The sequence below is a fragment of the Chiloscyllium punctatum genome, chromosome 26 (genome assembly GCF_047496795.1).
Source record: "Chiloscyllium punctatum isolate Juve2018m chromosome 26, sChiPun1.3, whole genome shotgun sequence".
In the NCBI taxonomy this organism is placed as follows: Eukaryota; Metazoa; Chordata; class Chondrichthyes; order Orectolobiformes; family Hemiscylliidae; genus Chiloscyllium; species Chiloscyllium punctatum.
Window position 1 is genome coordinate 2,698,116 of NC_092764.1, and position 138,838 is coordinate 2,836,953.

General features: G+C 44.0%; 1 protein-coding gene across 6 annotated transcripts; it reads right to left on the reverse strand.

The window, feature by feature from the left end:
* Positions 1 to 33,874: 33,874 nt before the first annotated feature.
* On the reverse strand, positions 33,875 to 109,992 carry acsf3 (acyl-CoA synthetase family member 3). Of its 6 annotated transcripts, XM_072595761.1 has the most exons (11): positions 109,891 to 109,992; positions 106,996 to 107,771; positions 100,894 to 101,049; positions 96,261 to 96,424; positions 92,832 to 92,977; positions 76,048 to 76,160; positions 67,990 to 68,116; positions 43,704 to 43,838; positions 36,484 to 36,595; positions 35,130 to 35,267; positions 33,875 to 34,320 (listed from the first exon to the last, which is right to left on the reverse strand). In XM_072595761.1, exons 2-10 carry the CDS (start codon positions 107,713 to 107,715, stop codon positions 35,141 to 35,143), a joined length of 1,800 nt encoding a protein of 599 aa, XP_072451862.1. In that variant the 5' UTR covers positions 107,716 to 107,771; positions 109,891 to 109,992; the 3' UTR covers positions 33,875 to 34,320; positions 35,130 to 35,140. The 6 variants fall into 6 exon arrangements, 5 of the variants coding, with proteins under 5 accessions (XP_072451862.1, XP_072451860.1, XP_072451861.1 ...); XM_072595759.1 differs by having other exon boundaries at positions 33,875 to 35,267; XM_072595760.1 differs by lacking the exon at positions 109,891 to 109,992 and adding an exon at positions 108,719 to 109,880 and having other exon boundaries at positions 33,875 to 35,267.
* Between the last annotated feature and the right edge of the window lie 28,846 nt (positions 109,993 to 138,838).

Consider the following 138,838-nt stretch of genomic DNA (forward strand, 5'->3'; position numbering starts at 1 on the left):
AATAATCTCATACACTTTGTCCCACAAAAATAAGCCAATAGTCAGGAGTGAGGAAGACTTTGCCAGAGTGAGACTAAGACAGAGTGAGTAACCTGAAATTTAGGACAAAGTGCAGAATATAACTGGTAAACCTTTTGCTAGTTTAATTATGGAATAAAAATCAGAATTAGACCTGAAACCAATAGCCTTTTAGGAAATTTTAAAAATCAAGTTAAACAAGTAACTGTCTGATGGTGGCAGTTAACTATCAAACACATGAAATTCCTTGCCTGAATTAGGAACTTTGAAAGAACAAGTGACTCAGAGTTCTCCATGTGAGCTGGATTTGCTCAAATGACAGGAGGAGACTTTACTGTAGTGAGACTGGGACACAGTGAGAAACTTAATAGTTGGAGCAAAGTGCGAATTCTGGATGGAGGGGAAAGAGGTATTTTGGTTAAGGTTTACTGCCAGACGTAAAATCTCCAGGATGAGAGTGTGTGGGATGGAAAATAAGGTATAAATCAAGAGGCTTATCGGAAATTAAACCAACACTGGCATTATATCATGAGGTCAGGAGAAGGAACTAATTGGTGTGAAACCTTCCCCTGGGAGTCAGAGAGGCAGCAGAACCTGTGGACCTGCCAGTGAGCAGCTCAGGTGGAGAGGGTATAAATCTGGCCCGATGCCTGAGGCCTAAACCATTTATCAAAGAAGGTGGAGAGGCAGTAGAAGGTGGAGCAACAGCAGAAGGCCCTGCAAGCAAACAGTTCATAAGAGTAAAAAAAATTAGGGGTAACACCATCGAGAAATTAAATTCATTAGTTGGCAAGAAACTGTTGTTAGGGATTGCCTACAGATTTGCCTTAGAACATGTATTTTTAATTAAGTAGCTGTACTTGGATTTTACTGAGAAAGTTAGGGCCAACATAATAGGGTAATAAAAGTAACATAAGGAATGTAAAGTTAAAACTTAAAGTAAGGTTCCCAGAGACTGTAGCAAGGACTTTGTATTGCAACATGAGAACGTCTGGAGTGGAAGAAGGCCCCTGGCATAATTGTGCCAATAGATCTCACACTCTGATATGCTCCTGCTGTGCTATGGGGGACGTTATGAACACTTCCAATGTCCACGGTGACCGTTATGGACCAGACCAGACCAAATACCCTCAAAATATAAGAACAAGATAGCCTCAACCCTAACATTTTCTTATTTTAAAGATAAGAGTCAGGCGTTGCATTCTGGATGCAATGCAATTGGTCAAACTACCAGATTTGAAGTAAAACACACTTTATTTATACTTAAAAAACAACATAAGAAAGAAGAAATTGGAATAACTTAACTCTATTGGAAATCTTAACAGAATAATAATTTATTTAACTCCTAAATAGCAACTGATCCAATATAGTAACATACCATAAACAAACCCTTGGTAAAGACAAATTCAATAAAATAGATTGTCTCACATGTAATTCTCCAGACCAGGAGGAGAAACATCATGAAAAAACTCTGAGATAGAGAGTATCAGGGACACATGTGCTCTCCCAAACCCAGCACTTGACCGATATCTCTCCAAACCCTTCCTATTCATATACCCATCCAAATGCCTTTTAAATGTTGTAATTGTACCAGCCTCCACCACTTCCTCTGGCAGCTCATTCCATACATGTACCACCCTCTGCATGAAAACGTTGCCCCTTAGGTCTCTTTTATGTCTTTCCCCTCTCACCCTAAACCTATGCCCTCTAGTTCTGGACTCCCCCACCCCAGGGAAAAGACCTTGACTGTTTACCCTCTCCATGCCCGCATGATTTTATAAACCTCTATAAATGATACACTGTTTTGGATACTTTGGTGGGGCAGCTTCTCTGGGAATAGCAGTGGGAGTCAGATCAATGGCAACATGGGTGGCTTTGTTGTACACGAGGGGAGGAAGAAGAATAGTGGGGCTACAAAGATAGGAGATTCAGTTAGTAAGGAGAACAGACAGGCATTTCTGCAGCAGCGAAAGAGAATCCAGGATGGTATGTTGCTCCCTGATGTCTGGCTCAGGAATGTCTGAGTGGCTGCAGGGCATTCTGAAAGGATGGAACAGTCCTGATAAAAATTAGTATCAGAATTACTGCCAGTACCACATGGTAGCAAGAGTCAAAATAACAAGATAAACTAAAAGAGTATGTGGCTGGAGAAATGGTGTAATGGGGAGAGATTCAGATTCCTGGGACAATGGGGAAGATGGAACCTGTACAAATAGGATTGGTTGGACTTTGGCAGAGCTGTTTGTGAGTAATGTTGGGGAGAGTTTAAAGTAGAATGGCAGAGGGATAGAAACTTGGTCTGGAAGAAATGAAAGACAGAAGGGTAAGAAACAAAAGAAGAGTACAGGAAAAATCATGGGAGAAAATAAATTGAGCTCTTGTGTAACATAAAGCTAAGATGACTACATTTTAAAAAAAATCTAAATGATTTGTCTCAATGTGCAGAGCATTTTCAATGAGGTAGATTAATTAGCAGCATAAATAGATACAAATAGTTATGACATAGTGATTACAACATCATGGCTATAGGGTGACCAAGGATGAGAAATGAACATCTGGGGTATTCATTATTTCGGAAGGACTGACAAGAAATGAAATGAACTGGAGTAACATGGTTAGTAAAGGAGTAAATCAATGCAAGAGTCAGGAAGGATATTAAAAATCAGGTTTAAAAATCCTGATGCAGGATCTGTATGAGTGGAGAAAAGAAATACCATGTTGTCTGTAGGCTCCCAAACAGTAGTGGAGATATAAGGGATTGCATTAAACAAAAAAAAAGAGATGCTTCCAGAATGAGTACAACTGTACCATGAGTGTATTAATTTCTGTGTAGATTAGACAAATCAAACAAATATTAGATGAGAACAAGAAGGGATACCCTTAAAGCTGGAACAATTCTGGTTCAAGGGTGATGCTGGCAAGTAATTCCTCAAACACAGGGGCAACGGGAGAAATCAGCAACTCTGTCCTCAACATCTCCACCTCTCTGGAGCAGAGTCTGCAACTCCAGGATTGGACTATTCAGCTATTGCAGAATTCTGCACATCCTGCTCCAACCTTCTGAAGCTGAAGATTTATTTATCAATCAGAAGAAACTCAGTTTGATATAGTGCAACATGCATTTAGAAAAATTAATTCATCAACACACCACCAGAACCTGACATACTCATCACCATCATAAAGACCATCTCACATACCTGTCCTTGTTGGTACAACACTTTACTAGCCTTGAAGGATTGGCTTGACTGCTTCTCTTTCCAACTACTCTTGAAGTTAGAATTAGTTGCTTTTTTTTTACTGTATTGTCTGTTGTGTAGTTCAAAACATACTTCCATTTCCTGGCTTTTTCACATATTCCAAAGCAACTGTTCAAATGCATTTGTTTTCATGGAATCCCTTCAGCAAGGAAGCAAGCTATTCAGCCTATCGAGGCCACACCGACCCTCCAAAGAGCATCCCACCCAGACCCTATCCCTATATTCTGGATTAGTGGTGCTGGAAGAGCACAGCAGTTCAGGCAGCATCCAAGTAGCTTCGAAATCGACGTTTCAGACAAAAGCCCTTCATCAGGAATAAAGGATGAAGGGATTTTGCCCGAAACGTCAATTTCGAAGCTCCTTGGATGCTGCCTGAACTGCTGTGCTCTTCCAGCACCACTAATCCAGAATCTGGTTTCCAGCATCTGCAGTCATTGTTTTTACCTCCTATCCCTATATTCCCTATGGTTAATCCAGCTAGCCTGCACATCCCTGGACACTATGGCCAATTTAGCAGGTCCAATCCGCCTAACCTGCACATCTTTGGATCGTGGGAAGAAACCGGACCATCTGGAAGACACCCACGCAGACACAGAGAGAAGGTGCAAAGTCCACACAGACAGTTGCCTGAGGCTGGAATCAAACCTGGGTCCCTGGCGCCGTGAGGCAGGAGTGTTGCTCTTTTACAAAAGGATGGTACAGGGGAACTACGGTGTTGTACAAACATAATGTTTGAAAATGTGTTCTTGGCATTTGGCGTAATTGGCAAAGGCATACTTACTATTTAACCATCGGGCCATTGGAGTCAATAGTGTGGGACTTCAGTCACATGAAGGGCCAGACTGGGCAAGGACAGTGGCTCCATCCCCTTAAAAACTTCAGTGAGCTCTCTGTACGACAGTCTTTTGTTTGAAAGCTGCAAATAATCAGTTTTGTTGAATTCTATTGTGTTTGTCCTGTCTGACAACCATAGTCTCTTGAATTCACATCCAACAATCCTGATGCTTAATGAAATGTTACTCCCAAACTCTTGTTTTCTTTTGAAGAAAATAACATGATGTTTAGCTCCCAACCTACTGGATTGTTGGAAATGAATCTTTCTGACAAACTTTATCAGAAACTTTCATAGTATGAGAGCCTTCTCCACTGTAATGAATGGAGGCCTAATTCCTGCAATGTTGTCTTGTGACAAAAGTATCTTATCAACGGGATCATCTTCTGTGAATCACTTTTGCGCCTTACAAATAGCCTTGACGTTTTTCTCAAAATAACTACTCAAAATGGGACACATTCTAACTGGTTTAATATTCTAAATAGGTGATTCTCAAAGGGAGCATTTGTAATGTGCTCTCAAACTAACTTCCTGAACTCATAATCTAATTCTCTCCAAGTAATCTACATTAGAATTCTTTGCATTATTTTAAGCAGCTGGAATTGCTATCTGATATTATTCCAGGGAGACTTGTTGTAACATCTCATTTCATAGTTCCCCATCAGAGACTTTCAATCAAATGTTTTGTTTCTTCAGGAGCTCCCATTGTGAACAGTCAGATTCTGAACTCTGGATTAGTGGTGCTGGAAGAGCACAGCAGTTCAAGCAGCATCCAAGTAGCTTTGAAATCGACGTTTCGGGCAAAAGCCCTTCATCAGGAATAAAGGCAATGAGCCTGAAGCGTGGAGAGATAAGCTAGAGGAGGGTGGGGGTGGGGAGAAAGTAGCATAGAGTACAATAGGTGAGTGGGGGAGGGGATGAAGGTGATAGGTCAAGGAGGAGAGGGTGGAGTGGATAGGTGGAAAAGAAGATAGGCAGGTAGGACAAGTCCGGACAGGTTATGGGGACAGTTACTGAGCTGGAAGTTTAGAACTAGGGTGAGGTGGGGGAAGGGGAAATGAGGAAACTGTTGAAGTCCACATTGATGCCCTGGGGTTGAAGTGTTCCAAGGCGGAAGATGAGGCGTTCTTCCTCCAGGCGTCTGGTGGTGAGGGAGCGGCGGTGAAGGAGGCCCAGAACCTCCATGTCCTCGCCAGAGTGGGAGGGGGAGTTGAAATGTTGGGCCACAGGGCGGTGTGGTTGATTGGTGCGGGTGTCCCGGAGATGTTCCCTAAAGCACTCTGCTAGGAGGCGCCCAGTCTCCCCAATGTAGAGGAGACCGCATCGGGAGCAACGGATACAATAAATGATATTAGTGGATGTGCAAGTAAAACTGATGGATGTGGAAGGCTCCTTTAGGGCCTTGGATAGAGGTGAGGGAGGAGGTGTGGACGCAGGTTTTACAGTTCCTGCGGTGGCAGGGGAAAGTGCCAGGATTGGAGGGTGGGTTGTAGGGGGGCGTGGACCTGACCAGGTAGTCGCGGAGGGAACGGTCTTTGCGGAAGGCGGAAAGGGGTGGGGAGGGAAATATATCCCTGGTAGTGGGGTCTGTTTGGAGGTGGCGGAAATGTCGGCGGATGATTTGGTTTATGCGAAGGTTTGTAGGGTGGAAGGTGAGCACCAGGGGCGTTCTGTCCTTGTTACGGTTGGAGGGGTGGGGTCTGAGGGCGGAGGTGCGGGATGTAGACGAGATGCGTTGGAGATTCTGAACTCACTGAGTGATCCACACACAACAGAATGTCAGTGAGTCTTCCAAAGTTTAATTTCTGTACCTCTGTAAATGTCACTATGTGCTGTGCACTAATCATTAAAACATTAACATACTCAAGAATTCCACCACCTGATCCTTGAAATTGAAACTGAATGATTTATTGTCATTGGCATTTTATAATGAATAAAACAGCGAAAATCTTCAACTGTAGCCACAATCAAGCTCCATTTTGAATAGAGCAAAAGAATAAAAGAGAAGTACAGCACAGGAAGAGGCCCTTCGGTCCTCCAAGCCTGTGCCAATCATCATGCCTTAACTAAACTAAAAAAAACCTTCTGCCCTTATTCAGTCTGTATCCCTCTATTCCCTCTGCCTAGTCATGTAACCCCTCCACGTGCCTCTTATATGTCACTAAAGTGCCTGCGTCCTCCACCTCTCCTAGCAGTCCATTCCAGGTTCCTACCATGCTCCACTTGAAAAACTTCCCTCGCCCATCTCCCTTCAACTTTCCCCTCTCACCTTGAATCTGCGTCCCCTTGCATTTGAAACTTCAGCTCTGGGAAAAAGCCTCTGACTATCCACCCAATCTATTTCTCTCACAATTTTGTAGACCTCTTTTAAGCGTCCTCTCAGCTGCCATCTTTCCAGTTAAAACAATCTTAGTCTTTTTAACCTTTCCTCATAGCCAATGCCCTCGAGACCAGGCAACATCCTGGTGAGCCTTCTTTGTACTCTCCCCAAAGGTTATGTCCTTCTGGTTGTGTGGTGACCGAAACTGCACACAGTACTCCAAATGCAGCCTGACAAGGGTTTTATACAGCTGCAACATAGCTTGCTAACTCTTGTACTCCATGTCCTGAATGATGAAGGCAAGCATGCCATATGCCCTCTTTATCACCTTGACCACCTGTATTGCCACATTTAGGGAACTGTGGTCCTGCATACCCAGATCTGTCTGTATGTTAATGTTCCTAAGGGTTCTGCCATTTACAGTCTCATTCACACCTAAATTTGATCATCCAAAATGCATCACCTCACATTTGACTGGATTAACTCCATCTGCCATTTCTGTGCCCAACTCGCCAATCCATCTATATCCTGTTGTATCCTTTCACAATTGTTGGTACTGTCAGCAACTCCATCAATCTTCAAGTCATCTCCAAACTTACTAATCAGACCACCCACATTTTCCTCCAGATCATTTATATATACACTACAAACAACAGAGGATTTGAGTCTGATCCCTGTGGAACACCACTATTTTCCAGTCTCCTTTCTGAAAATAAAACATCCTTTCACTGTTACCCTCTGTCTTCCATGACCAAGCCAGTTTTGTATCCATCTCGCCAGCTCACCCCGAATCCCACGTGGTTTTAGTCTTTGTACCAATCTGCCATGTGGGACTTCATCAAATGCTTCACTATAGCCCACATAAACTACATTCACAGCCCTTTCCTCATCAATTATCTTTGTCACCTCATGAAAAAATTCAATCAGGATGGTAAGACATGACCTTCCCTCTACAAAACCACGCTGCCTGACACTAACTAGTTCATTTTCTTCCAAATGTGCTCATATCAAGTCCCTCAGTTTCTTCTCCAAGAGCTTCCTCACCACAGATTTCATGGTCACCAGCCTATAATTTCCTCGATTAGCCCTGCTTCCATTCTTAAACAAGGAAACAGCATTGGCTAATCTCCAGTCCTCTAGAATCTAACCTGTGGTCAAAGAGGATGTGAAGATACCTGCTAATTCCCCAGCTATTTCTTCCCTTGCCTTTCGCATAACCTGGGATGGATCCCACCTGGCCTGGGAACTTGTCCTTAATACAATTTAGGATATCCAAAACACCCTCCTTCAACATACTGACAATCTATCGAGTATTCACTTTACACAGAGGGTGGTAGGTGCCTGGAATATGTTGCCAGCAGAGGTGGTAGAGGCAGGCAGGGTAGATTCATTTAAGATGCATCTGGACAGATGCATGAGTAGGCAGAGAGCAGAGGGATACAGATGCTCAGGAATTGGGCGTCAGGTTTAGACAGTGTATTTGGATTGGCTCAGGCCTGGAGGGTTGAAGGGCCTGTTCCTGGGCTGTAAATTTCCTTTGTCCTTTGTTTTTGTTCAGACACTCACCCCTACCTTTTAGGAAGGAAGATGTGTTGGACATTTTGATTAGGAAGGAAGATGTGTTGGACATTTTGAACAACTTGAGGATAGACAAGTCCCCCGGGCCTGACGGGATATATCCTAGGATTATGTGGGAAGCAAGAGAGGAAATTGCAGTACCGTTGGCAATGATCTTCTCGTCTTCACTGGCAACGGGGGTGGTGCCAGGGGACTAGAGAGTAGCGAATGTTGTGCCCCTGTTCAAAAAAGGGAATAGGGATAACCCCGGGAATTACAGGCCAGTTAGTCTTACTTCGGTGGTAGGCAAAGTAATGGAAAGGATTTACGAGTATCTGGAAAGACACTGCTTGATTAGGGACAGCCAGCACGGATTTGTGAAGGGTAGGTCTTGCCTTACAAGTCTTATTGAATTCTTCAAGGAGGTGACCAAGCATGTGGATGAGGGTAGAGCAGTGGTTGTAGTGTACATGAATTTTAGTAAGGCATTTGATAAGGTTCCCCATGGTAGGCTTATGCGGAAAGTCAGGACGCATGGGATAGAGGGAAATTTGGCCAATTGGATAGAAAACTGGCTAACCGGTCGAAGGCAGAGAGTAGTGGTAGATGGTAAATATTCAGCCTGGAGCCCAGTTACAAGTGGAGTTCCGCAGGGATCAGTTCTGGGTCCTCTGCTGTTTGTAATTTTTATTAATGACTTAGATGAGGGAGTCGAAGGGTGGGTCAGTAAATTTGCAGATGATACGAAGATAGGTGGAGTTGTGGACAGTGAGGAGGGCTATTGTCGGCTGCAGAGGGACTTAGATATGATGCAGAGCTGGGCTGAGGAGTGGCAGATGGAGTTCAACCCTGCCAAGTGTGAGGTTGTCCATTTTGGAAGAACAAATAAGAATGCGGAATACAGGGTTAATGGTAGGGTTCTTAGTCAGGTGGAGGAACAGAGGGATCTTGGGGTCTATGTACATAGATCTTTGAAGGTTGCCACTCAGGTGGATAGAGTTTGTAAGAAGGCCTATGGAGTATTATCGTTCATTAGCAGAGGGATTGAATTCAAGAGTCGTGAAGTGATGTTGCAGCTGTACAGGACTTTGGTTAGGCCACAGTTGGAGTACTGTGTGCAGTTCTGGTCGCCTCACTTTAGGAAAGATGTGGAAGCTTTGGAGAGGGTGCAGAGAAGATTTACCAGGATGTTGCCTGGTATGGAGAGTAGGTCGTACGAGGATAGGTTGAGAGTTCTCGGCCTTTTCTCGTTGGAACGGCGAAGGATGAGGGGTGACTTGATAGAGGTTTATAAGATGATCAGAGGAATAGATAGAGTAGACAGTCAGAAACTTTTTCCCCGGGTACAACAGAGTGTTACAAGGGGACATAAATTTAAGGTGAAGGGTGGAAGGTATAGGGGAGATGTCAGGGGTGGGTTCTTTACCCAGACAGTGGTGGGGGCATGGAATGCGCTGCCCGTGGGAGTGGTAGAGTCAGAATCATTGGCGACCTTTAAGCGGCATTTGGATAGGTACATGGATGGGTGCTTAATCTAGGTTAGAAGTTCGGCACAACATCGTGGGCCGAAGGGCCTGTTCTGTGCTGTATTGTTCTATGTTCTATGTTCTATGTTCTATCTGTGACGTCCTTCTCCTTGCTAAATACTGAAATAAAGAACTCATTAAAGATCTCTTCCACTTCCTGTGACTCCACGCGTAACTTCCCTCCTTTGTCCCTGAGTGGAGCCTACTCCTTCCCTTCCCTCGTATAACTGTGGAAAGGGTGTACACATTCAGCTTCTGACAGAGCATATTACAGCACTGAAGAAAGAACTAGATGACCTCAGGCTCATCCGAGAGAACGTGATCTTTCTGGACAGGACCTTCAGCGAGGTTATTACACCGAGCATACCAGAAGAGAGTAGAAGGGAGAAGACGATGAGAAAGGCAGAGATGAGACAAGTGCAAGAGACCCCGAGAGAAGTACCTGTCAGGAACAGATTGAATCTCTTGGAAACCGTAGAGACAGATGACACTGCCAGTCTGAGAGGTGGTCAGGTCTGCCAATCAAAAGTTTGTGTGGAGGCAGAGCCGAGGAGTCAGACATCACATAGAGCCGTGGTAATAGGGGACTCCATAGTGGGAGGGACTGAAAGGGGTTTCTGCGGCAACAGGCGGAATTTGAGGATGGTGTGTTGCCTTCCTGGTGCCAGGATTAAGGACATCGCAGACAGAGTGCAGGAAATCCTCAAGGGTGAAGGTGAAGAGCCAGACGTGGTGGTGCATGTTGGCACAAATGCTGTCGGGAAGAAGAGGAGGGATATTCTACAGCGGGACTTCGGAGAACTCTGAAGAAGGCTGAAAAGCAGAACATTCAAGGTGGTTATCTCCGGTTTGCTTCCTGTTCCTTGGGCTGGAGAGGCCAGAAACAGGGAGATAATGGACTTGAATGTATGGCTGGGGAACTGGTGCAGGAAGCAAGGATTTAAATTCTTGGATCACTGGGGTATGATTAGTGGTAAGGATAAATTATACAAGAGGGATGGGTTGCACCTTAATAGATGGGGCACCAGCATTCTGGCAGGTAGGTTTGCCACTGCAACACAGCTGTGTTTAAACTAAACAGTGGGGCGGAGGGGACAAACTGGAAGTTTAAGAAGGAAGTTAAAGGGAAAGTTAGAACAAGAGAAGTCAAGAAAGACAACGGTATCAATGGAGCAGAAAATTCAAAAAGGGATCATGCTGTAAGGTCAGGTGAAATAGGGATTGATAGGAAGGGTGAGGGGAGTAACAAATTAAAAATATTATATATGAATGCACAAAGCATTAGAAATAAGGTAGATGAGCTTGAGGCTCATTTGGAAATTGGCAGTAATGATGTTTAGATTAGATTAGATTACTTACAGTGTGGAAACAGGCCCTTCGGCCCAACAAGTCCACACCGCCCCGCCGAAGCGTAACCCACCCTTACCCCTACATCTACATTTACCCCTTACCTAACACTACGGGCAATTTAGCATGGCCAATTCACCTGACCTGCACATCTTTGGAGTGTGGGAGGAAACCGGAGCACCCGGAGGAAACCCACGCAGACACGGGGAGAACGTGCAAACTCCACACAGTCAGTCGCCTGAGGCGGGAATTGAACCCGGGTCTCTGGCGCTGTGAGGCAGCAGTGCTAACCACTGTGCCACCGTGCCGCCCACATGTTATGGGGATAGCGGAGACGTGGCTTCAAGTGGACAGGGCCTGGGAAATGAATATTCAAGGCTATACGTGCTATCGTAAGGACTGACTGACGGGCAGAGGGGGTGGGGTGGCCCTGTTGGTAAGGGATAATATTCAGTCCCTTGCGCGGGAGGACCTAGAATCGGGGGATGTAGAGTCAGTTTGGATAGAGCTGAGAAATTCTAAGGGTAGAGAGACCCTAATGGGAGTTATCCACAGGCCCCCAAACAGTAGCCTAGATGTAGGATGTAAGTTGAATAAGGAGCTGAAATTGGCCTGTCGCAAAGATGTTACTACAGTTGTTATGGGGGATTTCAACATGCAGGTAGACTGGGAGAATCAGGATGGTACTGGACCCCAAGAAAGGGAGTGCCTCCGAGATGAATTCTTAGAACAGCTTGTAATGGAGCCTACCAGGGAGAAAGCAATTCTGGATCTGGTGTTGTGCAATGAACCAGATTTGATCAGGGACCTCAAAGTGAAGGAGCCATTAGGAGGTAGTGACCATAATACAATAAGCTTTAATCTGCAATTTGAAAGGGAGAGGGTACAATCAGAAGTGACAATGTTTCAGTTGAATAAAGGGGACTATGGAGCTATGAGGGAAGAGCTGGCCAAAGTTCAGTGGTGCAATACCTTAGCAGGGATGACAGTGGAGGAACAATGGCAGATATTTCAGGGTATAATGAAGAAGATGTAGGATCAGTTCATTCCAAAAAGGAAGAAAGATTCTAGGAGGAGGCATGGGTGGCCGTGGCTGATGAGGGAAGTTAAGAAACATATAAAGTCAAAAGAGAAAAAGTATAACATAGCAAAGATGAGTGGGAAAACGGAGGACTGGGAAGCTTTTAAAGAACAACAGAGGATTACTAAGAAGGAAATACACAGAGAAAAAATGAGGTACGAAGGTAAACTGGCCAAAAATATAAAGGAGGATAGTGAAGGCTTTTTTAGGTATGTGAAAGGAAAAAAAATTGTTAAGACTAAAATTGGGCCCTCGAAGACAGAAACGGGTGAATATATTATGGGAACAAAGAAAAAGCAGAGGAGTTGAATTGGTACTTCAGATCTGTGTTCACTGGGGAAGACACAAGCAATCTCCCTGAAGTAACAGGGGCTGAAGGACCTGAATTTAAGGGAATTTATATTTGCCAAGAATTGGTGTTGGAGAGACTGTTAGGTCTGAAGTTTGATAAGTCCCCGGGGCCTGATGGTCTACATCCCAGGGTACTGAAGGAGGTGTCTCTAGAAATCGTGGATGCATTGGTGATCATTTTCCAGAGTTGGATAGATTCGGGAGCAGTTCTGCAGATTGGAGGGTGGCTAATGACGTCCCTGCTGATTACACTTGCAGGAAGTGCACCCATCTCCAGCTCCTCCAAGACCGTGTTAGGGAACTGGAGCTGGAGTTGGATGAACTTCGGATCATTCGGGAGGCAGAGGGGGTCATAGATCGGAGCTATAGGGAAGTAGTAACTCCAAAGATGGCAGATAGATGGGCGACAGTGAGGGGGACTGGGAGGAAGCAGCCAGTGCAGGGACCCCCTGTGGTCGTTCCCCTCAAGAACAAGTATACCGTTTTGGATAATTGTGGGGGGGACGACTTACCAGGGGTAAGTAACGGGGCTCAGGCCTCTGGCACGGAGCCTGTCCCCGCTACTCAGAAGGGAAGGGTGGAGAAGAGCAGAGCAATAATAATTGGGGACTCGATAGTTCGGGGCACAGATAGGCGGTTTTGTGGGAACGAGAGAGACTCACGTTTGGTATGTTGCCTCCCAGGTGCAAGGGTACGTGATGTCTCTGATCGTGTTTTCCGGGTCCTTAAGGGGGAGGGGGAGCAGCCTGAAGTCGTGGTCCATATTGGCACCAATGACATAGGTAGGAGGAGTGCTGAGGATGTTAGACAGGCTTTTAGGGAGCTAGGTTGGAAGCTCAGAGTTAGAACGAACAGAGTTGTTGTCTCTGGTTTGTTACCCGTGCCACGTGATAGAGAGTCGAGGAATAGGGAGAGAGAACAGTTAAATGCGTGGCTACAGGGATGGTGCAGGAGGGAGGGATTTCGGTACTTGGATAACTGGGGTTCTTTCTGGGGAAGGTGGGACCTCTATAAACAGGATGGTCTGCACCTGAACCTGAGGGGCACCAGTATCCTTGGGGGGAGGTTTGCTAGTGCTCTTGGGGGGGGTTTAAACTAACTCTGCAGGGGCATGGGAACCCAGACTATAGCTTTAGGGTGCAGGACCTGGAGTGTAGGGAGGTTAGGAATATGGCATCAATCTTAAAGGAGGGTGCCTGTAAACAGAAGAGTGGCTTGAAGTGTGTATACTTTAATGCCAGAAGTATACGAAATAAGGTAGGTGAACTCGCAGCGTGGGTTGGTACCTAGGACTTCGATGTTGTGGCTATTACGGAGACATGGCTAGATCAGGGACAGGATTGGCTGTTGCAGGTTCCAGGGTTTAAATGTTTTAGTAGGGTCAGAGGTGGGGGTAAAAGAGGGGGGGGTGTGGCTTTGCTTGTCAAAGATAGTATTACAGCGGTGGAAAGGAAGATGGACGAAGATTTGCCATCTGAGGTAGTTTGGGTTGAGGTTAGGAATAGGAGAGGTGAGGTCACCCTGTTAGGAGTCTTTTACAGGCCTCCTAATAGTCCTAGAATCGTTGAAGAAAGGATTGCAAAGATGATTCAGGAGAAGAGTGACAGTAATAGGGTGATTGTTATGGGAGACTTTAACTTTCCTGATATTGATTGGGAAAGCTATAGCTCAAGTTCGTTAGATGGGTCAGTGTTTGTGCAATGTGTGCAGGAAAGTTTCCTGACACAATATGTAGATAAGCCAACAAGAGGTGAGGCCATACTGGATTTGGTTCTGGGTAACGAACCAGGCCAGGTATTAGAACTAGAGGTAGGTGAGCACTTTGGGGACAGTGACCACAATTCGGTGATTTTTACTCTAGTGATGGAGAGGGATAAGTGTGTACTACAGGGCAAGAGTTATAGCTGGGGGCAGGGAAATTATGATGCGTTGAGGCATGACTTAGGATGTGTGGATTGGAAAAGTAGATTCCAAGGCAAGAGCGTAATTGATATGTGGAACTTGTTCAAGGAGCAACTATTGAGTGTCCTTGATAAGTACGTACCTATCAGGCAGGGAGGAAAGGGTCGTGTGAGGGAGCCGTGGTTTAATAAGGAGTTGGAATCCCTTGTTAAATGGAAGAGGGCGGCCTTTGTAAAGATGAGGCGTGAAGGTTCAATAGGGGCGATTGAGAGTTATAAGGTAGCCCGGAAGGACCTGAAGAGAGAGCTAAGAGCAGCAAGGAGGGGACATGAAAGGTCCTTAGTTGGTAGGATTAGGGAAAACCCTAAGGCTTTCTATAGGTATGTTAGGAATAAAAGAATGACTAGGGAAGGAATAGGTCCAATCAAGGATAGTAATGGGAAGTTGCGTGTGGAGGCTGAAGAGATTGGGGAGGCGCTGAATGAATACTTTTCGTCAGTATTCACTCAGGAACAGGACATTGTTGTCGATATGAATACTGAGGCACGAATAAGTAGAATGGATGGCTTTGAGATATGTAGAGAAGAGGTGTTGGAAATTCTGGCAAGGGTGAAAATAGATAAGTCCCCTGGGCCTGATGGCATTTATCCTAGGATTCTCTGGGAAGCAAGGGAGGAGATTGCAGAGCCATTGGCCTTGATTTTTGTGTCCTCTTTGTTGACAGGAGTAGTGCCAGAGGACTGCAAGCTAGCAAACGTGGTTCCCTTGTTCAAGAAGGGGAGTAGGGATAATCCTAGTAACTATAGGCCAGTGAGTCTCACTTCTGTTGTGGGCAAAGTCTTAGAGAGAATTGTAAGGGATAGGATTTATGCACATCTGGATAAGAATGATGTGATCAAGGATAGTCAGCATGGTTTTGTGAAGGGCAGGTCGTGCCTCACAAACCTTATTGAATTCTTTGAGAAGGTGACTAAGGAGGTAGATGAGGGGAAAGCGGTAGATGTGGTATATATGGATTTTAGTAAGGCGTTTGATAAGGTCCCCCATGGTAGGCTACTGCAGAAAATACAGAGATATGGCATTGAGGGTGAGTTGGAGGTTTGGATTAGGAATTGGCTCTCTGGAAGAAGACAGAGGGTAGTAGTTGATGGCAAAGGTTCATCTTGGAGTGCCGTCACTAGCGGTGTTCCGCAAGGATCTGTTTTGGGACCATTGCTGTTTGTCATTTTTATAAATGACCTGGAGGAAGGGTTAGAAGGTTGGGTGAGCAAGTTTGCGGATGATACGAAAGTCGGAGGAGTTGTAGACAGTGAGGAAGGATATGGCAGGTTACAGCGGGATATAGAGAAGCTGCAGAGCTGGGCAGAAAGGTGGCAAATGGAGTTCAATGTAGCTAAGTGTGAAGTGATTCACTTTGGTAAGAGTAATAAAAAGATGGATTACTGAGCTAATGGTAGACTACTTGGTAGTGTGGAAGAGCAGAGGGATCTTGGTGTCCATGTACACAGATCTCTGAAAGTTGCCACCCAGGTAAATAGTGCAGTGAAGAAGGCATATGGCGTACTGGCTTTTATTGGTAGAGGAATTGAGTTCCGGAGTCCTGAGGTCATGCTGCAGTTGTATAAGACTCTGGTGCGGCCACATCTGGAATATTGTGTGCAGTTTTGGTCGCCATACTATAGGAAGGATGTGGAGGCACTGGAATGGGTGCAGAGGAAGTTTACCAGGATGTTGCCTGGTATGGTAGGAAGATCCTATGAGGAAAGGCTGAGGCACTTGGGGTTGTTTTCTTTGGAGAAAAGAAGGTTTAGGGGTGATTTGATAGAGGTGTACAAGATGATTAGGGGGTTAGATAGGGTTGACAGTGAGAACCTTTTTCCACGTATGGAGTCAGCTATTACAAGGGGGCATAGCTTTAAATTAAGGGGTGGTAGATATAGGACTGATGTTAGGGGTAGGTTCTTCATTCAGCGAGTCGTGAGTTCATGGAATGCCCTGCCAGTAGCAGTAGTGGACTCTCCCTCTTTATGGGTATTTAAGCGGGCATTGGATAGGTATATGGAGGATAGTGGGTTAGTGTAGGTTAGGTGGGCTTTGATCGGCGCAACATCGAGGGCCGAAGGGCCTGTATTGCGCTGTATTCTTCTATGTAATGTTGTATCACTTTTTAAGAAAGGAGGGAGAGAGAAAACAGAGAATTATAGACCAGTTAGTCTGACCTCAGTGATGGGAAAGATGCTGGAGTCAATTATAAAAGATGAAATTACGACACATCTGGATAGTAGTAACAGGATAGATCAGAGTCAGCATGGATTTATGAAGGGGAAATCATGTTTGACTAATCTGCTGGAATTGTTTGAGGATGTAACTCTGAAGATGGCTGAGGGAGATCCAGTAGATGTAGTATACCTGTACTTTCAAAAAGCCTTTGATAAGGTCCCACGTAGGAGGTTAGTGAGCAAAATTAGGGTGCATGGTATTGGGGGCAAAGTACTGACTTGGATTGAAAGTTGGTTGGCTGACAGGAAACAAAGAGTAGTGATAAACGGCTCCATTTCGGAATGGCAGGTGGTGACCAGTGGGGTACCGCAGGGATCAGTGCTGGGACCGCAGCTTTTTACAATGTACATTAATGATATAGATGAAGGTATTAAAAGTAATATTAGCAAATTTGCTGATGATACAAAGCTGGGTGGCAGGGTGAAATGTGAGGAGGATATTAGGAGAATACAGGGTGACCTGGACAGGCTAGGTGAGTGGACGGATGCATGGCAGATGCAGTTTAATGTGGATAAATGTGTGGTTATCCACTTTGATGGCAAGAACAGGAAGGCAGATTACTACCTAAATGGAGTCAAGTTAGGTAAAGGGGCAGTACAATGAGATTTAGGTGTTCTTGTACATCAGCCAATGAAAGCAAGCATGCAGGTACAGCAGGCAGTGAAGAAAGCTAATAGCATGCTGGCCTTCATAACAAGAGGAATCGAGTGTAGAAGCAAAGAGGTCCTTCTGCAGCTGTACAGGGCCCTGGTGAGACCGCACCTGGAATATTGTGTGCAGTTTCGGTCTCCAAATTCTGGCTGTTGAGGGAGTGCAGCGTAAGTTCACGAGGTCAATTCCCGGAATGGCGAGACTATCTTACGCTGAAAGATTGGAGCGACTGGGCTTGTATACGCTTGAGTTTAGAAGACTGAGAGGGGATCTGATTGAGACGTATAAGATTACTAAAGGATTGGACACTCTGGAGGCAGGAAGCATGTTTTTGCTGATGGGTGAGTCCCAAACCAGAGGACACAGTTTAAAAATAAAGGGTAGGCCATTTAGGACAGAGATGAGGAGAAACTTCTTCACCCAGAGAGTGGTGGGTGTGTGGAATGCTCTGCCCCAGAAGGCTGTGGAGGCCAAGTCTCTGGATACTTTCAAGAAATAGTTGGATAGAGCTCTTAAGGATAATGGAATTAAGGGTTATGGAGATAAGGCAGGAACAGGATACTGATTGTGGATGATCAGCCATGATCATAATGAATGGTGGTGCTGGCTCGAAGGGCAGAATGGCCTACTCCTGCACCTACTGTCTATTGTCTATTGCTACCCTCTTTCTTCTAATATATGCATAAAACATCTTGGGATTCTCCTTGAACCTGTTTGCTAAAGACATTTGATGGCATCTTTAAGCCTTCCTTATTCCACATTTAAGTTCCTTCCCAATTTCTCTTTCCTCCTCAAGGGCCTTGTCAGACCTTTCAAATGCTTCCTTGTCCGTTTTTAGTTCCTGAAGTTGGCCATTCCTATCCTTCAGTTTTGCAGGGACATCCATGGCCTGCACTTTAACCAACTGGTCATTAAAAGCCTCCCTCATGCCCTCCAGTAACTGCTTCCAATCCATGTTCCCCAGTTCCTGTCTAATTTGGATGTAATTGGCCCTTGCCCAATTAAGCACCCTAACCGGAGAGTTACTCTTGTCCTTGTACATGACTACTTTAAATTTGATGGAGTTATGGTCACTAAGCCCAAACGCTCTCCTACTGAAACATCAATCACCTGTCCTGGCTCAGTCCCTAATACCAAGTCTAGTTTGGCCTCCTCCTTGGTTGGATTGTCAACATACTGTCTCAAAAAGACCTCCTGGATACATCCAACAACTTGCTCTCCATCCAGGCCCCTGGCTCTAAGACAGTCCCAGTCAATATGAGGAAAGTTGAAGTCACCCACCACAACTACCCTGCCTTTTTCACACCTTTCCAGTATCTGACTGCATATCTATTCCTCTGTATCCTGTGGGCTGTTAAGAGGACTAAAGAAATCTTTCAACATTGTGACTTCACCCTTCCTATTCCTGAGGTCCACCCATAATACCTCACTGCAAGATCCCTCCAATGTGTCCTCCCTCAACACAGCTGTTATGTGACCCCTAACCAGCAATGCAACTCCAAACCTTTTTTGTTTCCCTTTCTGTCCTGTCTAAAACAGTTATATCCTGAAATGTTAAGCTGCCATTCCTGTCCCTCCTTGAACCATGTCTTCATAATGGCAATAACATCATTATTCCATGCAGTAATCCATGCTCTTAGTTCTGTTATACTTCTTTCATTGAAGTAGATGACCTCCAGTCCCTCTGAGCACTGTGACTTCCCTCTGCCTGCTCTTACTCTGCGCTATGCATTTCTCAGCCTCACTTTTGTCCCCAGTGTCTGCACTTACTGGCCTGTTGTTCCGGTTCCCACTCTCCCACCAAAGAGCTCGAGCAAACCTCCCACCCAGGATATTGGTGAGCCTCCAGTTCAGGTGCAACCTGCTCTTCTTGTACAGGTCCTACATTCCCCAGAACACATCCCAATGATCCATATATCTAAAGTCCTGCCTCCTACACCAGCTCAGTAGCCACGTCTTCAACTACGCTCTCTCTCTCTCTCTCTGTTCCTAGCCCCACTAGCTTGTGGCGCAGGTAGTAATCCTAAGGCTTCTATCCTGATAGTCCAGTGTTTTAGCTCCTGACTAACTCCTTGAAGGGTCTTCGCATGACCTCTTTTTTTCTTCCTACCTGTGTCATTTGTGCCAATATGAACAATGACTTCTGTCTGTTTTCCCTCCTGCTTCAGAGAGATCCAGGACCTTGCCACCAGGGAGGCAACGCACCATCTTAGAGGCTCATTTGTGGTGACAGAAATGCCTGTCTGTGCCCCTGTCTATCGAGTCACCTAAAACTATTGCTCACCTGGACGGTGCCACACCCTGCTCTACAGCAGAACCAGTTGTGATGCCACAGGCCTGGCTGCTGCTTGTACTATCTCCTGAGAGGCTATCTTCCAACAGTATCCAAAACAGTATACCTGTTAGAGAGGGGAATAGCCACAGAAGACTCCTGCACTACCAGCCTGCCTCTCCTGACAGTCTGTACCTGTGGTGTAACCACCTCCCTAAAGTTAGTGACTAAAGTTAGCCAGCCTTCCTCCACTGCCTCACCACCCGCCTTCCCTAATGTAGGAGTTACCATCGATTCTCCACTGGGCCCGACATCGCTGCCAATCCCACATCCCATACTGAACCCACACTCACTTGAGGTCCCTGGTTCCACAGCTGCTAACACCTCGTTGATAACCAGGAATCCCCACTCCAGGCCTACAACAACCAGGGGTTACCGCTACCTCCTCAATAACCAGGATAACTGGCGCAGGCTTGGAGGGCCGAAGGGCCTGTTCTTGTCATCTAATTTTCTTTATTCTTTGTGTTTGTTGAATCCTTGCTCCAGGCCTACAACAACCAAGAGTTGCCGCTACCTCATCTATAACCAGGTATCCCCACTCCAGGCCTTGTGCCACTGTAACCAGGAGTTCCTGGCTCCACTGCTGCCTCAATGATGCAACGAGTCCCTACTCTGAGCACACCATGCTGCCACTTGTCAATGTGAGGAGTCCCCACTCTGGGCCTGGGCCCAGGCCAGGCAGATGCCAACTACCAACGCTGAGACACACCTCTTCTGTAATTCAGGTGTAGTGATTAGAAGCAGGTGGATCTTGTTGAGTATGAGATCATTTAATGGGGATGTTATCGTGGACAAATCAGGAAGCCCTGGCTGACAGTATAACAGGGGATTAACATAACAATAAGCACTACTGTTGTTTGGCTGTAGTGTTGAGGGGATTGGGATAGGGATAATATACACATGATATATAATGTATATATATATATATGGATGGCCACAGCCAGTGTACAAAAATAACAGGGGATTCTCTACCCCTAGACTGAGTCACCCAGGTTCAAATCCCACCTGTTCCAGATGTGTGCAGTAACATCTCTGAACAGATTGATTAGAGAAACTGCTGATGAAAGGCTTTTGCCTGAAATGTCGATTCTCCTGCTCCTCGGATGCTGCCTGACCTGCTGTGCTTTTCCAGCACCACACTGTCAACACTGATTAGAGAAACAGGCTGAATGGAAAAACAGCCTATAACAGTGTTAGCATTGCTGACTCTGGGCTTTGCTTGTCACTGGTTCCTTGGTCACATGGTGATTTTCCTGGTTGTGTAATAATAAAGTTATTTACACTTGGTGTTTTCACTGTGTCTTGCACCTACACAAGATGGAAATACAAACATTACTGCTGTAAATAAAAACCAGGGGATTAAAAACAGGGGGATTTTGAATCTCCTTAGTTCAGGTGAAGGACACGGAGCTGGCTGGCTGTGGGTCATTGTGCTTTTTTTATGTGGAACTGGCTCCTGAGCTGGATGGCCTCAGCCAGTGGTATGGTGGGGTCGTTTTTCTGTAAATGAACCTGTTTTCTTTCTTTCTCGAGGAACAGACTTTAAGCTGGCTGGCTACGACCAGCAGCTTTGCTGATTTTATTTCTTTTCCTTCAGAAACTGGCTTTCCACCTGGCTAGTTGCAACCAATGATACTGTTATTTTGGAGAGGATGTGAGAGCGGAAGAGGCAATTTGGCGATGGGACATATTCTGACGTATCCATGGTCAGCTGTTTGGACTGAACTTCTCACTGGACCTGAATTGATTCCTGTGCATGAACCGAACCTCGGTGATGGCCTTGACCTCACTGAGTAGGCCGATTCGTTGAATGGGGGCTAGGCCTCTGGGAGCAGATTGTGGGGGTTGTGTGTGTACCCTGCCAATCAAAGGCAGGTTCTAGTTTGGGAAGTGAATTCTGGGTCGGATGGCAGACTTTGGGAGTGGCCATGCTGACTATCTCTAATCAAACTATGCTTTTCCAAATAATCATAAATCCTGTCTCTCAGAATCCTCTCCAATAATTTGCCCACCACTGATATCTGACTGGTCTTGAGTGGAGTCTGTTTTGGAAAAGACTGTCTTGTGAGTGGACTCTGTCTCCTCACAGTTTGTACTGTACCCTTATGTGTATATCATGTTTCCAGTATACCTTATCGTAGAGCTTATGATTGAATTGTGTCTTCATTGACTTTTGTGTATCTCTGAGGACAGTTACTTTCACATGGGATGCTGGTGTGGGGGTCTCTTTATATGCATTGCTTTTCAGCTGTTTGCTGGATGTTTTTATTTGGAGGACTGTGATATGTTTATTTTGTTGCTCCTGTGTACTGCTTTTCCTGTTGCTTATAGGAGGACTTGAGGCATTTGTTTTTGAGACCCCATTTCTCTGGAAATTTTTGATTGTTAACTGTTAGCGTTTTATGTGTATTACACAAAACAGTACAGCACAGTCCAGGCCCTTCGGCCCTCAATGTCATGTTGACATTTTATCCTACTCTAAGATCAGACTAACCGACATACCCTTTATTTCACAATTATCCATGTGCCTATCCAAGAGTCACTTAAGTCTCCCTAATGTCTCTGACTCTGTAACTGCTGGCAGTGCATTCCATGCACCCACCACTCTCTGAGTAAGGAACCTACCTCTGACATCTCCTTAAATCTTCCCCAGGTCCGAGCTCCCAGCCCTGCCGTGTGTTCACCATTCTCCCAGATTCCGCCCCCCCCCCACCCCCCACCCCTGAGGATGCATGCTTAGTCCTCAGCAAAAGCCTTACCACCTTCAGCCCTCTATGCTCCCGGATTAATGAGTTCTACACGCATTGCAACATTGAACATTTCTTCTCCCAGCCCTGCCTCAGTGGCCACTTTTTCAATCAAGACTCCCATCCACCCACTGAGGACCCTTTCTCTTCAATACACCCCATCCACCTAGACACCCCATGCTGATCTGTTACCCACTCGTAACTTCTACATTTCGAACTGCCGCTGTGACATAGACCACCTCAGTCTGTCCACCCTCCTCACCCACTCCAACCTCCCGACCTCGCAATGTGCAGCTCTCTATTCCCTCTGCTCCAACCCCAACATCACCATCAAACCAGCAGATAAGGTGGGGGGGAGGGGTGCGCAGTGGCACACCGACCTCTACACCGCTGAAGCCAGGCGCCAACTCACAGACACTTCCTCTTACTCCCTCCTTGAATATGACCTCACCTCCCATCACCAAACCATTATCTCCCAGACCATCCACAACCGCATCACCTCTGGGGATCTCCCACTCACAGTCTCTAATATCAGCTCAGAAACCACCACCCCCCCCTCCCCCACTGCCCGATTCTACCTCCTACCGAAGATCCACAAACCTGACTGCCCCGGTCAACCCACTGTCTCAGCCTGCACCTGCCCCACTGAACTCGTCTCTTCCTACCTAAACACCACCCAGTTCCCCTAAGTCCAGGAACTCCCCACCTATGTTCGTGACACCACCCACGTCCTTCACCTTCTCCAAGATTTTCATTTCCCTGGCCCCCAACGCCTCATCTTCACCATGGACATCCAGTCCCTGTACACATCGATCCTCCACGACGAAGGTCTCCAAGTCCTCAGTTTCTTCCTCTCATGCCATCCCACCTATAACGGATCCACCGGCATCCTCAACCGCCTGGATGAACTGGTCCTCACCCTGAACAACTTCTCCTTCCAATCCTCTCACTTCCTCCACACCAAAGGGGTAGCCATGGGCACCCATGGGACCCAGCTATGCCTGCCTGTTTGTCAGTCACATGGAACAGTTCATCTTCTGCAGCTACACCTGCACCATTCCCCACCTCTTCCTCCACGACATCGACACTGTATCAGTGCCCCACGTGCTCCCATGAGGAGGTTGAGCAGTTCATCATCTTCACCAACACCTTCCACCCCGACCTCAAGTTCATCTGGACCATCTTGAACACCTCCCTCCCCTTCCTGGACCTCTCCATTGCCATCCCTGGCGATCGACTAACCATGGACATCTACAACAAGCCCCTGGACTCCCACTCTATGACTCTATGACTACACTTCCTCCCACCCTACCCCCTGTAAAAATGCCATTCCTTATTCCCAATTCCTCCACCTATGCCACATTAGTTCCCAGAAAGACCAATTCCACCACAGAAAATCCCAGATGGCCTCCTTCTTCAAAGACCACTATTTTCCCTCCCACATGATTAACGATGCCCTTGAGCACATCTCCTCCACTTCCTGAACCTCTGCCCTTGAACCCCACCCCTCCCAATACAACAAGGACAGAACCCCCCTGGCCCTTACCTTCCACCCTACCAACCTCCATACACATCACATCATCCTCCACCACTTCTGCCACCTACAAACAGACCCCAGCACTAGGGGTATATTTCCCTCCTGACCACTATCAGTATTTTGGAGAAACTATTCCCTCCGCGATTCACTTGTCAGATCCATGCTCCCCCCCACCTCACCCCACTCCCACTTCATCTACCTATTGAATTCTCAGGTACCTTCTTCCCAACCAAATCCACCTCCCACTTATCTCTCAACTCCCCCCACAAGCCTCATTCCTGATGAAGGGTTTATGACAAAAACATTGATTCTGCTGCTTCTCGGATGCTGCCTGATTGGCTATGCCTTTCCAGCACCCCATTCTCGACTCTGATCTCCAGCATCTGCAGTGTTCAAGTTCTCCTCCTTTATACACCTGCAGCATAACCTTGCGGCTCTTAAACTCAATCCCTCTGGGAGTGAAAACCAACACCCCATACGCCTTCTTAACAACCCTATCGACTTGGGTGGCAACGTTTAGCGAGCTACGGATGTCAACCCCAAGATCCCTCTGTTCCTCCACACTTCCAAGAATCCTGCCTTTAACCTGTATTCTGCAAATTCGACCTTCCAAAATGAATTACTTCACATTTTTCCAGGTTGAACTCCATCTGCCACTTTTCAGCCCAGCCTCTGCATCCTGTCAATGTCCCGTTGAAACCCATAACAGCCCTCCACACTATCCACAACTCCACCAACCTTTGTGTCATTGGCAAACTTACTATCCTACCCTTCCACTTCCTCATCCAAGTCATTTATAAAAATCACAAAGAGCAGAGGTCCTAGAACTGATCCCTGTGGAACATCACTGGTCACTGAGCTCCAGGCTGAATACTTTCCATCTACCACCACCCTCTGTCTTTTACGGGGCAGCCAATTCTGCATCCAGACATACAGGTTTCCCTGTATCCAATGTCTCCTTATTTTCTGAATGAACCTACCATAGGGCACCTGATCAAATGCCTTGCTAAAATCCATATACATCATATTCACTGCTCTACCTTCACCTTGTCACATCCTCAAAAAATTCAATTTGGCTAGTGAGGCATGACCTGCCCCTCACAAAGCCATGCTGACTGTCTCTAATGATACTATTCTTTTCCAAATAATCATAAATCCTATCTCTCAGAATCCTCTCTAATACTTTGCCCACCACTGATGCAAGACTGACTGGTCTATAATTCCCAGGGTTATCCTTATTCCCTTTTCCTGAACAAGAGAATAACATTTCCCATCCTCCAATCGTCTGGTATTACTCCAGTTGACTGTGAGGATGCAAAGATCATCGCCTAAGTCACATCAATCTCTTCCCTCGCTTAGGTATATCCCGTCTGGCCCTGAGGACTTAGCTATCCTCATGTTTTTCAATGTTTTCAGCACATCCTCCCTCTTAACATCAACCTGTTCCAGCAGATCAGCCTATTTTATGCTGTCCTCACAAACAACAAGGTCCCTCTCACTAGTGAATACTGAAGCAAAGTATTCATTAAGGACTACCCCATCCTCCTCCAACTCCACACACAAGTTCCCTCCACTATTCCTGATCAGCTCTGGCCATCCTCTTGTTCCTTGCATAAGTGTAGAATGCCTTGGGGTTTTCCTTAATCCTACCTGTTAAGACTTTCTCACGCCCCCTTCTAGTTCACCTAAGTCCTTTCTTCAGTTCCTTCCTGATTACTTTGTAACCCTGCAGAGTCCTGTCTGATCCTTGCACCCTCAACCTTAAGTAAGCTTCCTTCTTCCTCTTGGCTAGATGTTCCACATCTCTTCTCATTTAAGGTTCCTTCACCCTGCCGTTCCTCCTTGCCTCAGTGGGACAAACCTATCCAGCACTTGCAGCAAGTGCTCCCTAAACAACCTCTACACTTCCTGTCCTGAGAATTTCTATTCCCAATTTATGCTCCAATAGTATTATAATTCCCCCTCCTCCAATGAAATACTTTTGCATACCGTCTGCTCCTATCGCTCTCCATGACTTTAGCAAAGGTCAGGGAGTTGTGATCACTATCACTGAAATGCTCTCCCACCGAGCGATCTGATACCTGATCTGGTACATTGCCAAGCACCAAATCCAATATGGCCTCCCCTCTAGTCAGCCCATCAATCATGTAACGTATTGTCAAATACAAATATAACCAGAAAAAATAAAAACGGGGATTTAGAATCTCCTCAGTTCAGGGACTGACTCCGAGCTGGCTGGCCCCAGCCAGTATCCTGTGCACAAGTAAATAAAGAGGGACTTGGTGACGGGATACTGCCCTTTGTGAAGTTATTTCATTAGTAAACTGAAGTTTTGTTTTTCATTTTCACTGGCCACATGCTCAGTTACAGAAATCCATCCAGCAGCACCACTCAATGTTGGTGCTCCCTGACAGTTAAGAAAGGCCTGGTAATCCTTTGTTAGGTTTTGTTACTGGCTTTGTCATTCCAAGAATGAAATATAAATAAACTCTGGGGTTAAAGCCAATATTCCAAAGAGAAACAAGAAAAAAACAGGTCTCTTATACATCCAATCAGCTATCCAGAAACCTCATGTCCATCAATTACTTGCTCCTAAATCTCCTGCCCACCAATCCTCATCCCTCCCTGAATCCCATCAATATGGTGTAACTGCTACAAACACTCACTGCTGTGGGAGGTGAAAACAGACTCTTGCCAAATTTACAAGTCAGAGACAAACTTCAGGCGAGTTTCCGTGATACATGACTGGATAGAATTAATGTACATTCTGAATACATTCGAATACTTAAGAACACCTCAAAGGAAAACAAGCTGACATAAAGCTGACTGACCAATATATCTAGAGAACTGGATAAAGAAGTTATGAAAAACCTTTTTAGGCTCCACTTGAAGCACTGTGAGCACATCTTAGTACCACACCTAAGAAAGGATTTATTGGCTTTGGAGGGAGTACAATATAGGTTTACAAGAATGATACCTGGACTTAATAGGTAAAGTTATGAGGACAGATTACATAAATTAGGCCTGCTTTCTGTGGAACTCAGAAGGTTAAGCAGTGATATTTTCAAGGCTATTCTAGTATCCCTGCTATCAGAAAGATGTGAAATTTGAAAGGGCTCAGAAAAGATTTACAAGGATGTTGCACAGGTTGGAGGATTTGACCTATAGGGAGAGGCTGAACAGGCTGGGCTGTTTTCCCTGGAGCGTCGGAAGCTGAGGGGTGACCTTATAGAGGTTTATAAAATCATGAGGGGCATGGATAGGGTAAATAATCAAGGTCTTTTCCCTGGGGTGGGAGAGTCCAAAACTAGAGGCCATAGGTTTAAGGTGAGAGGAGAAAGATTTAAAAGAAACCTAAGGGCAACTGTTTCATGCAGAGGGTGGTACATGTATGGAATTAGCTGCCAGAGAAAATGGTGGAGGCTGGTACAATTACAGCATTTAAAAGGCATTTGGATAAGTATATGAATGGGAAGGGTTTGGAGGGATATGGGCCAACTGCTGGCAAATAGGAGTAAATTTATTTAGGATATTTGGTTGGCATGGGTGAGTTGGACTGAAGGATCGTAGGTAGGAAGAAAGGTGGGGATCTAAGGCAGAAATTTAGGGAGCTAGGATGGAAGCTTAGAGCCAGAATAAGGAGAGTTGCTATCTCTGGTTTGTTGCCCAAGTCATGTGTTAGTGAAGTGAGGAACAGGGAGAGAGTGAAGCTGAACAAATGGCTGGAGGGATGGTGCAGGAGGGAGGGTTTTGGATTCTTGGATAATTGGAGCTCATTCTGGGGAAGGTGGGACTTCTATAAAAAGGTTAGTCTTCACCTGAACCGGAAGGAGACCAATATCCTGGGGTTGGGGGTGGGGGTGGGGGTGGGGGGGGGGTTAAACTAATGCAGCAGGGGGTTGGGAACCTGAATTGTTGTTCCAGTGTAATGGAGGTTGAGGGTAGTGAGGTATAGGTTAGGTTTACAAGGTAATGAGAGAGCACCGGCAACCAGATGTTGCTTTGAAATGTATGTATTTCAATGCCAGCAGCACCCAGAATAAGGTGGGTGAACTTGCAGTATGGGTTGGTACCTGGGATTTTGACGTTGTAGCCATTTCAAAGACATGGCTAGAGGGGGTACAGGAATGGTTGTTGCAGATTCTGGTATTTAGGTCTTTCAGCAAGAACAGAGAAGATGGTAAAAGAGGCAGGGCTGTGGCATTGTTAATCAAGGATAGTATTACAGCAGCTGAGAGAACGTCTGAGGGCTCATCCATTGAGTTAGTATGGGCTGAGGTTAAAAAGGAGAGGACACCCTGTTGGGAGTTTTCTGTAGGCCTCTGAATTTTTCCAGGGATGTAGAGGAATGGGTTGTAAAGATGATTCTTGATAGGTGTGAGAGTAACAGGTGGTTGTTATGTGGGACTTTAACTTACCCAATATTGACTGGGAATACTATAGTTCAAGTAGTTTGGAAGGGTCAGTTTTTGTTCAATGTGTGCAGGATAGTTTTCTGACACAGTATGTAGACAGGCCAACAAGGGGTGATGCCATATTGAATTTGGTACTGGGTAATGAACCCGGCCAGCTGTTAGATTTGGAGGTAGGTGAGCACTTTGGCGATAGGGACCACAATTTGGTTATGTTTACAATAGCAATGGACAGGGATAGGTATATACCACGGGGAAAGAGGCATAACTGCGAGAAATCAACTAGGAGAAAGTGAGGTCTGCAGATGCTGGAGATCAGAGTCAAGAGTGTGTTGCTGGAAAAGCACAGCAGGTCAGGTAGCATCTAAGGAGCAGGAGAATCGACATTTCGGGCTGGAACCCTTCATCAGGAAGGGTTGCTGTGCTTTTCCAGCAACACACTCATTACTGGGGGAAAGGCAACCATGATGCGATTAGGCAAGACTTAGGATGCAGAGGATGGGGAAAGAAACTGCAGGGGAGGACAAACTTGAATGTGGAGCTCATTCAAGGAACATCTACTGCGGGTCCTTGATAAGCAGGGAGGAAGGTTTTGAGAGAGGGAGCCATGGTTTACTGAAGAAGTTGAAGCGCTTGTCAAGAGGAAGAGGAAGGCTTATGTGAGGATGAGGTGTGAAGGTTCAGTTAGGGGGCTTGAGTGTTATAAGTTAGGAAGAAAAAAATCTAAACAGAGGGCTAAGAAGAACCAGAAGGGGGCATGAGAAGTTGTTGGCATATAGGATCAAGGAAAACCCTAAGGCCTTCTATAGGTATATCAGAAATAAAACAATGACTAGAGTAAGATAAGAGCCAATCAAAGACAGTAGTGGAAAGTTGTGTGTAGAATCTGAGGACATGGTGAAGTGCTAAATGAATACTTGTCATCAGTATTCACATTGGAAAAGGGCAATGCTAGTGAGAATACGGAGATACAGACTATAGGATTAGATGGGATTGAGAAAGAGGAGGTTTTTAGCAATTTTGGAAGATCTGAAAATCGATAGGACCCCTGGGCCGGATGGGATTTATCCTCGGATTCTCTGGGAAGCTAAGGAGGAAATTGGCTTTGATCTTTATGTCATCATTGTCGACAGGAGTAGTGCCAGAAGACTGGAAGATAATAAATGTTGTTCCCTTGTTTAAGAAGGGGAGTAGAGACAATCCTGGAAATTATAGGCCAGTGAGCCTTACTTCGGTTGTTGGTAAGGTGTTGGAAAAGGTTATAAGAGATAGGATTTATAATCATCTAGAAAGGAATAATTAGATTAGGGATAGTCAACACAGTTTTGTGAAGGGTAGGTCATGCCTCACTAACCTTATTGAGTTCTTTGAGAAGGTGACAAAACAGATAGATGAAGGTAAAGCAGTTGATGTGGTGTATGTGGACATCAGTAAGGCATTTGATAAGGTTCCACAGGTTGGCTATTGCACAAAATATGGAGTTTCGGGATTGAGGGCGATTTAATAATTTGGATCAGAAATAAGCTAGCTGAAGCAAGACAGAGGGTGGTGGTTAATGGGAAATGTTCATCCTGGAGCTCAGTTACCAGTGGCGTGCTGCGAGGATCTGTTTTGGGGCCACTGCTGTCATTTTTATAAATGATCTGGATGTGGGCATAGAAGGATGGGTTAGTAAATTTGCAGATGACACTAAGGTAGGCAGAGTTGTGGCTAGTGCTGAAAGATGTGGATTACAGAGGGACATAGATAAGATACAGATCTAGGCTGAGAAGTGGCAAAGGGAGTTTAATGCAGAAAAATGTGAGGTAGTTCACTTTGGAAGAAGTAACAGGAATGCAGATTACTGGGCTAATGGTAAGATTCTTGGCAGTGTAGGTGAACAGAGATCTCAGTGTCCAGGTGCATAAATCCCTGAAAGTTGCCACCCAGGTTGATAGGGTTGTTAAGAAAGCATATGGTGTGTTGGTGTTTATTGGTAGGGGAATTGCATTTCGGAGCCACGAGATCATGCTTCAGCTGTACAAGACACTGATGTGGCCGCACTTGGGAGTATTGTGTACAGTTCTGGTCACTGCATTATAGGAAGGATGTGGAAGCTTTGGAAAGGGTGCAGAGGAGATTTACTAGGATGTTGCCTGGTATGGAAGGAATGTCTTACGAGGAAAGGCTGAGGGAACTCAGCGTGTTTTCATAGGAGAGAAGAAGGTTGAGAACTGAGTTAATCGAGACTTATAAGATAATCAGAGGGTTAGATAGGGTGGACAGGAAGAGCCTTTTTCTTTGGATGGTGAAGGCTAACACGAGGGGACACAGCTTTAAATTGAGGGGGTGAGAGATTTAGGACAGATATTAGGGGTAGTTTCTTCACTCAGAGAGTAGTAGAGGTGTGAAACAGCCTGCCTGCAATGGTAGTAGACTTGCCAATGTTACGGACACTTAAATGAGCCTTGGACATACATCTGGATAATAATGGAATGATGTAGGTTAGATGGGCATCAGATTATTTTCACAGGTCGATGCAACATCGAGGGCTGAAGTACCTGTACTGTGCTGTAACATTCTATGTCTTGTTTCCACACTGTACAACTCTTTGACTGTGAGTCGTGTGTCTCTGAGCCAGGGTTGGCCATACCAAGGGGTAAAACAACAGCAGTGTCACAGGGTAACACCAGCCAGGCGGGGACTACCTGCAGAACAATAGGAGCTTCTGGAAGCCCAGGAGACTACACTCGAAAAGGTTCCAGAGACGAGGAGAACATAGAACATTACAGCACAGTACAGGCCCTTCGGCCCTCGATGTTGCACCGCCCTGTCATACTAATCTGAAGCGCATCCCACCCACACTATTCCACGTACGTCCAAATGCCTGTCCAATGACGACTTAAATGCACTTAAAGTTGGCGAATCTACTACCGTTGCAGGCAGAGCATTCCATACCCTTACCACTCTCTGAGTAAAGAAACTACCTCTGACATCTGTATTATACCTATCTCCACTGAAAATGTGTTGCTGGAAAAGCACAGCAGGTCAGGCAGCATCCAAGGAACAGGAGAATCGACGTTTCGGGCATGAGCCCTTCTTCAGGAATGAGGAAAGTGTGTCCAGCAGGCTAAGATAAAAGGTAGGGAGGAGGGACTTGGGGGGGCGTTGAAAATGCGATAGGTGGAAGGAGGTTAAGGTGAGGGTGATAGGCCGGAGTGGGGGTGGGGGCGGAGAGGTCAGGAAGAAGGTTAGGAAGGTGGTGCTGAGTTCAAGGGTTGGGACTGAGACAAGGTGGGGGGAGGGGAAATGAGGAAACTGGAGAAATCTGAGTTCATCCCTTGTGGTTGGAGGGTTCCTAAGCGGAAAATAAGGCACTCCTCCTCCAACCGTTGTGTTGCTATGGTTTAACCCTCTGATTATATTATGTCTCTATTAAGTCACCTCTCAACCTTCTTCTCTCTAACGAAAACAGCCTCAAGTCCCTCAGCCTTTCCTCGTAAGACATTCCTTCCATACCAGGCAACATCCTAGTAAATCTCCTCTGCATCCTTTCCAAAGCTTCCACATCCTCCTTATAATGCAGTGACCAGAACTGTACACAATACTCCAAGTGTGGCCGTACCAAAGCTTTGTACAGCTGCAGCATAACCTCCTGGTTCTGGAACTCAATCCCTCTATTAATAAAGGCCAAAACACTGCATGCCTTCTTAACAACCCTGTCAATCAGGGTGGCAACCTTCAGGGATCTGTGTACATGGACACAGAGATCTCTCTGCTCATCTGCACTCCCAAGAATCCTACCATTAGCCCAGTACTTTGCATTCCGATTACTCTGGCCAAAGTGTATCACCTCACACTTGTCCACATTAAACTCCATTTGCCACCTCTCAGCCCAACTCTGCATCCTATCTATATCTCTCTGCAACCTACTACATCCTTCGTCACTATCCACAACTCCCCGACCTTAGTGTCGTCTGCAAATTTACTAACCCACCCTTCTAAGCCCTCATCCAGGTCCTTTATAAAAATGACGAACAGCAGTGGACCCAACACCGACCCTTGCGGTATGCCGCTAGTAACTGGATACCAAGATGAACATGTTCCATCAACTACAACCCTCTGTTTTCTTGCAGCAAGCCAATTACTGATCCAAACTGCTACATCTCTCACAATCCCAATCCTCCGCATTTTATATAATAATCTTTGAGAAATCACCATTTCGGAAAGACAGATCATGAAAATATAGACAATGGAAGGGTTGTTTTCTTTATCCATTTTCTTTTGTAAATATTCCTGACACTGTATATACGCTAGATCCAATGGTTGCTTAATAGCCATAACTGTTGGATGTATATGTAATGATAAGGGGATTGTAGAAATAAAGATGGGGGGATGAATAAGATGTCTAAGACTAACTGTGGAGGTGAAAGGATGCACGATAAAGCATTCCCTGTTCTAGTTGAACCTCCATCTACCTCTTTTGTATTTAACGATTCCAGCAAATCACAACTACAACACAGATGATAGTCATAGTTTCCTGACTTCATCTGTTAGATTTTATTGGTGATTCCAGTCTAACACAATCGAGTCCATGAATTTGCAGCTCTGTCTGACTTCTACGAACTTTATGTTGCTTTAAATAGTTTGAAGAAGCGGAGGTTCTTTAAACTAGCAATCATATTTGAAGCTCTCCATGGACCTTTCCCAGGACCACTTTGTTTCCCAACATGTATAGTATCTGAAATGGGACAGAAATGATCACACCATCAGCATGTCCAATATTAAAAACGGACAACCTTCCATACAACCCAACGTTAGTTTATCTTTTATTTTCATGCCTTTCTTTGAATCACTGGAGACAGAAGACTGGGCCACAGCTAATCTGACTGTGACCTTCAATCCACTTGCCTGCCTGTTCCCTGAAACCCTTAACTCACCTCTGGAAGAATACTAGAGAAGAAAGGCTTCACCCTTCCCAAAGGCCAATATTTCATTGGCCTGCCTAATGTTTTGTTGCATCTCCATGCTCACTTTTTATGATTCATATACAGAGACACTCAGATCCCTCTGTGCCACAGCATTCTGCAGTTTCCCAATTTAAATAATATTCTGTTTCCCTACAAAGTATCATTCCCCACCAATGATAAAACACGTACATTGTATTGACCCTTTTAGCATTCCATTTATCGAAATATATCATGCAAAGTTAGAAGAAATTACATTTTTTGTTCCATACACAGCCTCTTGATTTCCTAAGTGATTACAGGACACCATACTCTGCAGCTGCCCAACCTTTCCCTAAGGATGCAACAGCAAGGAGAAGCAGCACCTGTCACCGATGACCAGACCAGTACATCACCTCTGTCAAAGCCACCTTATTGCTGCTGATACTCCAACTGCCATCATAACCAGGAGAATATCCCAACTCTTGTGGACTGGGGCCTGCGAATCAACTGACTGCCCAAATTAACTCCTACGGGCTGAGAGATCATTCACAATGCACTGTTGCAGAGGAAGAGAACAGACCCCAATTCAAGGCTGGAACTGTTGCTCAAGCCATGACCGCCATGACCATGAGGAATGGACTGCAGCCACAGCTCAACAACTCCCCCACAACTCCTCTTATTGGCAAATCTCCATTCTGAGGGTGGAAGGTGCCATTTAAAATCGAGCAGTCTATTCCTGGGCAAGTTTTAAAATGAAATTTGGAAGGAAAATAGGCTACATCTTACATTGCTGGAATTGATTGAATTCTTTTATTATCTTAACTCTTGGATATATTTGCATTGTTTGCAATTTTACACGCATACTCCAAACAGCAGTCTCCAGATCATGAATCAGTGCTGTGTACAGTAGGTGACCATGGTCCATGGACCAAGCCCTGTGGAACATCACAAATCTCCATGCCAAACTACATCTATGGACTAGAATTTACTGACTGCAGGATTCCTACACCAGCATTACGCATTACGACCATGGTACTCCATCTCTGAACAGCATGCCTTAACATGGGCATTTCACAAGTTTCCAGAACATCCAAGAAGATTTTGTTCGTAAATTATTCTCATCCAGGGCCCTAATCATATCCTCAAATAAAACCCTACAAGTTTGCTGGTTTCAAACTATTTCCCCGGAAGTGATGTCATGAATTTGCTTTCAATCAAAATGTGGCATAGGAAACTTGGCTCCTGCACAGAAGGAAATACAGAATTAATATGCAGCACTCTAGAAAGATGAACGGTAACAGTACATACATAACAGTAAAAGGATGAGGGGGGGATCTGATTGAAACTTTCAGAATACGGAACAGCCTGGACAGAGTGGATGATGGGAAGATGTTTCCATTGGCAGGAGAGACAAAGACCCCAGAGCACAGCCTTCGAGTAAAGGGAAGACTTTTTAGAAAGGAGATAAGGAGGTATGTCGTCAGCCGGAGAGTGTGGAATCTGCCGAATTCATTGCCTCAGAAAGCTGTGGAGGCCAGGTTATTGAGTACATTTAAAACAGAGATAGATAAGTTCTTGACTGCCAAGGGAAAAAGTAGGAAAATGGGGTTGAGAAACCAATCAATCACGCTTGATAGAATGGCAGAGTAGACACTTCGAGCCAAATGGCCTCATTTGTGCTCCTGTGTCTTATGGTCTTACATATAAATAATTAACACTCCAAAACATTGCATAACACTGAAAAGACCGGAATAATCACAAGAGATTCAAATTTCTATTTTCATGGCAAAAGTCTTTGTCCTGGCAGTTAGGCTACAGTCCAATTTAAACTGGTCAGCAAACAGGTGACCAGTAGAAAGAATTCCACTTGATACTGTTAATAAAGGGCACCATGTCTCGTTCAATCATTCTGCCCCCAATGATGCCAATCTGTTATTTGTTCCCTATCAATGATGACGGGAGAGGATTAGACTAAGATGGGATCTGAGAAGGTTTTAGATCTTCACTATGTCGTGATGGTGAGATAGCAAGGTGTAGAAACTGTGACTTGCAGGAATCCAGCCTATTTGCTGGTTGGGGGATAAAAATGTTTGAGTAGATCTTTCTTGTTCACTTTTCCCATATTGTTGCGAGGTATCTCCTCCACAAGGATCAATTCCGTGGGGAGACTGTAGGTGGGTAAATGCTGCCTGTAATCAAAATAAAATCAGTGATCATAGTTAACCAGTACAGCAGTTTTAACCCTCACGATGACTTGTCACACCAACCCCCAAAACCCAGTCATCACTCAGGTCATAACAGCCAAGCGCAACCTTAGTGCTGTTCACTAACATCACACTGACCCCCTCCCCCCGCCCTGGCCCCCACTCCACCACCCCTTGACCCTGCCTCTCCCCATGCCCAGAACTCCGTGCCCTGACCCCCCTACGCCCTGAACCCGCCTCTCCCCACGCCCAGACCCCCCTCTCCCCGTGCCCTGAACACCCCTCTCCACGCGCCCTGACCCCCCCCACCCGTGCCCTGACGCCCCTCTCCCCGCGCCCTGAACCCCCCTCTCCCAGCGCCCTGAACCCCCCTCTCCCCGCGCCCTGAACCCCCCTCTCCCCATGCCCTGAACCCCGTGCCCTGACCCCCCTGCGCCCTGACCCCGCCTCTCCCCACGCCCAGACCCCCCTCTCCCCACACCATGACCCCACCTCTCCCCATGCCATGAAGCCCCTCTCCCCGCGCCCAGACCCCCCTCTCCCCGACCCCCCCTCTCCTCGCGCCCTGACCCCCCATCTCCCCGCGCCCTGACCCCCCTCCCCGCGCCCTGACCCCGCCTCTCCCCGCGCCCTGACCCCCCTCCCCGCGCCCTGACCCCGCCTCTCCCCGCGCCCTGACCCCCCTCTCCCCGCGCCCTGACCCCGCCTCTCCTCGCGCGCAGACCACCCTCTCCCCGTGCCCTGAGCCCGCCTCTCCCCGCGCCCTGAGCCCGCCTCTCCCCGCACCCTGACCCCGCCCCTTCCCGCGCCCTGACCCCGCCTCCCCCTCCCCCTGACCACCCCTAGCCGCGCGCCCTGACCTCGCCTCTCCCCGCGCCCTGACCCCGCCTCTCCCCGCGCCGAATCCCTCTCCCCCTGACCACCCCTAGCCACGCGCCCTGACCCCCCTCTCCCTGACCCCGCCTCTCCCCGCGCCCTGACCCCCCCTCGCCCCGCGCCCTGACCCCCCCTCGCCCCGTGCCCTGATCCCCCCTCGCCCCGTGCCCTGATCCCCCCTCGCCCCGCACCCTGACCCCACCTCTCCCCGCACCCTGACCCCACCTCTCCCCACACCCTGACCCCACCTCTCCCCGCACCCTGATCCCCCTCACCCCGACCCCCCCCCCCTCCCCGCACCTTATTTCCAACCCCCTCCCCTTACCTGGCCCATTCCTTCAGCTCCTTCTGGGATAGTGAACGTCCTTCTTTTAACTGTACAACTGCGACCACCTTCTGTCCCCAGGTCAGATCAGGAGCACCAATAACTGCAACATCTACAATGACAAAGAATGTGCAAGAATAAGGTAGGCAGCTCCTGGGCAGTGGAGGGATATGCAGGGGGAATAGTGGGGAGGAAGGGGGAGTGGGGTCCAGGGTTCTGGGGCAGGGATAGCGGGGTTGGGGACATGTCTCAGTGTGTATGTGTCTGTATTCAGAAAGAAAGAAAATATGTGAAAGTATAGAAGTGTAACCGTGTAAATGACATTTTAGGAAAAGAAATAGACTATTCAGTCGGTCAAACCTGTTCTACCATTCCAGACCATGGCTGATCATCTCCTCAATTTCACTTGCCACTCCTTATCCCTAAAGCCATTATTGTTGTTATGAAGTTGAAGGTGTGTACTGTACCTTTAAGAGAGAGTGACTGCTGTTTTACACTGAACGCTTACAAGCACCTATCATATGACTAACTAGCAGTCTCAGTTTACTGGAAAATTGTAAATATGTAACAATTGGCTGTGAAATAGATACCTGAGTTGGTTTCACAACAATTCAAATCTAACCAATCAGTTTAAATTATGCCTTAGGAAACTAAAACCCAATCGAGTTTGAATTTAGTGTTTTGCCAATATCACACCAACAAGACAATCCGATGCTTGCGGTATAAAAAAAGCAGGCATTTTGAAAGCCAGCCAGAGAGTAACCGCCATCGACAGGGAGTAACCGCCATCGACAGGGAGTAACCGCCATCGACAGGGAGTAGCCGCCATCGACAGAGAGTAGCCGCCATCGACAGGGAGTAACCGCCATCGACAGGGAGTAACCGCCATCGACAGGGAGTAACTGCCATTGACAGGGAGTAACTGCCATCGACAGAGAGTAACTGCCATTGACAGGGAGTAACCGCCATTGACAGAGAGTAACTGCCATTGACAGGGAGTAATTGCCATTGACAGAGAGTAACCGCCATCGACAGGGAGTAACCGCCATTGACAGGGAGTAACCGCCATCGACAGGGAGTAACCGCCATTGACAGAGAGTAACCGCCATTGACAGAGAGTAACTGCCATTGACAGGGAGTAACTGCCATTCAAAACCCTCTCAATCACATGAGACATCTTTGCAGTAAGAGACAGAAGACAACCCAGGGAGATTTTCAGCTGAAAGGAGATCCACACCAGAGATGACAACTACCATCCGGTTTTGAAATTAAGTTGCTGTAATTTTTATACAGGTTTTTATTGGAACACTATATTGTTACAGTGTTGGAGGCAAATAACAAGCAGCTAAGAGAAAGGGGGGCTTAGAGTTGTGAATAGTTGTTGTTTAATGTTCACTTTTAGAGTTACAGAATAAATTTGATGTTATTCTTCATTAAGTAGTGGAATTTAGGAGTTCTCAGTCACTGATAATTTAACAGACTACAAGGTGAGGTGATCTTTCCTGGATATTTGGTTTAATTAGCAGAAGAATCTAGTCAATAATTGAGCTTGCACAGTGCTCTGAAGCAGAGAATTTTACAGATTTATCACCATCTTAGAGCAGTACAGCACAGGAATCTGCCCTTTGGCCCACCATGTCGCCATGCTAAACTGTTATCGTCTGTCTGCACATGGTGCATATCCCTCTATTCCTTACTTATTCATGTGTCTGTCAAAGAAATTCCTCATCTCAGTCTTGAATGTCCTGCTCTTTATATTGAGATTATATCCTCTGGCCCAAGATTCATTCATCCAGGGAAACATTCTACCAACAAACATTCCGTTGTGCCCTGTGAGAATCTTGTAAATTCTAATGAGATCACGCCTCATTCTTCAAAACTCTTAGGAATAAAGATCCAGCCTCTGCAATCTCTCCTTTTAAAATAAATCTCACTATCCCAGAGATTAATCTGGTGAAGCTCTATTATACTTCCTCTATGGCAAGTATATCCCTCCTTAGATAAGAAGATCAAGCTATATAATTGAATTTTGTTCTGCTACCCTGAAGCACTTGTATAGTACAACCTGCCTGCAAAACAACACTTTTCACTGTACCATGTGACAGTAATAAATCAAATCAAAGGTGTGGTCTCACTCAGGCTATCTACGATGGCAGAAAGACAACTTTTCTCCTGGACTCAAATTCCCTTGCAATGAAAGCTCACTGTTTTTATCCATTTGTGGGATGTGGGCATTGCTGACGATCACTGCCTGTCCCTAGTTGCCCTTGCGAAGATGGTGGTGAGCTGCTTTCTTGAACCCCTTGTTGCGAAGTTGGGTACAGTAATTGTAGATTGAGAGACAGGAAGTTAGAATTGTAAAATTGGGAAAGCATTGTGTGGTCCCTTTAATAGATCTTGTGCTTTTTCTGTGCTTAGATTTAAACTGGATGTCTGTGATCAGCAGCTTGAAAGTTTACAATTGCACAGACAGCACCCAGGTTGAAATGTTTGTATCGAAAGGCTGTACTGTTAGCAGACCAAGCAGTAGTTTCTACCAAGAGAACAGGCTGTCAAATTTAGCCAAACAATTGAACCAGTTACTTAGATACCAAAAACTTATTAAATTTAAATCTGAAAGTTTTGACAACATAAGACCAACCCTATTGTAAGAAATATTGATATGGCACCACAAGAATAAAAGAAGGGGACAATTGGACAAAGACCCCAAAGCAAGCTGCCATCTGCCAGACCCAACAGCCCATAGCTCTCTCTCTCTCTCTCTCTCTCTCGAGAGAGAGAGAGAGAGAGAGAGAAACACTAGCTGTCACAGCCTCATCTATGTCTTAGAGAAAACACCATCGCAATAACAATGGTACCAACAACAGAGAAGGCATTCCTGACAGGAATCGACGGAGAAGGCACAGAACATTCCAGAAGACACGGAACCTGGCTGTAATTTCGAGAGATTCAATTCTTTTTCATATATGAGTGGGATTTATATTTAATGGAATAGCATACCATCAGATTCTTGCTTTGTATGGGAATAGTTAGTAAGTAGAAGGGTTTTATTCGTTTTTGCTAATAGTTCGGTTACTTTGTTCACTAATAGAGTTAGATAAATAAAGTGTTACTTGTTGATTTTAAAGTGAATGTTAGGGATTTATTTTATTTCACCACTAGAAGTTGCTGAAAAGCAAGTTACCTCATTGTTCACACTCCGTTTACAGATTATAGGGTGAGGTGCTGCTCCATGGGTGTTTTGGTTTTAGTTCTCAGATGGGGGTCAACCCCCATTTTATAACATCCTGCAGTCCACCTGCAGTGGGTTGACACATTATGTTGTTAGGGAGGCAATTCCAAAATAGCCTACATCTCTCGATGGTTACTCATCTACCTGACTGAACTTGCGGTGTGACCATCTCCCTGAAGCTATCCATCACACTCTCTCTGCCTCCTGTATGCTCCTCGGTGCTTCCAACTGCCACTCCAATTCATCCATGTGGTCTGAGAGGAGTTGCAGCCAGACAGACTTCCTGTAGACAGTCACCAAGGACACTCAACTGCTCCCTGATCACCCACATCTGACAGGGCCATACCACTCCACTGACTGCCATCTCTGCCCATTTAATAACTAGCAGACTCAGGGGGAAATAAATCTTAATTTGCCCATACCTTGTTGCTGCTCATCTTCCTCAATTAAACCCGGTATTCGTATAGGCCCATACTTAAACCTACAAGCAGTGAGAGAAGTATGAGAAAATGTGAGTGGAGGGATGTGAGACCGAGTGTGGAGGAATAGAGAATTTGGAAGGTGAGAGAAAAAGAAATCACACTACACCATGTTATAGTCCAACAATTTTTTTAAGGTGATTTTAAATAAACCTTTTGGACTATAACATGGAGTCGTATGACTTCTGACTTTGTCTATCCAAGTCCAACGCAGGCATCTGATTTGATTTATTGTCACGTGTACCTAAGTACAGTGAAAAACGTAGTTTATGAACAGTACAGACAGATTGTAGTAAGGAAGGACATACAGATCGTGGGGTGAAGAAAACTTGGACAGAGTGAGGCATACATGTTCCACCGCACAGGACGTGTGCAAAGCAAGATCAACATTAACAAGAACAACATTATTTGAAGTTAGAGAGTCTATTCATCAGTCTAGTATGATTATGGATTGGGCCAGACCACTCAAAACATTCTTAAGCAGGCAGTCGAGATTATAACTTTGCAATTTGTTTTAGTAAGTGTGCAGTGAAAATTACCCAGAGTGAGGCAGCTAGGTTGACTTCCACGTTTTATAACAAAAATTTATTCACAAGATTACACAAAGAAACACAAACAACAGAACAAAGAACCCCTACAGAACTCAGCCTGTCCAAACTAGACTTAAGTATGCTGTTCCGAATATTCACAACAGTCCCAATAAGTAAACCCCCCTAAAACACAGTAACCAAAAAGGAACAGATGCTTACAGGTTGAAGTTAGAAGGGCAGAAAGAGAGAGAGTGAGTTTCCACACAGCTCACTGTTGAACTCTGAACTAGTTCTGGACTGAACTGCTCAGCTAGAGAGCTCGCCACCCCTCTTTCATTATACAGGTCACAGCTCACTGTTACCCTGAGGTAACAGTGGCTGAAGGACCTGAACTTAAGGGAATTTCTATTTGCCAGGATTTGGTGTTGGAGAGACTGTTAGGTCTGAAGGTTGATAAGTCTCCGGGACCTGATGGCCTGCATCCCAGGGTACTGAAGGAGGTGGCTCGGGAAATCGTGGATGCGCTGGTGATTATTTTCCAGAGTTCAATAGAATCGGGGTTGGTTCCTGAGGATTGGAGGGCGGCTAATGTTGTGCCACTTTTTAAGAAGGGTGGGCGGGAGAAAGCAGGAAATTATAGACCAGTTAGTCTGACCTCAGTGGTGGGAAAGATGCTGGAGTCTATTATAAAGGATGAAATTACGGCACATCTGGATAATAGTAACAGGATAGGACAGAGTCAGCATGGATTTATGAAGGGGAAATCATGCTTGACTAATCTTCTTGAATTTTTTGAGGATGTAACTCGGAAGATGGACGAGGGAGATCCAGTGGATGTAGTGTACCTGGACTTTCAGAAAGCTTTTGATAAAGTCCCACACAAGAGGTTAGTGAGTAAAATTAGGGCGCACGGGATTGGGGGCAAAGTACTAGATTGGATAGAGAATTGGTTGGCTAACAGGAAACAAAGGGTAGTGATTAACGGCTCCATTTCGAAATGGCAGGCAGTGACCAGTGGGGTACCGCAGGGATCCGTGCTGGGACCGCAGCTTTTTACAATATATGTAAATGATATAGAAGATGGTATCAGCAATAACATTAGCAAATTTGCTGATGACACAAAGCTAGGTGGTAGGGTGAAATGTGATGAGGATGTTAGGGGATTACAGGGTGACCTGGACAAGTTAGGTGAGTGGGCAGATGCATGGCAGATGCAGTTTAATGTGGATAAATGTCTGGTTATCCACTTTGGTGGCAAGAACAGGAAGGCAGATTACTACCTCAATGGTATCAAATTAGGTAAAGGGGCTGTTCAGAGAGATCTGGGTGTTCTTGTCCACCAGTCAATGAAGGCAAGCATGCAGGTACAGCAGGTCGTGAAGAAGGCTAATAGCATGCTGGCCTTCATAACAAGAGGGATTGAGTATAGAAGCAAAGAGGTGCTTCTGCAGCTGTACAGGGCCCTGGTGAGACCACACCTGGAGTACTGTGTACAGTTCTGGTCTCCAAATTTGAGGAAAGACATTCTGGCTATTGAGGGAGTGCAGCGTAGGTTCACGAGGTCAATTCCTGGAATGGCAGGATTGCCTTACACGGAAAGACTGAAGCGACTGGGCTTGTATACCCTTGAGTTTAGAAGACTGAGAGGGGATCTGATTGAAACGTATAGGCTTATGAAAGGACTGGACACTCTGGCAGGAGGGAACATATTTCCGTTGATGGGGGAGTGCCGAACCAGAGGACACAACTTAAAAATACGGGGTAGACCATTTAGGACAGAGATGAGGAGAAACTACTTCACACAGAGAGTGGTGGCTGTGTGGAATGCTCTGCCCCAGAGGGCAGTGGAGGCCCAGTCTCTGGATTCTTTTAAGAAAGAATTGGATAGAGCTCTTAAAGATAGTGGAGTCAAGGGGTATGGAGATAAGGCTGGAACAGGATACTAATTAGGAATGATCAGCCATGATCATATTGAATGGCGGTGCAGGCTCGAAGGGCAGAATGGCCTACTCCTGCATCTATTGTCTATTGTCTATTGTCTATTGTCTAACACATGACCATTTTGGCCTGAAGTCTCATCTGTTTACACATAAACAAAAAGGCCTCTCAATACCCTTTAACCTCTGTACCAAACCAGTCTAATTGGCACCGATAGTGTTTACGACCCCGCTGAAAAATACCAAGGACATAGTATCCTTGAGAAAAGGAACAGCTTCTAGAAAAAAGAAACTCACTTTGTGACAAATAATGGCAGGAAAAAAGCTGTTCTTGAATATGTTAGTGCATGCGTACAAGCCTCTGTATCTCATGGTTGATGGAAGAAGTTGTAGGAGAGCATTACCTGGGTGGCAAATTAAGATTTATTTGATGATGTTACGAGACAAAAATACTGCAGATGCTGGAATCCAAAGTAGAGAGAAAGGAGGCTGGAAGAACCTAGCAAGCCAGGCAGCATCAGGAGGTGGAGAAGCCAACGTTTTGGGTGTAACCCTTCTTCCGGACAACCCTGGTGATGGATCCTCAAGAAGCGTTACACCTGAAATGTTGACTTCTGTAACTCCTGACAGTGCCTACTTTGCTGCTGTTTTCTTCCAGCCTCCTCCCTGTTTACTTTGATGACGTTGATAGCCTTTCTGCGGCAACGAGGGGTGTAAATGGAGTCCAGGGATAGAAGGTTAGCTTCCTTGATGCTGAGAAGGCATTGTTGGGTGCTATCGTGGAGGAGTAACTTCACATCAGAGGGAGGATGTGCGTGTGTGATAGAGATTGAAAAGGCCTTTGTGAGAGAAACAGAAAGTGAGAGAGAGAGAGAGTGAGAGAGTGGTGGGGATATGTGGGTGTGTGTGAGGTAAAGAGGAAGATGGTGGTGTTGACTGCACTGGGATGGTATACCGGAACATGTAACCAAGTGAAAAATATCAAATAGCAAGGAAAGCAGCAAGGAAAATCAGATTCATACATTATTCTGATATTTCAAACCTGAAATATGCGGGTGTCCCAGAAGATGGCACTCAACATCCAGGGCGCTGATCTTGTGTCCTCCACTCTTGATGATATCGACAGAGCTGCGACCCAGGATCCAATAAACCCCATCCCTATAACACACTGTGTCCCCTATAAACAAACACACACAGTAAACCCCATCCCTATAACACACCGTGTCCCATATAAACAAACACACAGTAAACCCCATCCCTATAACACACCGTGTCCCCTATAAACAAACACACAGTAAACCCCATCCCTGTAACACAGTGTCCCATATAAACAAACACACAGTAAACCCCATCCCTGTAACACACCGTGTCCCTTATAAACAAACACACAGTAAACCCCATCCCTGTAACACACCGTGTCCCTTATAAACAAACACACAGTAAACCCCATCCCTGTAACACACCGTGTCCCTTATAAACAAACACACAGTAAACCCCATCCCTGGAACACACCGTGTCCCCTATAAACAAACACACAGTAAACCCCATCCCTGGAACACACCGTGTCCCCTATAAACAAACACACAGTAAACCCCATCCCTGTAACACACCGTGTCCCTTATAAACAAACAGACAATAAACACTATCCCTGCAAAATGCTATGTCCTCTACAGAAAACAGGCACAGAGCCAGGACATAGTCACATCCTCTACTGTTGTACAAGTGTGTGCGTATCACTGCGTAAATACCCCTCTATTTCTGCAAATTAAGAGCTTCAGCATTTGAAATTAGTACATGACAGGGAAGTGAAAGATGCAATAAAACTTATTTTCTCATCATCTGCAGGATACACTGTTGGCTTTCTTTGATCAGATGTGAGCTGTTTGCATCATTTTTGTGTGAGGTTGAATCACAAAGTTTATTGAATTCAGTGTGGTTTGTTAATGCTGAGTGAGAACAGGGAAAAAAAAATTAGTTCCAAAGCAGATTGGGATTATCATAGAATAAACACAACCGGTCAGAGGGACTGAAGCTTAGTTATCTGGATTTGTACACCTTTCCAGGTAACCAGCAGATAAGGACATAAGAACCAGGAGCATGAGTAAGTCATCTGGCCCTTTGAACTCACTCTGACATTCAGTAAGATGACTGATGGCTGATCTTTTTGTGACCTCAGCTCCACTTATCCATGCTCTCACCATCACCCTTAATTGCTTCACTGTTTAAAAATTCAATAATGAAACCTCAACCTCAACCACTTCACTGGGCAGGGAGTTCCACAGATTCACAACCCTCTGGATGTTCCTTTTGCTCCCCCTAATTTTGAGGCTATGCCCTCTTGTCCTACTTTCACCCACCAGTGGAAACATTCTTCTACTTCAATCCTATCTATTCCCTTCATAATTTTATATGTTTCCCTAAGATCCCCCTTCATTTTTCTTAATTCCAATGAATATAATCCTAGTCTATTCGGTCTCTCCTCATAAACTATTTCCCTCAATTTCGTAATCAACCTAGTGAACCCCCTCTGCATCCCCTCTACTGCCAGAACATCCCTTCTCAAGTAAGGAGACCAAAACTGCACGCAGTACTCCAAGTGTGGCCTCAGCATCACCCTATACAGCTGCAACATTACCTCTCTGCTTTTAAACTCAATCCCTTTAGCAATGAAGGACAACATACCAGTTACCTTCTTGATTATTTGTTGCACCTGCAGACCAGCCTTCATGCACAAGGACACCCAGGTCCCTCTGCATAAAAAAATTTTAACATTCAAGTAATAGTCCTTTTACTGTTATTCCAATCAAAATGGATGACTTCACATTTACTAACATTGTATTCCATCTGCCAGACCTTTGTCCACTCACTTAAACTACACTCCTCTGCAAACGCCCACAGTCCTCTGCACACTTTGCTCTACCACTCATCTTAGTGTCATGCGCAAACTTTGACACACTACATGTAGTCCCCAACTTCAAATCATCTACGTAAATTGTGAATAATTGCAGTTCCAATACTAATCCCTGAGGCACACCACTAGTCACTGATTGCTAACCAGAAAAGCACTCATTTATCCCAACACTTCCCTTCCCGCTAATCAATCCTCTATCTATGCTAATACATTACACGTAACGCTGTGCATCTTTATCTCAAACAGCAGCCTTTTGTCCAGCACCTTGTTGAATGCCTTTTGGAAATCTAGATACACCACATCTACTGGGTCCCTGTTGTCCATTGTGCTCATAATGTCTTCGTGGAATTCCAGTAAATAAGTTAACGAAGACCTGCCTTTTGTTAATCCATGCTGTGACTGTCCAAAGGGAAAATCTTTATCTTGAATTGAAGGCAGAACCATTTGACCTGTTAATGGAAGGTACTTGAACACAGAGCAGTCCAATCACAGTTTAACCACAGCAGGAAATGATGGAATCATGTAATTGTCCCCTTTCTTCTCCAAACTCCTCGAATCATGTAAAAGCAAACCTGCGAGAATGCTCTAAACACTTCCGGTTGCCTGTGCATTTCAGGCTGTGTTTGTGAAATTCTGTGAACAGACCCATCTCAAGGGAATAGGTCATGTTGTCATTGAAATAAATGCCATTAGAACACAACTGGAAGTTGAAAATTGATATTTTCTTCAATACAGCTGACTAGCTCAGTGGTTATATAATTTGGAAGTGTTTTTACTCATGATCCCTGTCCTGTTACAATCAAATTGAACTTACACCATCTCTGCAGCAGATTAATTAAATTCTTACTCCAGCTGAGGAAATAGCCAAGAAAAGTTGCTGCTGGTTCTGAACTGTCAGCTGGTCAGTGCGGTACAGACTGCTGCTAACCCTGAAAGTACAATGTTTGGAAGTTTGCTATTACATTTTGAACATCAGTTTATTGTACTGTAGAATTGTAAGGGGATTATGATATGAAGTCAATAATGTAATTCCAGGACTGCACTATATAAAGGATATTGCTGACCCAGCCTGTGTGAAGACTAACGGTGTAAGGGGACATTCCAACTCATTAGACAGGAAAACAGTTTCCCAGATCACATGGACAACATGACAGCTTTCCCAGACAATCCAGAGAGAAATGACAACATTCCAACTCATGGAAAAGGACTCTTATTCCAAACAATAATGGCTGGAAAAAAAGGATGCAGTGCAACCCCACAAAGATTATTTTGGTCACATAAATTACCTGGATTTGGGTACGTGAGCCCAATTTTGCAGTTTGCAGATTTCACAAAAATTGGCAAGATAGTGAATAGTGAGGAGAATCATAACCTACTAGGAAATTGGCCAATTGGTGAAATAATAAACTTTGTAAGAAACAACATTGTCAATTTAATATAAACTGTTCGATTTCACGGGTAAGCAGAAGCAGAAGGCTATGGGGTTCCTTTTCCCAATCCAGTGAATGTGGCACTGCAAGGTGATGTCATTTGTCTGTCATGGCAAAGCTGACACTGTTCATTATTTGCAGGTATGGCAGTACTCAGGATGACTTGTTCTTGGGTGACTTTGAGCAGGATGCTACAGATGACTTAATTTGGACAAGGTGCTACCTCAGGATTTCTTCTCCTCGTATTCTCTCTCAACCTCTGATATGTTTGCTTTTAAAGGAGGCTGGACTTTTTTTAATCTTGCTGCACCTTGAAAAGTGATCCTGACTGAGCTTCTCCCAAAACTATAAGACACAGGGGCAGAATTACACCTTTCAGCCCGTTGAATCTACTCCACCATTTGATCATGGCTGATCTGTTTCTTAATCACATTCTCCTGCCTTCTCCCCATAATCCCTAAGCCCCTTACCAATTCAGAATCTATCTATTTCTGTTTTAAATACATTCAATGACTTTGCCACAGAGGGCTGGGGAGGTCATGACTTCCACAGATTAAGTATTCTTCAGCTGAAGAAATTCCTCATCTCCATCGAGGCTATGTCCCTGGGTCCTAATCTGCTTGACTAGTGGAAACATTTTCTCCACATTCACTCTAACCAGGCCACTCGGTATTGTTTAAGCTTCAATCAGATGCCCCCTCACCCTTCTAAATTCCATAAAGTATAAACCCAGAGTCCTTAACCACTCCTCATATGACAAGCCCTTCATCCCAAAGATTATTCTTGTGGGCGGCACGGTGGTTAGCACTGCTGCCTCACAGCGCCGGAGACCCGGGTTCAATTCCCGCCTCAGGCAACAGACTGTGTGGAGTTTGCACGTTCTCCCCGTGTCTGCGTGGGTTTCCTTCGGGTGCTCCGGTTTCCTCCCACAATCCAAAGATGTGCAGGTCAGGTGAATTGGCCATGCTAAATTGCCCGTAGTGTTAGGTGAAGGGGAATGGGTCTGGGTGGGTTGTGCTTCAGCATGTTGGTGTGGACTTGTTGGGCCGAAGAGCCTGTTTCCACACTGTAAGTAATCTAATCTAATATAGTTAAGGACAATCCAAATTGTTTTTACAAATACATTATGGACAAAAGGGTAACTAGGGAGAGAATAAGGCCCCTCAAAGATCAGCAAGGCGGCCTTTGTGTGGAGCCGCAGAAAATGGGGGAGATACTAAACGAGTATTTTGCATCAGTATTTACTGTGGAAAAGGATATGGAAGATATAGAATGTGGGGAAATAGATGGTGACACCTTGCAAAATATCCATATTACAGAGGAGGTGGTGCTGGATGTCTTGAAACGCATAAAGGTGGATAAATCCCCTGGACCTGATCAGGTGTACCTGAGAACTCTGTGGGAAGCTAGAGAAGTGATTGCTGGGCCTCTTGCTGAGATATTTGTATCATTGATAGTCACAGGTGAGGTGCTGGAAGACTGGAGATTGGTTAACGTGGTCCCACTGTTTAAGAAGGGTGGTGAGGACAAGCTAGGGAATATAGACCGGTGACCCTGACATCGGTAGTGGGCAGGTTTTTGGAGGGAATCCTGAGGGATAGGATGTACATGTATTTGGAAAGGCAAGGACTGATTAGGGATAGTCAACATGGCTTTGTGTGTGGGAAATCATGTCTCACAAACTTGATTGAGTTTTTTTTGAGGAAGTAACAAAGAGGATTGATGAGGGCAGAGCAGTAGATGTGATCTATATGGACTTCAGTAAGGTGTTTGACAAGGTTCCCCATGGGAGACTGGTTAGCAAGGTTAGATCTCACGGAATACGGGGAGAACTAGCCATTTGGATACAGAACTGGCTCAAAGGTAGAAGGCAGAGGGTGGTGGTGGAGGGTTATTTTTCAGACTGGAGGCCTGTGACCAGTGGAGTGCCACATGGATCGGTGCTGGGTCCACTGCTTTTCATCATTTACATAAATGATTTGGATGTGAGCATAAGAGGTACAGTTAGTAAGTTTGCAGATGACACCAAAATTGGAGGTGTAGTGGACAGCGAAGAGAGTTCCCTCAGATTACAACAGGATCTTGATCAGATGGGCCAATGGGCTGAGAAGTGGCAGATGGCGTTTAACTCAGATAAATGCGAGATGCTGCATGTTGGGAAAGCAAATCTTAGCTGGACTTACCAACTTAACGATAAGGTCCTAGGGAGTGTTGCTGAGCAAAGAGACCTTGGAGTGCAGGTTCATAGCTCCTTGAAAGTGGAGTCGCAGGTAGATAGGATAGTGAAAAAGGCGTTTGGTATGGTTTCCTTTATCGGTCAGAGTACTGAGTTCAGGAGTTGGGAGGTCATGTTGTGGCTGTACAGGACATTGGTTAGGCCACTGTTGGAATATTGCGTGTAATTCTGGTCTCCTTCCTATCGGAAAGATGTTGTGAAACTTGAAAGGGTTCAGAAAAGATTTACAGGGATGTTGCCAGGGTTGGAGGTTTTGAGATATCGGGAGAGACTGAATAGGCTGGGGCTGTTTTCCCTGGAGCGTCAGAGGCTGAGGGGTGACCTTATAGAGCTTTATAAAATCATGAGGGGCATGGATAGGGTAAATAGGCAAAGTCTTTTTCTTGGGGTTGGGGAGTCCAGAACTAGAGGGCATAGGTTTAGGGAGAGAGGGGAAAGATCTAAAAGGGACCTAAGGGGCAACTGTTTCACGCAGAGGGTGGTACGTGTATAGAATAAGCTGCCAGAGGAAGTGGTGGAGGCTGGTAGAATTGCAACATTTAAAAGGCATTTGGATGGGTATATGAATAGGAAGGATTTGGAGGGATATGGGCCGGGTGCTGGCTGGTGGGACTAGATTGGGTTGGGATATCTGCTCAGCATGAATGGGTTGTACCGAAGGGCTTGTTTCCATGCTGTACATCTCCATGACTCTATGTATTCAATTTATTTCAAAATGTGCCTATTGGTATCCTTGTGCCAAATGTGCCATCTTCATCTTTGACACTACCTCTAAGGCCAACAGATAAATGGAACTGCATTTGCCTCATTCTAGGTCTGTGACCTGTTTGTGGTTGGGGCTGGCATCTTTTGACGTCTTTAAAAACCAGCGGCAAAACAAAATCACTCAAAATTCAATTTGGATATTTTTATGACTTGTGCTTAAAATTCAGCAACATTTTCTATAAATGTTGAGGGCATTCCACTAAAATGCCACTGTCTAGTGGAATGTCCCAGCAGTTCCCTGCCTGACCAGTATTTAATATTCTTACTGCTCCTACTGTGTCACCTGCAATACATGTGTATAGAACAATAATTATTAATGAAGTTCTTGAAAGAGCAGACTTCCAAGGTTTGAGCATGATTTATTATCTAAATTTTATCTAATTTGATTTAACATGCTGGAATTTCAGTCATTAGGTAGTTTCTTCTGGAATGGCATTATCCTGCAGTCTGAGAGATTATGTTGGGACCCAGTGAGAACACATGGACCAGTTCACCAATTTTTCTAACCTCCTAGGTTGGTTGGCCTCAAATAAGATTTAAGTTTACTTTAGTACTAGGCTTTATACTTCTTGAATTAAAATCTATCAACTATTTTTACTGTAAGCAATTAACCAATTACAAGGTTTTCTTGAATTAAATTTTATTTGCAGATGTTGAAAGTAATAAGGGCGCTACATCAAACATGTGGCCCTCATGCAGTCAACTGAGCTCACTCTCTCACAAACAACATGCACCATCGGCAGTTGCGAATATTGTAATCATCTTCCTGATGTCTCTTTCCAGTCACTGTTATAACTGAGCTCTTTCCATCGTAAAAGCCTTTTTTGGCTCTGTTCAGTTTTGTAACTTCTGCTGCTACCAAAAAGAAAGTGTTCTCCAAAAGCAGCTCTTTCGTAAATCAGTCCTCTGGAGTTTATTTTTCCTTGTTTATTCATTGTAGACAATGTTTTATCTTCAATAAGTGGAGATTTTCATAATACTGTAATTCAAAATGGAGGTAAGGACTCTTGGCCGACTTTGGGGGAAAAGGCTGACTGATTCGTTTCATTTATCCTTGGTAAAACATTAATTTCGGTGCAGTGTCTTTTTTTTTGTTTAATACATGTCAATTTCATGATATTTGCCCACTCTGTATGGATCAGGTGATTTCCTGTGTACAAATTAAAATCAGTGCCTTTGGTCACTTTTTCAAACTGTTTCAGTTCATTAGTGTGCAGGTATTAAATCAGGCCATGGGATTAAAAAATTATTTGTCCATGTTTGATATCAACACAGTTTTTATGGTGGTTTCACAGCAAACTATATATGTAGTTTCAATAGTTGGAATTGTAGCTTGGTTTTTCGGTGAGTGTTAGCTAATTAGTAACAAAATGTCACCTTTTATAAATTATTAAGGTTACATGGATGAAAGTGATAATCACATTTCTTTAAACATTATCATTTTAATAATTGTGAATAGTGTGATAATCTATTAGCACAGCTTAACTTTATACAATTATGATTATGAAGGAAGGGTCAAAGAATTAAACAACAATTTGAGATTTTGGCTTGTATGACTAATCATGGACTTTTTAATCTCTCTGAATATAACTAATTATAGAAGACTTTCATACACTAAGATTTTCTCACAAAGTATACATAATTAGTCCTATCAGTATCACTTTTCACACTATTCCATTAAAGGTGCAAGTATTCTCAGAAATAGAATATGGTTTTTATTGAAGGAATCACTTAAAATCTATTGAGAGTTGACTATTAGAGCTTTGAGGAGACTCCAAAAATTGGCAGTGTTTGTTTTGGTGTAAGGATGTTGATACACACATTTTTAAAGGCTCTAAATGCACTAAATTATCATGCACAAAAAACCTGCCAACTGTACACCATTTCATGATTTAATGCTGACATTGACTAATTATTAGATGCAATTAATGATCAAAAGCACTCATTTTGCTGAGCATTTTTTATGTGGCAGCAGCAACATTCATGAAAGGTTGAGGGGGGATATGGGCCAAATGCAGGCAAATCACGAGCTCAGTTTAGGAAACCTGGTTGGCAGGGACAGGTTGGGCCGAAGGGCCAGTTTCCATGCTGCATGACTCTAAGAATCATTATTAATCACAAGTAATGACACAACAACTACAAGTGAACAGATAAAAGCCATTGGCATATAACACAACTAACTAAAACTCTCACCTCCTTATAAATTCCCCCTTAGATACACACAAACAAAGGGAGAAATACTTTACTGGCAGAGGTAGGAAAACTGGAAAGTCAGTTCCATGGTATTTACTTCCCAGTTTCAATGCTGAGATGATCCTTCTTCATCCGGCCAGATCTGGCTTTCTATTGTACTTTTCTGAAAGCTTCTAGTGGTTTATAAGCGGTACAGAGTAAGTAATTCACTTCAACAGTGTCTCTGAATTACCAATTCAGAAAGTCACAGCTCACAGCAAATGCTGCAGGAAAGATAACTTTCTTTCAGGTTTAAACTGTGTTTTTGACTGAGACAACAGACAGTTTCTGGTCTGAAAAAATATCCACAAAATGCTGTTCTTTCGTTCTCTCTCAATCTAACTAATTTGCTCCCAGCTCAAGTTGCTCAGCCACCTAACAACCAATCACACAATTGCTGGCAAGCAAAAGGTCTCATTGCTAACTGTCCCTGGTCCACAGACCGATCAACATCTTGTTTCTAACAAAAACTACATCAGTACATACCCTCGACTTCATGTTGTCTGGGATCTAAACTTTGATTACAATTTGTTCAATTGCGATCAGGTCATTTCTATCAAAACTGCAGCCACTCTTTCAAATTCTCATTTTTAAAACTGTTCTTTCTCATTCAACTAAGGAGAACAGCTGCTTTGGATCCACCTTGTCCACGGCCCTCAATCTTATACGCCTCTATTGCAGCCACCCTCCTCAAGATCCAATCTCTCTTCAAAGTGCTCCATCCTTACGGATCACAGCCAGCTAGGATGCAGGTTCAGCAGGTAATCAGGAAGGTAAATGGAATTCTGGAGTTTATTGCCAAAGGAACAGAGTAAAAGAGTACGGAGGTGTTGCTGCAGTTGTATCAGACATTAGTGATAGGTTGAAAGGTTATGGAGGAAAGTGTCTCATATAAGTAAACACGTGGCAAGACCTGAGCTTTTTAAATAATTACCATGTCCACACAAATGCTGCTTATCATTTGAACCAAACTGAAAATCACCTACATCCCAAGCTGTAAATACAAGATTAAGTCACCTATAAATTCCATATGTCCTCATAGCTCTCATATCTCAATATCTTTTCCAACTGAACTGGGATTCCAGACTTCTGACATTTTAAATCGGTGGGTAGGAAAACAAGTGTTGCTCATGCTGGAAATGTTCAGCAGGTTTCCCAGTAACTTCTGAAAGAGAAAACTAACACAGGAAAAACTCACTTTTTAGTTTAGAATCAGTCTAAACATTATGGCACAGTCAGGGAACACAGGGGGCTAACACCTCCAACATCTTATCTGGGCTGACACCAATTGTTACAGTTAACCTGAAAATGTAACTTTTTAAAAAAAAGTTTTGTTATTTACATATGAAAGAAGTGAAACTATCATGGTCGTTCTAACAGGTGAGAGACTTAACATACAACCAAGTAGTTGTTATAGGGGATTAGGGGATTCTATAATTAGGGGGACAGATAGTATCCTTTGTGAGCCGGATCAGGAGTCCCACACGGTGTGTTGCATACCCGGTGCCAGGGTGAAGGACATCTCCAACCAGCTTGAAAGGATATTGGAGCAGGAGGGAGAGGATCCAGCTGTTGTGGTCCATGTTGGCACTAACAACATAGGCACAGCTACAAAGGAGGACCTGTCTGGGGACTATCAAGCACTAGGAAGGAAATTGAACAGGTCCTCAAGGGTCATAATCTCTGGATTACCACCCAAGGCACATGCTAATTGGTATAGGGATAAGAAAATTAGGGAAGTGAACACGTGGCTAAGAGATAGGTGTGGGAAAGAGGGATTCCATTTCATGGGGTATTGGCATCAGTTTTGTAACCAGAGGGATCTGTACTGATGGGACGGTCTCCACCTGAACAGATCTGGAAACAGTGTTCTAGCGAAAATGATAAAGAGAATGGTCATTTGGACTTTAAACTTGTGAGTCGGGGGAGAAGAGAAAGGGAAAGCAACAGAGTTTATGGAGTCAAGTAGAAAGATAAGCAGCAGGTTAGCATGTGTGCAGGGTTTAAGTTCAAGGCAGAGCTGAAAATGTGTTGCTGGAAAAGCGCAGCAGGTCAGGCAGCATCCAAGGAGCAGGAGAATCGACGTTTTGGGCAGGAGCCCTTCTTCAGGAATGAGAAAAGTGTGTCCAGCAGGCTAAGATAAAAGGTAGGGAGGAGGGACTTGGGGGAGGGGCGCTGGAAATGCGATAGGTGGAGGGAGGTCAAGGTGAGGGTGATAGGCCGGAGTGGGGTGGGGGCGGAGAGGTCAGGAAGAAGATTGCAGGTTAGGAAGGTGGTGCTGTGTTCGAGGGATTTGACTGAGACAAGGTGGGGGGAGGCTTCTTCCTTTCCCACCGTACCAACCAGTACCCTTCCACTGACCCCCTCCTTCGACTGACTGAACTGGTCCTCACCCTGAACAACTTCTTTTTCCAATCCTCCCACTTCCTCCAAACCAAAGGACTAGCCATGGGCACCCTCATGGGCCCCAGCTATGCCTGCCTCTTCGTAGAATATGTGGAACAGTCCATCTTCCGCAGCTACACTTGCACCAACACCCACCTTTTCCTCCGCTACATCGATGACCGTATCGGCGCTGCCTCATGCTCCCATGAGGAGGTTGAACAGTTCATCCACTTTATTAACACCTTCCACCCCGACCTCAAATTCACCTGGACCGTCTCAGACTCCTCCTTCCCCTTCCTAGACCTTTCCATTTCTATCTCTGGCGACCAAATCAACACGGACATTTATTATAAACCGACCGACTCCCACAGCTACCTAGACTACACCTCCTCAGACCCTGCCCCCTGTAAAAACGCCATCCCATATTCCCAATTCCTTCGTCTCCGCCGCATCTGCTCCCAGGAGGACCAGTTCCAAAACCGTACCACCCAGATGGCCTCCTTCTTCAAGGACCGCAATTTCCCCCCAGACGTGGTCGACGATGCCCTCCACCGCATCTCTTTCACTTCCCGCTCCTCCGCCCTTGAGCCCCGCCCCTCCAACCGCCACCAGGACAGAACCCCACTGGTCCTCACCTACCACCCCACCAACCTCCATATACAGCGTATCATCCGCCGTCATTTCCGCCAACTCCAAACGGACCCCACCACCAGGGATATATTTCCCTTCCCTCCCCTATCAGCGTTCCGAAAAGACCACTCCCTCTGTGACTCCCTCGTCAGGTCCACACCCCCCATCAACCCAACCTCCACTCCCGGCACCTTCCCCTGCAACCGCAAGAAATGCGAACCTTGCGCCCACACCTCACCCCTTAATTCCCTCCAAGGCCCCAAGGGATCCTTCCATATCCGCCACAAATTCACCTGCACCTCCACACACATCATCTATTGCATCTGCTGCACCCGATGTGGCCTCCTCTATATTGGGGAGACAGGCCGCCTACTTGCGGAACGTTTCAGAGAACACCTCTGGGACACCCGGACCAACCAACCCAACCACCCCGTAGCTCAACACTTCAACTCCCCCTCCCACTCCACCAAGGACATGCAGGTCCTTGGACTCCTCCATCGCCAGACCATAGCAAAACGACGGTTGGAGGAAGAGCGCCTCATCTTCCGCCTAGGAACCCTCCAACCACAAGGGATGAACTCAGATTTCTCCAGTTTCCCTAAGTTCAAGGCAGACTAGGAATGAAGCATAAAGGAAGGATAACTTAGGACATATTACGAGAGGTGATGGAAATCATGAGGTTAAGAAAATTAGCATTAATGTACTTTACCTGAATGCTCGGAGTATCAGTAACAAAGTAGATGGATTACCAGCAGAAATCATTGTAAATGGCTAAGATGTGGTAGGCATCATACAGACATGGTTGCAGGGGATTCAGGACTGGCAGTTAAACATCCACGGATTTACAACTTTTCGAAAAGTCAGGGAGGTGGGCAGAGGGAGCAGGCTTGCCTTGTTAGTTAAGAATGAAATTAAATCTATGGCATTAAATGATATCGGGTCAGATGATGTGGAGTCTGTGTGGGTGGAGTTGAGGAACCATAAAGGCAAAAAAAACCATAATGGGAGTTATGTACAGACCACCTTGCAGTGGTCAGGACCAGGGGTGCAAGATGTACCAGAAAATAGATAGGGCGTGTCAGAAAGACAAGGTCATGGGGACTTCAATATGCAAATTGACTGGTTGAATAATGTTGCCAGTGGATCCAAAGAAAGGGAATTTATGGAATGTTTACAGGATGGCTTTTTGGATCAGCTTATGATAGAGCCCACAAGGGAGCAGGCCAATCTGGACTTAGTGCTGTGTCATGAGCTGAGAGGGGTGAAATTAAACAGCCATGGCTGACAAAGGAAATCAGGAAATGTATCACAGAAAAAGAGAGCCTACTAAGTGGCCAAGAGCACTGGGAAATCAGAAGATTGGGCGGCACGGTGGCACAGTGGTTAGCACTGCTGCTTCACAGTGCCATAGACCCGGGTTCAATTCCCACCTCAGGCAACTCTCTGTGTGGAGTTTGCACATTCTCCCCGTGTCTGCGTGGGTTTCCTCCGGGTGCTCCGGTTTCCTCCCACAGTGCAAAAATGTGCAGTTTAGGTGAATTGGCCATGCTAAATTGCCTGTAGTGTTAGATGAAGGGGGTAAATATAGGGGAATGGGTCTGGGTGGGTTACGCTTCGGCGGGTCGGTGTGGACTTGTTGGGCCGAAGGGCCTGTTTCCACACTGTAAGTAATATAATCTATGAACTACAAAAACAAACAGAGGATAACAAAGAGGGAAATAGGGAAGGAGGGGATCAAATATGAAGGTACACTAGCCAGTAATATTAGAAGTGATAGTAAAAGTTTCTTTCAATACATAAGAAACAAACGAGAGGCAAAAGTAGAAATTGGGCTGCTCCAAATTGATGCAGGAAGGCTAGTGATGGGAGATAAGGAAATAGCTGATGAACTTAATAACTACTTTGTGTCAGTCTCCACATTGGAAGACAGGAGTAATATCCCAACAATTAAAAATAGTCAGGGGCAGAGATGAGTATCGTTGCCATTACAAAAGAGAAAGTGCTAGAAAAGCTAAAAGGTCTAAAAATTGATAAACCTCCTGGCCCCGATGGGCTACATCCTAGAGTTCTGAGGGAGGTGGCTGAGGAAATAGCGGACGCGTTGGTTGCAATGTTTCAAAACTCACTGGGGTCAGGAAAAGTCCCAGATGATTGGAAAACCGCTGTTGTAACCCCCTTGTTCAAGAAAGGATCAAGACAAAAGATGGAAAATTATAGGCCGATTGGCCTAACCTCAGTTGTAGGTAAAATTCGACAATCCATCATTAAGGATGAGATTTCTAAATTCTTGGAAGTGCAGGGTCAGATTAGAACAAGTCAACATGGATTTAGTAAAGGTAAGTCATGCCTGACAAACCTGAGAGAATTCTTTGAAGAGGTAACAAGTAGGTTAGACCAGGGAAACCCAGTGGATGTGGTCTATCTAGACTTCGAAAAGGCCTTTGATAAGGTGCCACACGGGAGGCTGCTGAGTAAGGTGAGGGCCTATGCTGTTTGAGGTGAGCTACTGGCACGAATTGAGGATTGGCTGTCTGACAGAAGGCAGAGAGTTGGGATAAAAAGTTCTTTTTTGGAATGGCAGCTACTGATAAGTGGTGTTCCGCAGGGTTCAGTGTTTTGGCTGCAGCTGTTCACTTTATATACGGATGAAGGGACTGGGGCCATTCTGGTGACGTTTGCCAATGATACGAAGTTAGGTGGACACAGAGGTAGTTCTGAGAAGGTGGGGAGACTGCAGAAAGATTTAGACAGTTTAGGAGAATGGCCTAAGAAATGGCTGATGAAATTCAACGTGAGCAAATGCGAGGTCTTGCACTTTGGGGAAAAAAAAATACAGGGATGGACTATTTTCTAAACAGTGAGAAAATTCCTAAAGCCGAAGTACAAAGAGATTTGAGAGTGCTAGTTCAGGATTCTCTAAAGATTGACTTGCAGGTTGAGTCTGTGGTTAAGAAAGCAAATGTAATGTTGTCATTTATCTCTAGGGTTGGAATGTAAAAGCAGTGATGTGCTACTGAGACTTTATAAAACTCTAGTTAGGCCCCATTTGGAGTACTGTGTCCAGTTTTGGGCCCTACACTTCAGGAAGGACATACTGGCACTGGAGTGTGTCCAACGGAGATTCACACGGATGATCCCTGGAATGGTAGGCCTAACATACGATGAATGGCTGAGGATCCTGGGATTGTATTCATTGGAGTTTAAAAGTTTGAGAGGAGATCTAACAGAAACTTACAAGATAATGCATGGCTTAGAAAGGGTGGATGCTAGGAATTTGTCTCCGTCAGGTGGGGATACTAGGACCCGTGGGCACAGTCTTAGAATTAGAGGGGTCAATTTAAAACAGAAATGAGGAGACATTTCTTCAGCCAGAGAGTGGTGGGCCTGTGGAATTCATTGCCTCGGAGCGCAGTGGAGGTCGGGACGTTAAATGTCTTCAAGGCAGAGATTGATAAATTCTTAATCTCGCAAGGAATTAAGGGATATGGGGAGAGTGTGGGTAATTGGCAGGGAAATGCCTATCAGCCATGATTGTATGGTGGAGTGGACTCGATGGGCTGAATGGCCTTACTTCCACTCCTATGTCTTATGGTCTTTTGGCCAAATCTGAATCTATTGTCAGACAGACAGAGTGAGTTCAGAGGTACTGGAGGGGTTTAGAAAGGTAGGCTGGGTGTGCTAAACTTTCATTTAGAACCTGATGCTAATTTCCCCATGATATAAAAAATTGGTCCTTGGGGGACTCCAGAGGTAAAGTTCGAGAAATGTCGAGGTGAGTCTGACCCTGCTATCAGCCTCCTTCATTTGAATGTGGGATGATATCCACACATCCACTCACTGACTTACAAATCAACTCACATTCAAGGTGATGCAAGCCATTCATACATTGGACTTGACAGACTCCCACAGGCTCATCCCATTCACCAATCCCCAATTCTCACCTCCACTGTAGTGAGAATACAAACATTGGCTACCAGTTCACAGGAACTTCAGGCCTGTGCCTTGTGTTGTGCACGAGCATGACACAGGCTTTGGTAAATAACAGCATGTTTGGTGCTTCTCTCAGCCTTAGTGTAAGTAATAGATACTAATACATTCTGCTGCTTTCCCTGACTGGGAGTCCACGGCGAATGAACACAGTCTCAGGATACAGAATAGACCATTTAGGACAGAGGAGGACAATTTCTTCACTTAAATGGTAGTAACAGTTGAATTCTGTAACATAGGAGGTTGTGGAGGCTGAGTCATTGGATATATTCACCTACATTTTCCTCCAAATCATTATATATTACAACAATAGTTATGGAGAGCGACAAAACTGGTCCACAGATTCAAGTTCTAAATTGAAGTAAGGCGAAGTTTGATGGAACTAGACAGGAGCTTGCAGGGGTTGCTTGGAGTAGCTTGTTTGAAGGCAAAGGGACCTCTGGCAAGTGGGAGGCCGAGAAAAGTGAGATAGTCTATGCGTTCTTGTGAGGGAGAAGGAACAGAGAACCCTGAATGACAAGAGACATTGAGGCTTTGACCAGAAAAAGGAGGTGTGGCTCAGGTACAGGCAGCAGGGATCAAGGGAATCCCTGGAGGTACACAGGGGATAGAGAGTTTACTGAAAGAGGAAATCAGAAGGGTGAAAAGGGGGCACGAGCTAGCCTTGGCCGAGAAGACTGGGATGAATCTGAAGAGGTACTTTAAGGATATTAAAGGAAAAGGGATAACTAGAGAGACAATGGGACCCTTCATGGACCAAAGTGAACATGTGTAGAACCACAGGAGATGGGTGAGGTCCTCAATGAATATTTCTCCTCTGTTTTTACAATGGAGAAAGACATGCAGACTCAGGAAGTTAGTGGTCATATCTTGGGGACAGTCCATATCACAGTAGAGGTGGTGTTGAATGTATTAGAATTAATGAAGGTGGATAAATCTCCTGGTCCTGACCAGAGATATCCAACAACACTGCAAGAGGCTACAGAAGAAATTGCGGGGGCCTTGGCTGATATTTCTGCACTGTCATTAGCCACGGGTGAGGTCCCAGAAGGCTGGAGGGTAGCAAATGTTGTGTCATTTTTCAAGAAGGGCTGCAATGAAAAGTCTGGGAACTATAAACCAGCAAGCCTAACATTGTAGGAGGTAGACATTAGATTCCCCACAGTGTGGAAATAGGCCCTTCGGCCCAACAAGTCCACACCGACCCTCCAAAGAGCAACCTACCCAGACCCATTTCCCTCTGACTAATGTACTTAACACTACAGGCAATTTAGCATGGCCAATCCACCTGACCTGTACATCTTTGGACTGTGGGAGGAAACCCATGCAGACACAGGGAGAATGTGCAAACTCCACACAGTCACCCAAGGCTGGAATCTAACCTGGGTCCCTGATGTGTGAGGCTGCAGTGCTATCCACTGAGCCACCGTGCCACCCTAGGTAAGTTACTTGCGAAGATTCTGAGGGATAAGATATATATGCATTTGGAAAGACAGGGTTTGATTAGTAGTAGTCAGCATATTTTTGTAAGTGGGAGATCATGCCTCAATTTTGTTAGAGTTCTTTGACGAAATGACAAGTTGATAAGGGCAGGGCAGTAGACGTAGTCTAATTGGATTTCAGTAAGGCTCCACTTGGTAAGCTGCTCTGGAAGATCAGACTATATGGAAACCAGGGTGAGCTGGCTATTGGTTACACAGTTAACTTGATGGTAGGAAAACAGAAGGTAATAATGGAAAGATGCCTGTCAGACTGGAGGCCTGTGATTAATGGAGTGCCTCAGGAGTTGGTGCTGGGCCCATTGCTGTTTTTTATCTATATCAATGATTTGGATGAGAATGTACAATGTGTGATTAGTAAGTTTGCTGATGACAGTAAAATAGGTGATATCGTGGACAGTGAGGAAGGTTATCAGAAATTGCAGCAGGTTCTTGATCAGCTGGAGAAGTAGGCCAAGATATGGCAAATGGAGTTCAATATAGATAAGTGTGAGGTCTTGCATTTTGGAAAGTCAAATCAAGGTTGGAGTTTCATGGTGAATGGTAGGGCTTTAAGGAGTGTAGTGGAACAGAGGGACCTTGGAGTTCAGGTGCACAGTTCTTTGAAAGTAAAGTCACAGGTAGACAGGGCAGTGAAGAAGGCTTGTACAAGCCTTCATCAGTCAGGGCATTGAGTGTAGAAGTGGGGAAGTTATGTTGCAGTTGTACAGGACGTTGGTGAGGCCGCACTTGAAGTACTGTGTTCAGTATTGATCACCTCGTTATAGGAAAGATGTTATAAACTGGAAGGAGTGCAGAAGAAATTTATGAGGATATTGCCTGGACTCAATGGTCTGAGTTACAGGGAGAGGTTGGACAAACTAGGACGTTTTTATTTAGAGCGTAGGAGACTGAGGGGGGAACCATATAGAGGTATATAAGATCATGACAGGCATAGATAGGGTGATTGCACTCAGTCTTTTTCCCAGGGTTGGGGTATCAAGGACTAGAGGGCATCACTTTAAGGTTAGAGGGGAAGGAATAAAAGAGAACCTGAGGGACAACTTATTTTTATACAGAGGGTGGTACACATATGGAATGAGCTGCCAGTGGAAGTGGTTGAGGCAGGTACATTAACAACATTTAAAAGGCATTTGGACAAATACATGGATAGGAAAGAGTTAAAAGGGTATGGGCCAAATGCAAGGGAATGGGGTCAGTGTGGATGGACATTTTGGCTATCATGGACCAGTTTGGCCAAAGGGTCTGTCTTTGTGCCGAAGGACTCTATGACTCTGAGAGGTCCCAGCAATGGTGTCTGCAGAACACCACTGGTCACAGAAAAACACCCTTCCACCACTACTCTGTCTTCTATGACTAAGCCAGTTTTACATTCATCTTACCAGCTCACTGCAGATCCCATGTGACTTCATCTTTTTTATCAGGCTGCCATGAGAGACTTTGTCAAAGGCCTTGCTAAAGACCATACAGACAATATCCACTGCTCTGACCTCAATCATCTTCGTCACTTTCTTAAAAAAAACTCAATAAAGTTTGAGAGACACGAGCTTCCCCACACAAAGTCATGCTGCCTATCACTACGTCCATATTGTACTAAATGTAAATAAATCCTAATCCTAAGAATCTTCTCCAATAACTTCCCTAACACTGATGGAAGGTTCGCTATTTAAGAAGGCAATAGGGATAATCCAGGAAAATACAGGCCAAAGGAACAACATTGGCTATTCTCCTGTTCTCTGGGACCTCTCCTGTGACTAAACAGAATACAAAGAGTTTCTACAAGGTCTCTGCAATTTCTTCACCTCTACCTCTCAGTATTATGGGATAGATCGAACAGGTCCTGGGGACCTGATGTTTTAATACTTTTCAAAACACCCAACACCACCTCCTCTTTTTTATATTGATATGTCAGAGAATATCAACATACCCTTCCCACACTCACTACAATAGCCCTGCTATTCTTACAATTTTTCCATAATCTGTCCACATATCGGTTCCTCTATCAACTGCTTGCTATTCAGAGGCCTGTCATACAACCCCAAAATGATTGTACCCTTCCTTTTCCTGACATCTATCCATATGGTCTTGCTGGATGAACACTCCAACACGTTCTCCCTCAGAACAGCATCTCCCCCCACCTCTTTTATATCCCTCACTACCACACCCGAATATTAAGTTGCCAGTCTTGTCCCTCCTCAAACAAATCTTTGTAATAGCTAAAACATTAGATACCTGTAATAATCGAACCTCTTAAGTTCATCTGCCTTAGTTGTCATATACCTCACATTAAAATAAATAAACCTCAAACCACCAGTCCTGTCATGTTCAATAACTTCTGTCTGTTCTTCCTCTTAGTCTTACTGGCCTCACAGAACACATAACGTAACAGTGCAGTACAGGCCCTCTGGCCCTCGATGTTGCGCAGACCTTTGAAACCATCTAATCTACACTAAAGAAAAAATGCTGGAAGTCTCAGCAGGTCTGGCAGCATCTGTAAGGAGAGAAAAGAGCTGACATTTCGAGTCTAACTGACCCTTTGTCAAAGCTAATCTAAACTATTCTGTTTTCATCCATATGTTTATCCAATGACCATTTAAATGGCCTTAAAGTTGGTGAGTCCACTACTGTTGCAGGCAGAGCATTCCATGCCCTTACTATTCTCTGAGTAAAGAAACTAACTCTGATATCTGTCCTATCTCTACCATCCCTCAATTTAAAACTTGGTCCCCTCGTGCTAGCCATCACCATTTGAGGAAAAAGGCTCTCACTGTCCACCCTATCTAACCCTCTGGCCATCTTGTAAGCCTCTATTAAGTCACTTCTACTCTAATGAAAACAGCCTTATGTCCCTCAGCCTTTCCTCATAAGACCTTCCCTCCATACCAGGCAACATCCTAGTAAATCTCCTCTGCACCCTTTCCAAAGCTTCCACATCCTTCCTATAATGCAGTGACCAGAACTGTACACAATACTCCAAGAGTTTTGTACAGTTGCAACATGACCTCATGGCTCCTAAACTCAATCCCTCTACCAATCAAAGCTAACATACCATACACCTTCACAACCCTATCAACCTGGGTGGCAACTTTCAAGTATCTATGTACATGGACATTGAGATCTCTCTGCTCATCGACACTACTAAGAATCTTACCATTAACCCAGTACTCTGCATTCCTGTTACTCCTTCCAAAGTGAATTACCTCACACTTTTCCGTATTAAACCCCATTTACCACCTCGCAGCCCAGCTCTGCGGCTTATACATGTCCCTCTGTAACTTACAACAACCTCCATCACTACCCACAACATCACCAACCTTACTGTCATCCGCAAATTTACTAACCCATCCTTCGACATCCTCATCCAGATCATTTATAAAAACAAACAGCAGTGGCCCAAAAACAGATCCTTGCAGTACACCACAAGTAACTGAACTCCAGGGTGAATATTTCCCATCAAACACCACTCTCTGCTTTCTTTCAGCTGGCTAGTTTCTGGTCCAATCCACTAAATCAGCCTCAATCCAATGCCTCTATCTTGTGCAATAGCCTGTCATGGGGAACCTTATCAAACACCTTACTGAAATCCATATACACCACATCAACCGTTTACCCTCATCCACCTGTTTGGTCACATTCTCAAAGAACTTAATCAGGTTTGTGAGGCATGACCTACCCTTCACAAAATCATGTTTACTATCCCGATTTAAATTATTCCTTTCTAGATTATTATAAATTCTCTCTCTTATAATCCTTTCCAAAACTTTGCCTACAACATAAGACAGACTTATTGGTCTATAATTACAAGGGTTGTCTCTCCTCTCCTGGCTATTGAGGGAGTGCAGCGTAGTTTCACGAGGTCAATTCCTGGACTACCTTACTCTGAAAGACTGGAGTGACTGGGCTTGTATACCCTTGAGTTTAGAAGACTGAGAGGGGATCTGATTGAGACGTATAAGATTATTAAAGGATTGGACACTCTGGAGGCAGGAAACATGTTTCCGCTGATGGGCGAGTGCCGAAACAGAGGACACAGCTTAAAAATACAGGTTAGACCATTTAGGACAGAGATGAGGAGAAACTTCTTCACCCAGAGAGTGGTGGCTTTGTGGAATGCTCTGCCCCAGATTCATTTAAGAAAGAGTTGGATAGAGCTCTCAAGGATAGTGGAATCAAGGGTTATGGAGATAAAGGAACAGGATACTGATTAAGGATGATCAGCCATGATCATATTGAATGGTGGTGCAGGCTCAAAGGGCAGAATGGCCTACTCCTGCAACTATTGTCTATTGTCCCCTTCTTGAACAAGGGAACATTTGCTATCCTCCAGTCCTCTGGCACTATTTCTGTAGACAATGACGACATAAAGAGCCACAGGCTCGGCAATCTCCTTCCTAGCTTCCCAAAGAATTCTAGGATAAATCCCATCAGGCCTGGGAACTTATCTATTTTTACAGTTTCCAGAATTGCTAACACCTCTTTATGAATCTCAATCCCGTCTAATCTAATAGCCTATATCGCAATATTCTCCCTGACAACATTGTCTTTATCCTGTGTGAATACTGTTGAAAAATATTCATTTAGTGCCTCTTCTCTCTCTTCGGACTCCACGTGCAGCTTCTCACTACTGTCCTTGACTGGCCCTAATCTCCTTGGATGCTGCCTGAAATGCTGTGCTCTTCCAGCACCACTAATCCAGAATCTGGCCCTAACCTTACTCTAGTCATTCTTTTAGTCCTGACACACCTATAGCAACCTTTCAGGTTTCCCTTGATTCTGCCTGTCAAAGACTTCTCATGTGCCCTCCTGGCTTTTCTTAGCTCTCTTTAGGCATTTCCTGGCTAACTGGTAACTCTCAAGCACCCTAACTGTGCCTTCACGTCTCATCTTTACACATGCCTCCTTCTTCCTCTTGACAGAAGATTCAACTTCCTTCGTAAACCACGGTTCCCTCACTTGACTATTTCCTCCGTGCCTGACAGGTACATACTTTGGAAGGACAAGCTCCACAGTTCAATTGTGTCCATCCCCTGCAGTTTCCTTTCTCATCCTATGTATCCTAAATCTTGCCTAATCGCCTCAGTCTCTGACTCCTCCTTGGTCTTTTTACTGCTCTGGTTCCTGTCCCCTTGCAACACTAGGTTAAACCCTTCTGGCTAGGCCGAGCAAATCTCCCTGCCAGGATATTGGGGCCCCTCCAGTTTAGATGCAACTGATCCTTCTTGTACAAGTTTAACCTACTCCAAAAGACATCCCAATGATCCACATACCTGAACCCCTCCCCCTCACACCAGCTCTTCAGCCACATATTTAACTGTACTGTCTTCTCTATTACTGGCACATGGCACAGGAAGTAATCCCAAGATTACAACCCTAGAAGTTCTAATTTTCAACTTCCTACCGAACTCCTTGAACTCTCTTTGCATGTTCCATATCTCTCTCTGATAAAGCAAATCTTAGCAGGACTTATACACTAAATGGTAAGGTCCTAGGGAGTGTTGCTGAACAGAGAGACCTTGGAGTGCAGGCTCATAGCTCCTTGAAAGTGGAGTCGCATAGTGAAGGCAGTGTTTGGTATGCTTTCCTTTATTGGTCAGAGGACTGAGTACAGGAGTTGGGAGGTCATGAAAGGTTCTTGAAAGGGTTCAGAAAATATTTATGAGAATATTGCCAGGGTTGGAGGATTTGAGCTACAGGGAGAGGCTGAACAGGCTGGAGTTGTTTTCCCTGGAGTGTTGGAGGCTGAGGGGTGACCTCAGAGGTTTATAAAATCGTGATGGACATTGATAGGATAAACAGACAAAGTCTTTTCCCTAAGATGGGGGAGTCCAGAACTAGAGAACATAGGTTTAGGATGAGAGGGGAAAGACATAAGAGGGACCTAAGGGACAACTTTCTCATGCAGAGGGTGGTACGTGTATGAAATGGGTTGCCAGAGGAAGTGGTGGAGGCTGGTACAATTGCATCATTTAAAAAGGCACCTCGATGGGTATATGAATAGGAAGAGTTTAGAGGGATATGGGCCAAGTGCTGGCCAATGGGACTAATTAGGTTGGGATATCTAGTTGGCATGGGTAAGTTGGACCGAACAGTCCGTTTTACATGCTGTACATCTCTATGATCTTTCTGCCTATTTTGTTAGTACCAGTGTGGACCACAACCTCTGGCTACCCACCCTCTCCCTTCAGAATACTCTGCCCACTCAGAGACATGCTTGATCCTAGCACCAGGGAGGTAACACACCATCCTGGAGTCTTGTTCACAGACAGAGAAACAGCTATTTGTCCTCCTGACTATACAGTCCCCTATCACTATTGTTTGCCTACATTTCAACTCTCTTTTCTATACAACAGTCCAGCTGTAGTGCCACTGATATGGCTGCTGCTTTCTCCTGAGAGGCCATCTCAACTGTATCTAAAACGGTATATTTGTTTGAGAGAGAAACAGCCACAGGGATCTCCTGCACTGCCTACCCATGCTTACTCACCTTCCTGGTGGTAACCCAACTCTTCTGTTTGTGCAGCCCTTACTGGTGCTGTGACCAGCTCAATAAATATTCTATCCACAACATTCTCGGCCTCTTGTGTGCCTCATAGTGAGTCCAACTGCAGCTCCAAAAATTGCAGCTGATATGGGAATATGGTCACCATGAACAGAGAAGTGTCCCCGATCTCCCACATATTGCAGGAGGAGCAAGATCTTTATCCACTCACTTGACCTACCTGTATCGCTTTGTAAGCTCCTTACCATCCACTGTAACATTCTGATAGACCCCACACCACTAACTGTAAGCATCTGATATAACTCATCTCCCTGTAATACTCTGACAGACCCCCACATACCTTACTGTAACACCCCAAGTACCCCATCAGTGCAACACTGATATACTCCACAATTCACATTGTAACACACTGTAACACAATTCCAATATTTCCGCATTCATCTCACTGTCATACTCTGATGAGCTAATTCATTTCACTGTAACACACTGATTGACACCACACCCTGCTCCGTAATACATTGACGTACCCCACATTCCTCATTGTAACACAATGATATAGCCCATTGTAACACTGTGATATACTCCACTATAAACACTCTGATACCTGTGGTACATTATAAATGACATTATGTATGTCTCCTGAATTACTATTGTAACCAATATCTGGTCTCATTTCCATGCTGAGTTCTAGATGATCTATGCCGGTCAATTAATCAATGGAAGGGTTACATAGCAAGGTAATACCACATGGTACCTGTCTTGAACCAGCCATCCGATGTAAATGATTCCTGTGTTTCTTTTGTTCTGTTCCAATATTCTCGAAACACGGAATTTCCTTTAACCAGCAGCTCTCCATCTTTGCCTTCCATTCCAGGCTTCACCTATCAAAACAAAACCATGGATTCAGTGCCAACGAGACATTCAATCCTAGTGCGTAATATAGAACATTTGTAACAAAGTGTCATTGCTGAAAAGATACCTGGTTCTGCACGAGAGGCACCTCCACCTGATCAACGTGCCCAAACGTGTAGACTTTAACATTGTTCAATGACAAATGCCTTTCATGGGTAAGTGAGTAAATAACATTTGGCACAGACCTACTTAGGGAGATATTAGAATTGGTGACCAAACACTTGGCCAAAGAGAGAGATTTTAAGGGTATGGAGGTTAATCTGATCTTAGAATAGGATAAAAGGCCGGCACAACATCGAAGGCCGAAAGGCCTGTGCTGTACTGTACTGTTCTATGTTCATTGAGTCTTTACATATTTTCCTGTGAAGAGACATGCTCCTTCATCTCAATCTTATACAGATCCTGTACACAACTGGCTCTATCTTAAGCTTGTGTCTTTTGTAAAGAATATCAGCTTGGCATATAGCAACACACTTCCACTTGACCGAGACAGTCATGGTTTCAAGGCCTAATCAAGAAACTAGAGCACTCATAAGACCATAAGATATTGGAGCAGTTAGGCCATTCTGTCCACTGGGTCTTCTCCACCATTCAATCATGGCTGATATGTTTCTCAATTCCATTATTTTGCCTTCTCCCCATAACCTTTGATCCTCTTTTTAATCAAGAACCTATCTCTGTCTTAAATACACTCAATGACTTGGCCTCTACAGCCTTATGTGGCAATGAGTTCCACAGATTTACTACCTTCTGGCTAAAGAAAGTTCTCCTCATCTCAGTTCCACAGGGTCATTCCTTCATTCTGAGTCTGTGCCCTTAGATCCTAGTCTTTCCTACTAGTGATAACATATACCCTCCATACCACTCTATCGGGCCTCTCAGGATTCTATCAGTTTCAATTAAATTAGAGGTTGATATTCTAACGCACTATATGGGAGTGCTGCACTGTTGAAGAAGCTATCTTTGACATTACATGCTAAACCAAGGTCTAATCTGCCAACTCAGACAAATGGAATAGATCCCACAGCACTAAATGAGTAACAGCAAACGAGTATACTTGGCTGATATTTAGCTGTGCCACTCAAACCTGAGTCACCAGATTTGAAATGTAAACTCTGCTTTCTTCCCACAGATGCTGCCAGACCTGCTGAGTTTTGCTAGTAGTTTCTGTTCTGTTATCAAATGGTAATTTCTGTTTGCTGTGCTGCTTCATTTGCTTACATAATGAGAGCTAAATTTCAAAAATAATTTATTTCCTGCAGTAATCTGCTATGTAGCTGACAGGTCAAACGCACAACATAAATGCAAGTTTTTTAAAAATTCCTGTATCACCTGATATTCGATTCTTCATTACTAAACATCATACTACAGAACAGGTGGTGCTGGAGCTCTTAAAATGCATACAGGTAGATAAATCCCTGGAACGAATCAAATGTATCCCAGAACCTTATGGGGAGCAAGAGAAGAGATTGCTGGGCCTCTTGCTGAGATATCATTGATAGCCATGGGTCAGGTGCCAGCAGACTGGAGGTTGGCTAATGTGGTGACATTATTTAAGAAAGGCTGTAAGAAAAAGCCAAGTTACTATAGACCAGTGAGCCTGACGTCAGTAATGGCTAAGTTGTTGGAGGGGTTTCCGAGGGACAGGATTTATATGCATTTGGAAAGGCAAGAACTGATTAGGGACAGTCAATATGGCTCTGTGTGTGGGAAATTATGTCTCGCTAACGTGATTGAGTGTTTTTAAAGAGGTGACAAAGATGATTGATGAAGAGAGAGCAGTAGATATTTTCTACATGCCTTCAGCAACGCATTTAATGAGGTTCTGTGGGTGGACTGTTAGCAAGGTTACATTACATAGATCCCAGGGGGAGCTAGTCATTTGGATATACAACTGGTTTGAAGCTAGGAGATGGAGGAGGGTTGTTTCTCAGATTGGAGGCCTATGACCAGCAGTATACTGCGAGGATTGTTGCTGGATCCACCACTTTTCATCACTTTATTTAAACAATTTGGATGTGAATATAGGCGGCATGACTAGTAAGTTTACAGATTACACCAAAATTGGTGGTGTTGTGGACAGTGAAGAATGTTATCTCCCACCTTGACTGGGTGGGCCATTGGGCCAAGGAATGACAGATGGAGTTTAATTTAGATAAATGTGATGTGTTGCATTTAAATAAGACAAATCAGGACAGGACTTATACAGTTAATGGTTCGGCCCTTGGGAATGTTGCTGAACAAAGAGTCCTAGGGGTGCAGAATTCCTTTAAAGTGGAGTCACAGGTACATAAGGTGGTGAAGGTGGCCTTTGCCACACTTCCCTTTGTTGGTTAGTGCATTGAATATAGGTGTTGGAATGTCATTAAGACATTGGTGAGGCCACTTTTAGAATACTGCATTCAATTCTTGACTCTACAATATAGGAAGGATATTGAGAAACTCAAAACAATTCAGAAAAGATATATAAGGATGTTTCCAGGATTGGAGGGTTTGAACTGGAGTGAGAGGCTGAAGAGGCCAGGGCTTCTTTTTCCCTGGAGCATCAGATGCTGAGGAGTGACCTTATAGAAATTATAAAACCTCAATGGGCATGGATTGGGAGAACAGTAAGGGTAGCAGGATCCAAATTTAGAGGGCATAGGTTTGAAGTGAGAGGGAAAGATTTGAAAGGCACCCAAGATGCAACGTTTTCACATAGAGGGTGGCGTGTGCATCGAATGTGCTTCCAGAGTTGGTGCTGGAGGTGGGTATAATTGCAACATTTAAAAGGTATCAGAATGGGAAGGGTTCAGAGGGATATGGGTCAAATACCGGCAAATGGGACGAGATCAGTTTAGGATATCCAGTCAGCACAGATGAGTTGGACTGAAGACCCTGTTTCTGTGCTATCTAACTCTGACTATGAATAGGAAGGGTTTAGAGAGATATGAGCCAAGTGTTGGCAAATGGGACTAGTTTGGGTTGGGATTTCTGGTCAGCATGAAGGATTGGACTGAAAGGTCTGTTTCTGTGCTGTACATCTCTATGACTCTATGAGTGGCCTGTTAGGCCATTTCAGGAGACAGTTGCAAGTTAACCACATTGCTGTGGTTCGGGAGTCATATGTAGGCCAGACTAGATGAGGCTGGCAGATTTCTGCATGGACATTCATGAAACAGAAGGGTTTTTATGACAATCAGCAATGGTTTCATAGTAATTCTTAATTACAGACATTAAATTCCATCATCTGCCATGGTGTGATTTGAAACCAAGTCCTCAGAACATTAGCTGACTCTCTAGATTAATAGTCTAGATATCGTTTCCCCTCATGTTGTCATGCCTTAAACTGTATGCACCCACAACTGAGCTTACAAAGACAAAACAGGCAATTCCAAGAACCTTCAATAGAACTGACTTCCTGAATTCTGATTCACATAAACTAAAGCCTTTTTATGAACTCCAGGAAAGCTGCAGTGCAATTTCCTGCAGAAATGGAGGGGAAATGGAGGCTGGCCATGGATGATAGGATTACTGGGGACGAGTGGACAGGCTATCTTGAACCTGAGTGGTGCAGCTACAGTTGAGAACTGTCTCATGATTGGGGACTGTAGTTAAGTATTATATTTGAAGAACGAAATCAGTACTCAGTGCTGGGAACCTGTGGATTAAATTGGAGGTTTTGGGAAGTGGCTGGGACAGTGACAGAAATAGGGGCGATTGGGATGTATTGTGTCATTATATCTACGTTCCAAACATGGACGAGTGAGGTGAGAGTGACTGCCCTTAACATCAAGGCCGCATTTGACCAAGCGTGGCATCAAGGACCCCTAGCAAAACTGGAATCAATGGGTGTTGGGGGCAACTCTCTGCTTGTTGGAGTCATACTTGGCACATAGGAAGATGGTTGAGGTTATTGGAGATCAGTCATTTCAGCTCCAGGTCACCTCTGTAGGAATTCCTCAGGGTAGTATCCTAGGCCCAATCATCTTCAGCTGCTTCAACAATGACCTTCCGTCCATCAGAAGGTCAGAAGTGGGGATGTTTGCAGATGATGGCATAATGTTCAGCACCATTCGTGACTCCTCAGATACTGAAGCAGTCTGTGTTCAAATGCATCAAGATCTGGCCAAGATCCAGGTTTGGCTGACAAGTGACAAGCAACATTCACATTTCACAACTGCCAGGCAATGAACATTTCCAACACTCAATGATATCACCATCATTGAATACCCTACTGTCAACATTCTAGGGGTTACCATTGACTATAAACTCAAGCGTACTAGTCATAAGAGTAATGTTACAAGAGTAGGTGAAAGAGTAATAATCAGTGACTAATTAACTTCCTGTCTCCCCAGAGCCCACTGCCATCAAAAAAACACAAGTCAGGAGTGTGGTGGACTACTCCCCTCTTGCCTGGTGGATACAGCTCCAAAAACAGTCAAGAAGCTTGACACCCCATCATCCAATACAAAGCAACCAATTTGATTGGCATTGTGTCTACAAATGTTCACTCCCGCCACCACCAAAACTCAGAGGCAACAGTGTGTACCATCTTTAAGATGCATTGCAGAAATTCACCAGTCTCTTTAGACAGCATATTATAGAGGTGGTGGTGCAGGACCTCTTAAAATGCATGAAGTGGATAAATCCCTGGTACATGAGTTGGTGTATCCTAAAACTCTGGAAAGTGAGGGCAGGGATTGTTGGGTCCCCTTGCTGAGATATTTGTATCATCGATAACCACAGGTGAGATTCAGGAAGACTGGAGGTTAGCTAAGGTGGTGCCACTATTTAAGGAAGGTGGTAAGAAAACGCCACGGAACTATAGACTAGTGAGCCTGGCATTGCTGATGGGCAAGAGTCTTGAGGGACATGATTTACATGTATTTGGAAGTACAAGGACTGATTAGGGATAGTCAACATGGGTTTGTGCATGGGAAACCATGTCTCACTAACCTAACGGAGTTTTTTGAAGAAGTAACAAAGAGGACTGATGAATGCAGAGCGGTGGACATGATCTATATGGCCTGCAGTAAGGTGTTTGACAAGGTTCTCATGGTAGACTGGTTAGCAAGATCAGACCATATGGAATGGAGACAGAACTAGCCATTTGGATACAGAATTGGCTTGAAAGTAGAAGACAGAGGGTGATGGTGGAGGGTTGTTTTTCAGACTGGAGGCCTGTGATCAGTGGTGTGCCACAAGGATCGGTGCTGGGTCCACTGCTTTTCATCATTTATACAAATGATTGGAAGTGAATATAGGAGGTATGGTTATTAAGTTTGCAGATTACACCAAAATTGGAGGTATAGTGAACAACGAAGGTAGTTACCTCAGATTACAACGGGACCTGGATCAGATGGGCCAATGGGCTGAGAAGTGGCAGATGGAGTTTAATTCAGATAAATAGGAGGTGCTACATTTTGGCAAGGCAAATCAGGGCAGGACTTATACACTCAATGGTAAGGTCCTGGGGAGTGTTGCTGAGCAAAGAGACCTTGGAGTGCAAGTTCATGGTTCCTTGAAAGTTGGGTCACAGGTCGACTGCATAGTGAAGAAGGCGTTTAGTATGCTTGCCTTATTGGTTAGTATAGGAGTTGGGAGATCATGTTACAGTTATACAGGACATTGTGTAGGCCACTTCTACAATTCTGTGTGTAATTCTGGTCCCCCTGCTTTAGGAAAATTGTTGTGAAAGAGTTCAGAAAAGATTTACAAGGATGTTACCAGGGTTGGAGGGTTTGAGCTTTCAGGAGAGGCTGAATAGGCTGGGGTTGTTTTCCCTAAAGTATTAGAGATTGAGGGGTGATTTTAGAGAGATTAACATAGAATATAGAAAAGTACAGCACAGATAACGGCTCTTCGGCCCACAAAGTTGTGCCGAGGATTATTCCTAATCTAAAATAAAAGACTATAACCTACACACCCCTCAACTCACTGCTGTCCATGTGCACATCCAGCAGTCGCTTAAATGTCCCTAATGATTCTGCTTCCACCACCACCGCTGGCAACACATTCCATGCATTCACAACTCTATTATTCTTATAAAACAGCCCAATGATTTAATATTACAGTCTATTTCTCCACCTTTTACTTGATGATAACAAGCTCAATGTTTGGCACTTGAGCACCTCTTCTTCCACTCCAACTGTAACTGAAGACAATGGGAATGTCACCCAACTTTCACCATGGATCCTGAGGCTTGTAATTGAAATAAAGGACCTAAATAAACAGGTAGCTGTTGTGCAATAACAAAATTTGTGGATAACATCAAATGGGGTAGGGAAGGAGGGCACTGCTAATGCTGGGGAAAAATACATGACAATATTAAAACACATGCAAATGAATTTCAAAATAACTAAGTGCCCAGTAATCTAGGTGTACAGGTCCTTAGATCCCTGAAAGTGGCAGCACAGGTGGATCAGGTGGTTACGAAGGTATACAGCATTGTTGTCTTCATTGGCCGGGGCATCAGATATGAAAGTTGACAAGTTATGTTACAGCTGTACAAAACTTTAGTTAGGCCATATTTGGAATATTGTGATTCTGGTCACACCACCACCAGAAGGACATGGATGTTTTAGAAAGGGTGCAGAGAAGGTTTACCAGAATGTTGCCTGGTCAAGTATGTTTTAGGTATGAGGACAGGGTGCATAAATTCAGATTGTTTTCACTTCCGAGGAGCAATCTGATAGAGGTCTACAAAATTGAGGGGCATAGATAAGGTGGATAGTCAGAGGCTTTTCCCAGAGTTGAAGGATCAATGCAAGAGGGCAAAGGTTCAAGGTGAGGGGGAGGGAAGTTTCGGGGAGAAGTGCTGGGATAAGTTTTCACACAGAGGGTGGTGGGTGCCTGGAACACACTGCCAGCAGAGGTTTTGGAAGCAAGCAATGTGTAACACGTATCTTCATAGATATGAATGGAAGGCACACGGAAGTATATAAACCGCATATGGGTAGCAAGCAGCAGATTGAAATAAGGATTAGTCGGTGCAGCCTTGGTGGCCTGTTCCTGCGCTGTATTAAATTGTACTGTATTGATGAATTTAGGTCAGAAGCAGAACATGGAGCCACATACTGCTTCGATAATATCCAAATATGTAATCTAAATAGGTTACAGCAGCAGGAGAATCTAGGGGTATAGATATAGAAACTCTACAAAGTAGGTTAACAAGCCTAACAAATTTCTGGAGCGGGAGAATTGAAAAGCAGAGTTTGAGGACTGGGCTCAGGTATGGTGGTCTTGTAAGAGACAATGGGACTAACTGGATTGTTCTTCTAAAATACTAAATGGTTTCCTTGTTTATTTTACATTACAATGACTGGAAAATACATAGAATATGGAAAGGTAAAAAAAAATCAGAATTTATGATGTGTAAATATCAGAAGGATTAAATAGGAAGGCTCTTTCTTCCAAAAAGAAAAGGATGCTGAGTGATCACTTGAAAGAAATCTCGAAGGTTTGATTAGGTAGATGTAGAGAATACACTGCCACTTGTAGGACAGTCCAAAAATAGACGTCATCTACATAAGATACCAAATAATCAATTCAGTGGAAAATTCAGCAGAAACCTTTTATGCAGAGTGTTAAATGAATGTGGAGAGTAAAGGTTTCAGAGATCAGTTGGGTCAAATGGGTCCAATTCTGCAAAGCAGATTCTCTATAATTCTGTGTAAATGCACCATAACAAAAACCAAATCCCCAATCCGGTCATCGCTGGATACACAGCACAGTGTACTATATAGTGACAGATTTACTGAGCATATGTGAAAATATACATATTAGTTAGGACTATCAAATTTTAAACATCCACAAGATGAAATGGCTCTGACAAAACTGGAAAAATGACAACATTTACCAACTTGTACACACCATACGTGTACCTCACAGCCTTACTGCCAGCTTATACTGTCCTCACCTTAGTTTCTCTACTGTTCCCCTCAGCGATGACAGTGTAGGAAGAATGATTCCTTGTAGCGTTTTCCATCACAATGCGCACCTCCATTCCAGGCAATGGGGTCCCAACAGCTCCTAAATTCAAAGCAAACACTGTGATAGAAGGGATACTGAGAATTCCCAGTTACCCCTTTTGACAATAACATCCTGCCAAAACAATTGACGATGAGACCCCCCATAAATACCACATTGCAAGAGATGAAAAAAAGCATTGAGAACACCCATACATTCAGAGATAAATAAAAAAAACCCTTGTAATGCCAGAGATTAATAAAAGCAGTGAGAACACTATCTAAATACTCCATCTCAAGACATAATAGGTATAAACCCATATATAACACCCTTTTAGACACATTAGGCAGTTAGAAAACTGCTGTAAATATCAGTCGAAGATGCAAGAAAAGCCCAAGTAAATATTAAGCTGAGATATAATAGAGAGCAAAAACCATTGTTAAAATCTCATTCCACCACCCTTTATAGAACACAGAACAGTACAGCACAGTACAGGCCCCTCGGCTCTCTATGTTGTGCTGACCTTTAATCTTACTTTAAGACCAGACTAATGTACATACCCTTCATTGTACTAACTTCCGGATACCTATTCTAGAGTTGCTTAAATGTCCCTAATGTATCTAACTCTACCACCACTACTGGCGTGCAGAGATAGAGGTAAAAATATGTAAGAGATCATAGAAAGATGTAGGAGGTACAGGGTGATGGTGATAGGAGATTTTAATTTTCGCAACATTGACTGGGATTCACTTCGTGTTAGAGGTCTAGACGGAGCAGTATTTGTAAGGAGCATCCAGGAGGGTTTTCTAGAGCAATATGTAAATAGTCCAACCATCCATACTGGATCTGGTGTTGGGGATGAGCCCAGCCAGGTGGTTGAAGTTTCAGTGGGGGATTACTTTGGGAACAGTAATCACAATTCCATAAGTTTTAGAATACTCATGGACAAAGATGAGAGTGGTCCGAAAGGAAGAGTGTTAACTTGGGGGAAGGCCAACTATAACAAAATTCGGCAGAAGTTGGGGAACGTGGTTTGGGAGGAGCTGTTTGAAGGGAAATCCACATTCGATAAGTTAGAGGTTTTTAAAGAGAGATTTGTTAGAGTTCAAGAGAAATATGTTCCTGTGAAAATGAGGGGTAGAAATGGCGAGATTAGGGAAACATGGATGACAGGTGAAATTATGAGACGAGCCAAGAGGAAAAAGGATGTGTACATAAGGTCTAGGTGACTGAAGTCAAACAAAACTTTGAAAGAATATCGGGAACGCAAGTCTAACCTGAAACGAGGAATTAAGAGGGCAAAAAGAGGTCAAGAGATATCCTTAGTGAGCAGGGTTAAGAAAAACTCCAAAGTCTTTTATTCGTATATAAGGAGCAAGAGGGTAAGGAGAGAAAGTGTTGGCCCACTCAAGATATGCGTGGGTAAGATTCTTAATGAGTACTTTACATCGGTATTCACCAAGGAGAGGGACATGATGGATGTTGAGGTTATGGATAAATCTTTGATTATTCTAGGGCAAGTCGGCATAAGGAGGGAGGAAGTGTTGTGTATTCTAAAAGGCATTAAGGTGGACAAGTCCCCAGGAATGGATGGAATCTATCACAGGTTCCTGAAGGAAGTGAGAGAGGAGATAGCTGGGGCTTTAACAGATACTTTTGCAGTATCCTTGAAAACAGAATAGGTCCCAGAGGACTGGAGAATTGCTAATGTTGTCCCCTTGTTTAAGAAGGGTAGCAGGGATAATCCAGGTAATTACAGACATGTGAGTCTGATGTCAGTGAGAGGGAAGCTACTGGAGAAAATACTAAGGGATAGGATATATATCCATTTGGAAGAAAATAAGCTTATCAGTGATAGGCAGCATGGTTTTGTGCAGGGAAGGTCATGTCTTACAAACCTAATAAAATTCTCTGAAGAGGTGACAAAGTTGATTGATGAGGGAAGGGATGTAGATGTCATATAAATGGACTTTATTTAGTAAGGCATTTGATAAGGTTCCCCATGGTGGGCTGATGAAGAAAGTGAAGTTGCATGGGGTCCAGGGTGTTCCAGCTAGATGGATGGAGAACTAGTTGGACAGCAGGAGACAGAGTAGCAGTGAAAGGGAGCTTCTCAAAATGGAGACCTGTGACCAGTGATGTCCCACAGGAATCCGTGCTGGGACCACTATTGTTTGTGAAACATATAAATGATTTGGAAGAAGATGTAGGTTGGCTCATTAGCAAGTTTGCAGATGACACGAGGATTGGTGGAGTAGCAGACAGTGAAGGGAACTGTCAGAGAATGCAAATAGATAGATAGATTGAAGAGTTGGGCAGAGAAATGGCAGATGGAGTTCAATCCAGACAAATATGAAGTGATGCATTTTGGAAGACGCATTTCCAGAGCAAACTATACAGTAAATGGAATAATCCTGAGGAAAACTGATGTACAGAGAGATCTGGGTATTCAGCTCCATTGTTCCCTGAAGGTGGCAATGTAGGTCAATAAAGTGATCAAGGCAGCATATGGCATGCTTTCTTTCATTGGACAGGGTATAGAGTACAACAGTTGGCAGGTCATGTTACAGTTGTGTAAGACTTTGGTTCAGGTACAGTTGGAATACTGCCTACAGTTCTGGTTGCCATGTTACCAAAAGGATGTGGATGCTTTGGAGAGGGTGCAAAGGAGGTTCACCAGGATTTTGCTTGGTATGGAGGGTGCTAGCTATGAGGAGAGGTTGAGTAGATTAGGATTATTTTCATTGGAAAGGAGGAAGTTGGGGGGGGGGGGGGGGGGGGAGGAGGGAGAGAAGAGCTGACTGAGGCCTACAAAATCACGAGAGATGTAGATAGGATGGATAGCAAGAAACTCTTTCCCCAGAGTGGAGGACTCAATCACTAGGGGTCACGAGTTCAAAGTGAGAGGGGAAAAGCTTAGGGAAGATATATGTGAAAGGTTCTTTACGCAGAGGGTGATGGGCGTCTGGAATGCGTTGCCAACAAAGGTCGTAGGGGTGGGAATGATAGCACATTGCAAGAGATACAAAAAGCATTAAGAATACCCATATATTCCAAGATAAATCAGAAAAAACCCTTATAATGCCAGAGATTAATAAAAGCAGTGAGAACACCATTTAAATAATCCATTTTAAGGTGTAAACCCATATATAATACCCTTTTAGATACATTTGGCAGTTGGAATGATATTTACAGCAGTTTAAGATACAAGAAAAACCCAAGTAAATATTAAGCTGAGATATAATAGAGAGTGAAAACCATTGTTAAAATCCTATTCTACCATCCTTTATAGAACACAGAACAGTACAGTCCCCTCGGCTCTCGATGTTGCGCTGACCTTTAATCTTACTCTAAGATCAGACTAATGTACATACTGTTCATTGTACTAACTTCCGAATACCTATTCAAGAGTTGCTTAAATGTCCCTAATGTATCTAACTCTACTATTACTAATGCATTCCATGCACCCACCACTCTCTGAGTAAAGAACCTACCTCTGACATCTCCTTAAATCTTCCTCCAATTACCTTAAAATTATGCAACTTTGTGATAGGCATTTCTGCCCTGGGAAAAAGTCTCTGGCTATCCACTCTACTAATACCTTTCATCGTTTTGTACACCTCTATCAAGTCACCGCTCATACTTCTTCACTCCAATGAGAAAAGCACTAGCTCCCTCAACCTCTCTTCATAAGACATGCCCTCTAGTCCAGGCAGCATCCTGATAAACCTCCTCTGCACATCCTTCCTATAAGGAGGCAACCAGAACTGAACACAATATTCTAAGTGTGGTCTAACCAGGGCTCTATAGAGCTACAGCATAACCTCACGGCTCTTAAACTCAATCCCCCTGCTAATGAAAACCAACACACCATATGCCTTCTTAACAACCTTGTCAACTTGGGTGACAACTTTAGGGACCTATGGACGTGAACCTCAGGATCCCTCTGTTCCTCCACACTGCCAGGAATCCTGCCTTTAACCTGTATTCTGCATTCAAATTCAACCTTCCAAAATGAATCACTTCACACTTTTCCAGGTTGAACTCCATCTGCCACTTATCAGTCCAGCTCTGCATCCTGTCAATGTCCTGTTGCAACGTACAACAGCCCTCCACATGATCCACAACTTCACTAACCTTAGTGTCATCAGCAAACTTACTAACACACCCAGTAATTTATAAAAATCACAAAGAGCAGAGGTCTCAGAACAGATCCCTGAGGAACGCCATCGGTCACTGAGCTCCAGGCGGAATACTTTCCATCTACCACCACCCTCTGTCTTCTATGTGCCAGCAAATTCTGTATCCAGACAGGCACATTTCCCTGTATCCCATGCCTCCTTACTTTCTGAATCAGCCTACCATGGAGAATCTTATCAAACGCCTTGCAAAAATCCATATACACCACATCCAATGCTCTACCTTCATCAACATGTTTTGTCACATCCTCAAATAATTCAATAAGACTTGAGAGACATGACCTGCCCTTTACGTAGCCATGCTGACTATCTCTAATCAAACTATGGTTTTCCAAATAATCATAAATCCTGTCTCTCAGAATCCTCTCCAATATTTTGCCCACCACCAACACAAGACTGACTGGTTTATAATCCCTCTTTCTTTTCTTGAACAAGGGAATAACATTTGCCACCCTCCAATCATCTGGTACTACTCCAGTGGACAGTGAGGATGCAAAGATCATTGCCAAAGGAGCAGCAATCTCTTCCCTTGTTTCCTGTAGTAACCTAGGATGTATCCCATCTGGCCCAGGATATTTATCTATGGTTATGTTCCTCAAATTTTTCAGCACAACCTCCTTCCTAACAGAATCCTGTTTTAGCATACAGCCTGTTTCACGCTGTCCTCAGAAACATCGAGGACCCTCTTGGTAGTGAATACTGAAGCAAAGTATTCATTAAGGGCCTCCCCTACTTCCTCAGACTCCAGATGCACGTACCCTCCACTATCCCTGATCAGCCCTACCCTCATTCTGGCCATCCTCTTGTTACTCATAAGTCTGGAAGGCCTTAGGGTTTTCCTTTAATCCTATCTGCTAAAGCTTTTCCATGCCCCATTCTAGCTCTCCTAAATCCATTCTACAGTTCCTTTCTGGTTACCTTGTAACTCTGCAGAGCCCGGTCTGATCCTTGCCTCCTCAACCTTAAGCAAGCTTCTTTCTTCCTTTTGACTAGATGTTCCACATCCCTTGTCACCCAAGGTTCTTTCAACCTACCATCCCTTCCTTGCCTCAGTGGGACAAACCTATAAAGCACTATGAGCAGGTGCTTCCTAAACAACCTCCACATTTCTGTTGCGCATTCCCCGGAGAACATTGGTTCCCAATTGAGACGCCCAGTTCCTGTGTAATAGCATTTTAATTCCCACTCCCTCAATTCAATACTTTCCCATACCATCTGCTCCTATTCCTCTCCATGAATATAGTAAAGGTCATGGAGTTGTGATCACGATCACCAAAATTCTCTCCCACCGAAAGATCTGACATCTTGCATGGTTTGTTGCCAAGCACCAAATCCAATATGGCTTCCCCTCCAGTAAGCCTATCAACACATGTTGTTGGGAACACTTCCTGAACACACTTGACAAAAACTGCTGAACTCAAACTATTTGAACTAACAAAATTCCAATCAATATTAGCGAAGTTAAAGTCACCCATGACAACAACCCTGTTCCTTCTCAAAATTTCTAAAATCTGCCGCTCTGTGTCTCTGTTAATTTTGGGGACCCTGTAGAAAACTCCCAACAAAGTGACTACTCATTTTCTGTTTCTGACTTCCACCCACACTGACTCTGTAGACAAACACTCCACAACAGTCTACCTTTCTGCAACTGTGATACTATCCCTGATTAGCAATGTCACTCCTCCACCTCTTTTACCTTCCCCGCCCCCCCCCCCACCCCCACTCCCCCCCCCCCCCATTACTTATGAAACATCTAAACCCTGGAAGATCCAACAAACTATTCCTGCTCCTGTGACATCCAAGTCTCTGTAATGGCCACAACATCATAGCTCCAAGTACTGATCCATGCTCTGAGTTTGTCACCCTTATTCCTGATACTTATTGCATTAAAAATGACACATTTCAACCCATCACACTGACTGCACCTTTGCCGTATCAAGTGCCGATCCCTCCTCAAGATTCTCTGCATGCTGTACCTGGCTGTTCACTACCTACTCCATCATCTGATCTGTAGCTCAGGTTCCCACCCACTCTGCCAATCTTGTTTAAAATCTTCCAAAGAGCTCTAGCAAACCTCCTGCCCAGGATATTGGTGCCCCTCCAGTTCAGGTGCAACACATCCTTCTTGTACAGGAACCACCTTCCCAAAAGGTATCCCAATGATTCACTTATCTGAAGTTTAACCTCGTACACCAGGTATGCAGTTACATGTTCAGCTGCACTCGCTCTCCATTCCTAGCCTAACTAGCATGTGGCATCAGTAGCAATTCTGAGATTATTACTCTGCTCGTCCTGCTTTCTAGCTTCCAATCTAACTCCGTATAATCTCTTTTCAGTCCTCCTTCTTTTCCCTATCTATGTCATTGATACAGATGTGCACCACGATCTCTGGCTGCTCTCCCTCCCCCTTAAGAATCCTGTAGACACAATCTGAGACATCCCTGCCCAGGTATCTGGGAGGCAACACACCATTTGGGAGTCTTGCTCACAACCACAGAATCTCCTGTCTGTTCCTCTCACAAATGAATCTCCTGTCACTATCGCTCTCGTATTCGGACCCCTTCACTTCTGAGTCACAGAGCCAGGCTCAGCACCAGTAACCTGGCCGCTGTGGCTTTCCCCTGGTGGATTGCTCCCCCCCCTTCAGTGTCCATTATTGAGGGGGACGGACACAGGGGCTCCCTGCACTGTCAGTCTATTCCGTTTCTCTCTCCTGACAGTCGCCCAGCTACCTTTATCCTGTAAGTTAGGTGTGACCGCTTCCCTGTAACTCCTCTCTATCACCTCCTCAGCCTCCCGAATGATCTGAAGTTAATCCAGCTCCAGTTTCCTAACACGGTCTGAGAGGAGCTGGAGGTGGGTGCACTTCTCGCAGGCCTGAAGTACAACCAGAGGAAATTCCAAGATCGATAATGTGCTTGTAGCTCAGAAGGTGACCATTTTCCCCATCGAGTACACACTGGCATGATGTACAGCAATGCAGTAAGCTCCCTCCAACAATATACTATATCCCACAAGCTCGGTTTCTTCAACAGCCCTTTCAATTTTCTTTTGAAACTGAAACATACACAGAGAATGCTGGAGAGACTCAGCAGGTCTGGCAGTCTGTGAAAAGAAAAAGTGATTCAACGTTTCACGTCTAGAATGATTCTTCTTGGAACTATTCTTCTGAAGTCATACCACACTTGAAACATTCATGCTGTTTCTCTCTGCACTGATACAGCCAGACCTGCTGAATTTCTCCAGCTTTCATCGTATTTGTTTCAGATTTCCAGTATCTGCAGTATTTTGCTTTTATTCTTTTTAATAATCTTCAATTCAAATATATCGTGGCCACTGCTTCCAAGTGGTGCCTTCACTTTGAGGTAATTAATTAACTCTGTCACTTTACATATAACCTACCTCTCTGGTTGGTTCGGGAATGAGCTGCTCTAAGAAACTCTCTCAAAAGCATTCTATTAATTTCTTATCCGGGCTCTCATTGCCAATTGATTCTATGTAAATTAAAATAACCTGTGATAAAGGGTCAGCAATAATTATAAGCAACCGATATTCTTCCTGCATACTTCAGCCCACATTATGGTCACTGTTTGGGAGCCTATAGGTCACTCCCACAGTGACTTCTTTCTCCTGCTATTCCTCATCCTCACTCAATCTACATCCTGATCTTGTGAAGCAATGCCATCTCGAAAAGTCAAGGGCTCTACTTCCACCTCCCTTTCAGTTAGAGAACTCCGAAAATTCACTATCCTTTTGTTTTATTGTCATGTATCTTTCAATATTCAAGACCCAATCCTGGTCATCCTGAAGCCATGTATGTGTAATAGTTATCAGATCAGATTTATTAACTTAAATGTGAGCTACCAATGTGTTTATTTTGTTATGGCCACATTCAAATAGATTCTCCAGTTTTGTCTTCATAGAACCATAGAATCATACAGTACAGAAGAGGCACTTCGAACTAAAGAGTCCAATTTATGTTAATCTACTCTTGACTGATGTATTCTTTGGTTTATTCTCTAAACCCTTTTCTTCCATTTCCTGACCTTCATTTCCTATATTACTTATTTTGCTCAAAAACGGAAACAGAAGTTTCCGGAAAAACTCAGCAGGTCCAGTAGTATCTGTGGAGAGAAAGCAGAGTTAACATTTCAAGCCTGGTGACTCTTTATCAGAACTAGAACATAGAACAGTACAGCACAGAACAGGCCCTTCAGCCCACAATGTTGTGCTGACCACTGATCCTCATGTATGCACCCTCAAATTTCAGTGACCATATGCGTGCCCAGCAGTCTCTTAAATGTCCCCAATGACCTGCTTCCACAACTGCTGCTGGAAATGCATTCCATGCTCTCACAACTCTGTGTAAAGAACCCGCCTCTAACATCCCCTCTATACTTTCCTCCAACCAGCTTAAAACTATGACCCCTCATGTCAGCCATTTCTGCCCTGGGAAATAGTCTCTGACTATCGACTCTATCTACGCCTCTCATTATCTTGTGTACCTCAATTAGGTCCCCTCTCCTCCTCCTTTTCTCCAATGAAAAAAGTCCGAGCTCAGTCAACCTCTCTTCATAAGATAAGCCCTCCAGTCCAGGCAGCATCCTGGTAAACCTCCTCTGAACCCTCTCCAAAGCATCCACATCTTTCCTACAATAGGGCGACCAGAACTGGACGCAGTATTCCAAGTGCGGTCTAACCAAAGTTTTAGAGCTGCAACAAGATCTCACAACTGTAAAACTCAATCCCCCTGTTAGTGAAATCCAAAACACCATATGCTTTCTTAACAACCCTGTCCACTTGGGTGGCCATTTTAAGGGATCTATGTACCTGCACACCAAGATCCCTCTGTTCCTCCACACTGCCAAGAATCCTATCCGTAATCCTGTACTCAGCTTTCAAATTCAACCTTCCAAAATGCATCACCTCACATTTATCCAGGTTGAACTCCATCTGCCACCTCTCGGCCCATCTCTACATCCTGTCAATGTCCCGCTGCAGCCTACAACAGCCCTCTCTACTGTCAACGACACCTCCAACCTTTGTGCCGTCTGCAAACTTGCTGACCCATCCTTCAATCCCCTCATCCAGGTCATTAATAAAAATTACAAACAGTAGAGGCCCAAGGACAGAGCCCTGTGGAACACCACTCACCACAGACCTCCAGGCAAAATATTTTCCTTCTACTACCACTCGCTGTCTTCTGTTGGCCAGCCAATTCTGTATCCAGACAGCTAAGTTCCCCTGTATCCCATTCCTCTTGACCTTCTGAATGAGCCTACCATGGGGAACCTTATCAAATGCCTTGCTGAAGTAGCTAGGAAAATCTGGGATTTACGCTAGCTGAAGTGGTGGTGGCTTGATGTGGAGATGAGCAGACAGGTGGAGACAGACCCAAACAGAGACCGAAATGAAAGGGGTAGGTAAACAAGGAGTTACTGGATAGCAGGCCAGACAAATGGAAAGCTGAATGAGAGGTAATAACAGTAAAAGTGAGAAAATTAACTCACCGTGCTGAATGCAACATATAATGTGATAATGGGCCGAGGAGCACATGGAAATGGGCACCTGTGCTAAAAGTAATCCAAATCTAGAGAGGGATACGTTGATGTTCTAGGGCACGTGATAGCAAAAAGGTGATGTTGGGTATTTTGAAAAGCATCAAGGTAGATAAGACCCCAGGACCTGATGGGATCTATCTCTGAATGCTGAGGAAGTGAGGGAGGAAAACACTGGAGACTTGTACAAAATCTTTGTATCCTCTTTAGTCATAGGAGAGGTCCCAGAGGATTGGAGAATAGGCAATGCTTTTCCTTTGTTAAAGAAGGACAATAAGGATAATTTGAGAAATTACAAGCCAATGAACCTTACGTCAGTGGTAGGGAAATCATTGGAGAAGACTTTTAGGAAATAATCTCCTCACATTTGGAAAAATATGAACATTTTAGCAATAGGCAGCATGGCTTTATGTGAGGGTGGTCATGTCTCACAAACCTGATTGAGTTTTTTGAGAAAGTGACAAAGATGATTGATGAGGACAGGGTGATAGATGTTGTCTGCATGGACTCTAGCAAGGCCTTTGATAAGGTCCCTCAGTGAACTGGTAAGACAGATTCAGAACTGGCTTAATCAGTGGGAGGGTGATTTTCCTGACTGGAGATTTGTGACCAGTGGTGTTCTACAGTGATCAGTGGTTCTCCTCAGGGACCCCAGTTGTTTGTAACATACATATATAAATGATCTGGAGGTCAATGTAGTGTGTACAGTTCTGGTCACCACACAACCAGAAGGATGGGGAGGCTTTGGATAGAATACAGAAAAGGTTTACTAGGATATTGCCTGGATTGGAGAGTATTATCTATGAGGAGAGATTGTGCAAACTTGGTTTGTTTTCATTTGAACATCAGAGGTTGAGAGGTGACCTTATAGAAGTTTACAAAATTATGAGAGACATGATAGAATGGATAGTCAGCATCTTTTTCCTCAGATAAAACTGTCAATTACTAGGGGACATAGGTTTAAAGTGAAAGCGGGCAAGTTTAAAGGAGATGTGAGATGCAGGGTTTCTCCCCCCCACACAGAGGGTAGTAAATGCCTGGAATGCGCTGCCAGAGGAGGTGGTAGATGCTGATACATTACCAACAGGCATTTTGATGATACATGAATAGACAGGGAAGAGAGAGAGATATGGGCTGCATGGGACAAAAGGTTTTTAGTTTAGAAAGGCACCATGTGTTGGTACAGGCTTGGTGAGTCGAAGGGCCTGTTGCTGTGCTGTACTGTCCTTTGTTCAAGATAACATCCTGTTGTTGGTATAGATTTGCACCTTCAATAATCTCCTCTACAAGACTTTGAGACATAAGCTAAGCTGGCATTTCAGTTCCAAATTGAAATCAAGAGCTGAATTGTTGGAACATCTTTAAAGGTGAAAGGAAGACTTGAAAAATGTGTTGCTGGAAAAGCGCAGCAGGTCAGGCAGCATCCAAGGAGCAGGAGAATCGACGTTTCGGGCATAAGCCCTTCTTCAGGAATTCCTGAGCACATTTTTCAGCTCTGATCTCCAGCATCTGCAGTCCCCATTTTCTCCCGAAAGGAACCCACTTTCTGCCGAAAGGAAGACTTCGCAACAAGTGAATGAGAGAGAGTATCTCTGCGCAAACAAACTTGTGTCAATGGCATAAATAATTAATAATGAATGGAAAACAGAAAGAAAACAACTCAACAAATTCTCTGATTCAGCCTGGTGCTATTGAACTGCATTTCACTGATCTTTGTTTCTTTATCCATTGTTAACATCTTGTTTTTGTGAAAGTGGGAGTTTATTGGATTGAGTTTCAGTTGTAGTGTTGTAAGTTAGCAGTTCATATTTCCTAACTGCCAATGGTTAGAAACAAGTTGCTTGCAAAAAGTAGTTATTTTGTTAAGGAGAAAAATGTGGTGAGTTTTTTTTCTTTTAAATTGAGCTCTTCAATCAGGTAAATTGGAGACTTAGGATAGTCTGATTAAAAATAGTCACAGAAATGTACAGCAATGAAACCAGACCCTTCCGTCTAACTCGTCCATGCCGACCAGATATCCCAACCTACTCTAGTTCCACTTGCCGGCACTTGGCCCATATCCCTCCAAACCCTTCCTATTCATATACCCATCCAAATGCCTCTTAAATGTTACAATTGTACCAGCCTCCACCACTTCCTCTGGCAGCTCATTCCATACACGTACCACCCTCTGTGTGAAAAGGTTGCCCCTGAGGTCTTTTTTATATCTTTCCTCTCTCACCCTAAACCTATGCCCTCTAGTGACTTCCCCACCCCAGGAAAAAGACTTTGTCTATTTATCCTATCCATGCCCCTCATAATTTTGTAAACCTCTATAAGGTCACCCCTCAGCCTCCGACGCTCCAGGGAAAAAAGCCCCAGCCTGTTCAGCCTCTCCCTATAGCTCAGATCCTCCAACCCTGGCAACATCCTTGTAATCTTCTCTGAACCCTTTCAAGTTTCACAACATCTTTCTGATAGGAAGGAGACCAGAATTGCATGCAATATTCCAACAGTGGCCTAACCAATGTCCTGTGTAGCCACAACATGACCTCCCAACTCCTGTACTCAATACTCTGACCAATAAAGGAAAGCATACCTAACGCCACCTTCACTATCCTATCTACCTGCAACTCCACTTTCAAGGAGCTATGAACCTGCACTCCAAGGTCTCTTTCAGACCATAAGACATAGGAGCGGAAGTAAGGCCATTCGGCCCATCGAGTCCACTCTGTTATTCAAACATGGCTGACGGGCATTTCAACTCCACTTACCCGCATTCTCCCCGTAACCCTTAATCCCTTGTGACATCAAGAATTTATTAATTTCTGCCTTGAAGACATTTAGCGTCCCAGCCTCCACTGCACTCTGTGGCAATGAATTCCCTAGGCCCAACACTCTCTAACTGAATATGTCTCCGCATCTCTGTTCTGAATTTACCCCCGCTAATTCTAAGGCTGTGTCCACCGGTCCTAGTCTCCTCGCCTAATGGAAACAATTTCCTAGCGTCCACCATCTCTCCAAGCCATGTCTCTTCGTTCACCAACACTCCCTATGACCTTACCATTAAGCGAATAAGTCCTGCTAAGATTTGCTTTCACAAAATGCAGCACCTCGCATTTATCCAAATTAAACTTCATCTGCCACTTCTCAGCCCATTGGCCCATCTGGTCAAGATCCTGTTGTAATCTGAGGTAACCCTCTTCGCTGTCCACCACACCTCCAATTTTGGTGTCATCAGCAAACTTACTAACTCTTCCTCTTATGCTCGCATCCAAATCATTTGTGTAAATGATGAAAAGTAGAGGACCCAGCACCGATCCTTGTGGTACTCCACTTGTCACAGGCCTCCAGTCTGAAAAACAACCCTCCACCACCGCTCTCTGTCTTCTACCTTTGAGCCAGTTCTGTATCCAAATGGCTAGTTCTCCCTGTATTCCATGAGATCTAACATTGCTAACCAGTCTGCCATGGGGTACCTTGTCGAACGCCTTACTGCAGTCCATATAGATCACATCTACTGCTCTGCCCTCATCAATCCTCTTTGTTACTTCTTCAAAAAACTCAATCAAGTTTGTGAGACATGATTTCTCACGCACAAAGCCATGTTGACTATCCCTAATCAGTCCTTGCCTTTCCAAATACATGTACATCCTGTCCCTCAGGATTCCCTCCAACAACTTGCCCACCACCGAGGTCAGGCTCACTGGTCTATAGTTCCCTGGCTTGTCTTTACCGCCCTTCTTAAACAGTGGCACCACATTTGCCAACCTCCAGTCTTCCAGAACCTCACCTGTGACTATCGATGATACAAGTATCTCAGCAAGAGGCCCAGCAATCACTTCTCTAGCTTCCCACAGAATTCTAGGGTACACCTGATCAGGTCCTGGGGATTTATCCACCTTTAACCGTTTCAAGACATCCAGCACTTCCTCCTCTAACCAGAACATTTTGCAAGATGTCACCATCTATTTCCCTACAGTCTATATCTTCCATATCCTTTTCCACAGTAAATACTGACACAAGATATTCACTTAGTACCTCCCCCATTTTCTGTGGCTCCACACAAATGCCGCCTTGCTGATCTTTGAGGGGCCCTATTCTCTCCCTAGTTACCCTTTTGTCCTTAATATATTTGTAAAAACCCTTTGGATTCTCCTTAATTCTATTTGCCAAAGTGATCTCATGTTCCCTTTTTGCCCTCCTGATTTCCCTCTTAAGTATACTCCTACTTCCTTTATACTCTTCTAAGGCTTCACTCAATCTATCCTTTCTATACCTGACATATGCTTCCTTCTTTTTCTTAATCAAACCCTCCAATTCTTTAGTCATCCAGCATTCCCTATACCTACCAGCCTTCCCTTTCACCCTGACAGGAACATACTTTCTCTGGATTCTTGTGACCTTATTTCTGAAGGCTTCCCATTTTCCAGCCGTTCCTTTACCTGCGAATATCTGCCTCCAATCAACTTTCAAAAGTTCTTGCCTAATACTGTCAAAATTGGCCTTTCTCCAATTTAGAACTTCAACTTTTAGGTCTAGTCTACCCTTTTCCATCACTATTTAAAACAAATAAAATTATGGTCGCTGGCCCCAAAGTGCTTCCCTACTGACGACTCAGTCACCTGCCCTGCCTTATTTCCCAATAGTAGGTCAAGTCTTGCACCTTCCCTAGTAGGTACATCCACATACTGAATCAGAAAATTGTCTTGTACACACTTACAAAATTCCTCTCCATCTAAACCTTTAACACTATGGCAGTCCCAGTCGATGTTTGGAAAGTTAAAATCCCTTACCGTAACCACCCTATTATTCTTACAGATAGCTGAGATCTCCTAACAAGTTTGTTTCTCAATTTCCCTCTGACTATTGGGGGGTCTATAATATAATCCCAATAAGGTGATCATCCCTTTCTTATTTCTCAGTTCCACCCAAATAACTTCCCTGGATGTATTTCCGAGAATATCCTCCCTCAGCACAGCTGTAAATGCTATCCCTTATCAAAAATGCCACTCCCACCACCCCCCCCCCCCCTCTTGCCTCCCTTTCTATCCTTCCTGTAGCATTTGTATCCTGAAACATTAAGCTGCCAGTCCTGCCCATCCCTGAGCCATGTTTCTGTAATTGCTATGATATCCCAGTCCCATGTTCCTAACCATGCCCTGAGTTCATCTGCCTTCCGTTAGGCCCTTTGCATTGAAATAAATGCAGTTTAATTTATTAGTCCTACCTTGTCCCTGCCTGCCCTGATTGTTTGACTCACTTCTGTTCTCAACTGTACCAGTCTCAGATTGATCTCTTTCCTCACTATCTCCCTGGGTCCTCCCCCCCCCCCCCCCCCCCCCCCCCCCCAACACCTTACTAGTTTAAATCCTCCCAAGCAGTTCGAGCAAATTTCCCTGCCAGTATATTAGTCCCCTTCCAATTAAGGTGCAATCCGTTCTTCTTGTACAAGTCACTTCTACCCCAAAAAAGATTCCAATAATCCAAAAATGTGAATCTTTCTCCCATACACCAGCTCCTCAGCCATGCATTCATCTGCTCTATCCTCCTATTCCTGCCCTCACTAGCTCGTAGCACCAGGAGTAACCCAGATATTACTACCCATGAAGACCTCCTTTTTAAATTTCTGCCTAAGTCTCTGTAATCTCCCTTCAGAGTCTCAACCTTTTCCCTTCCTATGCCGTTGGTTCCAGTGTGGACAATGACCTCTTGCTGGCCCCTCTTCCCCCGTGAGAACATTCTGCACCCTCTCTGAGACATCCTTGATCCTGGCACCAGGGAAGCAACACACCATTCTGCTTTTTCGCTGCTGGCCACAGAAACGTCTGTCTATACCTCAGACTAGAGAATCCCTTTAATACAATTGATCTCTTGGAAGCCGAATTATCCCTCATTGCATTAGAGCCAGTCTCAATACCAGAAACTTGGCTGTTCGTGCTACGTTCCCCTGAGAATCCATCACCCCCTACATTTTCCAAAACAGCATACCTGTTTGAAATGCATATATCCACAAAAGACTCCTGCCCTAGGTGCTGACCTCTCTCACCCTTCCTGGAGTTAACCCATTTATGTGACTGTATCTGAGACATCCCCATCCCCCCCCTTCCTATAACTGCCATCCATCACATACTGTTGCAAATTCCTCATCACTTCTACATGTCTCTCCAACCGATCCACTCGATCTGATAAGATTCACATCCAACAGCATTTATGGCAGCTATAATCCGCAGTAACCCTTAAACTCTCTTTAAACTCCCACATCTGAAACAAAAGTACATAACATTGCAAAGGCCATTTTTGCTCCTTCACAATCTACAGACCCAGAAAATAACACCATCTTATTCCTTTACAAAACACTACACCAGGTTAAGTTAATAGCTATGGCTTATATTTTAAGTTTAATCAAGAGACTTATCTCCAAAAACATAAAATCAAGAAAGAACCCACTGTACTCACTAATGCAGCCTTTCTCTTGGACAGACTTAAGACAACAATTAACTTATCTGATTCTGTGTTGTGAACTTAGCCCAAAACGATTCCTCCAAGATTAGTTGTGAAATTCACTGTTTGTTAATTTTCTCAGATGCACTCCGATGTCCAGCGGCACATGAATTCAAAAACAGCAAAGGCAGGAACTGTGCAGGTTCTCTCTCTCTCTCTCCTGCACTGTCCTCACCATGTGCTTCCTTTGTCTGCTCTTCTCCCCTTTAAAACTGCTGTTGTTTTGACTTTTTTTCCCCAAAGTTCCAAAACAATGCAACAGCCTATTAAACAGTAATTGCTGCTCCTGGAATTCGAGGAAATCATCTCCAGCACCTAAAATACCTCAAAAAAAAAAGCAGCTCTTACAGCCAGAAATTTTCCTGTCCTCCATCTTGGATTACCCAGAATCCTTTTGGGGGTACCCATCTACAACCAAAACAAATGCCTGGGAACTAGTCACATCACAGGCACTTGTGTGCTCACCACTTGTCAATGCATTGCATTGGGCTTACCTGGCACACGGACTCCAAGGACTGGATTGGACAGAACCATTCCTACTTCAGTCATTCCATATCGCTCTAACAATGTGTGGCCACTGATTTCTTTCCATTTCTTCCGTATTGGTTCAGGAAGAGCAGCAGATCCTGAAACCATTAACCTAAAAAGATATATATACAGCAAACAAAGAGTGATCAGACAGCAACATCATGACGTGAAATGATTGACAGTCAGGAGGTAAAAGGGACAGAAACAGCATAAAAATAAAATTGGCTATGGGGTAGAAAGAGAGAATTGTGACGAATGTCTGCATCTCAGACCAGATGGAGGTATATGGCGGAGCTTCGCAAGATCCAGTAACAGGTCCATTACTATTTGTGATCTACATTAATTAATTAGACATAGTGGTATAAAGACCATAATGTCCAAATTTGCATGAAATTTGGAAATACAGTTAATAGTGAGACAGATATAATCACAAGTATAAAAAGAAGATAAACATTTGAATAGAATACATGGAAACACCAATAGTAAAATGACAGCAGGATTCCAAGCTTGAATCGCAATGTCAAAAAATCTTAAATTATGCAAACTTGAACCTAAGACAAACATCAGCATTCATGAGTAACCATAGAAATGATACAGCACAGAAGGCGGCCGTTCAGCCCACCTTGTTCATGCTGACCCAAAGATAGCCTGCTCCTTCCAGTCCCATCTCCCTGCACACAGCCCACAGCCCTGAAGCTTACAGCCTCAAGGTGCAGATCCAGGTACTTTAGGGTCTTTGCCTCCACCAGCAACTCAGGCAGTGAATTTCAGACACCCATTGCCTTGTGTGCAAGAATGGCTTTCCTCACATCTCCTCTAATTCTTTTGCCACTTCGCTTTCTGCCACTAACTCAATGCACTGACCAATAAAAGCAGGTGTGCCTACTGTCCTCTTCACTACCCTATCTACCTGTGACTCCACCTTCAAGGAACTATGCACCTGCACCCCAAAGTCTCTTTGTTCAGCAACGCTCCCCAGGGTCCTACCATCAACTGTGTAAGTCCTGCCCTGACTTGGCTTTACCAAAATGCAACCCCTCATATTTATTTAAATTAAACTCCATCTGCCATTTCTCAGCCCATCAACCCACTTGTTCAAGATCCCATTGTAGTCTGAGGTAACTTTCTTCACTGTCCATTACACCACCAATTTTGTGTCATCTGCAAACTTACTAACCATCTCACCCATATTCACATCCAAATCATTTGCATAAGTGACAAAAAGCAGTAGAATCAGTGATCTGTGCAGCACATTAAGGGCCTTAATGAGTACTTTGCATCAGTATTCACGAAGTAGAAGGACGTGGAGAATGGTAAAATTACACTGGGGTATGTTGATATTCCAGGGAATGTTGATATTCTAGGGAATGTTGGTGGCGTTGGGCGATTGAAAGCATTAAGGTAGACAAATCCATAGGGCCTGTGGGGATCTGTCCCAGGATATGAGAGGGGCAAGGGAGGAAATTGCTGAGGCTTTGACAGAGATCAGTGTATCCACTGCGGCCACAGGCAAGGTCCCAGAAAACTAGATAGTAGCCAATATTGCTCCTTTGTTTAAGGAAGGCAACAGGGATAATCCAGGAAATGTCAGGCTTGTGAGCCTTACGTCAGTAGTAGGGAAATTATTGGAGAAAATTCTTAGAAGCAGGATTTACTTGCATTTGGAAAAGAATGGGCTTATTAGGAAGAGTCAGCATACCCTTGTCCAGTGGAGGACAATAGTCTCAAATTTGATTGAGTTTTTTTTGAGCAAATCATAAAGATAATTGATGAGGGTAAGGACAGTAGGCGTGGCTTTGTGAGGGGCAGGTCATGCCTCACAAGCCTTACTGAGTTCTTTGAGGATGTGACAAGACAAGTTGATGAAGGTCGAGGATGTGGTGTAAATGGATTTCAGTAGATGGTAGGCTCATTCAGAAAGTTAGGAGGTATGGGGTACAGGGGAATTTGGCTGTCTGAATTGGCTGGCCGAAAGAAGACAGCGAGTGGTAGTGGATGGAAAGTATTCCACCTGGAAGTCGGTGACCAGCGGTGTCCCACAGGGCTCTGTTCTTGGGCTTCTGCTCTTTGTAGATTTTATAAATGACTTGGATGAAGAAGTGAAAGGGTGGGTTTGTAAATTTACCGATGACACAAAGATCGGTGGTGTTGTAGATAGCGTCGAGGCCTGTTGCAGGCTCCAACGAGACATTAGCAGGATGCAGAACTGGGCTGAGAAGTGGCAGATGGAGTTCAACCTGGATAAATGCAAAGTGATTCATTTTGGAAGGTCAAATTTGAATGCTGAATACAGGTTTAAAGATAGGATTCTTGGCAGTGTGGAGGAACAGCGGGATCTTGGGGTCCATGTACATAGATCCTTCAAAGTTGCCACCTAAGTTAATAGGGCTATTAAGAAGGCATATGGTGTTTTGGCTTTCATTAACAGGGGGATTGAGTTTAAGAGCTGAGAGGTTTTGCTGCAGCTCTGTAAAACCCTGATTAGACCACATTTGGAATATTGCGTCCAGTTCTGGTTGCATCATTATAGGAAGGATGTGAATGCTTCAGAGAGGAAATTTACCAGGATGCTGCCTGGATTTGAGGGCATGTTTTATGAAGACAGACTGACCTAGCTCAGGCTTTTCACAGTGGAGAGAAGGAAGAAAGAGAGATGATTTGATAGAGGTGTACAAGGTAATGAGAGACATATATACAGTGGATAGCCAGAGACTTTTCCCCAGGGCATAAATGGCTGACACGAAGGGTCATAATTTTAAGGTAGAGGGGAAATGTCAGACAGTGTGGGGTCTTAACGCAGAGATGGTGGGTGCGTGGAATGCCAGTGGCGGTAATAGAGTCAGAGACATTAGGAACATTTAAGTGTCTGCTGGACAAACACATGGACAGCAATAAATTGAGAGGTGTGTAGGTTAGAGTGACCTTAGATTAAGATAAATGCTGGGCACAACATCATTAGCCGAAGGGCCTGTACTGTTCTGTGTTCTATGTAAGGCAGTGGATATTGTCTGCATGGAATTTATTGAAGCACATGACAAGGTCCCTTATGGTAGGCCCGTTCAAAAAATTAAGTTGCATGGGATCCATGATGAGTTGGTAAACCGGACACAAAATTGGCTTGTTCGTCAAAGACAGACAGTAGTTGTGGAGAATGTTTTTCAGACTGGAGTTCTGCAACCAGTGGCGTTCCATAAGGATCAGTGCCAAGACCTCTGCTTGTAATTTTTAGAAATGAATTGGGTGAAAATGTTGGGCGGAGAAATCTCAGATGCAGATTAATCTAGATAAGTGTGAGGTGATGCACTTTGGGAGGTCAAATGCAAGAGGAAAGTATACAGCTCCTAATTTGTATATAATCAAAATCCTACTTCTGGTGACTGAGATTACTCTCTTACCTGATGTTACTCTGGCACATACTGTGTATAAAGTCCTTTACATGGCTCTGTCTGAAGTACTTGGCATGGTACTCAATGAGTTTGACATATATAGTAGGCACTGCCATGAACATGTTGACCCGAGGAACTTCTGGGCAATCAGTTTTCAGCAGGTACTCCCAAACCTCAAAAGAAAATTACTGGATGAGAAACAGGACTCATTTGTAAGCAGTTTTATTTCATTTATCCTTCCATGGTAACATCAACAACACCACGAAGGGACTCCTTCCTACTTCGGCTGCCCTAGCATTCAGTTAGACTTTAAGATGTGGAGAGGAATATATCAACCATGTCACACTTTCAGCATTGAGCACCACAATCAGCCCTTGTTGCATCACAGAAAAACACAGGACATGCATATGCTTCAAATGAACTAATCTGAAGACTATGCAACAAAATAAAAGTTAAACAAATACTTACACTCAACAGCTGGGCAAAGGCTAAGCAAACCTATCGGAGGAGCAGAGCCAAGGGAGGGCTGCACTATTGGAAGGTCAGAACGGAGGGATGCATTGCACTGTTGAAAGATTAGTAATCAGGGAGCACTGCAGCATCAGAGGGGCAGTAATAAATGAGTGCCACACTGTTGGAGGGGTAGTTATTGAGGGTCAGTACTGAGGGAGTCCTGCAGTATCAGAAAGTCAGTTCTAATGGGAGCATTACAGTATTGCAGGAGATCTACTGAGGAAGTGCTGCTCTTCAGCATGTCATTGAACCAAGGCCCAACTTGCTGACTGAACAGTTTGTTTACACATTGGAATACCCATCGTCCTGTTCGAAAGGGAACACAGCAGCTTTCCCAGTGCCCTGCTTAACATGTTGCAATTGCCCAATGCCATCTAAAATGGACTAAATTGTCATTCATGTCATTGTTGTTTGTGGATTTTACTATGTGCATATGCGTCACTTTCATTTATATAACAACCGTAACATTATTGCTTAAATTAGCAGTTTATTTTATTCATCTTTGCATTGTAACACCAAGAGTATCCAAGAGATCTGATAAAGGCTAGTCCTTTTAAACGTCCTGACTTGGATTTATTGGTTTATGATAAGAAGCAGAATGATTGAGTTGAAGACCTTCATTTCAATTCAGAGAAAGTGAGGGCTGCAGATGCTGGAGATCAGAGTTGAGAGTGTGGTGCTGGAAAAGCACAGCCGGTCAGGCAGCATCTGAGGAGCAGGAGAGTCGACATTTCGGGCATAAGCTCTTCACCATATTCCTGCTCCTCGGATGCTGCCTGACTGGCCATGCTTTTCCAGCACCACGCTCTTCATTTCAATGTCAAGGTCAGACAGCACTCAAGCTGTAGAAATTCAAATTTGCACCAGGTGTTCAAATTATCTCAGTTCCAACTCCTTAATACTCTTTTACCTCACACATTGTAAATTTGTATTTTAATACAGAGCAATCACAGGGGAGACTTGGTAATAGCCTACAACAGTCAACACAAACCCACCAAAGTACAGAGGATTGTTCAACTTTGTTTTTCCATTTTCCTTCCTCTTGAAGTATCTGCCAGACGTTTTCGGGCCCTAGGAGAAACTGCTAGAAAGTCCAGGGCCAGAAAAGACCTGCTTAGTGATTCAACTTAATAAACAGATTCCCAAGGACGTCTCAGATACTTGCAGTGTCAATATACATCATTCTCCATTGTATTGCTTCCCCTTCCTGTCAATCACCCCACTGTCTTTAAATAACATGCATCAACCATGACACAGCCTCAATGCATGGAGTCCAGCCACATTCTCTCACGCTACTCTGTCCCCCACTATTAGTAATTCCAGTCAAAAGCCAAGGCCCTGTGTTCTGACTGTGCTTGCTCTGTTCACAGATTGTGCTGTTGCCAACAAAAAAAAAATTGTTGGAAGACTTAGCAGGTCTGGCAGCATGGAGAATGTCAGGGACAGGACAGAATAGGAAAGATTCATATAATCCCATAAGAACATGGAGCAGGAGACCATTCAGCCCCTTGAGCCTGCTCCAGTTGATATGATCAGGGTTGATCTCACCTTGGCCTCAACTCCATTTTCCTGCCTGCTCTCCTTAACCCTTCAACCCATGACTTATTAAAAAATGTCTGTCTCCTCCTTAAATTTATTCAGTGTCCAGGCATTTACTGTACTGGATGCAGGTTTGCTCGCTGAGCTGGAAGGCTCATTTCCAGACGTTTCGTCACCCTACTAGGTAACATCTTCAGTGGGCCTCCAGGGGAAGCACTGTACATGATTCCTGCTTTATATTCATATGTTTGGGCTTCTTTGGGTTGGTGATGTCTTTTCCTTTGGTGATGTCATTTCCTGTTCTTTTTGTCAGGGGGGAGTTAATGGGGTCTAACTCGATGTGTTTGTTGATAAAGTTCCGGGTGGAATGCCATGCTTCTAGGAATTCTTGTGCATAAGAGCAGAGGAAAATCACCTATACCGTATATTCAGAAAGAATGGGTACCCGATTTCTCAGCAACAAACCCAAACAAGCAGCCAAAACACATTCAGAAACCCTAGCCAAAGACATCTCGGAAATGACTGCCAGACTACTCAGACCTCTTGGCATCACGGTAGCCCACAAACCCACCAACACACTAAAACAGCAGCTAATGAATTTGAAAGACCCCATATAGACAACAAGCAAAACTAATGTAATTTACAAAATACCATGCAAGGACTGTAACAAACACTACATTGGACAAACAGGCAGAAAATTAGCCACCAGGATACATGAACACCAACTAGCCACAAAAAGACATGACTCTCTCTCACTAGTATTCTTACATACAGAGAAGGAAGGACACCACTTCAACTGGGACAACACATTCGTCCTAGGACAAGCCAAACAGAGACACGCATGAGAATTCCTAGAAGCATGGCATTCCAACGGGAACGCTATCAACAAACACATCGAGCTAGACCTCATCTACCAGCCCTGAGAAAAGGAACAGGAAATGACATCACCAACCCAAGGAAACCCAAACATATAAATAGAAATCAGAAATCATGTACAGTGCTTAACCTGGAGGCCCACTGAAGATGTTACCTAGTAGGGTGACAAAACGTTTGGAAATGAACCTTCCAACTCAGTGAGCAAACCTACATCCAGAACTTCAACCGGAGCTACAAATCTTCTCAAAACTCACTATTTACCGTATTCTTTGGGAGTGAATTCCACAGATTCACAACTCATTGAGAGGAATAAAACTCTCAGCATGTTTTATATCTGCTGCCTCTCAGCCTAAAACTATGACCTCTCCTTCTACAGTGCCCTTCAAGGGGAACATCTACTCTATGTCTAGGTTATTAGTCTCCTTTTCATCTTATATACCTCAATTAGACCTCCTTTCATTCTTCTAAACCCTCACAAATATAGGCCTTAACTGCTCAATCTCTCGACATAAGACTAGTCTTTCAATTCTGTAATTAATCTAGTGAGCCTTCTCTAAGCTGCCTCCAATGTAATGGCATCCTTGTTAGATTCAATGATAAAGATGGCATGGAACAAAATGCAAAGGGGTGTGAATGTGGGAAATGAACACTTCTACCTGGAGGCAAAAACCTGAAAACATACTTTCAGACTAGTAGCTGGCCAAGAAAGAGATGGTGGGGGAACCCCTCATCGGAGAGTCTAGGACAGGAGGGCATAAATTCAGGATTAATGGATGCCAATTTAAGAATGAGTTCAGGAGGATTTTCTTCTCTTAAATGGTTGAAAGTCTTTGGAAGTCCTTGCCTCAGACAGCTGTCGGTGAAAAGTCCTTGTGTATATTTAATACTGAGATAGAAAGATTTTTTGATCATGAGGGGAATCAAGAGTTACAGGGAAAGGGCAGGAAAGTGGATGTGAGAAATGTCAGATCAGCCATCATCCTATCGAATGGTGCAGCAGGCTTGAGACACCAAATGGCCTACTCCCTTTCCTATTTCTTATGGTCTTATGAAACAGGTCTGAACGTTGAATCCAGCAAACTGTAAGAGGCCTGATCGGAAGGTGAGCTGCTGTTGCACAGCCTCACTGGAGAAGTGCAGCAGCCAAGAACAGAAAGGTAAGCATTAAGAGCAAAGTGGTGAGCAGTGGAGATTCTGGGTCATGCTGACAGACTAATTTGTAGTTTTTAATCTGTAATGCTACAACTACTAGCCAATATTGACAAGGATAGCTGGCTGACAATGCAACCCAAGAACACAAAGATTAAAATTATCCTGAGAGGCAGTCAAACATTTTAGTCTTCAGTCAAAAAGGAGGCTGACCCTTCTTCCCCTTAATCCCGGACAGGCTGAACCCTGTTTTCCTTAATCCCGGACAGGCTGAACCCTATTTTCCTTAATCCCAGACAGTAACTGAGACAAACAGAAAAACATCACATTTCAATCCCCAACCTTCAGTCAGATATACAAACTGAACCCACACTCCAAATATTGTATAACATGCATTGCACAGTTTGAGAGTTTAAGGTAGCTGGGGGTCATGATTCAAGGAAGTAATTTAGTAAAACAATTGGTTTCTTTTTAACCATTAGTGAATCAAATGATAAAATCTTTTCAACAAACGTATACTACACTTGACTCTTTTAGAATTGTGCTGGTACTGTTCCTAACTTACCTGCTGGGCACTGAATTCTGGCAGCATCACACAGGTCGCGCCCACCCAGAGAGGGCATAGCAATTTATTGAGAATTCCATGGAGGTGATGTAGCGGTAAGACATGGAGAATAACATCATCCTTGCTCCATTCCCATTGTTTCACAAGGCTGGTAATCTGCAGATTGATACTGTTAGCACTCCAGAGCAAAGTAACAACAACTTATACTTATATAGCAGTTTTATTATCATGAAATGTCCCAAGGTCATTCCAAGGAGTGTTATAAAAACTAGTATAACATAAAACCTCATTAGGAGATACCGGAAATAAAAGCAAAAATTGCCAGAGAAATTCAGCAAGCCTGGCAGCATCTGTGGAGAGAAAGCAGAGTCACTGTTTCAAGCCCAGTGATGCATCATCAGAACTAGTAATAGATAGGAAGAGTGGTATACATGTTGAAAACAGGGGTTAGGAAGTAAAAGAGTAAGCAATAGGTGCACACAGAGCCCAGAGAGTCAGCAAGACAATTAGACAGACAAAGGGATGGAGAAGTTAGGGAGAAAATAAAGCTGATAATAGGGACCATTGCTGGGAGAAATCTGTTGCTGACCTAGTCTTATTTTGTACATAGACTCCCAGAGTCAAGCCGTCGACAAACACTTTCTCCCCAAGAATGAACAGTGTAAACACCACGCACAGATTTCAGTAACTTACTTTCTCAAAGTACAGCAATTCCTTCTTCAGTCCTTTGCTGTAAAATAATCCTTTTCCCAGTTCAGTCCTCCACCAAAAACAAAGAAAAACAAAATGTACATTCTTTACAGGGTTAGATGACCAAAAGCTTGATCAAGATGATGACAAGGTACAGAGATGGAGAAGTGTAGGCAGGGAATTATAGAACTTGCAGTGAGACAAGTCCAAAGATGTGTCGGTCAGGTTGGCCATGCTAAATTGCCCATAGTGTTAGGTGCATTAGTCAGAAGGAAATGGGTCTTGGTGGGTTACACTTTGGGGGGTCGGTGTGGACTTATTGGGCCAAAGGGCCTGTTTCCACACTGTAGGGAGTCTAATCTTCTTCTCTAAAGTGAACACAAGGCCACCAATGGTGATGTGATTATAATTGGCACAGCAGGCCAGAGTTAGAGGATCAGATTTTTAAAAATTCATGCATAAGGTGAGTGTGCCTCTGGCAAGGCCAACATTTGCCATCCATCCCCAACTGTCCCTGAACTGAATGACTTCCTGAGGTGTTTCAGAGGGTAGTTAAGAGTCCATCACATTTTCACAATCTGGAACCAGGTAAGGGTGGTTGAAATCCTTCCCTGATATTAGTGAACCAATAATGGTAACATAGTCACTGTTAAACTAGCTATTTTTAATTCTAGATTTCATTAAATTCATATTATACCATCTGCCATGGTGGATTCAAACCCACATCATCGGAGAATTAAGCTGGCCTCGGGATTGCTAGCCCAGTGGTATTACCATTATAGTACTGCCTCTCCAATCTTGTGCGGGTGTAGGATTAGAGGACATTACAAAAACAAGGATGGGGGAGACAGGGGAATTATAAAACAGGGATTAGAATTTTAAAATCACAATGTCGTTTGATTGGGAACAATGTACATCAATGTGGCAACCCTCAGGATGGCAACCTTCTGTTGGTTCTCTCTAATGAGAGAATAGCCTTTGGCCTCGGAGGACTCTGGTGAACTTACCTTTACGGGGGTGATAAAGGAATGGGATCTTCTGGTAATTAAGATATGGATAGCAGAAATTAACTCTAAATTTGTTTAATATATCACTACAGCTCCATGATACTGTAACTCTTTTGCTATAAATTCTGTGTCTTATGATCTTATACTCCACAACCACCTGATGAAGTAGCAGCGCTTTGAAAGCTAGTGCTTCCAAATAAACCTGTTGGACTATAACCTTGTGCTGTGTGATTTTTAACTTTGTACACCCCAGTCCAACACCAGCTCATCAAATCAAAGTCAAACAACATACTGAAGGCAGATCTGGTGGTCTTTGGAATGGTTCAAACAAGGGTTCAGATGTTCACCTTCATAACCAATGTCACACCAAGGTTTCAAAAAGACTGGCTTAATGTCAGACTACTGTTGGGTAGTGAGATGGAGTCAGTTTGCGAGCAGAGTTTGAATCAGAGACTGAAAACAATGATTTCGTTTGCTTAATTGAAGATAATTTCTTCTCATCCAGTATGCACATCGTGTGGGTTACCTCAACACATGCATACAGTCATACATGTGCAAAAATCTGTTTTCAATCTTTACAGCATCACCTCATGTACACAGTTTCTTTGACACGAGCGAGTTTACCAGCTCTGTAATACCAGCTCACATGCAATCCGTCACTTGAGTATATATCCCACGGTACTGAATCACGTACACATCTCTGCAATGCCAGCCCACATGCACATGTGTACAGTTTCCCAGTACATGCTCAGAAAAGATCACAACTTTTAATTTTTTTCTTTTTAGATTGTGGACAAAGGCGGAAAAATGGCTGTTTTAAACCACTGTGGAAGGAGTTGCCCCATTTTTAAAAACAAGTGAGTAGTGTTTACAATGTTGCTTTCTTCAAGTTGTGGTAAAAGATGTCCCAAACATCTCAGTACCATGGGTGTGTACCGTGCAGGTGCTGCCGAGAGACACACTGCTGACTGCACAAACCATTCAGGACCAACAGTGAAGAGCAGGAATCACAAGCAAGACAAGAACTCTGATTGTTCACCTGCCCAGGAGTCAAATCCGGGCAGGAGAGACACCAGAACTTGGAAGGACAGCTCGTATTCCCTCCCACCAATTGCTATAACCTAAACTAAACGTCAAAGAACGGCAGATACTGGAAATCAGAGACAAAAACAAGAAGTGATGGAAAAACTCAATAGGTCTGGCAGCATCTGTGGACAGAAAACCTTTCAGGTCCAGTAACTCTTCCTCAGAACTGACTGTAGCTAGGAAAGGTTGGTATAAATGAAGATGGGGTAAAGGGATGTGTAGCGGAGTAAATTGTAGGTAGAGATGGAGCCCAGAGAGAGAAAATCAGTTGGACAGTCAAAGGAACAGGTAAAGATCAGCCTGGGAGAATGAACAGCCACTAATGGAGAAGATTAATGGCTCACAATAGGTTGTTTGAAGTATCAGCCTATGTGGTGCACAGAGTGGGCAGGTTGGGGCAAGGACATGTAAGAAGGTGCTTAAGCCTTAAAATGCCTGAATTCAATACTGAGTCCCGAAGGCTACAAGGTTTCCAAGCAGAAAATGAGATGTTGTTCTTCCAGTTTGCCCTGAACTTTGCTCCAGCACTGCAGCTAGCCTGAAGCAGAGATGTTGGCCAAGGAACATGATGGTGTGTTGAAGTGGAAACTCAGGGTCATTTTTATGGAGAGAACGTGAGTGTTTTGCAAAGTGATGGCCCAACTGGTGTTTCATTTCTCCAGTATTGAAGAGACCACACTGTAAGTGGTGAATATAATACACTAGATTGAGTGAACTGCAGGTATAGTGCTGATGCACCTGGAAGGTGCCTTGGATACTGAGACAGGAGGAAGTAAACACGCAGGCATTACACCTCCTGCAATTGCAAGGTGTTGTGGGGGTGTGGTGAGGTAATGAGTGGAGGAGTGAACCTCCATTCGCAGAGAGAACAGTCCTTGCGGAAGGCTGACAATGAAGGAGAGGGAAATGTGTGTCTAGTGGTGGGATCCGGTTGGAGGTGATGGAAATGGCAGCTAATTATTCCTTTGGACGCAGATGCTGGTGGGATGGTAGGTGAGGACAAAGGGAGCCTTTTGCTGTTCAGGGAGGAGAGAGAGGGGGTGAGGGCTGAAGTGCGGGAGATGATCTTGTCAACCATGATGGTGGGGAATCTTCAACTGAGAAAGGAGGTGGACGTTCCAGAGGCCCCCTTGTTGGAGTTGGCATCATCAGTGCAATGGAGACAGAGAAACTTGGAAAACAGAATAGAGTCTTATTGTAAGCAGGGTTAGAGGATGTATATTCAAGGTAATTATGAGAGTGCATGGGTTTTGTAGTGGATATTGGTGGCCAGGAGAAAGTCGAAAAGTGTGGTGCCGGAAAAGCACAGCAGGTCAGGCAGCATCTGGGGAGCAGGAGAATCGACGTTTCAGGCATAAGCACTTGTGTTGAAGTGGAAGTGGGAGACATTCCTGATGAAGTGCTTAAGGCTGAAACATCAATTCTACTGCTCCCCGGATGCTGCCTGACCTGCTGTGTTCTTCCAGTGTCACACGTTTTGATATTGGTGGCCAGCCTATCCCAGAAATGGAAATAGAGATATCAAAGAGGGGAGAAGTCAGAAATGGACCAGGAGAAAGTGAGAGCAAGGTGGAAGCCAGAAGCGTAATTGATTTAACTTTTCCAATTCCAAATGAGCAACAGAAGCAGCTCCAATTATGTCATCAATGGACCAGAGAGAGTTGTGGGTGGGGGCCAGAGTAGGACTGGAACTCGGAATGTTCCACAAAATTCCTCTCTTTTTTATGCCCTTAAGTCCAACAATTTCCCCAACACTATGTCCACACTAATACTGATTTCCTTCAGTTCCTCACTCTTACTATTTCAAAAGAAAGAAAAAATCCCTACAGTGTGGAAAGAGGCCCTTCAGTCCAACAGGTCCACACCGACTCTCCAGAGTATCCCACCCAAACCCATTCCCCCACCCAATTACTGTGCATTTTACCCCTAACTAACACCTCCCTGAACACTACGGGTAATTTAGCATGACCAATTCACCTTACCTGCACATCTTTGGACTGAGAGGGAAAACTGGAGCACCCGGAGGAAATCCACTGAGACACGGGGAGAATGTGCAAACTCCACACAGACAGTCACCTGAGGCTGGAATTGAACCTGGGTCCCTGGCGCTGTGAGGCAGCAGTGCTAACCACTGTGCCATCCATTTCTGGTCCTCCTTTGTAAACACAGAACTAAAGTACGTACTTAGCTGGCCAGACATTTTGTTTTAAGTCCCCATTATAACATACACTGTTTTTGTCTTTTGTGCTTACATACCAAAGCTTACTGTCATACTCTACTATCCCCTCTTAATCATTACCTTTGCTGAAATCTAAACTGCTCCCAATCCTCAGGCTTGCTGCTTTTTTGGGCTAATTTGTCTGCCCCATCCTTGGATCTAACTGTCCTTCAATCCCTTCTTAGCATTCCATTTTTATGTCAGATTTTATCAACATTGCCATAATCAAAAGGAATGGTGTTGGGGAAATCAATGTGATCAAAGGCTGATAAATCCCAGTGCCTGATAATCTACAACCCAGAGTACTCAAGGCAATGGCCCTAGAAAGAATGGATCTACTGGTGGTCACCTTCCAAGATTCTTTAGACACTCAAACAATTGTTACAAATTGGAGAGTAGCTAAATGTAACCTCACTATTTCAAAAGATAGAGAGAAAGCAGACCTATAGACCAGTGAATTTGATGTTAGGAATAAGGAAGATGCTAGATAACACTGGTAGAATCAGAATCAGTCAGTATGGATTTACTAAAGGGAAAGCATGTTTGACAAATCTACTGGAGTTCTTCAAGAATATAACTTTTAGAGTTGATCAGGGAATCAGTGGATGTGGTTTATTTGAACTTTCAGAAGGCTTTTGACTAAGTCCATTCTATAAGAGATTAATATGTAAAATTAAATGATTTTAAATTAAAGATCAAACTAAAATTGTGGATATTATACTGAGATGGATTGAAAATTGGTTAGCAGACTGGAAAAAAAGTAGGAATAAATTTTATTTTCTAAATGGCAGGCAGTGAGTAGGGAGTACCACATTTCCCTTTCATTGACATGGAGGAAACCCACACAAAAATGTAACATTTAGAAGTGGCTTCTGACTGCAGAGTGAGGGTCTGAATTAAGAAGTCAAAGTGCCTTCCTTCTGCACGGGAGTGTGCTCGGAGGCTTCGGAATGTTCTCAGTAACAGCTGTAACCATGGTGAATCAGGTCACAACCCTCAGGTTTTCACTGTAATCCTCTCCCACTGTGGCATTAACAGTGACGCAATATAACTCCAGGTAACCAGCACAAACCAAGTAGGAAAACAGCAAATGAAGGTCACCTGATGGTACAGTATTCCATGGGTGATGAGGACTCCTTTCGGGCGCCCTGTTGTTCCACTCGTGTACAGTATCATGGCTCCTCTATCTTTCCAGTCTGTGACAACAAAACCAGCATCTGGCACAGGGGCAGCACCACATTTTTCCAGCTGTCCCATATCAGAAGATTCTTGGAACTGACTGTAACCCGGTAACTGAAGGCACTTCACACCTAGACTGTCAGCGACTGGTGTCACTAACTCTAAATAATTCTTCTCCACAATGATTAATGTGCTCTGAGAATCCTGAACAACATACTGGAGTTCTGGAGCTGGATGTTTTTTGCCCAGGGGCACAGCCACCCCACCAGACATCCAAGATGCCCACTGAGCAACAACATACGAGACATCATTAGGGCACAGGATTGAAATTCTTTGCTCCTTGATGTCACCATCAAGACATCCTAATGCACAACGAATCTTTCTTGAAAGGGCCAGACTGTATAGATACAGGTCTCTGTATGTGTAACGACCATTATGATCCACAATTGCAAGTCTTTCTGCAAAATTTCCAGCTCTGGTGAAAACTTGTTCTGTTTTTATTAATAAGGATGTTGTAGTGCTCAGCTTCTTCCTGAAGACTTTATAGGTCTTTACAATCCGAACAGCACACTTACGCTGACTCCAGCAACTGGCACAGCAAATAACTGGCCCAGCAGCACACCTCAGGAAACTAGACAACATGGTACATTTCACGGTCCTCAGCAATCTACTCTGTTGTCTTGGGTGATTTCTTCTTTCTGCCGGAGAAAAGGCAACAGGGAGATTTAAGAAAGTCAACTTGAACCTGTCAGTTCACCACTCATATCTAAGCTTAAATCCACTCAGGGGCAGGAGTGGGGGTGGGGACACATTAGGTCTTCTTTTGGAATTCAGGGCATGGATCAGATGTTGTTCCTCAACTTCCAGGCCCTAGGCTTCAAGATGGAAGTGTCAGTTGAGTTCTCATTCGAATGTACATTGACAAACTTGAGGCTCTAAAAGCAGTCCGATTTAAAAAAAGGATTTCCTATTCAGGACCATTTCTCACTTAGGTGAAGAGAAAATCAGGGGAAAGCCTCATTATCAACACATTAGCAACCGACAACTAAATGCATAAAAAATCTCAGAAGATCTAACCCACAAATGAAACCTAAATGTGAAATAATTGACAATATATCAATGATTGGAAGATATACAATCATTGCAAAATGTAATTTTAGCATAGGTTGTCTATAAAATCTTAAATCCTCAGCAAAATTGGATACATAATTGGCTAAACAGCAGGAGACACAGAGTAATGGTGGAGGGTTGATTTTCAGAGTGGAGGCCTTTGACCGGTGGTGCTCCATGGGATCAGTTCTGGATTTTTTTTCTTTGTAATTTTACATTAATGATTTGGATGAGAATATAGAAGGCATGGTTAGTATGCTTGTGGACGACACCAAAATTGGTGGCATAGTAGACAGTGAAGAAGATTTTCTAAGATTAAAAAAGGATCTTGGTCAAATGGGTCAATGGGCCAAAAAAATAGCAGATGGAGTTCAATCTGAATAAATGCAACAAACAAGGGTAGGACTTATACAATTATTTGTAGGGCCTTGGGTAGGATTGTAGAACAGAGGGATGTAAGGGTGCAGGTACATAATTCTTTAAAGTTTGCATCGCATATAGACAGGATGGCTAAAAAGACATTTGGCAAGCTTGCCTTTGTTGCTCAGTCCTTTGGTGTTGAGGCATGATGTTGAAGTTGTACAGGACGTTGGTGAAGCCTTTTCTGGAATACTGTGTCCAATTCTGGTCACCCAGTTATAGGAAGGATATTATCAAGCTGGAGAGGGCTCAGAAGAGATTTAGCAGGATGTTGCCAGGTATGGAAAGTTGGATAGGCTGGGACTTTTTTCACTGGAGCATAAGAGGTTGAAAGGTGACCTGATAGAAGTTTATAAAATCATGAGAGGTATAGATAGAGCTAATGGTAGTTGTCTTCTCCCCAAATTAGGAATTTCAAGACTAGGGGGCACATTTTTAAGGCGAGAGGAGAGCGATTTTAAACAGATTGCAGGGGCAAACATTTTACACAGAGGGTGGTTCGCATATGGCATGAAATTCCTAAGGAAGTGGTGGATGTAGGTACAATTACATTTAAAAGACATCTGGATGGATATACTCTCTGCCTGCACTGGGTCAATAGTTTGATTTGATCTATTATTGTCACATGTACCTTGTTACAGGTATAGTACAGTGCAAAGATAAATGACCGTGACTTGGTGCCAAAATCCTGCTTTTCCCATATCCTTACACATTATTTTTATCCAAATAATCATCCAGTGTCCTCTTGAATGCTTCAGTTTATCCTGCCCCACCACCTTTCCAGGTAGTGCATTCCAGACCTTAACTACTGGTAAAAATAAACTTTTTCTAATACTGCATTTGCACCTCACTATAAATCTAAACGGGTGGCACATTGGCTCAGCAGTTAGCACCGCTGCCTTACAGCGCCAGGGTCCCAGGTTCGATTCCACCCTCAAGCAACGGTCTGTGTGGAGTTTGCACAAAGATGTGCCGCTCAGGTGAATGGGCCCATAGTGTTAGGTGCATTAGATTAGATTAGATTCCCTACAGTGTAGAAACAGGCCTTTCAGCCCAACCCTCTGAAGAGTGACCCACCCAGACCCACTTTCTCTTTGACTAATGTTCCATAACAATCATGAATGGGTAAAGTAAACGGTGAGATAACTCCCTGAAATGTAAATGTCCGTGACATTGAGCCTTTAAGGCTGTTTAACGGTGGAGCGGGAGTCCGCCCATGATCTGAGTGAAGGGCAGAGCGGCCGCGGCCTGGTCTGGACTCGGCCGCCCCACCGGAACCTGTCTCACCTTTCACTTTCCCTCAGCCTCCAGCAATCCGGAAATGAACCCGCCACTGAACGTCCGGGTGCAACCAGCAGCCGGAGAGACAGTCCGGGGGGGGGACGGGACGGGACGGACGGACGGACGGATTGGTGACGGGTTCGCACCTGGAATGGGGCGGGGTCTAATCGGTGGGTGGGGCCGGATAATCCAGGAGAGGGGCGGGGCACAGTCCGCGGGGTCGAAACAGAACGGGCCGCAGGGGCGAAGTCAACATTTTGGGGGTTGGGGTAAACGAAGGGGGCCGACGTTGGGGCGGGGCCGAAGTTGGAGCGCGGCCGTGGGCGGAGCCAATGTTGGGGCGGGACCGTGGGCGGGGCCGGAGTTGGGGCCGGGCCGTGGGCGGGGCCGGAGTTGGGGCGGGACCATGGGCGGGGCCTGGGTTGGGGCGGATCCAGTGTTGGGGTGGGACCATGGGCGGGTCCGGAGTTGGGGCCGGGCCGTGGGCGGGGCCGGAGTTGGGGCGGGACCATGGGCGGGGCCTGGGTTGGGGCGGATCCAGTGTTGGGGCGGGACCATGGGCGGGTCAGGTGTTGGGGTGGGACCATGGGCGGGGCCGGAGTCGGGGCGGGACCATGGGCGGGGCCGGAGTCGGGGCGGGGCCGGAATTGGGGCGGGACCGTGGGCGGGGCCGGAGTTGGGGCGGGACCGTGGGCGTGTCCAGATCACAGGTGGGTGAAGTGTGGAGCTGGTCTTTGTGTCTGTATTTTGTTGATGTAGAGGTGCCAGTGTTGGACAAGGTTAAAAATCACAGGGCAGGTTTATTTGTCTCACAGGCATATACACCGTCACACTCACCCACACATACACACATAAGTGTGAATTTGCATTGGCAGTCAATCCATGTGACATTTTATAAATTCCTAGTTTGGAAATAGAACCGGTCTGACTCAGGGTTAGAATACGGACAGACCCTAACCTCACACTTGTTATCCTTTATCTGAACTGAGATGTCACTTTTTTTTGTAAAACTTTATGTAACGACACAATGGTGGACCCTTCTGCTAATTAAACCAAGCACCAGTCATAATCTGTTAAAATATGAGTTACAGAGATATATTTAAAGAAAAATATCAATTTTATTCTTTAACTCTAAAAGTGAACATTAAACAATTACTTACAACTCTAAGAAAAAAGTGAGGACTGCAGATGCTGGAGATCAGAGCTGAAAATGTGTTGCTGGAAAAGCGCAGCAGGTCAGGCAGCATCCAAGGAGCTGTTTCCCTTTTGTACTACTGTCCAGAAAAAAAAGATGTTGACTGGTATCTTTAGAGAACTGGAAAAAAGTTCATTGATCATAAAACTCATTTCTTAAAGCAAGTGGAAAAAAATTAAGATCTAAGCTGTAATCAGGTTAAGAATAGTACAAACCAGAAATTGCTGAAGAAACTCAGCAGGTCTGGGAGAATCTGTGGTGAGAAAAAGACTTAGGTCATTTCAAGTTCAATTTGACTTCTTCAAAACTGATTTATTCTTGCATTGTATGGATGTATTTTATCCGGCATGCACAATATTTTGCTTTTATGTAGATCCAAATCTTTTAATCCTCAGACACAGAACAGTTGATCTTTTACAAAGGGCAAAAGAAAAGCACCCTAACTGGTCAATGGTCTGATCAACAAAGGATAAAAGTTGCTGAATTCTCACAGAAGGCAGAGTTATTTTTTATTTAACCTATTTTTCTAAACAACCTGTTCAGAAATGTTATTACATACCTCCGGAGTAGGTGGGACTTGAACACAGGCCTCCCAGGCCAGGGGCAGGGACACTGCTCTGCACCACAAATATCTAAGGATTTGCTTTTTAAAGGGCTGAAGTGATGAGTTCAAGTTAGCAGGCCATCACCTGTTACCAAGGGAACTTACACTCGATGAGCTCCATAGAAAAACTCATCAGTGATTCCACAAAAGAAAGAAAAAGAAGAAAAAAAGATGAACCAAGCTATCTAAATACAAGCAGTTAAAACTTTTAAGCACCCAGCAAAGCAAAATCCCATTTATTCCCCAACACCATCATTTTACAATTAATCAAAATCCAGAGAAATAACTCCTTCCCTAACAGATCTGCAGATTATTGTTACTGCTTCTGTTCAGTTGTGATCTTTGAAGGCTTTTTCTTTGATCCACCCACAACTGAGATTTTAGATTTTCTCAGCTTTCAATAATCAATTGCAAATTTCCAGAAACTGAAATCCCTACATTGGAGTAACTTACTCTCTTAACTGCTCAACACAAACTCCTTTTTTTTGTGGGAGAAACTGATCTTGCATTGATTTTAAATCAGATCTCTTTCAAACTGAATTCAAAATATTTACTTATATTAAAAATAATTTGCTCATCCTGGTTCCTACTAAATGAATGACTACTTTGTTTTTCCCAATTCCTGCCATAAATTCTACAATATAAGTAACTGCTGTTAACCTTATAGGATACCATTGTCATCTGTATTGTGATGGTTTAAAGTCATGGTTCTGAAAAGACTGACCTAGTTAATTATTAAATCCCTTTTACACAAATAGACCAAACCAGTACAGTATACTGAAAGAGCTGCAGATGCTATAAATCAGAAACAAAATCAAAAGTTGCTGGGAAAGCTCAGCAGGTCTGGCAGCATCTGTGCAGAGAAATCAAAATTAATGTTTTGGAGTTCTGAGGAAAGGTCACCAGATCCGAAACAATAACTTTGATTTCTCTTCACAGATGCTGCCAGACCTGCTGAGCTTTTCCAGCACTTTTGCTTTTGTTTCAAACCAATTTGCCATTAGTTTAAAATTAAAACTCTAAATAAAAATTACATATATTTCACACCAGTATTTTTTAAGGAGATTTTTTATTGAAAAAAGGAATTTATTTTTAATATTACTACAAATACAAAACCAAACAATTCAAACCAATGTAAAAAACCCACTAATTATATAGTAAATAAATAATAACTAATAGATAAAAAAAGAGAATCATGACAGTAATAATAATAATAATGAAAACACAGCTCAACGAAGCAAACCAATAGCTCTTGAACTTCGAGTGCATAAATTTATACATATTCATACGTTCGTAGTTCCTTCTCTCTGGATACCAGATTTATTAAACAGAATTGCTATAGCTATATAAAAGCTCTTATTAGTATAGCTGACAAATCTGTACTCAAGTAGTCCAAAAAGGTCCGCTATGTCTCATAAAAATTCTGTTTGATGGTGCACCATACTTGTGAGAAAGTCTAAGGGGATGTGTTCCATGACTAGCTTACACCAGCCTGACAGCCCCAGAGGATTTTCAGACACCCATCCTCATAGATTATTCTTTCTTCAAAGTTTGGTAGAAGATTTGTAGCTCGGGTGCTCGTTGTTGTGGTTCTGTTCGCCGAGCTGGGAATTTGTCTTGCAAACGTTTCATCCCCTGTCTAGGTGACATCGTCAGTGCTTGGGAGCCTCCTGTGAAGCGCTTCTGTGCTGTTTCCTCCGGCATTTATAGTGGCCTGTCTCTGCCGCTTCCGGTTGTCAGTTCGAGCTGTCCACTGTAGTGGCCGGTATATTGGGTCCAGGTCAATGTGTTTGTTAGATACTGAAGGAGGTAAGGGAGCAGCTTGCTGGCTCTTGACAGAGATCATTTTATCCTCTGTGGCCACAGGCTAGGTCACGGAAAATCAGAGAATAACCAATGTTCTTCCTTTGTTTAAGAAGGGCAAGAGGGATAGTCCAGGAAATTATAGGCTAGTGAACCTTCTGTCAGCAATAGGGAAACTATTGGAGAAGATTTGTAGGGACAGGATTTAATTGCATTTGGGAAGGAATGGACTTATCACTGAATTTACTGAAGCATTTGACAAGGTCCCTCGTGATAGGCTGATCCAGATGATTAAGTCACATGGGATCCATGGTGCATTGATAAATTGGATATAAAATTGCCTTGGCCAACGGTAGTTGTGGAGGATGTATTTCTGACTGCAAATCTGCAACTAGTGGTGTTCCATCAGGATCAGTGCTGGGACATCTATTGTTTGTTTTTGTTTTGAATTCATTCACAGATGAGGGTGTCACTGGCTGGGCCAGCATTTATTACCTCTCCCTAATTGCCCTGAGGGCAGTTTAAGAGTCAACCACATTGCTGTGGATCTGGAGTGAAATATAGGCCAGACCACATAAGGATGGCAGTTTCCTTCCCTAAAGGACTTTAGTAAACTAGATGGGTTTTTCCCAACTATCGACAATGAATTCATGGTCATCATTAGACTCGTAATTCCAAATATTTATTGAATTCAAATTCCATCATCTGTCGTGGTGGGAGTCAAACCTGTGTCCCCAGAACGTTACCTGGGTCTCTGAATGAACAGTCCAGTGAAAATACCACTAGGCTGTTGCCTCCCCATAATTTATATGAATTGGAATTGAAATGAATGATTTAGATAAAATTGTCAGTGATCTGATTAGTAAATTCACAAATGATGTGAAAATTTAGGGTGTAGGTTTGCTCGCTGAGCTGTAGGTTTGATATCCAGACGTTTCATTACCTGGTTAGGTAAAATCATCAGTGGCGACCTCCAAGTGAAGCGAAGCTGTTGTCTCCTGCTTTCTATTTATACCTTTCTCCTGGATGGGGTTCCTGGGGTTTGTGGTGATGTCATTTCCTGTTCGTTTTCTGAGGGGTTGATAGATGGCATCTAGATCTATGTGTTTGTTTATGACGTTGTGGTTGGAGTGCCAGGCCTCTAGGAATTCTCTAGCAGGTCTTTGCTTAGCCTGTCCCAGGATAGATGTGTTGTCCCAGTCGAAATGGTAGCTTTTTTCATCCGTGTGTAGGGCTACGAGGGAGAGAGGGTCATGTCTTTTTGTGGCGAGCTGGTGTTCATGTTTATGAAAATTGGTGCAGTTGTGGATACAGCAGGATAGTAGATCAGTGGCACAGTTATTAGCACTACTGCCTCACAGCGCCAGAGACCCCGGTTCAATTCCCACCTCAGGCAATTGTCTGTGTGGACATTATTCCCTGTGTCTGCGTGAGTTTCCTCCAGGTGCTCCGGTTTCCTCCCACACACACAAAAATGTGCAGGTTAGGTGAATTGGCCATGCTAATTTGCCCGTAGTGTTAGGTGAAGTGGTAAAAGTAAGGGAATTGGGTGTGGGTGGATTGCTCTTCGGAGGGTCGGTGTGGACTTTTGGTCAGAAGGGCCTGTTTCCACACTGTCAGTAATCTAATCTAATCTAAAAGTTGCGCAGAGAAATAGTAGGTGGAGTTTAGTCCCGACAAGTGGGAGATGATTCATTTTGGGACGTCAAATGCAAGAGGAAAGTAGGCAGTAAATAGGACTTTTGGGAGCATTGATATGCACTTGGTTTTTGGACTACAAGTTCCGATGATTTTTGGTGAGAACAATTGAACTGAGGACAGTCTGAGCACAGATACTACATATTTCCATCAACAGAGGGCGATAGTACTGCACGTTCCTTCTCCTGCCCCTTATTGCAGCACTTCCTTACTGACACAACCACCTGATGAAGGAGCAACGCTCCGAAACCTAGTGTGCTTCCAATTAAACCTGTTGGACTATAACCTGGTGTTGTGTGATTTTTAACTTTGTACACCCCAGTCCAACACCGGCATCTCCAAATCATGACCTGATGAAAGAGCAGACTATAACCTGGTGTTGTGTGATTTTTAACTTCCTTACTGTAACACAGTGCTAAAGGTCACAGCACAAGGACAGCATTGGTTCAAAAAGCAGTTCATCACAACCTTCTCAAGGACAGCTAGGGATGGGCAATAAATGCTGGCCAGCAAGCAATGCCCATGTCCCATGAGTAAAAGGAAAAAGAATGAGGTACTTGCCTTTATTAGTCAGGCAAGAGCAGAGCAGAGAGGTTTTGTACAGGTACCAGGAATATGGGACATGGTATAGGAGTAAACCAAGCTCCCAAAGCTGCTTATGATCCTGTTGAGGGTCAGTAATTCAGCTTAAAGTAGGTGAAATTTGAGATCCCAGTTACTTATTAAGAGAATATAGCCACAAGTCAGCAAAACTTAGTATCTCATGTGGGACTTTGCCAAACGCTTTGGTGATAGATAGATTGAATACAGGGGCAGATCAGTGGTAGATGGAATGGAAGTGAGGGCAGCTGAATGTTCCTCCTGCAGAATGTGGGAGGTAATGGTCACCACTAATATCCCTGCTGACTACATCGGCGGGAAGTACACCCAACACCAGCTCCTCGAAAACCGTGTTAGGGAACTGGAGCTAGAGCTGGGTCATTCGGGAGGCAGAGGGGGTTATTGAGAGGAGTTACAGGGAGGTAGTCAGTCCTCAGGCAAGAAGAAGGCAGATGGGTTACAGTCAGGGGATGGAAACGGAACCGGCAGGCAGTGCAGGGATCCCCTGTGGCCATTCCCCTCAACAATAAGTATACCGTTTTGGATACTGTTGGGGGGGCACTTACCAGGGGAAAGCAGTGGGGTACAGGGCTCTGTCACAGAGTCTGTCCCTGCTGCTCAGAAGGGAAGGGGGGGAAGAGGAGCAGAGCAGTACTCATTGGGGACTCCATAGTTAGGGGGACAGATAGGAGGTTCTGTGTGGGCGACAAAGACTCACAGTTGGTGTGTTGCCTCCCAGGTGCCAGGGTTCGTGATGTCTCTGATCATGTTTTCGGGATCCTTAAGGGGGAGGGGGAGCAGCCCCAAGTCATGGTCCACATAGGCACCAACGACCTAGGTAGGAAGAGAGATGGGGATTTAAGGCAAAAATTCAGGGAGCTAGGATGGAAGCTTAGAGCTAGGACAAACTGAGTTGTTGTCTCTGGTTCATTGCCTGTGCCACGTGCTACTGAGGCAAGGAATAGGGAGAGAGAGGAGTTGAACACGTGGCTGCAGGGATGGTGCAGGAGGGAGAGTTTTGGATTCTAGGATAATTGGGGCTCTTTCTGGGGTAGGTGGGACCACTACAAGCAGGATGGTCTTCATCTGAACCAGAGGGGTACCAATATCCTGGGGGGGATATTCACTAAGGTTATTGGGGTGGGTTTAAACTAATCCAGCAGGGGGATGGGAACCAAAATTGTAGTTCGAGTATAGAAAAGGTTGAGAGTAGGGAGGTCCGAAATCATGGTTCAGGGACGCAAGATGGCATCGGCAAGCAAGAAGTTGGTTTGAAGTGTGTCTACTTCAACACCAGGAGCATCTGGAATAAGGTGGGTGAACTTGCAGCATGGGATGGTACCTGGGATTTTGACATTGTGGCCATTTTGGAGACATGGATAGAGCAGGGACAGGAATGGTTGTTGCATGTTCCAGGATTTAGGTGTTTCAGTAAGAACAGAGAAGATGGTAAAAGAGGGGGAGGTGTGGCATTGTTGGTCAAGGACAGTATTGCAGTTGCAGAAAGAATGTTTTGGGACTCATCAATTGAGATTAGAAACAGGAAAGGAGAGGTCACCCTGTTGGGAGTTTTCTATAGGCCTCCGAATAGTTCCAGAGATACAGAGGAAAGGATAGCAAAGATGATTCTCGATAGGAGTGAGAGAAACAGGGTAGTTGTCATGGGGGACTTCGACTTTCCAAATATTGACTGGAATCACTACAGTACGAGTACTATAGATGGGTCAGTTTTTGTCCAGTGTGTGCAGGAGGGCTTCCTGACACAGTATGTAGACAGACCAACAAGGAGCGAAGCCACATTAGATTTGGTACTGGGTAATGAGCCCGGCCAGGTGTTAGATTTGGAAGTAGGTGAGCACTTTGGTGATAGCGATCACAATTCTGTTATGTTTACTTTCGTGATAGAAAGGGATAGGGGTATACCACTGGGCAAGAGTTACAGCTGGGGGAAAGGCAATTACGATGCGATTAGGCAAGATTTAGGAAGCATAGGATGGGAAAGGAAACTGCAGGGGATGGACACATTAAAAATGTGGAGCTTATTCAAGGAAAAGCTCCTGTGTGTCCCAGATAAGTATGTACCTGTCAGGCAGGGAGGAAGCTGTAGAGCGCGGGAGCTGTGGTTTATGAAGGAAGTGGAATCTCTGGTCAAGAGGAAGAAGAAGGCTTATGTTAGGATGAGACGTGAAGGCTCAGTTAGGACGCTTGAGGGTTACAAGGTAGCCAGGAAAGACCTAAAGAGAGAGCTCAGAAGAGCCAGGAGGAGACATAAGAAGTTGTTGGCGGATAGGATCAGGGTAAACCCTAAAGCTTTCTATAGGTATTTAATGAATAAAAGAACGACGAGAGTAAGATAGGGCCAATCAAGGATAATAGTGGGAAGATGTGTGTGGAGTCAGAGGAGATAGGGGAAGCACTAAATGAATATTTTTTGACAGTATTCACTCTAGAAAATGACATGTTGTCGAGGAGAATACTGAGATTACAGGCTACTAGACTAGGTGGGATTGAGGTTCACAAGGAAGAGGTTTTAGAAATCCTGCAGAGTGTGAAAATAGATAAGTCCCCTGGGGCTGGATGGGATTTATCCTATGATCTTCTGGGAAGCCAGGGCCAAGCCCTTGGCATTAACCTTTAAATCATCATTGTCTATAGAAATAGTGCTAGAAGGCTGGAGGATAACAAATGTGGTTCCCATGTTCAAGAAGGGGAGTAGAGACAACCCTGGTAATTGTAGACCAGTGAGCCTTACTTCAGTTGTTGGTAAAGTGTTGGAAAAGGTTATAAGAGATAGGATTTCTAATCATCTAGAAAAGAATAATTTGATTAGGGATAGTCAGCACGGTTTTGTGAAGGGTAGGTTGTGCCTCACAAACCTTACTGAGTTGTTTGAGAAGGTGACCAAACAGGTAGATGAGAGTAAACCAGTTGATGTGGTGTATATGGATTAATGGTGCTGGAAGAGCACAGCAGTTCAGGCAGCATCCAAGGAGCTTCGAAATTGACGTTTGATGAAGGGCTTTTGCCCGAAACATCGATTTCGAAGCTCCTCGGATGCTGCCTGAACTGCTGTGCTCTTCCAGCACCACTAATCCAGAATCTAGTTTCCAGCATCTGCAGTCATTGTTTTTACCCTATGGTGTATATGGACTTCAGCAAGACGTTCAATAAGGTTCCCCACAGTAGGCTATTGTACAAATTGCGGAGGAATGAGATTGTGGGAGGTATAGCAGTTTGGATCAGTAATTGGCTTGCTGAAAGAAGACAGAGGGTGGTGGTTGCTGGGAAATGTTCATCCTGGAGTCCAGTTACCAGTGGTGTACCACAAGGGTCGGTTTTGGGTCCACTGCTGTTCGTCATTTTTATAAACGACCGGGATGAGGGCGTAGAAAGGTGGGTTAGTAAATTTACAGACGACACTAAGATCGGTGGAGTTGTGGATAGTGACGAAGGATGTTGTAGGTTACAGAGAGACATGGATATGCTGCAGAGCTGGGCTGAGAGATGACAAATGGAGTTTAATGTGGACAAGTGTGAGGTGATTCACTTTGGTCGGAGTAACCGGAATGTAAAGTATTGGGCTAATTGTAAGATTCTTGGTAGTGTAGATGAACAGAGAGATCTCAGTATCCAGGTACACAGATCCTTGAACATTGCCACCCAGGTTGACAGGGTTGTTAAGAAGGCAGACAGTGTTTTGGCCTTTATTAATAGAGGGACCGAGTTCCGGAACCAGGAGGTTATACTGCAGCTGTACAAAGCTCTGGTGTGGCCGCACTTGGAGTATTGTGTACAGTTCTGGTCACTGCATTATAAGAAGGATGTGGAAGCTTTGGAAAGGGTGCAGAGGAGATTTAATAGGATGTTGCCTGGTATGGAAGGAATGTCTTACGAGGAAAGGCTGAGGGACTTGAGGCTGTTTTCGTTAGAGAGAAGATGGTTGAGAGGTGACTTAATAGAGACATATAAGATAATCAGAGGGTTAGATAGGGTGGACAGGGAGAGTCTTTTTCCAAGTATGGGGACGGCGAGCATGAGGGGGCCTAGCTTTAAATTGAGGGGTGATAGATTTAGGACAGATATCAGAGGTAGTTTCTTTACTCAGAGAGTAGTAAGGGTATGGAATGCTTTGCCTGCAACGGTAGTAGATTCGCTAACTTTAAGTACATTTAAGTCGTCATTGGACAAGCATATGGACGTACATGGAATAGTGTAGGTTAGATGGGCTTCAGATTGGTATGATAGGTCGGCACAACATCGAGGGCCGAAGGGCCTGTACTGCGCTGTAATGTTCTATGTTTTAAGTGCAGGATGATGCAGTTTGAAAGAGGTAACAAGATAAGGGAGAAGTCAATGAATGACAGAACACTAGGAAACTCGAAGAACAGAGAAATCTTGAGGTACTTGTGTTATAACATGGGGTAAACCCACCGGCTTAATTCAAACTAGTAACACAGAAAAGATTTATCCCGTGCAATAATCTGTGAACATTCGAGAGGCCAAGAACTATTTAAAGTAAGAATTAACAACTTTATTTCTTAAAGTATAACAGAGAATAATTAACTAACAAGTATTTGCAACTCCTTCCTCTATCTTTTATCTTCCCCTTCTATCATACTAGTTTGATAAAACCTCTGATTAAGATTTACCATAAATTCAAATTTTCAAGGCCAGCCAGATATCAAAATCTTCTCTTATATCTTCCTCGGTCTTTTCTTCTTTGTAGGGATTTATGTTTCTGAGATCACTGATCGATAAAGGTACCTCTAAGAGAGCTATTTTTCCAGGCAGTCTGCAGATGCTGGTTGCTTGGCAGTTCTCCTCTCAACTGTTCAATTTTCCTTGGTCTTATACCCCCCCCCCCCAAAAAAAACATCAGATTGTGTCATTGGCTTTTACGATTGTCAATAGATTGGAGTTTGGTATTTTTCAGGGTATAATTTAAACTGATTGGCCTAATTCAAATCTGCTTTGTTGTCTCCAGGCAACGAGCTAATCAAGTTGTTCAAGCAAATGTTACATTGTATCTTGTTCAGAACACTTGGTGTTGTGTCAGTAGTTCTGTAGCTTTTAACTCTTTTAAAAAAGGTACAGTACACCCACTTGTCCACAGGTGATGCAACAACTTAATAGAGAGCTAAGAATGCATATGGGACTCTTTTCTTTTTCAGTCATGGCATTAATTGTAAGAGCAGGGAGGTTATACTGGACCTAGACAAAACTTTGGTTAGGTCAAATCGATGGAGCATTGTTGGAGTACTGTGTGCAGTTGTGGTCTCTTCACTGTAGGAAGGATGCAATTGCTCTGGAAGGGGTGCAGAGGAGGTTCACCAGGATGTTGCCTGGGATGGAGCAGTTTAGTTATGAAGAGAGGCTGGATAAGCTCAGGTTATTTTGCTTGGAGCAGAGAATGTCGAAAGGGACCCAATAGACGTGTATAAGATTCTGAGGGGTATGGACAGGGTGAATAAAAAGCAGCTTTAGTTCAAAGGTCAAGAACAAGGAGGAATCATTTTAAGCAAAAGGCTGGAGGTTTAGATGGGATTTGATGAAAAGATTTTTCATCGAGAGGGTGGTAGGGATGTGGAATGCCCTGTCTGTGAAGGTAGTTGAGACAGAAAACTCTTAACCTTTAAAAAGTACTTGGATGAATACTTGAAGTGTCATAATATTCAAGTGCTGGAATGCTGAACTAATGTAGATGTAGAGTAGTTTTTGTTGGTGTAGACTTGATGGACCAAAGGGCCGCTTCTATACTGTTCACAATTTCACAAACTCATCAGCTACCAGTTACCAGCCACCAGCCAAATCTCACTTTCTATTCACAATGTGATGCCATTTATTCATCTTTCTAAGAGAGTTAGTGAGAGGCTGGTATGCAAGTCAACTCAAATAAAAGAAAAATACTATAGATGCTGGAAATTTGAAACAAAAAGAAGAAAATGCTGGAGAGATTCAGCGGGTCTGGCAGAATCTGTTAAGAGATAGATGTTAACATTTTGAGTCCAATATGACTTCTTCAGAAATTATTAGAAATTAAATGGTAAATTACTTCTGATATACAGTAGCTGCAATTACGGAGACACGGCTACAGGGTCACCAAAGATGGGAACAAAACATCCAGGGAGACCAGAATGGATGTGCAGAGATTGTGGCACATTTTTGGTCTAGAGGACAATGTAAGGACAGTTAGGGTTGAGGCCATGGAGGGATTTGAAGACAAGGATGGGAATTTTAAATCCAAAACATAACTGGCCAAATGTAGGCTAGTGTTGAGGTATGAGGAATAAAATTCCTGCCAGGCTCAGATGCAGATTCCAATAATGTCACAACTAACAGGATTGCCATGGAACTAATTTGTCCAACAGAGACCTGACCAACTAAGAGTTTCTGCGTTTATATTCATTTCATAGGGAAGTCTTTCATTCCATTATTGACATCTACTTTTATCTTGCTGTTTACTCATCAGTAATTTGAGAGACTTTATTAATTTTTGCAAGGTTTGTGAAGGTTTGTAGCTCAGGTTGAGGTTTAGGGTGTAGGTTTGCTCGCTGAACTGTAGGTTTGATATCTAGACGTTTCACTACCTGGCTAGGTAACACCATCAGTGGCGACCTCCAAGTGAAGCAAAGCTGTTGTCTCCTGCTTTCTATTTATACCTTTCTCCTGGATGGGGTTCCTGGGTTTTGTGGTGATGTCATTTCCTGTTCATTTTCTGAGGGGTTGAGAGATGGTGTCTAGATCTATGTGTTTGTTTATGGCATTGTGGTTGGAGTGCCAGGCCTCTAGGAATTGTCTGGCATGTCTTTGCTTAGCCTGTCCCAGGATAGATGTGTTGTCCCAGTCGAAATGGTGGTTTTTTTCATCCGTGTGTAGGGCTACGAGGGAGAGAGAGTCGTATCTTTTTGTGGCTAGCTGGTGTTCGTGTATCCTAGTGGCTAACTTTCTTCCTGTATGTCCTATGTAGTGTTTGTGGCAGTCCTTGCATGGAATTTTATAGATGACGTTGGTTTTGTCCACGGGTTGTATTGGGTCTTTTAAGTTTGTTTTTATTTGAGAGTGTTGGTGGGTTTGTGCGCTACTAGGATTCCGAGGGATCTCAGTAGTCTGGCTGTCACTTCTGAAACTCCTTTGATATATGGTAAGATGGTTAGGGTTTCTGACTGTGTTTGGTCTGCTTGTCATGGTTTGCTCCTGAGGAATCTGCGCACTGTATTTTTTGAGTATCCGTTCTTCTTGTATACATTGTATAGGTGGTTCTCCTCTGTTTTCCAAAGTATAGTTCCAACACTATACAATAACAAAGTCAAGACTGTGCTTTGGTTTCTGCCTGTTTGCACTGGACCTTAGCCTGGGATACTGGGCAAGTATCCCCGAACTGACCTGAGTTTCTGTCAAGGTGGAAATTGCTGGAATTACAGGAGAGGAAGAGATTGGTTTGGTCACAGCTGGTTCCTGGCTGGGAAACTGCTGCTGTGTTTTGGAGCTTTATCGCTCAATACAGGCCTGTCATTTCCTCTGTGGCAGAAAATGCATCTCCTTTCACAGTACTCACCACCTCCCTCAGCAAAACACTCAACCAGATTCAGAGCCGTATCCAGGAAAGAGCTCTGGGACAACCATCAGAAATTAAATGAAAGCTAGTCTGCTGCAAAGAGCTCAAATTTACTCAAACTTTAGAATTGTAAATTAATTTATCTTTGCAAACATTTATTTAATTGCTGAAGTGCTGAAACTGGCTCTGCAAGGACTGACAATCCTCCTGAAGGATTAGAGTCAATTATTGTGAACTGTACATCACCGTAAAACGACAGCCAGGATTGATCTTACAGAGGATGCTGAAGTAATCTTCTTGCAGGTCAGTCCTTGATTGTACACTTCAGCATATAGTCAGTAAAGACCAAGTATATAAACCCATGTGTCATCTGAAGTTATGTAATGATCAGAGAGAATTGACAAGGTTGAGTAACATTCTTGAAACTTGAGTAAAAGTGCCACCATAGAGATACTGAGCCTTACAGATCAGGGTACTCTATAGATCTGGAGTCTGGATTAGTGGTGCTGGAAGAGCACAGCAGTTCAGGCAGCATCTGAGGAGCTTCAGAATCGACGTTTCGGGCAAAAGCCCTTCATCAGGAATAAAGGCAGAGAGCCTGAAGCGTGGAGAGATAAGCTAGAGGAGGGTGGGGGTGGGGAGAGAGTAGCATAAAGTACAATGGGTGAGTGGGGGAGGAGATGAAGGTGATAGGTCAAGGAGGAAAGGGTGGAGTGGATAGGTGGAAAAGGAGATAGGCAGGTAGGACAAGTCATGGGGACAGTGCTGAGCTGGAAGTTTGGAACTAGGGTGAGGTGGGGGAAGGGGAAATGAGGAAACTGTTGAAGTCCACATTGATGCCCTGGGGTTGAAGTGTTCCGAGGCAGAAGATGAGGCGTTCTTCCTCCAGGCGTCTGGTGGTGAGGGAGCGGCGGTGAAGGAGGCCCAGGACCTCCATGTCCTCGGCAGAGTGGGAGGGGGAGTTGAAATGTTGGGCCACAGGGCGGTTTGGTTGATTGGTGCGGGTGTCCCGGAGATATTCCCTAAAGCGCTCTGCTTTTATATTTTATGAATTTTATATTTTCCCACATTACACTTCATTTGCCAACTATTTGTTCACTTATTTAACATATAAATATTTCTCGGTAAACTATTTGTATACCTCTCAACCTGCCTTTCCGCATATTTTAGTGTTGGCTTCAAATTTGACTGCAGTACATTAATTTCCTTCCTCTAAATCATTAATATTTTGTTGTAGACAGTTGTTGGCCCAGCACTGATCCCTTTGAAACACCTTATTCCCCCCTTGCTGTTCCTGCCCATAAGCCAATTGTCGATTCAAGCCAATATATTAGCTCCAACACCATGGGCGTTTTGCCCTCAAAGATTATTTTCTCTCTTTTTATTGTCTTCTTAGTCATCCTTTGCTGGATTCTGAATTTATCCCAGTCTTTGGGGCTGTGACTTTAAAAGGTTTTGAAAAGTCTGGTGTAGCCAAAACTGGTTTGGTGGTTAATATGGTTTTCAAGTGGTCAAATGCCTCCAGGCACGGTTCTGTCCACCAGAACTTTGTGTTCTTCTTTAGCAAATCAATTAACAGTGCCATTACACTGCTGAGGTTTGGAACAAACTTCCAATAGAATCCACTGAGCCCTAAGAATCGAAGCACCTCTTCCTTCGAGGTTGATCGTGGGAATTCTTCGATGGCCTTTGCCCTTCCATTCCATAGGGTTAACCTTCCATGACCGATGTTATGTCCCAAGAACATCACCTCTGCTTTTGTGAATTCAGTTTTATTTAAATTTATTACAAATTTTGCTTTTCGTAGTCATTCAAAGTGCTCTGCCAACTATACCCTGTGATCTTTCCAGGACTTACTAAGGATCACTACATGGACCAACTTTTTTTTGGATTAGTGGTGCTGGAAGAGCACAGCAGTTCAGGCAGCATCCGAGAAGCAGCAAAATCGACGTTTCGGGCAAAAGCCGTTCATTACATCGACCAACTACACTGTACAGTTTGATAACCGTGTCTGTCCGTGAGTTTTTGGAATGTGGCGGGTGCATTCTTCATTCCAAAGGGCATCAATTTAAATTGATATAGTCCATTTAGAGTTACAAATGCAGAAATTTCTTCTGCTATCTCTGATAAAGGTACCTGCCAGTAAACACACAGTAACAATTGAATTCCTGGAACTGACACTGTCAATCACTCCCACTGTAACTTCTCAGTCTTGAATTGGCACTCCAACCTGATCTTACATAAGAGAACACTAAATGTCTGTCCATCTATCCCACAAATTACCACACTCTCAGGTAACGCAGTAAGTCCAACTTGGTGATATAACTGGCTTGTCTGATTTTCTTGATACTGTCCTTCACTCTCAGAATTGGACACGAGTCCAATTTTGTAACAGCGTTGATCTTCTGATAATCCACACAGAATTGTTGAGTCCCGTCCAGTTTGCAAACTAAGATGGTTGGCAAACTCCACTCACTCTGGCTTGGTTCGATGATATCTGGACCTGTCTGGCTTTGAAAGGATTAAACCAATAGGGGTGGTGTTTTAGCGGAGCAGTATTCCCTACGTTTACTTCATGTACAATAGCATTAGTCCTCCCCAGCTGATTCTTACATATGTCCTGAAATTGCAGAAACAAATCTTTCAATTGTGTTCTATGCTCCTGAGACAGATAGCTTACTAACCTGTCCTCAAGGACTACTTCATTTTTTAATCTACTTTGAGGCACATTAAAACCCACATCATCTGGATTTGATTCCTTACTCTGTGGGGCAGTAACTAACACCTGTTTTTCCAGTTCTTTCTCTCCAGAATAATACGGTTTCAGCATGTTCACATGACAGACCTGCGACCTTTTCTTTCTATCTGGAATCTTTACTTGATAGTTCACCTGACTCAACTTTTTCTCAATTTGATAGGGATCACTAAACCTGGCTTTGAAGGGATCTCCTATCACTGGTAACAGTACTAAAACGTCATCCCCTCGGGAAAATATCCGAGTCTCAAAGCTTTTCTCTATTAACTGCTTCATTCTTCACTGTGTCCTCCTTAGGTGCTGTTTAGCTAACTCACCTACTCAATTTAATCTCTCCCTCACCTCCGATACATAATCTAAATGTGAGATTTCTGACTTTGGTCTGGTCAATTTTTCTTTAATTATTTTTAAATGGCCTCTCATTTCATGCCCGAATATTAACTCGAAGGGAGTGAACTGAGTAGATTCATTTGGGGCATCTCTAATGGAAAGCAATACGAATGGGATTCTTTATCCCAATCATTCAGGTAATCCGGTCAGAATACTGTCAAGATGGTCTTCAAGGTCTGATGCCACCCTTTTAAAGCTCCCTGGGATTCAGGATGATACGCACTGAATTTAAAGTGAATTGAGTTGAATTGAATTGAATTTATTGTCAAGTGTCCCGAGGCACAGTGAAAAGCTTTGTCTTGAGAGCAACACAGGCTGATCACAGAGTTAAGTAGCAGTGATAGTAAATAATAGGTAAACAGCGGCAAAAACCAAAACATGGGTACAGGCGAATGTTAAGAGTTTGTGAGTCCATTCAGTATTCTAACAACAGTAGGGTAGAAACTGTTACGAAACCGGCTGGTGTGTGTGTGTGTGTGTGTGTGTGTGTTCAGGCTTCTGTACCTTCTCCCCGATGGTAGAGGTTGTAGAAAAACATTGCCAGGGTGGGATGGAAAGGTCATGTGACTTCTAACATTGTTTTCTATAATAGAAGTTCCTTTCAGCTAAAATTATCCTCAACCTCTCTGATAACCTATAGAAGAGTGTTTCTTATTGAGTTTTGTCATTGGTATATATTTTCGGAGAACATTTTGCATTGTTTCTTTAAATATTTCACAGAATATTAGTGAACCCTGCGTCACTGCACAATACTAAATCAAAAATAGGATTTCTCCCTTTGTTGCATGACACTTGTAACTGGAAACTGCATAAAACATTCACCAAATTCATTTCCAGACCACCTTTGTCAGTTTGATTTATCCAGTCCATTTAAAGACTAAAGTCCCCCCACAATTCGATATTGCCTTTGTTACAAACTCCAAACAGTTTTCCTTCATTCTCTGTCCAACAGTTTGATGTCTGAGGGGATTCTGTAAACTACGGCAACAATGCTTTTTGACCTTTGTTGTTCCTAACAATGAAGAAAGAAGCAAAAGTGAACCCAGGCTCCTTCAGGTCTGAGGCTGGGGAAATAATAATGGGGAAGCAGGAAATGGCAGGAGTTAAATACATACTTTGCATCAGTCTGCATAGTAGAGGCATTAATAACTACTAGAATAACTACTATTCATAAATCCAAAATTACTAAATAATTTAAGGGGCAAAAGAAGGCGATGAAATGAATACAATACCCATCACAAGAGATAAAGTGTTAGGTGAACTAATGGGGCTAAAGCCCAATATGTCTCTTGGACCTGATGGGATGCGTCCTAGGATCTTGAAGAAAGTAGTGATAGAGACAGTGAATGCACTGGTTCTAATCTTCTAGGAATCCACAGATTCTGGAAAAGTACCAGAGAATTAGAAACCTGCTGATGGAACATCATTATTTAAAAAGGGAAGGAGACAAAAAAAATGTTAAAAAGGCCAGTTAGCTCAATGTCTGTAACTGGGAAAAGGTTGAGTGTATGATAAAGGATGTGATACCAGAACATTTAAAAATCCGTCATATAAACAAGCAGAGACAGCCTGGCTTCATGAAGGGGAAATCATGGCTGACAAATTGACTAGAATTCTTTGAGGAGCTAACAGGCAGCATATATAAAGGAGAAGCAGTGGATATGACATATTCAGATTTTCAGAAGGTGTGTGATAAGGTATCACACATTAATCTGCTGAGTAAGGTAAGAGGTGTTGGAGGTGGTATATTAGCATTAGTAGAGAATTGGCTAAATAACAGAAAACAAAGAGTTGGGATAAGGGGGGCATTTTCAGGAAGTCGACCTGCAACTAGTGGACTGTCACAGAGATCAGTGCTGTGACTACAATTATATACAATATATATGAATGACTAGGATGAGGAAAGTGAATGGACTAGCCAAGTTTGCAAATGATGCAAAAATTGGTGTTAAGTGGTGACAAGGATGACAATAAAAGCCTGCAGAGGAATAGTGACAAGTTAAGTGAATGGGCAAAAATTTGGCAGATGGAATATAATGTTGAAAAATGTGAGATAATGCATTTTTGCAGAAAGAATAGAGGAACTGAATTGTATTAAAATTGAGAAATATTGCAGGAAGATGCAGAACCGAGAGATTTGAAAGTCCTCATCTCTCCATAGATGTTACCAGACCTGCTGAGTCAATTTAGAATTTTCTGTTTTTCTGTATTTGATTTTCAGCACCGGTGGTATTTTGTCTGTTTTTGTGGTTCTCATTGAACACTGACCTCTTGTGATCTAAGAAGGAGAGTTCATTGCAAGTGGTGGTAATGGAAGAACAGCATGGACCTGGATTGCAATGCACTTATCTTGGATGGTCTTTTAATCTCTACCTTTACTTAGAGCACAAGGTTGAATGTGTTTGATAAATGCTCTCTCTTGCTGCTGAATTAAGTCCTCATTCACCATCACAAACCAATCTTTTCCCTCCATTTTCTTTCTACCATGTAAGGCTTTTAATCACCAAATCCAAATTACCTAAATTATATTCCTGAATTATTTTTATTGTCAAATGCCCATTCAACTTTAGTCATGAATTTTAATTTTCAGCAATAGAACAAAATAAAAAAGAGTTGCAAAAAGAAACATTAGTCGATACACTGCAGTGACACTGTTTTGAGCTGACCTCAATCTGGGTTAGACCTTCATTCCTGATGAACAGCTTATGCTTGAAATGTCGACTCTCCTGTTTCTCAGATGCTGCCTGAACAGCCTTGCTTTTCCAGCACCACATTCTCGACTCTGATCTCCAGCATCTGCAGGCCTCACTTTCTCCTCCTTCGTTTCAGATTGTATTTCTTTGTCAGAACACTAAATATAGAAAGTTTTGAGTTGACAATGAAACTTTTGCACATGACATTATTGGAAATGGGATAATGATTGAAGACATTAATTCACCTGTATCTCCAGAAACCAGTTACACCTGAGCATCATGTACAGCTTGGGGTCTGGAGAAAAATAATACAGTGGTTGTGGAATGTTATGGGAAATTCTGTGCAGAATCAATGAACAAAGAGATGTGATGGAAGAAGAGGTTTCAGTTTAGTGGGTCTATAATGAAACAGATAAAATAAACTTTTGATAGGACTCTTGTGGTGCAGTTGTAATGTCCCTACCTCTGAGCGAGGAGAACCAAGCTCATATCCCACATTCTCACGGGTGTGTTCTGTATAAGTGTTAAACAGACACTTTCTACTAAACAACTTTCATAGGAACAGACATGACAGAAGTCAAGCACTGAAACAGAATCAAAAAGTACATCGCCTTTCTCTTTATTAAAATGAGGACACAAGCTTTTGAACCACAACTGCAGCAGCAAAGGCTTTCTTGTCTCACAGATGTCCAAAGTGCGGACACAGCTGTGTTCCCTGATAAACACGGAAGTCACTACTTTCTGTCACTTTGCCATCTCACAATGTGAATTTTATCAGCTTGCAACATACTAGAGACTTTCATGAGTGAAAACGAGAAGCTACTTACTTGACTTTTGCCCAATCTGATTGCAGTTGGTTCACTTACTCAATTCTTGAAGCTGTCGTAGAGGCTAAATACTTAGGCATCGATCACTGATCCGTCTTGGAACCCAATTGCTCAAGCTCAGTCTTTCCCAGATAATTTCCAGCATTGATTCTTTTCTCTAGTCTTCCCTCTTAGTGCCCAAAAAGTCATTCTTGGTCTCATCTTCTTTCTCATCTCATTGTTGCCCATCACAATGCAATATGAAGACATAGGTCTGACTTCTACCTATATTCCAATAACACACTGCTCCATCTCTCAACAACCTCTCTTGGCCTCTTTTTTGACCTTTGCTTAGACATCATGTTCAATATCCAAAACACTTCCCTCCAATTAAACACCAATGACCTAATCAGTGGTGCTCAAATTGAGTGTCACTAGGACTACATGTTCCAACCTCAATACAGTCCAAATTGGCCAAAAGGACAGAACTCTAGATGTGAGATGAAAGTGACAGCACTTCACATCAAAGCTGCATTCAACCGAGTGCAGCATCAAGGAATCCTAGCAAAACTGAAATCAATGTGTATTGGGGGCAACCTCTCCACTGTTTACAATCATATTTGGCACATGGGAAGATGGTTACAGTTGTTGGAGGTCAGTCACCTCAGCTCCAGGTCAGATCTGCAGGAGTCCCTTGGGCTAGTATTCGAGATCCAACCAACTTCAGCTGCTTCATCAATGTCAAAAATCACATGACACCAGGTCCAACAGGTTTATTTGAAACTGCAAGGTTTCAGAGTCCCCGCTTCTTTCTCAGACAGCTAGTGAGAGACATTACATTGGACACAGAATTTATAAGTAAAAGTCAAAAAGGTCATACAACTTATGCAAATGTATTGAACAAACCTCGATGACTATTCTGTCTTTAATGAGTTAGAATGGAGGTGCAGGTTTCGATGGATTAATATGTAAATCCCAGAATTTCCTTCAAATCACTGCACCATGATAACTTCAGGTTTTACCAGAATAAAGGTGACTCCTTGGGTAGTGCAATTTAGGAGAGTGAGGCCATGTTTCAGGTCTGTTTGTATCTCCGCCTGAAGTCAAACTGGTTTTACTTCCAAAGTGGGAATTTATAAAATGCCACAATGACTGACTGTAATAGCCATCGAGGATTGTTAGATACATTTGCATAAGTTGTATCACCCTTTGATCTTTTATTATAAATTCTGTGTCCGATGTATTCTGTTTTGCGAGCTGCCTGAGGAAGGAGCAGCGCTCCAAAAGCTTGTGGTTTCGAATAAATCTGTTGGACAATCATCTGGTCTTGTGAGATTTTTGACTTTGTCCAGCGCAGTCCAAAACCGGCCCCTTCACATCATACTTTATCAATGATCTTCCCTCCATCCAAAGGTCACAAGTGAGGATGTTCACCAATAATTGCCCAATGTTCAGCACCATTCATAGGAACATGTCAAATTTGAGCTGACCATTCAGCTCTTTGAGCTTGCTATATGATTCAATCAGACAATGCCTAATCTGGAGGCAAAAATTAGGACTGCAGATGCTGGAAATTAGAGTCTAGATCAGAGTGGTGCTGGAAAGGCACAGCAGATCAGGCAACATCCGAGGAGCAGGAAAATTGATGTTTCGGGCAAAAGCTCTTCATCAGGAATCAGATTCCTCGGATGCTGCCTGACCTGCTGTGCCTTTCCAGCACCACTCTAATCGAGACTCTCATGGCTAATCTGTGTTTGTTTCAAATTCCACATTCTCATTTACCCCCAAATACTCCCATTCCCACCCACACTCAGTTCAATACTCCCATTCCCACTCACACTCAGTTCAATACTCCCATTCCCACCCACACTCAGTTCAATACTCCCATTCCCACCCACACTCAGTTCAATACTCCCATTCCCACTCACACTCATTTCAATACTCCCATTCCCACCCACACTCAGTTCAACACTCCCATTCCCACCCACACTCAGTTCAATACTCCCATTCCCACCCACACTCAGTTCAATACTCCCATTCCCACCCACACTCAGTTCAATACTCCCATTCCCACTCACACTCAGTTCAATACTCCCATTCCCACCCACACTCATTTCAATACTCCCATTCCCACCCACACTCAGTTCAATACTCCCATTCCCACCCACACTCAGTTCAATACTCCCATTCCCACCCACACTCAGTTCAATACTCCCATTCCCACCCATACTCAGTTCAACACTCTCATTCCCACCCACACTCATTTCAATACTCCCATTCCCACCCAGACTCAGTTCAATACTCCCATTCCCACCCACACTCAGTTCAATACTCCCATTCCCACCCACACTCAGTTCAATACTCCCATTCCCACCCAGACTCAGTTCAATACTCCCATTCCCACCCACACTCAGTTCAATACTCCCATTCCCACCCACACTCAGTTCAATACTCCCATTCCCACCCACACTCAGTTCAATACTCCCATTCCCACCCACACTCAGTTCAATACTCCCATTCCCACCTACACTCAGTTCAATACTCCCATTCCCACCCACACTCAGTTCAATACTCCCATTCCCACCCACACTCAGTTCAATACTCCCATTCCCACCCACACTCAATTCAATACTCCCATTCCCACCCACACTCAGTTCAATACTCCCATTCCCACCCACACTCTGTTCAATACTCCCATTCCCACCCATACTCAGTTCAATACTTCCATTCCCACCCAGACTCAGTTCAATACTCCCATTCCCACCCACACTCAGTTCAATACTCCCATTCCCACCCACACTCAGTTCAACACTCCCATTCCCACCCACACTCAGTTCAATACTCCCATTCCCACCCACACTCAGTTCAATACTCCCATTCCCACCCACACTCAGTTCAACACTCCCATTCCCACCCACACTCAGTTCAACACTCCCATTCCCACCTACACTCAGTTCAACACTCCCATTCCCACCCACACTCAGTTCAATACTCCCATTCCCACCCACACTCAGTTCAATACTCCCATTCCCACCCACACTCAGTTCAATACTCCCATTCCCACCCACACTCAGTTCAATACTTCCATTCCCACCCACACTCAGTTCAATACTCCCATTCCCACCCACACTCAGTTCAATACTCCCATTCCCACCCAGACTCAGTTCAATACTCCCATTCCCACCCACACTCAGTTCAATACTCCCATTCCCACCCAGACTCAGTTCAATACTCCCATTCCCACCCACACTCAGTTCAATACTCCCATTCCCACCCACACTCAGTTCAATACTCCCATTCCCACCCACACTCAGTTCAACACTCCCATTCCCACCCACACTCAGTTCAACACTCCCATTCCCACCCACACTCAGTTCAATACTCCCATTCCCACCTACACTCAGTTCAATACTCCCATTCACACCCACACTCAGTTCAACACTCCCATTCCCACCTACACTCAGTTCAATACTCCCATTCCCACCTACACTCAGTTCAATACTCCCATTCCCACCCACACTCAGTTCAACACTCCCATTCCCACCCACACTCAGTTCAATATTCCCATTCCCACCCACACGCAGTGCTAGATACTATGAGCTGATCAGAGCCAGCTTGGATATGTGAATGGTAGCTCATGTCTGATAACTCTGATTGCATTTGTACGTCAGACAGAGTAACGTATTTAGTCTGGGAATTACATAGTCATCTGTTACGATTCTGGACAGCAGGTCATCAGTAAAACTAAACCTTTTCATCGGTTTGTTCATTACTTGAAGGTCGGAGGCAGCGACTGACAAGCTGCATGGTCACAGCGGGGACACTTTAAGGAACTTTGCAAAGGCCATTTACTGAGAGCCAACGAAACACCAGGGAATTGACATTTTGTTGAAAAACAAAAGTGTGAAAACTAGTGATGAGATCATCACCTCATGGTTTCTGTCATTGACTCCTTACAATATATCTGTCTCTTTTTCAGGACCAGTGAGAATGGGGTGGTTTGTGATGCATTACTCTCAGAGCAGGTCAGTAAAAGGCAATGTAAGCTCAGTCCAGGACATGGTTTCCATCCCAGGAATGGGCTCATTAACCAACCAAATGCACTCCCACATCAAACAGCATCAGCACCTCAACATTACTGCCTGGAAGACCTCTCTGTAGCTCACGAACACAAGGACTTACACAGCCATCCAGAAAACAGGGACCTCAGGGATCAGCAATTGACTACAAGTCAGTTTACTAATATCACCCCTTCAGTCAGGAAATGCCTGCACTCTGACACCAGCCTATTGGTCAGTAAATGTCCACATTCTGACACACTCACCTGTAGGCTTGGAGGGGAGCTTGCAGGGGGTGGTTTTCCCAAGTATCTATGCCCTGGTCCTTCTACATGGAAGTGGTCATGGATTTGTAATGTGCTATCTGAGGGTCTTTGGTGAATTTCTGCAGTGCATCCTACAGATAGTACACACTGCTGCTACTGAGCGTTGGTGGAGGAGGGAGTGGATGCTTGTGGATGTGGTGCCAATCAAGCAGGCTGCTTTGTCCTGGATGGTGTAAAGCTCTTTGAGTGTTGTTGGAGCTGCATCCATCCAGGCAAGTGGGGAGTATCCCATCACACTCCTGACTTGTGCCTTGTAGATCGTGGACAGACTTTGGGGATTCAGGAGGTGATTTCTCACTGCAGTATCCCTAGCCTCTGACCCACTGTCATAGCCATTATGTTTATATGGCCTTCCAGTTGAGTTTCAGCTCAGTGGTAACCCCCAGAATATTGATAGTGGAGTATTCAGTGATGGTAACACTATTGAATGTCAAGGGGAGGTAGTTAGATGGTCTCTTATTACAGAATGTCATTACCTGGTATTTATGTAGTAACAAATATTACTTGCCAATTGTCAGCCAAAACCTGAATATTGTCCAGATCTTGCTGCATTTGGACATTAAATGCTTCAGTATTTGAGGAGTTGTGAATGGTGCTGAACATTGTGCAATCATTGGCGAACATTCCCCACTTCTGACCTTATGATAGAGGGAAGGGGGCTATCTGAACATTACAACCTTTGGGGTCTTGCTTGCTAACCTCCTACTAACTCCCTAACTTCAGGAACACATCCCTCTTGTCTGTGTATGTTATTGGTTCCAATGTTCATCCTCCCACTCTGACAGCTCCACAACACTTCAATTCTAGTTTTCCATCGCAACTAACAGTGATATTTTAGGCTCGCTTTTAATTAAGATTTTAGTGAACTTAAATTACATCATCTGCTCTGGTAAGAATTGAACCCATACCCCCAAGTGATTAGGCTAGCTCTTTGGATTATTAGCCCAGTGACACCACCACTTCCTCTCAAAGAGTATACACTTCAAGAAGATAGCTCGCCCCCACCTTCTCAAGGACAGTTATGAATGGGTACAAATGTAGCCAGCAATACCTACATTCCATGAAAGCACTTTTAAAAACTCTGACAGCAGCTTATCCGTCAGTAATTACTCACACTCTCTGTCACCAGCATGCCCTTTGGTTTGTTCCCTAGCCACTGTCTCTACCCTTCTCTGTGGCCATGTATTCTGTCTGAACCAAACTGTTTCAAACACGAATATTATATTTGATCCTGAGCTGTGCCTTGGACCCCTCTACATTACAAAAATGGTGCAGTGCTACAAACAGTGATATTGGTCAGAAACAGCCCATATGCTGGTGCCACGTCTGATGTGGGTAATGACTGAAAGCCTGGAGTTTTGTGAAACTTGTGGTGTCCAGTGTTTTGGTCAGTGAGCCAGGGCTTGGTTTGTGCTCACAGGCAGGCTGCACCCTGGTTACCAACCTTTGCTAATGTTGGTGTTTTATGTCATTGCAGCTCCAAGAGTACACAGCTCCCAACAAGAAGTAGTAATTGGTCATCGCTTGACAGACAGGGAGTGGGCATGGAATGGAAGAACCTTGATAATGTAGGTGTGAGTAGATTACACATATTGGATTAGTGGTGCTGGAAGAGCACAACAGTTCAGGCAGCATCCAACGAGCAGCGAAATCGACGTTTCGGGCAAAATCTGCAGTCATTGTTTTTACCTCATTGAGATTACACATATTGTTGAGCTAGAGGTAACCTTGGGTGAGTTTGCTCTACAATGAGCTGAAGCAGAGAGCTGGCTGTTGAGTAATTTTAATCATTTTTGTTTTCCTCACCGTCTCTCCTGGAGAAATTGATTCAGGCTGAGAATGTTTCCAAAGACCCTTGGATACAGGATGCTGATTGTCCTCTGGAATCTCACCTCAGTGCCTCATTTAAAGATCCTAATCTGGACAGTGTTGGGGATAGTGTAGGACCTGTTAGTATCCAGCTCTATCTACTTCACTGCCTCTCTCACACAGTTGACTCTATCTCTTTTCAGATGGTTTGTAGGGTACACAGCACCACGTGAGCCAATTTTCTCTCATTAAATATTGGAAAAACCAAAGCCATAGTCTTTCTTCCCAGCCACGAATGCTGATCCCTAGTTACCAGGTTCAGCTCACTCCCCAACCACCACCTCAGGTAAAACTGGTTAGTTTGTAACCTGGATGCCCTGCCAATATTTAATCAACATATGATACTTACTTACATCTCTGCAATATCACCCCTACCTCAATCCTTCTTCCATCCAATTTCATTCACATTAGATCTTCAGACTCAACTAGTCCAATGCTTTCCCTGCTCAATTACATTACCCAACATACTCTATTACAGAATCAGAACAGTATAGAGAAAGGTCATAGAGCCCACAGTTTGTTTTGGCTCTCTAAGTGAGCAATTCGCTCAGTGTCACTCTCCTGCCTTCTTGCTGCAAGTCTCCTCAACCTTCATTTTCAGAAACAAAAACAAGTTGCTGGAAAAGCTCAGCAGGTCTGGCAGCATCTGTGGAGAGAAATCAGAGTTAATGTTTCGGGTCTAGTGACCCTTCCTCAGAACTTCCTTTTCAGATAACAGTCTGAATGTTTCAATTGAACTTATACTAAACTAGTCAGATTCCATCCTGTAACCATCTGCTACATGAAGAAAAAGCTTATTCTCACATTGTTTCTGCTTCTTTTCTTAATTACTTTAAATCTCTGCACTCTTAAAAAAATCATTACTGCAGATGCTGGAGTCTGAAATAAAAACAGAAAATACTAGAAAAGTTAGCGGTCTGGCAGCATCTGTGGAGAGGGGAACAGAGTTGTGTTTCAAGTCCAGTATTCTTCCTTCTGGAAAAGCTGAAAATGGGGATGAGCAATGAGTGAAATTGGATTGGTTCTGCTGAAGGCAGCCATCTGATGACAGGGTCTGGTGTGTGGGGGTCAGTAAAGGACTTGGAAGAAGATGCTGAGGTCCAAAACTTGTTGAATTCAGTATTGAGACCTGAAGGCTGCAGGCTCCCCGAGCAGAAAGTAAGATGCTGTTCTTCCAGCTCTGAAGAGTCATACTGAACCCAAAATGTTAACTCCGTTTCTCTCTCCACATGTGTTGCTGGACCTGTTGAGCTTCTCCAGCAATATTGGTTTTTGTACCTACTTCCTCCAATCCATCTCCATAACTACAGTTCATCATCCCTCGAATCATTCTCATAAATCTCTTCCACACTGTCTCCAACATCTTCACATCTTTCCTGAATTGCAATGCCCAGGACTGGAAGCAGTACTCCAGCTGAGCTTGAACCAATATTTCATATCAATTCAATACAGCCTCCTTCCTCAAGTACCCCATGCCTCTATTAATAATACCTGGATATTGTATGTTTTACACAATGCTGTCATAGCCTTTCCTGCTATACACAGTGAAATATGTGCTTAGACACACAGGTTCTTCTGCTCCTGCACAGGAGAATTTAGCATTTTACCCTTTACATTAACTTGCCTCTCCACATTCTTCCTACTTACATAAACCTTATGTATGAACGTACAAATTCGGAACATTTCTTCACATTGAACTTAATCTGTCGTCTGCTCTGTGATTAAGCAACCTATCTATGTCCTCTTTAAGTTCTACACTGTTCTCTCAGTTCACAATGCTCCCAGGTTTCACATTGCCCAAAATTGTTACCTTTACATGAAGGTCTACGTCATTGATCTATCAGGAGAAGCATGAGTCCCAACAATGCCCCCGTAACAGCTTGATTCTACACCTTCAGTCGGCCTAAACGACAATCATTAACCATTATTCTATTTCTTGTCACTCAGCCAATTCTTTATCCACATTGCTACTGTCTCTTTTAATCTATAAATTCTAATTTTGCTCACTGGTCTGTTGTGTGGCATTGTATCAAGTGCCAATTGGAAGTCCATGCATGCCACATCAAATACATTGTTTATCAATATTCTCTGCTACCTCTTCAAAAAAATCCAGAAAGTTAAATACGATGCTTTTCATAAGAAGTTAAATGTGATGCTTTTTTGTAAAAAATCAACACTACCTTTTGCTAACTAATCCACATTTTGTGTTGATGATTGTTTCAAGAAGTTTCTGCACCGGTGAGGTTAAAGTGCCTGACCTGGTGTTATTGTCCTTATTTGATCCTGGTCTTTGTGATAGCTGCATTATATTTCTAATTGACAATCTGTGCCTGTATGTCAACCCATTTACCATATTCTATGCATTCACATAGATGCCTTGATTCACCTTGATTTAGACTTTATTATTTGTCCTTTGTTCTGACCCACCTGCTAAATTACTATCCCATTTCCTGAGCTATCTATCGCACCCAGTATTCCATGCATCTCTTTGATATCATCACTTGGTTTCCACTCCCCTGTAGGTTCATTAAAAACCTCTGCAACAGCACAAACAAAACACTCTGCAAGGAACTCAGTCCCTGCTCAGTTTAGGTGCAACCCT

Coding starts and splice junctions, on each gene's coding strand:
- acsf3 (XM_072595761.1), bottom strand. CDS start 107,715: ATGTTGTCTAGTTTCCTGAGGTGTGCTGCTGGGCCAGTTATTTGCTGT. Junction 68,117..76,047: donor GGAACAGTAGAGAAACTAAG/GTGAGGACAGTA, acceptor TTGTTTTGATAG/GTGAAGCCTGGAATGGAAGG. Junction 35,268..36,483: donor GAGCTGAAGGAATGGGCCAG/GTAAGGGGAGGG, acceptor TTTTGATTACAG/GCAGCATTTACCCACCTACA.